The 144179-nt window shown below is 41.2% G+C and overlaps 3 protein-coding genes and 2 pseudogenes across 9 annotated transcripts; 2 read left to right on the top strand and 3 right to left on the bottom strand.

Annotated features, from left to right (window-relative positions):
- Positions 1 to 9755: 9755 nt before the first annotated feature.
- On the bottom strand, positions 9756 to 10368 carry LOC308424601 (coiled-coil-helix-coiled-coil-helix domain-containing protein 2-like). The gene has a single exon (XM_080921646.1). It carries the CDS (start codon positions 10345 to 10347, stop codon positions 9886 to 9888), a length of 462 nt encoding a protein of 153 aa, XP_080777772.1. The 5' UTR covers positions 10348 to 10368; the 3' UTR covers positions 9756 to 9885.
- Positions 10369 to 36279: 25911 nt separating this feature from the next.
- DENND4C (DENN domain containing 4C) lies at positions 36280 to 120911 on the top strand. Of its 5 annotated transcripts, none has more exons than XM_080921173.1 (33): positions 36280 to 36618; positions 55485 to 55806; positions 58559 to 58811; positions 60682 to 60751; positions 62372 to 62541; positions 67493 to 67731; positions 69910 to 69976; positions 71018 to 71076; positions 72798 to 72942; positions 76533 to 76690; positions 79257 to 79357; positions 80277 to 80495; positions 82606 to 82751; positions 84349 to 84384; positions 84480 to 84610; positions 85774 to 85906; positions 86309 to 86515; positions 87277 to 87405; positions 88343 to 88487; positions 88729 to 88875; positions 94031 to 94150; positions 95370 to 95516; positions 99695 to 100965; positions 102642 to 102822; positions 103539 to 103648; positions 104079 to 104254; positions 108611 to 108793; positions 109611 to 109806; positions 110950 to 111195; positions 112328 to 112445; positions 115918 to 116068; positions 118381 to 118445; positions 119127 to 120911. In XM_080921173.1, the coding sequence occupies exons 2-33, from the start codon at positions 55502 to 55504 to the stop codon at positions 119261 to 119263; spliced, it is 5961 nt and encodes a 1986-aa protein (XP_080777299.1). In that variant the 5' UTR covers positions 36280 to 36618; positions 55485 to 55501; the 3' UTR covers positions 119264 to 120911. The 5 variants fall into 5 exon arrangements, with proteins under 5 accessions (XP_080777299.1, XP_080777300.1, XP_080777298.1 ...); XM_080921174.1 differs by having other exon boundaries at positions 76515 to 76690; positions 99728 to 100965; XM_080921172.1 differs by having other exon boundaries at positions 76515 to 76690; positions 110956 to 111195.
- Positions 51208 to 51608, bottom strand: LOC308424254 (small ribosomal subunit protein eS24-like; annotated as a pseudogene). The gene has a single exon. The product of its transcript is annotated as a small ribosomal subunit protein eS24-like (transcript).
- On the top strand, positions 56107 to 56413 carry LOC308424244 (ATP synthase subunit g, mitochondrial-like; annotated as a pseudogene). Its single transcript has one exon. The product of its transcript is annotated as an ATP synthase subunit g, mitochondrial-like (transcript).
- A 3142-nt stretch (positions 120912 to 124053) lies between the features above and the next one.
- RPS6 (ribosomal protein S6) lies at positions 124054 to 126786 on the bottom strand. The gene is made up of 6 exons (XM_080921818.1): positions 126735 to 126786; positions 126157 to 126288; positions 125599 to 125809; positions 125313 to 125459; positions 124283 to 124440; positions 124054 to 124189 (listed from the first exon to the last, which is right to left on the bottom strand). Exons 1-6 carry the CDS (start codon positions 126738 to 126740, stop codon positions 124094 to 124096), a joined length of 750 nt encoding a protein of 249 aa, XP_080777944.1. The 5' UTR covers positions 126741 to 126786; the 3' UTR covers positions 124054 to 124093.
- Between the last annotated feature and the right edge of the window lie 17393 nt (positions 126787 to 144179).

Genomic DNA, 144179 nt, shown 5'->3' with positions numbered 1-144179 from the left:
GAAAGTTCCCGCATATTTTAAGGCGATTTGCTTGGGAGAAGTCTTTGCTCTATAACCCGAGGCAAAGTCCCAGGGATGGCCTTGAGCTGCCCCGCTCAAGGTGAAATGGTTTGGTCCTTACTGACTTGGCTTGGAGCCCCCCACCATGACAGTAACATGGTTCAGCCTGCCAAGGGTGTAGGGGAGGAGCTAGAGACTCCCACCCCCCACCCCCCTTTTTTTCTTTTAAATAGCAATTGGAATCTCTCTTTTGGCTCGCTCTAGTTTGGCTGGGAAGCACCTTTTGGAAGAGGCTCCGGGTATGAGACAGGGATTCTCTCTCTGGGATTGCCAGAACCACGGAGAAGCCGCCGGCAGGACGAAGATGAAACAGTATTCTAGGAAAGAGAGCTAAGAAGCCCTAGAGAAAGGTAGACTAGCTCGGTAGTGATACCAATAGAAGGGGATCCCTAAAGAGCTAGCAGGCTAGCTGTAGAATCAGGCTTGCAAGTAGATAATTTGTACATAGTTAAGAGAATAAAATGACCTTGCCAAGCAAGTAGATTCTTACCTCAGTTCCCTCTGCTCTTCCAGAGGTCCTGAGTTCAATTCCCAGCAACCACAGGTGGCTCACGATCATCTGTAATGAGATCAGATGCCCTCTTTTGGTGTGTCTGAAGACAGCTACAGTGTACTCATACATGAAATGCTTAATAAAAATCTTTTAAGAAAAGAATAATGGTATAATTGTATACATAAGTATATACAATGTATATGTGGACATGCATGCCATGTCTGCTTGTGGATTGCAGAAGGTAACTGGAATCTGTTTTTTTTTTTTTTTTTTTTTTTTTTTTTTTTCTACCTTTATGTAGGTTGAGGGAATTGAATTCAAGTCACCTGGCTCTGTGTCAAGTGTCTGTTCCCGGGAGCCATTTCATTAGCCCATGAAATCATTTTAAGCCAAAATTTAACTTCTCGTTAATTTAGCTGTCTATGGTGGCACATACTCACCTTTAATCCCAGCACTTGGGAGGCACAGGCAGGTTGGAGGATCTCTGCGAGTTCGAGACCAGCCTGGTCTACATAATGAGTTCCAGGTTAGCCAGGACTATGTAGAGAGGTTGTCTCAAACAACTAAACAACTAAAAAAAAAAAAAAAAAAAACTCCCAAAATAAATAATAATAAACGAATATACGCATATACATATATTTAAGCAACTTTGTAAACTGGGAATGGTGACAATAAGCCTTTATCTCAGATACCTTATGGAAGAGATTTTAAAAATATAGATTTATGTACTTACTAGATAGTAATTTATAAGATACTTATTTTCACCTCACCTCATTTCTTTGGAAAAAAAGATTTATATTTACATTATGTTTAAGATTTATATTATGTTTATACCTGCTTGCATGCATATATTGTACATGCATCCTGGTGCCCTGGGAGGTCAGCAAAGATCCCTGGAACTAGATGTGCAGATGTTTATGAGCCGGCATGTAGGTTCTGGGAACCGAACCCAGGTCCTCTGCAAGAGCTTCCAGTGCTCTTACCCACTGAGCCATTGCTGCAGCTCCTATCCCTGCCTCATTTGCACACTTCTCAACTCTGTGCAGTTTCCAAGACAGATGCACGTAAACCAGCAGAAGGCCAGCAGAGGGACAAGATAGCTGGGCTAGTGGTACACCAGCGATCCCAGCACTCAGAATCCTGAGGCAGGAGACCTTGAGTTTGAGACCAGCCTGTGATACATGAGATTGTGTCTAAAAAAAAAAAAAAAACCAAACAAATTATTCTCGGAAAACAAAAATGACTTCTATTAATTCTTGTTAGTATAAGATGCAATCAAATTCATACTCATTAAAATATACTTAGGGGCTAGAGAAATGGTTGGGGTTCGTGATTACTTGCTGCTCTCACAGAGCACGAACCTTTGGTTCCCAGCGCATATGTGGTATCTGATGACAGTCCCAGCACATATGTGGTATCTGATGACAGTCCCAGCGCATATGTGGTATCTGATAGCAGGGAGTTGTACATAGTACTTGAGCACGCATCCAAGCAGGCAGAGCATCTACGCACATGGAATAAACATAAACATGTATAAATAAAATGTAACTAATGAAGAATAGTGTAAGATCCCCAACACATTAATATTATTAATTACATAATTCACTACTATTATTTATCAATATATAGTATAGTTAATGAATGACTCATGAAGATACTGGCCAAAATTATTGGAGCTCTGGTTTTGTTTTGTTTTATTGAATATTCTCTGTATTTGCATTTCATTTACATTCTGACAATCCTATTCCCCTCCCCCTTCTGTTTGTGTTTTTTTATTTTTATAAGAGCACACATTGTAGCCCAGGCTGGCTTAGAACTCATTATATAGCCCAGACTCCTCTCCAATTCATGGTAATCTTTTTTTAAGATTTATTTATGTTATATATAAGTATACTGTAGCTGTCTTCAGACACACCAGAAGAGGGCATCAGATCTCATTACAGATAGTTGTGAGCTACCATGTGGTTTCTGGGATTTGAACTCAGGACCTCTGGAAGAGCAGTCAGTGCTCTTAACCACTGAGCCATCTCTCCAGCCCCTTTACTTAGCTTCTTGAGTGCTAGGATTACCATCATATTTGGTTGGTGCCTTTCTTTTTTTTTTTTTTTTTTTTTTTTTTTTTTGTGAATGGTTTTACTTTGTAGCCAAGGCTAGCCTGGAACTTACAGTGTAGCCAAAACTGGTTCCCAACTTATGTTATTCTTGTCTTAGGCTCTTGAATGTGGTGATTATCAGTATGTAGTACCACAAAAGCTAAGCTAATATTGCTTTTGAGTAAACACTCTCTTAGGACAAGCACAGACAATGCTAAAACAAAATGTCGGCCAATTATAACATCCACACACCTTTATACCGTAAAGTAATTTTAGGCATCTGTGCTGCATTGTGGGTTGTTTTCCTAACAACTTGGCTAAAGTAGAGTTGCCTGGGTAGGGAGTGGTGCCTGCAGAACTGTCCAGATAGCCTGGATCAGCATGGGAAGCCATGTTGACTGTGGCTGACGGCGGGTAGCACTCTCTGGTAGCTGTCCAGATCAACGGGGCAAGGAAGAAGGAAGACTGATGGGCTTTCACTCCTCCACGCTGACCCACCCTGTGGCTACTGCGGAACCCTCTGTATTGGAACCAGGATTCCCAGGTTCCAGCGTGGCCTAGAACTAGTAGCTTTTTAGGAACCTTCCAAGATTTGGGCTCAGATTGAGACTGCTGAGGTTCCCAGCCTTGTGGACTGAGAAAGTATTTGTCTCTCAGCCTGTCAGGTGTTATGTTACCATGTCCAGCATGGCCTTGGTAGAGACAGAGTGATGTAGGACAGGGCCAGCAGGCATGGTCCTCTGAGTGTAGACGTCTGCTGTGGGTGTAAAGCTTGTTTGAATAATAATGTATATATTTTACATTCCTCCCCCAAGGAATGTCCTCTCTGTTAATATTGATGACTTCATGATGTAAAATAAAAGACTGGGCTTAGGATTTGCAAGAAATGAGCTATCCAGACTTTTTCAGAATAGCAAGAGAGAACTGTTTGGGGAACCGTCTCTAGCCGAAAATAGAGAAAGAGCTGGCTGGAGATCTGCAGGAAGAGCAGAACAGAGAGAAAGAGGTCTGAAAAGCTGTCTCGCCCAGAACACAGGTTGTCAGCTCGGACCCACAATTTGAGTCATTTGTTTTGCTATTCTCAGACACCCCTTCCTCAGAACCCCTCTCCAAGCCAAGGCTGGTCCTTGGCATTATTTAGCTGTGGTTGCTATTTTAATATATGCTGACCTAATAAATTCACACATATCTACCTATATATATGAATCACACACACACACACACACACACACACACACACACACAACATTGGTTCTCTTTCCCTACAGTGCTGACAGTGTTTCATTATTTAATGTGTGTGGATGTTTCGTCTGCACATATGTCTATACATGATATTCATACCTGGTTCCTATGCACGCCAGAAGAAGGCACTGAATCCCCTGAAACTGGCATGACAGGTATTTTTGAGCTGCCATGTAGGTGCTGGGAACTGAACCCCGGTCCACAGCCAGTGCTCTGAGCTTCTGAGCCATGTCTTCAGCCTCTGCACCGTGTGTTCTTGGTGAAGCTGTTTGAAGAGAAGATGTCAGATGGGATCAGGGCTATTGCTCAGGGTAGTTGACTTGCTTAGCATCCTGGAGGCCCTGCATACAGCACCAAATGCAGGGAGCTAAGATTTGCAACCCCAAGCCAAAGTGGAGGGTTTATTATTTATAGCAGGTTTTAGGATCTTTCTTTTCCTTTTTAGTTTTTCTTTTTCTTTTCTTTTTTTACTTAGACAAATTTATTTTAAAAAACAGAAATAAATGTATAGATTTTAAAATAACTTTTACATAAAACTATATGAATATATTTTTTACTCTTTTCTTTTTTAAAAGATTTATTTTATGTATATGAGTACACTGTGGCTGTCCTCAGACACACCAGAGGAGGCATCAGATTCCATTACAGGTGGTTGTGAGCCACCGTGTGCTTGCTGGGAATTGAACTCAGGACCTATGGAAGGACAACTAGTGCTCTTAACTGCTGAGCCATCTCTCCAGCCCCTTTTTGGTTTTTCAAGACAGGGTTTCTCTGTGTAGTAGTCCTGGTTGTCCTGAAACTCACCCTATAGACCAGGCTAGCCTCAAACTCAGAGATTCACATGCCTACCAAATGCTGGGCTTAAAAGGAATGTACCACCACTGCCCAGTTGCCTTTGAGGTTCTTAAGCATTCTGTTCCACTGATGTTGAAAAACAATTTAAAGGCATTCATGTACAGATTTGCATACATCTGTGTGCTAGACTTAATGGCCAGCAAACCCCAGAAATTCTCTAGTCTCCACCTCCCCAGCATTGGGAGCAAGCAAGTATATATTATACTATATATCTGGGATCCCAATGCTCTTTAAAATCAGCCTGTGGGCCAGTGAGGTGGCTTAGTGGATAAAGGTGCTGACATGCCTCACCACTGGAGTCTGACTCCCCAGGGCCCATACGGCAGAAGGAAAACCACTAATTCCCAAAAGCTGGCCCCTGACCTTCCCATGTGTTTGTTCAGGGACATTCAGTGGTGGTGAAGGCTCTTAATCCCATCACACCGAAGTCCTAGGCAGGCGAATCTGTAAGTTTGAAGTTAGCCAGACCTACAGAGTGAGTTCCAGACCAACTAGGGCTGAAAACAAAACGAAACAAAACGGACTGAGAGATGGCTTGGCCATTAAGAACATGTACAGACAGCTCTTGCAGAGAAGAGCTATTGGTTCCCAGAATCTGCTCCCAGAAGCTCATGACCACCTGTAACTGCTTCAGAGGGATTGCGTCTGACCTCCACGGACACCTACACTCTCACGCATGCCCCCATGCACACAGGGACAATAAGAGTGAAATATTTTTGTTAAAGGGCATATATACAAGTGCAATAAACAAATGCAATTAAAAAAAATCCTCCTTACTCTGTTTTTAAATCAATGTTACAAAGAGAATATTGTTGCTGATGTGTTTATAAAAAGATAGAGAGGATATGTTCCGGGTTTCTACACCTTATGATGTGTTTATAAGAAGATGGAAAGGAAGAATACGTTCTATGGAGGTGTGGTGACGTATGGGGAAAGGGGTGTGCCTCCGGTGGACCCATGTCAGGCATCCTTTCCCCCTTAGGGACCAGCCACATGATGGTATAGTATAGAATAGAGTTTATTCAGGGCATAGGGAGGGAAGTTAAGAGTGTAATAGGGGCAGAAAAAGAGAGAAGGGGGAAGAGAGAGAAGAAGGAGGAGGAGGAGAAGGGGTGGGGGGAAGAAAGAGAGAGAAAGAAGAAGAAGTAGAAGAAGGAGAGAGGAGTAGAGGCTGGCCATAAGCACGTGGAGGGAAGGGAGGGAATGGAGTAGGGACAAAGGGTGAAGAAGTAAGAGGGCAGGGAAGCAAGAGAGTGAGGAGGGGGCAAGCAGCACCCTTTATAGTGCCAGGCATACCTGGCTGTTGCCAGGTAGCTATGGGGTGGAGCTTAGACAGAAGGCTAACAGTTGCCACACAGTTGGAGACAGGGAAGGCCTAAATACTGTGGTCCTTTGTCCTAGCATTTTGTCTAGGCTCCTCCCCACAGTTACTTGGCAACAGCCAGGCGTGTCAAGCTCCGCCCTACAGTTACCTGGCAACAGTCAGGTGTGCCTGACTCACTATAAAAGAGACTGTGTGCCCCCTCTGCTCGCTCTCTCTTGCTTTCTTGCCTTCCTGCCCACCTCTGTCCCCCTGCCTCTCCCCGCGTCTCTCTCTCTCCACCTGCTCATGGCCGGCCTCTACTCCTCTACTTCTCTGCTCTTTCTCTCTCGGCCTTTCTCTGTATCTACTACCCTCTCAATTCCCTTCTCCATACCCTGAATAAACTCTATTTTATACTATACTGTCATGCGCCTGGTCCCTCAGGGCGAAGGAATGCCTTAGCCTGGGCCCTCAGAGGCGCACCTTTCTCCTATACCTGACTATGGGTCCACCAAACACATTGCTTCTCCCCTTGTCTTTTTAAAAAAACATAACACCCAGCAGACTCCTTGCTTGCTTGCAAACTTTGTTGCTCAGCATGCTCATGTGTGTGTACATGTGTATTTAATTGTGTATGTGTGTGGTGTTTTATTTATTTATTTATTTATTTATTTATTTATTTAGAGACAGGGTCTCCTCAATGACAGTCCTTTTGACTCGGTCTTCCAAATGCTGGAATACCTGGTGACTTAAAGCTCTCTCTCGTTTGGTCTAGTTATTCGTGGCTGCTTGTGAACGATGTCTTAGCTGAGCTTATTTTCTGCAGAACAGTGAGCTGAGCATGTGCAGACAGGTATGATGCTAGCACTCGGGAGACAGAGGCCATCAGATCTCTGCAAGTGGAAGGCCGGCCTGGTCTACATAGTCTACACAGCAACCAGCAACATTCGGGACAGTGAGGACTAAATAGACCCTATCTCAAACAAACAAGAAAAGCAAATTACAGCAGGTAGAGTGGTGCATACCTGTTATCTAAGCACCTCAGAAGTTGAGGCAGGAGAATTACAAGTTAACATTCTGGGCTACAGAGTAAGAGACTCTTCTAACTAAAGAAAATATATGTTTTTTTGAAACCCGAGATAAAACAAAACCCCTCACAGCAGTTTACTACGTCTTTTGTCTTTCCCTAGAGACAATGCTATCCTATTTACATTTTTAAAAAGTAGGCGAAACCCTCACATTATGTTTTGGTGGAAAAAATGACCTAAATTTAGTAAAGAAAGTACAAGAAGCTGCAGTTGTGTGCAGTGTTTTTTGAAGTCTTAGAGAACAGTCAGACTTTGTTTGCTTTATGAAAATAACCCACCCTCTAACCCTTTCATCCTCACCCACCCTTTGGAAGGAGTTGTTTCATTTTGCAGCCTCTTCCCCCACCACTCTCCCAACTTTTTTTTTTAATAAATGTTTTTTTCAGTGAGCCAGCCCCAGGCAGAATTTCCGCAGCCCATTCTAGACATTTCTACACAGAAAAAAATAGGTCAAAGAGAAAATCTAGAGCAATCTGAGGGAGAAAAAAAAATCCCTGAGATGCACCATGCACCTGGGTTGAGGAGGGTAACAAGTCTCTTGCTGTTTGCTCTGGTGAAGGTTGGTGCCTGTCACTTGTGCCTCAGGCCTTCTTGCTCTGGGCAGCTGACTTCTGAGTCACTGTGGCTTAGGGGAGCACCCTCAAACATCAGGTTGCCTAACCACCATCTGATGCCTTCCTACCAGGCCGCTTAGAAATGCAAGAGCAACCGCAGCTTGCTGGCTCTCCATTGCTTTAAGAAAAACTTTGCTCTGTTTTTTTGATTGTGGCTGCAAATTAACAACGGATATGAAAACCCAGCTGGTAAGTGGGACTCCCATCTGGGAAGTGTGAGCAGTCCTGTTAGTCACCAACATCAGCCAAGGGTGGAGTACACTAACAGGATAAAACATTAAACCAAAAGTAATACTTCCTTATAATGTCCCTTTTCGTAGGAAATCTTCAAAATGTAAACCTAGCATGCTTAACAAGCAAAAACTATATTTAGGCACTTTGAGAAGCCATGTTTATTTTACTTGATTCAGCTGTTGGAGAATGTTGCTGGGTGTATACTTCTGTTTAAAAAAGAAGAAGAAGAAGAAGCTTTTCCTATTCAATTGGCCTTCAATTGCAAGAAGGCCTCTAGAAACCTTAAAATTTTGAGAACTTTAAACTAATGCATTCATCAGTTTATTCCAATGAACAGAAAACAGTACTGGACTATGATGTGTTGGGACCTGAGTCTGGGCTCTACCCCTGAACCCAGTGCCTGCTTTGTGTGATGGGCTCAATGGAAAATTTTAACTGACAAAATATCGGTGGTTCACACCGTAATGTAACGGCAGCACCGTCAGGGCCTGAGGAGACAGAGGCAGGAAAAGCATAGTAAATTCAAGGCCAGGATGGACCACAGAGGGAGATCCTTTCTCAAAAACAAAATTAAAAAGCATGTTACTGATGGGTGTGACCATCTTGCTGGCCCCAATCACAGTAACAATGACTAATGGCTCGGAGTTTATTTTCACTTCTGCCGTGGGGAGCGTCCCTCTTCAGCCCACTTTATAGGTGCGTAGGAAACAATGTTCAGGAAGTGGAGGCTCACTGGTTTGCTCGGTGTGGTCTTAGGATTTTTGTTTGTTTGTTTAAGAGTCTTCCTGTAGGAGACCCTCTCAAACTCCAGAAAATCTTGCTGTTCAGTTGCCAAATACAGGAAGTACAGGTCTATGCCACACCAACCAGCTAGTTTTTATTTCTTCCTTTTCTTTATTATTGTTTCTGTTGTTACTATTTGCTTTTTGTTTCCCCTCCCCCAAGAGTCTTTTTTTTTTTCATTCTGCTATTTAAGGCTTAAGACTAAGGACAGGTGATATTTTCTAGAAATAAAGTTGAGCAGTATTTAGTGACATGCCTGAGTACATTGAGAAATTTGAATGAGTAGAAATAATTAGATTTAATTTTATTCTCCTTTAAAAAATATTTTCTTTACTTTTACTTTGTGTGGAATATTTGCCGGCATATATGTATGTGTACCCCATTCATGCCCCGTGTCCAGGGATATCAGAAAAGGATATTGGATATTCTGGAACTGGCGCCATGGCTAGTTGTGGGCCATCATGCTGCTGTTGGGAACCAAAGGCAGGGTCTCTGGAGGACCAGTGTCTTAGTTAAGGTTTTTATTGCTGTGAAGAGACACCATGACCATGGCAACTCTTATATATAAAGAAAGCATTTAATTGGCGCTGGCTTACAGTTCAGAGGTTCAGTCCATTATCATCATGGCAGGAAACATGGCAGCTTAAAGGCAGACATGGTGCTGGAGAAGGAGCTGAGAGTTCTACATCCTGATCAGCAGGCATCAGGACACTATGTGACACACTTGGCATAGCTTGAGCATAGGAGACTTCAAAGCCCACCCTCAGAAACACACTTCCTCAAACAAGGCCACACCTTCTAATAACACTCCCTATGGGCCTAAGGGGGGGGTCATTTTTATTCAAACCACTACAATCTGATAAGTATTCTTGTTTTTTTTTTTTTTTTTTTTTTTTCAGAATAAACCATTTATTTTTTAACTCACAATCACAATACAGTTAGTTCCAAGGAGGCCAAACATTTGCCCAGTAACCAACACTACAAGCCTTGTAAACATCTATCTTTAAGATCTCTTTCATGGCCATTCCGAAGCAATGGAGGGGTTAGAAATAAGGGTCCACAGCTGCACTACCAATTATATAGAAACAATTTTACATCTCTTTCAGCTTCAATTTCTTGATTAGATTAAACCATTTGCAATCCTGCACTGTCGCAGCACCTCGTTGAAACCTTCACAGAGCTTGACATCGCTCTGGTTCTGGGCACACTCCAGAAACTGCTTGATCTCTAGAGAGCAAGGTCCAAAAGACTGCTGGTTCTGTAGCTGGGCTCCCTGAGGCTCCTGGTAAGTGATGTCAGGCCTTGCAGGCTCAGCATTGCTACCTCCGCTGAAGCCCCCAGTGATGGCGTGACCCAGGGTGTGCCCCACTGCAGAGCCCACAGCCACACCGGCTGCAGTGGATGCCATCTGGGCCATGAGGCCTGGCTGCTTGGGTGCAGCAGCAGGTGAGCCAACTGCAGATGGTGCAGCTGCTGCTGGAGGCTGAGCTGCAGGTGCTCTTCTGGGAGCAGCCCTCATTTGAGGGGCCCGGCTGGCCGGAGGAGTCACCCGGGAAGTGCGGCTTCGGCTTCCAGGAGGCATCCTAACTGCTTGTAGTCTCACCGTTCAGAGAAAACGAACTGCCCCGATAAGTATTCTTAAACACTGAGGCATTTATACAGTCCCCAATACATAATTTTTATCCATTCATTATTTGAAAAGAAGCTTACCTAATCATAGAAAGCTATTTGTTGTCTTAATATGCTGTATTATCAAGTTTTTCTCTTGAACAAAAAGACAACAAAGAAACAAAGAACAAAAGTCTAAGGGGAAGACTTATCCATGGGTGGGAATGTAAACTGGTACAACCACTTGGGAAATCGGTCTGGAGGCTATACAAAACAAACTAACTAGTAATACAACCACCACATGAACCAGCTATATCACCACTGGGCACATGCCCAAAGGACTCTCATTCTTGGTACAGACACATGCTTATCCATGTTTATTGCTACTTTATTCACAATAGTAAGGAAATGAAATCAACTTTGATATCCATCAATAGATGAATGAATAATGAAGTGTGGAACATATACACAGTGGAAGTTTATTTACTCATAAAGAAAAACAGTCAGTAAAATGGGTGGAAATTGGAAAGCGTCATACAACAGAAGACAACCTAGATTCAGGAAGTAAAATACTGTGGCCCTCTCCCATATGCAGATCCTAACCTCTAGCCATAGATATGTGTACTGAGGGCTGGCTGGAGAGGTGGCTCATTGGTTGTGAGCACTGGCTGTTCTTCCAGAGGACCCAGGTTCAAGTCCCAGTACACACATAGTGGCTCACAACAGTTTGCAGCTTTAGTTGTAGGGGAATTCAGTGCTCTCTTCTGGCCTACACAGACACTACACACACGGTATACAGACATACACACAAGGCAAAACAACCATTCAAATAAAATAAAAAAGCAAATCTCAGACTTTAAGGGAAAGGGGTCACAAACAGACGGAGATAAAGCAGAAGAAAGAATACAAGGGCCAAAGAATACAGTAGAAAAAGAACCAGGACAGGGTGATGAAGGAGAGAGGGGAGAAGGCTCAACCAGAATGAAGTCATTCCCGAACAGGAACCTATGACTTTGTAATCTACTTTTTAAAGTAAAAATAAGGGTTGAAGAGATATCTCCGTTTTTAAGAGCACTTGCTACTTTTGCAGAGCCCCTGGCTTAGATTTCCAGCACCCACATGGTGGTTCACGGCCATCTGTAACTCCAGCTCCAGATAATCCAGTGTTTTTATCAGGCCAACTTGGACACGAAGTGTGCACGTGATGCATATACACACAGCCAGGCAAAATAACCTTATGTAAAATAAATAATAATAAAGAGCGAGCTGTCTTAAAGAATAAGGTGGTGAGAGATTGAGAAAGACTGACTTTGTATCCAGCCTCTATATACTCAGGCATGTGCACTCCCCATACACACATGCACATACATAATACATACACACACACACACATAAAAAGGTAAAACATTCAATAAACAAATACATTTGGTAAAACAATCTGAGTAGACTTGGTGGTGAAGTCTCTCCCTCGTGTCCTCTTTATCAGTAAGGTGGAACTCGCTACAGTTACTTAGGAAAGTATTGGGTAATAAATATGATAATCAGACAGGATACTCACCAGCAAGCCCAAGAGACTCACATTCCTTATATCAAAAGAAGGTTTGAGGATTAAATTAGTGGTTGACACCTTTCCTCTAAAGTCCTGGGTTGAGTTTGGTCCCCAGAACTAAGAAGAAAATAAAAAATGAAGAAGCAAAAATACAGTTTGTTTCCCCATAAGCCAGAGCTGTTACCAAATATGAATCACTTGATCCAATTCCATGAGCCCAGAAAGATTATCCAATCACTCCCTTAGTGTCAGGAGACCTGGAGTTATGTCCTGGCTCTCCGCCTACAGTTGTAAGTTGATTTTATCCTGAAAACATTAAAAGCCTTGGCTTTGTTTTGAAACCATAACAACAGAGACAGTGTGATCTTTGCAAAACCTCAGAGCTGAAAGAACCTTGAAGATAACTTTGTAACTAGTTTAGTTATTTATGTGGCAGAAATATTTTTTGTAAAAGTTTATTTATTCTAATTTGTGTGCATGGGTGCAAGAGTTTATGTGCACCACTACCAAATGCTGGTGGAGGCCAGATGATCTTAGATCCCCTGAAAATTACAGTTACAGACAATGGTGAGCGACCTAATATGAGTATTAGACCTAACCTGGGTCTTCTGGAAGAGCAAAGAATGCACTTGATCACTGAGCCATCTTTCCAGCCCTGTTTTGGCAGAGCTATAAAAGAAACAAAAATATATATAAGAAAAATGAAAGCCAGGGACTGGAGAGAAGGCTCAGTGTTAAAAGTACTTACTGCTCTTTCAGAAGACTTGGGCTCATTCCTAGTATCCTATCAGGTGTCTCATAACCAGGGCTCCTGATCCAGAGCATCTGATGCCCTTTGGCCCCATGTGGTGTGCACACTCTGGCACACAAATACATTGTGTTTGTGTGTGTGTGTGTGTGTGTGTGTGTATTGTTTGAGACAGAATTTCTCTGTGAAGCCCTGGCTGTTCTAGAATTTACTCTGTGGAATAAGATGGTCTCAAATTCAGAGACCCACCTGCCTTTGCCACCAGGCAAAAATGAATAAATTAAAAGATAGAATGAAAGAAGGAAGGAGGGGGGCAGGTAGTTGGCTTGTGTGGGGTTCTCTTCCCCTTGCTGCAGTTCTCTGAGGAATGCCAAGGCTCCCTGGTATTTCACTAACTTGTTCCAACCTTCTCAGTTCACAGAGTAACCAAACTGAGACATGGTGGAACCGAGTCAGAGGTTTGTAATCCAAACTACTCAGGCAGAAGGATCTTGAGTTCCAATCTAGACTAGAAGATTTAGTAAAACCCCATGTTGTTGAGAGGTAGGCTCAGGGAGGGAGGAAAGAGAAGAGGGATGGAGAGGAGGAAAGAGAAGAAGAGGAGGAGGAGGAGGAGTGGGGGACAGCAACTTACAACCATGTAGTAGCTCTGTATCTAGGGCACTCAATACCCTCTTCGGGCCTTCGTGGGGATTAATAATGTATGTGGTGCCTGACATACATGCAGGCAAAAACCCATATATGTAAAACAACAACAACAATAATAATAAAACAACAGCAGAAAAGAAAGCTAATAGTTACTCAGAATCTTTATCAGATCTAAAGCTACAGTCTGTTTGCTTGCTGACTTCTGTAGCTAAGCAGGGCTCTCTGTTTCTCTTGCATTGTCTCATTTACTCTTGGCAAGACTCCTCTGGGATATAGGCGATAGTGAAATTAACTCGAAATTAAAAATCAAGAAGATAAGGAAATTGCTCAAGGTTGCACAATCACAACGTTGTCTTTTCAGCCTTCTGTTGCTTCATCAGTAACTGGATGAGGTCATTTTCTGAGGCACATGCTGCTGTGGATCTATAAATTTTTCTGGTCATAATCCCACGTGGTAAGACTGGTTCTTCCACCATGAACCATGATCTTTTTATTTTTTAGTCAGGCGCACTCTTCTATAACGGTTGACTATGTGAGACATGCAAAAGACTTTTAAAATGTAATCTCCAATTCACCAATCAAGCAAGGTTAATAGCCCACTGAGGGTACACACCTTTAATTCCAGTACTCCAGGAAGGAAGTCTTTGTGACTTCACGGTAAACTGGTCTACATAGTGAGTTTCAGGCCATCAGGGATACAAAGGGAGACCCTATCTCTTGTCTCCAATGATGGAACAAACAAACCCACTTGAGAGCAAGTGCTATAATGCCCCAGTGTTTGCTGCTCCAGCAAGCTGTATCACAGGAGATGGGAATTTGCCATTCCACACTGACTATTCTGGAATACGGTGGCTTTGAGCAGATTGCATTGTGAGAAACTGTTCTTTGTATATCTGACTTAAATTGGGATTTAAGTTTTCATTTACAAACTGGACATGGTGGTGTTCGTGTCTTCAATCCTAGCACTTGGGAGGCAGAGGCAGGCAATCTTTATGAGTTCAAGGCCAGCACGGGACAGACAGAGCTACATAATAGAAACCCTATCTCCAAAAAAAAAATTTTTTTTTCCATTTGTAAGATTGTCTCCCTCTCTCTTCCTAGAAAAGGAGAGCACCTCTTAATCACTCTAGACTCTTAGCAAACCAAATCTTTTGTCTGTTTTTCAGGTCCAGATAGGGAACTTAGTGGGGCAGAAAGAAAAGGGTTGGGTTTTATTTTGTTTTCTCTTTTTCCACTATCTTACTATTGGTATTGGTGAGTCCTTGTGATCCAAGAACAATGAAGTAGGTCCTGGGGCAGATCACTGAGGAGGAGGAGAAACAGCAAGTGACTTTCACTAAAGGACGTGGAACTGAAGGACAGAAGTGGCGGGATACACTGATGAAGCCAACACTGGGGGCAAGTGAACAAGATGATCGGTTCCAGACCAGTCCAGGCTATGTAAGAAGTTCAAAGCCTGAACTCCACAATGTCCTAAAAAACAAAAAATAAACCAGGCAAGAAATGAAGCATGAAGGTAGTGCCAAACAGCAAGTACCTATGACAGTCTCCCCCCTCCCTCCCTCCTTCCTGCTATGCTGTCTCTATAGAGCATGCTGACCTCCAATTCACAGAGATCTGCCTACCTCTGAGTGTTGGAGAAAAGGCAAATGTTATCACACCTAGCTCAAAGTTCTTAAGTAAATGGGTTAACATATTTTCATTCTATTTATTTTTCTGTGTGTGCATTGATGTTTTGCCTGCACGCATATCTGCGTGAGGATGTCGGATCCTGGAACTGGAGTTACAGACAGTTGTGAGATGCCATGTGGGTGCTGGAAATGGAACCCAGATCTTTTCGTAGAACAGTCAGTCCTCTTAAAACACTAAGTCATCTCTTCAACCCTGGGGCAACACATTTTCATTTAAAAAAGAAAGATTTTTGGTCTGTCATCTTAGCATGTAAAAGGGACATACTGGGACAGGATAGCAATCTAGAGGTATCTCAGCGAAAAAAGACCCTACTGCAAATTGTTTATAATAAGCCTGGGTAAAAAGGTAACGTTTGGCATGGAAACATGGGACCCCAATGATCTTAGTGCTGCTGTGATGAACTTTTAATAAGAACAGGGCTGGTAAGATTGCTCAGTGGGTGACGGCTCAGCAGTTCCCCAAAAAATTAGACATAGGGAGTTCAGACCAATTTAGACAAATTTTTATTCTATATCCGGTGGCACCCATTCTCCCAAGCTTTGTGGGAGATAATGAGACTATAAAAATGGCATGCCATCCGTTTGTCTGGGGTCGAACGGTTTACATGTCGGCAGTAACCTCAGATCAAACATCTTTATCAAAGGTGCCTCGAAAATAATGACCCCAATCTTTGTTCGGGAATGAGGCTAACCCTGGAGCAGCAGCAACTCCTCAGAGGATGCTGGAGGGTCCGGGACCTGGATACACAGTTGTCGATAGGTACTCACGGAGTCTGAAGAAGGGATGTTTCTAGAGAGAAGACCTGGGAAAGAAGCAGTCCCCACGTGGCTAGGAAAGACCTGGGCCACCAGCTGGGAACTCCTCCCGGGTTTTGACACCATCTGATAAGTTATTTCTCTGCCCCAGAAATAAGCCAACTCAAGCCAGATTTATAAGTAAAACAAGGTAGGTTTATTGAAAACTGCTCTCAGGACAGTTCAATGGCCCCAAGGACAGAAACCAGGGAGAGGAAAAAGAAAGGGAGAAAGGGCATACAAGCAGAGAAAGACGAGAAGTAAAAAAAGAGAGGAGAGAGAGGAGACCAGAATGTCTGGATTATACACGGAAGAGCCTCTGTGGGAAGGGCAGGCAGCCCATCCCCTGAGATGGAAAGTTCAGGGTTGTGGGTAGGGTGTGCCAGGTAGGGAATGAGGGATGCTGGGAGAGCCTGGAGGCCAGGTCTGCTTTGATATGTAAACTATACACCTGGGAGCAGGGGCTTGTCCCAGAGTCTGAAGGAAGTGTAAGGAAGTGTTTACTGCCAAAGTTGATCCAAGTTTGAGCCCTTATAATTTACAGGGTAAAGAAAGGTGACTCTCAATAGTTGTCCTCTGACCTCCACACTTGCTATGGCATATGGGGTTTGGGCATGTGACACACACACACACACACACACACAAATGTAATAAATGTGATAAAACTTTTAAATGCAAGCAATGCTTCTATAAAGATAATCAGTTGTTGAACTTTGACCCCAGTAAGTATTACATAGAGATGATTGCGCCTGACATCAAAGTTGCCTGGCTCTTTAATCTTCCTCATTTTATTGTTTCAAGTCACACTTAAACTCAAACTAGTTCTCTGGCTCCCTTGATTTGGTTTCCTGAACACAAGGCTTGGTTTCTTACCTCTCTGTGTACATACCAACTTAAAAGACATCTTTCACTGAAGGAATGAAACTACAGTGATGTTAAAAAGCTGGGCAGTGGTAGCCAGAGGCAGAAGGATCAGGATTTCCAGCTCATTCTCGGTTACTCGGAGTTCGAAGCCAGCCTGAGTTACCTCAGATCGTGTCTCATAAACAGTGACAAACAAACTTTCCTCACATGAAAGGTCTGGGGTGTAGCTGAGCATGTACAAAGACCTGGGTTCAAGCTCAAGCATCACAAAACAAGCAAACTAGCATTGCAGTTCTGATGTCCACTGACATCTCCCACCTCCTGGGTTATCCCTTCTCCATTCCCATCTGTCTTATGCTCTAATACTATGGCCTATTTTTTCTTTTATGGTAAAGCGAATGAAGATTTAGTAAGGAAAAATGATGAAAACTCCCAAGACAGGAAAGGATTCCAAGGAGCATAGTTATGCAAGTTCTTTTTAAACATTATATGTATTTGAGACACAGTCTCATGTAGCCCAGGCTGGTCTTGAACTGAATATGCAGAAGATGATATATAACTCCTAATCCTCCTGCCTCAGTATAAGGAATCCTAAGTGCTTTTACAGTTCCACACCTTTCTTACAACTCTCCCCTCCCACTGAGGGCTTTTTTCGGTCCAGCATCCTCCAGGAAGGAGTGCTTCTACCTTAACTGGGCAGCCCCTGAGGTGTAGAGCAAGGACCTTGATATATGAGATGTGACCCAGGTGCGAAGCAGTACTTCTTCCCAAGGAGAAGTGTTTAGAGGCAGCCCCTGGAATGTAGTGCATAGGTCCTGAGATGCAGCCCATGTTAGCAGCAGCCAATTGACTTATGTAGGCCACCCCAGTGCACTGGACTAATAAACCTCTTGCTTTTGTATCAGTCTCCAACCTGTTGTCTCATTCATGGGAGCCTCCAAGTAGATAAGACTTGCTTTTGGGTCTTACAAGTGCAGCAATTCCTCCATGCTAGAATTACACATATGCACCATCATGTTTGGTTTTATGCAGCAGACCAAACCTAGTACCTTTTGCTCACTAGACAAGCTAAACCCCCAACACTTACAGAGTGAGATGAGTGTGTAGTTTCATTCTTTTCTGTGGATGTCTGCTTTTCTCCTTACCATTCATTACAGCTCTCCATTACACTGTACGAATCTTGGCAGCTGGGCACCTATTTACTTCATCCCCAGAATAATTAATTTTTCCTGCCTGTCCTCTTCTATACTTTTGCCTAACTCACACTATAATCAAGTAACACATTCATTCTCTCCCCCCACCTCGTGTTTTGTTTGTGGGTCTTCTAAAAATCTGGTCTTTGCTCTGTAGTCCTTGGATAGTGTGGTACTCGATAAGTAACCCAAGCTTGAATCCACAGAGGACTCATGGTGGTCCTCCTGCTTCACACTCTCCGTGGCTAGGATCATAGGTCTTCACCAGCACAACTGGATATCTACTTAGTCTTGGTTGTCTGCTTTGGTTTTTAGAGACATGGTTTCTATACATAACTCTGTTTGTCCTGGACCACACTCTGGAGACCAGGCTGGCCTCCAACTCCGAGATCTGCCTGACTCAGCCTACCAGCTGTTTCTTTTGGCGTTTGTCTCTGTTTCATAAAGTCTCATTGTGTAGCTCAGGCTGATCTGGAATTCACTATGTAGCTCTGATTAGTCTTGAACTCTTGGCGAACATCCTGACTCTGCATCCCCAGTACTGGGATTTCAGGCATGAACTACCACACTCATTTAAGCTGCTTGATTCTTATTGTTTACCTAAAACCAGTGTCACTGTGTGTGTACCATGGACCATACACTCAGAGAGAAGGAAAACTTTGACCAAGTTCCTGTTCTCGAAAACTTCGTGAGTTGATGCAGGACACTAACATCTAGCACTACAGAGCAGTTTATAAGTGTTTTATTATGATGTCTCCATCAAAAACAACAGAACCAAAAGCCAGGTCAGGAGTTGAAAATAATCCCTGGCTACCTATCAAATTCAATACCCTGTCTCAAAAAATAAAAATAATAAATGGCTTAAATAAACAAATAAATAGGGGACTGGAGAGATGGCTCAGTGGTTAAGAGCACCGTTTATTCTTCCAGAGTACCAGGGTTCAGGTCCCAGCACCCCCATGACAGCTCACAGCTGTCTGTAACTCCAGCTCCAGGGGATCTGGCACCCTTACACAGACATACACGCAGGCAAGGACCAGACAAGCCAGGACTACATAAAAAGCCTCCGGTTAAAGAAATAAAGGAAGGAAAATGAGAAGCCTGAGCATGTAGATCCATGCTTGTCTAGATGCATGAAGCTTGGTCTCCAGAATTTGGTAAGTTGGAGGTAGTGTTGAGCACCTTGAAGGCAGCCTGGGGTACAGCGTGAGACTCTCTCTGGCCCCCAGTTGCCGTTCATTTCCACCGCCATTTCTGTGCAAAGGGGTACCACTTCTGGAAGAGTTTGGTGGTTCTCTCGGTATGCTGTAGATAGCCTACTACAGCATATCTGTTGTGCATATCTGTTGCCCTCAGGGTTGGAGGCAGGAGGATGAGAAACAGCAAGTTCAAGGATGATCTTAGTGCAGGAAAACAGGACTTAAAATAAAGCTCAGACTTAGCCCCTAAGTGCTGGTGGGAAGTAAATTCCTATCCTCAGCATGTCTCGCAGTGGAAGCAAGAGAACTGAGCGAGGATAGCCTTGGCTATACACCGAGACCTCAATATTTTTCTTTCTAGATTACAGTTTAAAGGGCATGAATAACTCACCATTCCAGAATGGTCTCTTGTAGTCGCTGGCAAGATCCAGACACTCCCTGGACTGGTTTCTTATGTGTCAAATAAAGAGGTTGAACTAAAACTCCTCGGAAGCCCCTTAGTGCTATCAAAAATCTACAAACCTAGGAGTCCTGATAGAACCTAAATAAAGGCTAAGCAGCCAATGGCTTCTCAACTGCTTACCAGTCAGCCCAGAGTTGAAGAAACTGGAACAAAGATCAAACAAGCCCAGGGCTCTAACTGCTTTCCCCTACCCACAAAACAAACAGCAGTCTCTGGGAGAAAATGCAGAGTAGGCCAAGGTGTGCATCAAAGCTAAATGAGCCACACAAAGGCCAGCTGACTCACCAAGCCTTCTTATCTCATAGATAAGTGGGCCATAAATACACTGTGTCTAGTTAGGACCAGAAAGAGAAGCGGCCCCTGAGAGAGCTGAAGCTCTTCTGGGCACTCTGTGCTGAGGAGAAGCCAGCTGGACAGCTAGGATGAAGGGGGAGAGGTGGTCTCAGACCGAGGTGTTGCTGAGGTGAGGGGGAGGGCTACCCTGAGTGAGACATGAAGCCTTCACAGAGGAACAGCATGTTCCAGGGTGAGGCACCTTCTCAACGAAAGGCATTCTATTTTAGCAAGCACAGTTCTGAAGGTACAATCTGACCACTCGGTATAAAACAGGCTCAGGAGTTTGAGTCACCAGAAATGCAGAATCTCAAGTTTAACCTCCATCTACTGAATACAAATATGTTACTGAATACGCACATAAGGACAGCATGGGAAATCTGCATCTTTACAGGATCCTGCAATCCGACATTAATCTGTGTAATCCCATCACTGGTGGGGTGTACCAGTGATGGGAAAACCCCTGATCTCTCAAGCCATTACACATATAAGGTCCATCCCAAAGTCTTTTACTATTATTTATTTATTTATGTATGTATTTTATTTATGTATTTTATTTATTATAAGTACACTGTAGCTGTCTTCAGACACACCAGAAGAGGGCATCAGATCTCATTACAGATGGTTGTGAGCCACCATGTGGTTGCTGGGATTTGAACTCAGGACCTCTGGAAGAACAGCCAGTGCTCTTAGCCACTGAGCCATCGCTCCAGCCCCATCCCAAAGTCTTAAAAAAGAGACCAAAGACAGGGTTTCACTGTGTAGCCTTGGCTGTCCTGGAACTCATTCTGTAGACCAGGCTGGTATTGAACTCGCAGAGATTTGCCTATTCTGTCTCCTGAATGCTGGGATTAAAATTGTGCCATCACACCCAGTAAGAGATCAACTCTTACATATCATTTCATTAAAAAAAAAAAAAAAAAGAAAAGAAAGAAAAATATATTCTTATATTCAAGTCCAGGAAAAGTCAATAAAAGTATTGGTTAATTCTAATCTATCTTGGCATGTTTTAAGAGGAGATAAATAGAGCAGGTTAAACCATGAAGATGAAAAATCTCAACTCTTCATTCCACCTTCCATACTAGGGATTGAAGCCACAGCCTTTCACATGCTAAGGCACACACTAAGAAATTCTCCACCAAACCTCCCCAGTACAAGAAGCTAAAGTCCTGCTGTGTGATAAATCTCATCTGTACCATTTATGATTGGTTCTATTTCATTTATGTAATACATCATATCACATATAATAAACATGTAATAAATACTCAGGGTCAGAGAATTCTGGCTCAGTATATTTAATGCCCCGAGTTTCATCTTCAACACAAAAAAAGTAAATAAATGAAATAAAATAAGTTGAATGAATATTGACATAACTGGCAGACTAAGTGTTTTCTTTCTTTTGTCCTTTCTTTTCCTTTTCTTCCTTTCTTTTTTTCTTTTAAATATCTAATGAGCTCAGGGTTGCCTCCAACATGTTATATTGCAAGACCTGGCCTTGAACTCCTGGTCTTCTTGTCTTCATCTTTTGAGGGCTGGGATTACAGGCAATATCATGAAGCCCAACTAGTATATGAATGACACCATTTATTTATTCTTACAAAATAAAGCATTTAATTGGGGCTTCCTGGAAGTTTCAGAGGTTTAATCCTTTATTATCATGGTGGGAAGCATGGGGTCACACAGGCAGACATGGCCTTGGAGAAGTAGCCAAGAGTTCTACATCAGCATAGGCAGGCAGCAGGAGGAGAGAGACTTTGGGCTTTGAAACCTCAAAGCCCACCCGCAGTGACACACTTTTCAAATAGTGCCACTCCCTCCCTGGTAACCAAGCATTCAAATCTATGAGCTGTGGGGGCCGTTCTTATTCAAACCACACCTGCCACAGCACATCCTGCATGGCTCCAGGGACTGACCTGAACAGAGGGGAAAAGAAGAAAAAACCCGGGACAGAGCAAAGCTGGGGTTGGCTGGACTGGGGTGGAGGACAAGTGTCCCCGTGTTTATTGTATACATGTGAACAGGAAGAGAGGCTATCAGGTACTTGCCCGCCGGTTTACCCAATCTCGTTAGGAATGGTGTTTGTAGGGAAGGAAGCAGTCTTCAGGCTGTAACCAGCAGGGGATGAGAGGAAGAAAGTTATGATGGATATTTTCTTTCTTTCTTTTTAAAAAAGCTATTTATTTTATTTATATGGTACACTGGAGTTGTCTTCAGACACACCAGAACTCATTACAGATGGGTGTGAGCCACCATGTGGTTGCTGGGAATTGAACTCAGGACCTCTAGAAGAGCAGTCAGTGCTCTTAACCACTGAGCCATCTCTCCAGCCCCTGTGATGGTTATTTTCTGCACACAGTTCCTTATGTGAAGCAGGGAACCTGCTTGCCTTCTTCCTTCTAAGGCCTATTCCGGGAAGGCTATGCCACTCCCAGGGGACTCTGTGGGGTACTTGGCATGTCAACAGCACACAATTCACTCAAGCCTTCACTCAATCCCTATAACCCCCGTCACAAATTTAGTGGACGCTTAGCATATTCACTGGAGGAATACATAATAAAATGAATGGATTTGTAACAAGCATTTGAAAAACAGGCCACTTTTCTATGAACAAACGAAAAATGGTATAGACACTGGGTAGACTTGGAAGAGCTTACCTAACATTGAAATGGAACATACCTGGATATGATGGCACACATCTTAATCCCAGCATCCTCAGCACCCACGTGGCAGCTCATTACTGCCTTAACTCCAGCTTCAGAGGGATCCACACCTCTGGTCTCCTCAGGTACCTGAGCACACATGCGCGCGCGCGGACACACACACACACACACACACACGTATCTACATAACTTTAAATCATAAAGATAGCTGGGTGTGGTGGCTTATCATATATCTTCTTTTAATTTTTATTTCATGTGCATTGGTATTTTTCCTGCATCTGTGCCTATGTAAGGGTGTTGGATCCCCTAGAACTGCTGTTACAGACAGTTGTGAGCTGCCATGAAGAACAGCCAGTGCTTTTAATGGCTGAGCCATCTTTCTACCCAGTATACCATACATCTTTAATCCCCACACTCAGGAGGCAGAAGCAAGCAGATCTCTGTGAGTTCAAAGCCAGCCAGGGTTATATAGAGGAAGCCTGTTTAAATAACAATAGGGCTGGGGAGATGGCTCAGCAGTTAAGAGCACTTACTACTCTTGCAGAGGACCCAGGTTTGATTTTCAGGACCCACATGGTGGCATACAAACAAACACCTTTAGCTCCAGTTCCAGGATATCTGACACCCACTTTTAACTTCTGTGGGTACCAGGCATGAATGTGGCATGCATATATATGTGTATGTGTGTGTGTGTGTATGTGTGTGTGTGTGTGTGTGTGTGTGTATGTATGTATGCAGGGAATGTGATATGTGTGTGTGTGTGTGTGTGTGTGTATGCTTTTTTCAGGGTTAAGGCTGTCTCTACTTGCAATATTTTCATTTCCCAACATTAGGCATTAAATTAATGATGCTAGATTCTCAGAAATTAAGAGGCTCAAACACCTCCACACCCATGATGAATATTCGTAATGTAACACTCTAACAGGAACAAATCAGTATCAAACTCCTACAGTAACTGTAGAGCAGATTCATTCTAAGCAAGCATATTCCTGCTGCTCTAACATTTCACATCCACAGGGAAGACTGACTGGGCCTGGACTGACAGGTAGTGACAACGTTGAGCAACCTTGTCTCTTCCCACTAAAGTATTCCTGACCCAGACAGGACGGTTGAGGCAAGCAAGCTGCACAAACTTGGGGGCTGAGTGGTAAGGAAAAGACAGGTGGGGAATCCCATGAATCTTCTCTCAGCTCAGCAGTGACGAGTTTAGCAGGTTTCAGGGGAAGCCCATACAGATAACTCTTACACAATGATGTTTCTTTTTAATTTTAAAAGCTTTGATTATTGCTGTGTGTGTATGATGCGTGGGTTGGAGCACATCTGTGCCCTAACACCTAACTACTGAGCCATCTCTCCAGCCCTGAACTTCAGGTTTTGAGAGTAGGGTTTTGGTAAGTTGTTCAGGTTAGCACTTGAACTGTCAAGCTTTTCACCTTCCCCTCATGGCCTGCTGTGATTCCAAGAGAGCACAGCCCCATCTGCTCCAGATTTAGGACTCTATGTGAGAGCATTTCCTCTAATAAAAGATCTTACCTATTTTGTTTTATTTGCCTCCTTGTTTATTGTTTCAGTGGTTTGTAGAAGTCACAGGACAAGTTGTGTGGGAGTTGCTCCTCTTCTTCCACCATGTGGGTCCCAGGATACAAACTCAGGTCTGCACGTTTATTGGCAAATGCCCTCACCTGCTTAGCCATCTGGATCTGGGGAGTCCACAGATCTTGTCTAGATATTAAAAATGAGGCTTTTCTAGCTGAGATGATATTTTTCCTATGGTTTTGGGCTCTAGATCTGAGCTTAAACAATGAGGGGTGACGATGTTGGAGCTGAGCATGTCGAATTCAGGATTTTGTATTAGATGCCAGCCCGGGATGGAACAAAAGTAGAAAAATATGCCACAGGCAGGTTCTAAACTATGAGAAAACCAAAGTGCAAAATAGATGAAACCAAAATCCAAACCTAAGCTCAAAAGTCAGCAACATAGCAGGAAAATAAAAAATCAGATTCAGAATACACAGGGAATATGGGAAGACAGATGTGAAATTGTGAAGCTTCCATATGCTAAGAGAACTGAGAAATATAAACAGCCATCATGTGCATGAACCTTGTGACAGGCTGAACCAGAGATAAGGGCACTTGATCCCTCCCCATGTCTGATACCTGACTACACAGGGTAGTTAGAGGTTCAATCAAACCATGGAAGTATTTAGCCAACAATATTAAGTAACTAAATTCATGCATCTTAGACTGTGGACACTGCTATATCCAAGAAGAATTTCTGCGAATTAATTTTCCATTGTGAGGTCTATAGTCAGAGAACATTATTTTGTGGGGAACTTAGCAGTGGGGCTGGTCATGTAGCTCAGTGGGTGAAGTACTTACTGAGCAGACCTGACATCCTGAGTTTGATCCTAGGAGCCCATAGTGGGAGAAGAGAAACAACTTCCCAAAATTGTCATCCCTTGACACCCCCCCCCCAACATAGCTCTGTGGCCCACAAGTGCCCCCACCAACCAACACCCATCCAATAGTAATAAACTTAAAAACTGAGTAAAATATTTAACGATCACAGTTCAACTTTACAAGAGCTGCTTGGTCATTTCTTTTGTGCTTGGCAGTCTGACTGATTTGACTTGGTCAAAGTTTAGATTTTGAATTCAGAGCTCTGAAGATTCTGTGTGCCTTTGAGTTTGTAAATCGTGTTTACTGTTAACAGGGATATGTGGTTCAAACAGCCCGACTTCAGGATTAAGTGTTGGTCTAAAACAAGGTTAAGACATTTGTACATTCTTGTCTTTTGAAAATAAAGGGTGATTGTTTACCGTCATCTTTACATGGTGTCTTAGTCAAGGTTCTAGTGCTGTAAAGAGATGCCATGAACAAGGCAATTCTTATATTAAAGTTTACATTTGATTGGGGCTGGCTTACAGTTTCAGAGGTTTAGTCCATTATCCTGGTGGGACGCATGGCAGCATGTAGGCAGACATGGTGCTGGAGAAGGAGCTGGGAGTTCTACATCCTGATCAGGAGAAAATAGGGAGAGAGACACTTGGCCTGACTTTGGTGTCTGAAACCTCAAAGCCAAAACCGTCAGTGACACTTTTCCTCCAAAATGGCCATACCTCCTAATCTTTTTAAGTAGTGCCACTCCCTGATGACTAAGTATTCGAATAGATGAGCCTATGAGGGCATGTCTTAAGAGCTTCTATTGCCACGGTATAACACCATGACCAGAAAGTAAGTTGGAGGGAGAAGAGTTTATACTTCCATAGTGATCCTCATCACTGAAGGAAGTCAAGAAAGGAACTCACAGAGGGCAGGAACCCACAGGCAGGAGCTGATGCAGAGACTACAGAAGGATGCTGCTTACTGGCTTGCGTCCCTGGCAAGAAGAGGTTTATCTCTGGGGAGACTAGGAAGCTGCCTGCAGTCCCTTAGGTTCCTTGGGGCTTCAACTTATCTCGACCTGAAATCAGGTTACCCTTCACTGCACACTGCCCCATAGTGTCCCACACATATGTAGCAGATGTGCAGCTTGGTCTTTATGTGGGTCCCCCAACAACTGGAGAGGGGGACTGTCCCTGAATATGTCGCCTGCCTGTGGATCCTGTTCTAACTGAGCTTTCCTTGACTGGCCTCAGTGGGAGAGGATGTGCCTAGTCCTGCAGTGATTTGATGTGCCAGGGTGGTTGATACCCAGAGGGGGGGCTCCCCATTCTCAGAGGAGAAGGGGTGGAGAAGATGTAGAGAAAACCTGTGGGAGGTGGAGGGGACCTATAGGCAGAGGGACTGCGGTTAGGATATAAAGGGAATAAATTAATTAATGAAAAAACAAACTCAGACCCCTGGGGTTAGTAGCAGGCACTGTTACCTTCGGAGCTATCTCAAGTTCACCCTGGTATAAAACTAACTTTTAATTGCCTGAGGTAATTGTTGTCTCCAGGCTTATTGACCCTGTTTGCAAACCTAGGCCTAGTCCAGGAAGCTTCTTGCCTCTGTACAATCTTATCTAGGCCTAGAATGTTTTCAGTCTTTGAGACTTGCTCACCCCTTTCTAGTCCTTTCTCTGGCTGGCCGATTCAAACTTCATGTTAACTGATTCATACTGACTTCTTTCGCTTCTGACTGCATTGCTCTGCTTGGCCTCCAACTAACTCTAACAATCTATTCTGATCTCCTGGTTCCTCAGTCTGTCTTCACCGGCAGCCTGTCTCTGTAAAAGTATTCTGGTAAAACTGCTTCTCTCTAGTTCTCTCTCTGCTCTGCCCCTCTAGAAGTTTTCCTTTTTTCCTTTCTTCTCATGAGAGATGGCCATATTGTAGTCCGTCAAATCTTTCTGATTCATCGCTTTGTCTACCACACAGTTAGACATTACTTTCAACCATGGATGCATCCTCTACAAACTAACTTGACCTTCATTGTTTGGGAATAAAGATGTGTACCGAGGGTACTTTTGTATTCCAGTTAGAAAAGCTTAATGTGTGTGCTAAGGGAGCCACACTACAACTAGAAACTTTTTTTTTTTTAGTAAATAATGCAATCTCGGGTCTTTGTAGTATGATAAAATATTCGGCAACAGTCTATCCTTGAATCTCTGATCATGCCTCTGTCTTCTACATGTTTGGATAATAGGCATATACCATCATGTCTGGCTTGGTGTTCAATTTTTGAGTACATCCTACATCTGGCTATTAATCTTCTGTCAGCTGAATGGCAGATAGGTACTTTCTCCTCCTGTGGGTTTTTTTCTTTACTGTGCCATGGTTGATTGATTAGGTATGGCACACCCCCCAGCCCCCGTAGATTCATGTGTTTGAATGCTTGTCTAATAGGGAATGGCACTAATAGGAGGTATGGCCTTGTTGGAGTAGGTGTGCTTTGTTGGAGGAACTACATTACTATGGAGACAGGCTTTGAGGCCTTTTTAGCTCAAACTATGCCTAGTGTGGCACATGGTCTCCTTCTGATGCCTGTGTATCAAGATGTGAAACCCTCAGCTCTTTCTCCAAAACCATGCCTGCAATCCACCATGCTTCTCACCATGATGATAATGAACTAAACCTCTGAAACTGTAAGCCAGAGCTCTAAGTAAAGGTTTTCCTTTATCTGAGTTGCCTTGGTCATGGTGTCTCTTCACAGCAATGAAACCCTAAGTCATATGCTGATTGTTCCTTTGCTGTATAGAAGTTCTTAACTTCATGTACTCTAATTTGTGAACTCTTACTATTAAGTCCTAAGCAATTGGAGTCATATTTGGAAAAATCATAGTCTATATCTTGAGGTGTCTTCCTGTAGTAGTTTCAAAATCCAGGCCTTCAAAGAATTATTCTGTTTTATTCATTCACATGATTTACTTGCATCACAGTGCACTGGTGGAGGACTGAGGACAACTTTCAGGAATTAGTTCTTCTATCACGTGGGTCCCAGGGGTAGCTCCTAAGTCTTCAAGCTCAAAAACAGATACCTTTTGTCACTGAACTGTCTTGCTGGCTTGTGGGGAGCAGACAAAGTCCTGAATGAATGTATCCCATTGACAAGGGCACAACCTCAAGACCCAAGAGACCTCAGACCCAAGAAAATGGCACGGGTCTTCCCCTGGTGTGAGTTGACAGTGTGTATAGAAGGTTATCAACCACAGCTTCCTCCTCCTGGATGCTTACAGCCTGAGACTGCATCCCTGTAGAGACCTCCCTCTAAGATTAGTTAAACCGGCATCCTTGTTCAGTTGCGTGCCATAAATTTAACTCCTTGTTCAGCTCTCTAAAACTAACCTGATGAGTTTCCAGGGTGCTGGTGTGTTTCTATCAGAGCATGTTACCCAACCAGATCCAGCTTTGCTGTATATGTGTTTGCTTTTTTTTTTTTTTTTTCATTCCCCTTCATCTGCCACCCAAGTTTGGTCAATCTCTAAGCCAGGCACATTGTAGCACTGGTCCACAATTTCAGGTCTTTGCTTCATTAATGACTGTACAGTGTGAGATGTAGGGATATATAGTTTCATTTCTCTACATGTAGATATCCAGTTTGTCCAGTACTATTAACCAAAGGGGATGCCTTTTCCCCAAAGAGAATCTGAACTGCCCCCACTGTTGAGAATCAGACGGCTAGAGCCGTGTGCATTGCTTCCTGGGTCCTCCACTCTATTAAACTGCTCTGCAAGGTGGGGGAGTTTATGGATGAGAAAACAGAGAATCAGACATTTGGAGTAACTAGTCCAATACTAACTGAAAAGTTTTGAGACTCAGAGGCTTGTTCTATGTGTTCCATAAGCAGTAATGTTTGCTGTATTGGGCTGTAGAAAATGCCAGTTTGATGAGCAAATCCGGGTATACAGATCAGTTTAGGAGTAGAGAGGGAATGGATTTAAAATGTCTGCAGAAACTTGCCTTCCTTTAGTTTCTTTTTTATATTTTTTTTATTTTTTTAAGATTTATTTATTTGATTTATATGAGTACACTAGCTGTCAGACACACCAGAAGAGTGCATCTGATCCCATTACAGGTGATTGTGAGCCACCATGTGGTTGCTGGGAGTTGAACTCAGGACCTCTGGAAGAACAGTCAGTGCTCTTAACCACTGAGCCATCTCTCCAGCCCCTTCCTTTAGTTTCTTAACTAATGTTCCTTATTAGTATGTCAAAAGAGCAATTACATTTAGTAACTAACCTGAAATGCAATTTTCCCTTTGACAAGCTAAAAAGGAAAAAAAAAAAAAAAACAAAAAACCAAAAACCTCTAATAATATTTAATGTAGGTGGCAGAAAGAGTTTAAAAAAAAAAAAAAAAAAAAAAAAAACCCATGGAGTCAAAGATTAATAGAACACTGAAGGCTGATAAGACAGCTCAGTTAGTTACTTGTTCTCTTTAGACTCTTATTTCATCCTGGTGACTGTGAGCATTGTAAGTGCTCACAGCCATATTTAATGCTGTGGAACCAACTCAGAGAACCTTCTGGCTTTGAGGTTTCTTTTCTTTTCTTTTCTTTTTCTTTTCTTTTCTTTTCTTTTCTTTTTTTTTTTGACAGGGTTCCATTTAGCACAGCTGGTCCTGAACTCTCTATGTGGCAAACACTAGACTCTAACTTAATAATCCTCCTGTCTCAACCTCCTGAGTTTTGGGGTTACAGGTATGAAACTCCATGCTGCTAAGAACTTTCTTCAATAGTGAGGAAACTGCACAGAAGAAATATGGAGCTAGACTCAGAGTGAACTGACAGACGCTGGCACAGAGAGCCTCAGGAGGAGGCTTGTGCTACCTGCTCTGCTTGCCTCTGCTTTTTGAGTGCTGGGGTTACAGGCATGTAGCACTTCGCCAGTTCCAAATACTTTAATTAATTGATTTTGAGACAGAGTCTCAGCATGTAGTCCTGGTGTAAAGTACTAGATTAGACAAGGACAAGAGAGGCAGTTAGACAACTGACTCTTTAGTTCAAGGGGATTTGGAATTAGAGACATTTATTTACTAGCAAACAAGTCAAGGACAGAATTAATAGTATTGGGATAAACTCTCTCCATCAAAGGTGAAGAGGTTGAACCTATAACAAAAGGTTAAAACGGGCCCTGACAAAATGGCTCATTGGGTAAAACTGCTAATCATCAAGCCACAGGACTGAGTTCCATCCCTGGGATCCATATGGAAGGATGACTCGGGTCATCAGATGTACTGCACGTCTCTCTCTCTCTCTCTCTCACTATATATATATATATATATATATATACCGATAAAGCTAGGCAAAGGGTACAGAAGCTATTTTATATTTTTCTGGTGCTGGATAAGAACCCCAGGGCTGTGTATATACTACACAAGTGTTCATCACTTCTAGCTCTAGAAAATTTTCACTGCACTTGCTGGGTTTTATAAAAAGATAAGGAAGGAATATGTTTGTTGTAGGCTCAGTATGGTGTTGGGTAAAGGGGTGCCTCTGCAGGGCCATGCTGAGGTATCCCTTCTCCCTCTGAGGTACCAGCCACACGATGGTATAGTATAGAAAAGAGTTTATTCAGGACATGGGGAGGGGAGTTGAGAGAAAGGCAGAGCGAGCGAGAGAGGAGTGGGGGGGGGAGAAGTAGAGGAGAGAGAGTAGAGGCCAAGAGAGGGGGAGGGGAATGAGAAGAGAGGAAGAGCAGGAGCAAGAGGGCAAGAGAGAGAGGGGGCAAACAGCACCTTTTATAGTGAGGCAGGCACACCTGGCTGTTGCCAGGTAACTGTGGAGGGCAGCACCTAGACTGAATGCCAACAGTACTACTTGTACAACAGTAGTCCAGTCTAGACTCATGAATTTTTGATCCTCTTGCCTCTGCCTCCCAAGTGCAGGGGTTTACCCCACATATGACTTTCCCCTTACTCTTTTTATATTTTATTTTTATTTATGTCTATGTGTCTCTGTAGTGTATGCTGCATGTGTGCAGTTGATTAGATTAGTGGAGGGCATCAGATCCCTGGGATCTGGAGTTACAGAAGTTTGTAAGCCACTCAATGTGGGTTCTAGAAATTGAACTCAGTACTGCAAGAACAAGTGCTCTTAACCATTGAGCCATCTCTCCAGCCCCTCACTTTTCTCTTTGCACACTATTCTGAGGACCGCTCCCTTTCCTCCAACTCAAGTTGTATCTCATCAAACTTGCCTGAGAGGCCTCACAAAGGAGGCTGCATAGAGACCGTGCTGAGAAACCACCAGATTCTCATATGAATCTATCCTGATAACGCAGTGCATGCAGATAAGGTGCCAGATGAGAGTCATGGAGCTTGCCAGCACTCTGGGTCATTTAGGTGTCATAGAGTAAAGAAGACTGCTGGAGGTATCACTCAGTGGAACATGTTCATGCCTGGCATATGCATGACCTAGTTCTCCCTACCTCCCAACACATACACAACTTCTGGCTTGGCGGTATATCTATTATCCTAGCAATGGGAGGAATTCAAGGCCATTCTTGGTTTCATAGCAGGTCAATAGGCAGGTGTAATATATGTGTACTAGTCAGGATTCTCTATAGTCATAGAAATTATGGAATTAATGAATATATATTTATATATGCATAAATATATATGATACACATGTTGTGTGTATATAATATACTATATATATATGTATATATATATATATATATATATATATATATATATATATATATATATATATATATATATATATATAAGGAACTTATTGGCAAGACTTACAAGCCGCAGCCCTACTAACCCAATAAGCTGTGAGTGAAAGTCCAAGTAATCTAGCAGATGCTCAGCCCCATGAGGCTGGGTGTTTCAGTTGGTCTGCTGTATTAGCTGGAATCCTGAAGGAGTAGGCTCCAAAAGATGTTCTGGCAAGTAGGTGCATGCAGGTGAGGAAATCTTTTTTTCTCCCATTGTGTTTCCAGCAGAAGGTATGGCCCAGATTAAAGGGCTCTTCAAGATCTGGATTACATGTGTAAAGACCCAGAGTAAGAGTGTGTCAATTCACCTCAAGGTCTAGATCGAAAGCTTGTGTTTTTCAGCCTCACGATCAGGATCACACATGTCCCCTCCATTTGTGGATGGTAGTTCATTCTGGGTAGAGTCAAGTTGAGAACCAGGAATAGTCATCAAGGTGTGAGACCTCGTTTTAAACAGACAAATGTGAGAAAGAGTGAGAACCTGACCATAAAAATCATACTTACTTCATTTTCCAAATGAGTCTGTTAGAAGAAGTACTCTCTAAACATTCCTCTGAGCATCAAACTCAAGGCTTCATGAAATAATGAAAACATTTTTTTTTTATCATTATGGATAACGTCTTTAAAAAGGGTGCTTCTTTGAATAAGGAATTCCTAAGTACCATTCAAACCACTTCAATACTTTTTTTTCCCTGTTTTTGTTTGTTTTGGTTTTTTTTTTTTTTTTGACACAGAATTTTTCTAGATTATTCCTGGCTTTCCTGGAACTTTGTGTAAACCGATTGATCTTGAACTCACAGAGATCCACCCGCCTCTGCCTTCAACAATTCTTTTTTAATGTGTATACGTGTGCGCATGTGTGTAGGAGCCTGCAGAAGCCAGAATACTATTCAGTGTAAGAAGTGCTCCCGTGGTGAGCCCCTGTTCCACTCCATGCACACTGAACTGGCTTAGTCAGCCATTGTTGTGACAGATTCCTCCCAAATTTTGTGACAAAGAGAGAGAGAGAGAGAGAGAGAGAGAGAGAGAGAGAGAGAGAGAGAGAATGAATAAATGAAGAAAGAAAGAAACATTTGTTATCTCATGGTTCCTGTGACTAAAGACTTCTAGAATGAAACAGTTCATGCTCAGGAGCTATGGGGAAGGAGTGAAGGATGTGTTTACATGGTAAGTGAGTTTCTTTTCAAGAGCAAGCAACAGTTCCAGAAGTTGAGTATGCCGTCTGAATTAATTTTCTTTCTTCTTTTTAGTTTTCATTTCATTTTTTTTTCTTTCTTTTTTTTTTTTTTTTGGCTGCCCTCAAACCTTTTGGCACTCCTCTTCCCTCTGCTTTCTGACAACTTGGGGTTATGAGCATGTGCCACCAGGCTTAAGCCAATTAATTAATTAGTGAATTAATTAATGCGACTGGTGATTGAACCCAGGGCCTTGTCTTGTGTCGAGGCTGAGGCCTGGCTGTCTCTGCTAGGTAGTGCCGCCAGTGCTGATTCCTGTCTACTGAACTGGACTGCTGGCATATCTATGGGGTGTTTGCCTGCTAACCTGTGAACTGAACTGCCGAATCTCAGCTCCAAAGAACCTTTCTAAACAGGTCCACCCCCACACCCATTATTTCTTTCCACTACCTCTGGTGGGTGGTGGGCTAAAAAAAAAGGTTAAAGCATTTAAGAACCATTATTAAAAATAAGGTTTGAAAAAAATTAAAGACACACCTCCTCTTCATTCTCTTTTCTGAGACAGGGTCACAGGAATTTGAGGCTAGCCTAGAAATAGATCTGCAGCCAACGCTGACCTTGAAGTTTTGGTCCTTCTGCTTTCACCTATGGAGATTTAGGTGCCACCATCCTGAGTGTCCCTAATTTTCAAAGAAAAAGAAAAACGAAGCCAGTTAATATTCCTACCCTATGCACAGAGGGAAGGAACTACCTAGAAGGCAGGACCTTTTATAAAAAGGGTGGCCTGTTATAATGGCCTCAGCATCAGCTCCTGCCTCCAGGTTCCTGCACTGTTTGAGTTCCTGTCCTGGCTTCCTCCAGTGATGAGTACAACACTCAATGTAAGCCAAGTAAACCTTTTCATATTTAATTAGTTTTATGTCAAACTGACACAAGCTAGAGTCATTGGAGAAGAGGAGCCTCAGTTGAGAAAAGCCAGCACACTGACTTTGTTGCTTTTTAAGGGTCTCTTAATTTTTATTTATACATATGGTAGTATGCCTGTGGGTGAGGAGGTACATGTACATGTGGGTAACACTGGAGGCTGGAAAAGGCTGTGTCTTAGGGTTTTACTGCTGTAAGCAGACACCATGACCAAGGCAACTCTCATAAGGACAACATTAATTGGGTCTGGCTTACAGGTTCAGAGGTTTAATCCATTATCATCAAGGCAGGAGCATGGCAGCATCTAGGTAGGCATGGTGCAGGAAGAGCTGAGAGTTCTACATCTTCATCTGAAGGCCAATAAAAGAAGACTGGCTCCCATGTGGTTAGGAGGAGGGTCATAAAGCCACATCCACACTTCTTTCAACAAGGCCACACCTCCAAATCGTGCCACTCCCTGGGCCAAGCATACTCAAAGTAGCACAGGGTATTAGATCCCCTGAAGCTGATTGTTGTGGAGCTCAGGACGGGGTGCTGAGAATTTAACGCTGGTCCTCAAGAAGAGCAGCAAGTACTCCGAAACACTAAGTCATCTCTCCAGTGTCTACTTTTCAGATTTACAGGTACCAAAGAATGGGGTTGGGGAGAAAGTGAGGCCCCTTCAGTGCCTGAGGGCTAATGATATGCATCCACCAGAGCTAGAGAACCTTGGGTCTCACTTTATGTAAATAAGCTCTCTTCCAGTAAGTTAAACCCATAGCTCCGTTTAAATTGACTAATTAAATATTTTGAAAGCACTCGTTTTTCCTACATTGGCGAGGAAGTACAAGAAGTCCACAAGTTAGGTTTTCAAATGTGTATGTGTTCTTAACATTTCTGCTCTCTGGACTGTTAGTGTTAGGATGCTTCCTGGGCCCCAGACCAACTCTGAACCATTATTAACGGAGCCATATTCATATGGTTACGTGTTTCTTTTTGAATCAATTCTGACTGCTAGTGTGGTTAGGGAAACGGCATCTATTACAGAATTCAAAAGCCAAAGCTTTTCAAACCTGCAGTTAACCTCAGAAATAAATCGACAACCAGGCATGCATGAACCAGACTTCACATTATACTGGTTAGCAAGAATAACAGTGAGCACATGAATGAGTAATTTTCAGCAAAATGACCATTATGTTCATGGGTGACCACCGGTTATGCACAAATCTTTAAAATAATTGAATGAGCTTTTTAACAGCATCCAAACGGGTTTCACTACTCGCTCACACACTTCAGTTATTGTCCTACATGCCCCCACCCCCCATCTTTTCAGTTCTAATTTCAATCAGTTGCAGGTAATTGGCCAATCTGTCTTTTGCCAGGAGGAAAAAAAAGTTGTTAACTTATTTTAAGCTATTTGTTTTTTGAAAAATTGATACCTTAAAAAAACTGTCACCAAGTGGTGGCACAAGTCTTTGATTCCAGCAATGGAGGGCGAGTGTTTCCGGCCACCCTGATCTTCAAATAAAACTTGCAGGAAATGCCAGGGCTAAACAGTGAGACCCTGCGCAACACCTCACCCTCCGCCAAACCAAACTAGTCAGAAATATTTTGCCAAAACTGCATTACAGTGCAGACTCGCCAAGCCCATTCTTCCGTACCTGCAAAACTGAAAAAATGGATGCTAGAGAGATGACTCAGTATTTCCGAGTACTTGCTGCTCTTCTTGAGGACCAGAGTTAAATCCGCAGCACCCGCTCCCGAGGCTCACAATCATCTGCCTCAGAAAGTTTACCTCTAGATCTAGGTTACCTTTGGGAGGCAGCCAGTTACGATGGTCTAAATTAAGAGTTACACGCTTGGCGTTATCAAAATCTGGGCAGAAGTAGAGAAAGGGAACGCAGCTAAGGTCTCTCCAGCGGTCTTTGGATGCCTCACAGAAGGGCAGCCCTTCAGCGTCACTCAGACTTTGGGGTCACAAAGTTATAGGTGGGACTTCCAGCCTCTACTAAAAGGGAAACTGCAAGTCTCGCTTTTTTTTTTTTTCTCTTCATTTCTTTCATTGACCTTGAGCTTATTCTGTGTCACTTTCTCAGTCTTTGAAAGCCCGAGCCTGCAGAGGCGGCAGTCACCTGCCACAGGCTACCGCAAAACCAAAACCAAACAAAAAAACAAATAAAAACAAAACAAAACAAAACGCAGAACAAACAGAAAGGCTGGAACTAGCGCCCGGAAAGCTGGCGGTCTCTCGCTTCGGGGTCCCATAGGCCAGTGTCGGGATTCTAAGGAGCGCCCGGAGGTCGGCCAGAATGGGTCCCTCGGCTAGGAGGAGGGCGCTCGGGCGCTCACGGGGCGGAGCACAAGCAAAGAGGCGTGGCCTGAGCGCGAGGGTTGGTAGAAGTCTGGGGAACTTGGGTCAACCTCTGGGCGGAGCCCAACCTATGGGGCGTGGTTCTAGCGGGGCGGGTCCGACCTCGGACCCCACCCCCGCGTCCTTTCTACCGCCCCCGCAGAAGGAAAGGGAGAGGGACGGAGGGAGGGAAAGTGGTGTCCTGTGGAAAGGGGCGGAAGGAGGGGAAGGCAAAAAAAAAAAAAAAAAAAGAAACAGAAACATGGCGGTCTGTGGTCTGGACCGTCTCACCGTGGGCAGCGCCTAGACGTCGGTCCTCTTGCAGCGCCCGCGGCCCGCGAGCCGGTCGGTCGGTAGTTGCCCTCGCTGCAGGCTGTACCCCAGCAGACCCGGCCGCGCTGAGGCGCAGGCGCAGAGGGGCCACCGGAGTCCCGGCCCTGCCAGCCGAGGGTGCCCAGGCCGCGTAGCCGGCGCTTTCTCGCCCCAGGAAGCTACGGTGTCTGCACGGTCGCCGACTGGACCGGCGCAGGTGAGTCCGCACCGCCGCCCTGGTTAATCCCTCCTGCGCCGCCAGGCCGCTCAGGTTGTCGGAGGAAGGGAGCGGCCGGCTGGCCTAGTCGCCGAGCGGGCGGGAGGTCCCCAGAGCCTGCGGGCTGCCGAGCGGAGAAGCTGCGGCCGGAGGGCCTCCTGAGGATTGCCTCGGTGCAGAACAGGGCCTGGCCTCTGTCGCCAGGGTGAGGCAGGAACCAGGCCCTGGCTCTGCCGGTGGGGAGCTGAGCGGTGGCGGCTTGGCTGGAGCATAAGGATCCGCGGACGTTGCGGAGGTGGAGGTACCGGGGTGCAGGCAGGTGCCGCAGGTGAATCCAGGGCATTTCCTCCTCTGCCGGACCGTGCCTGATGTTTAGGGCTGCTTTGTTGGGGATAACTTATAGGAAGGCTCCATTCAACTCCGGAGTGACTAAACTCAAATAAAGCCAACTAATGAGCCCCTAGTGCCGACTCTTGTAAGAGCCGCAACTTTAAAGCATTGGAGATGCTGTCACGACTTCCCCCTCCCCTTTTTTGTGATTCGTTAGGCTTTTTCTCTCCCGAAGAATGTGCCTGGAGAGAACAAATAAGGAATAACCCAGTTTTTAAACTGCCCCCCCTTCTCCCCTCAAATTTTGTTGGTTCCACACGGGAAAATTTAGGGCAGTTACCGTAGTGACTTGAGCAAATATGAGAGTTGTCATTCCCCCCGTACTGAAAGCTCAACTTGATGTGCGATTGTGTCTAGAGAGGTCGTGTACAGTAGTCTGAGCAGTTGATATACTGAGGCTACTGGATTGTGTGCAAACTCGAGTCCAGTTAACCCTAAAAATAGGCCTGCGGTCTATCTCCGTACTTCCAAGGAGAAGATAGAAAAGATCCTTGGGTGTAATGTCCTGTTGCCAGGTTTTCAGTAAACATTTGCTTTGATAACCATGTATATATACTAAACTAGACCTCATATGTCACTTTTCTGTTAAAAAAGAATTGCAAAAGGAACCCCCCCTTTTGGTATCGTAGTCTTTACAACCATAAAAACCCACTGTATTTTCTGCTCTGTTCTCTATATTTATGTTAAAAAGTTGGCAAGCTGCCTTCTTGATGTAAGACTGGGAACTCAGAAATCTCAGACTTAACCTTAGATTTGTGCTCATGAACATGACCTGCCTCTTACCGGGTTGCTTTGAATTGTTTTTTTAGTTAGTGGCAAAAGGTTTTCTGCTATTCAGTCCAGCCCTTTGACTGTTTGCTATTTATAAAGTAATGGATTGAGATTAAGGGGTCTAATCGTCTTGATTACCGGTTTTAGTGAAATGATCCCATGTCATTTGATTTTTGGCCAATAGTACCTTGCTTGGAGTATATTTGTCTATTTGAATAATAGAAAAGATGTGTCAGAAATGTTGATTTGTATTTTAATAATTTACTTTTCTGTAATTTGTAAATGAGTGAGTGCATCCTGTTGGGGATAATACAACGTCTTGTAGTGTAAACTTGAGTTTGTAGCTGAAGAAATTCGTGGAGAAGTTGTGGGTGGAGACTATTCTTAAAAGCAAATGTTTTAAATTACAAGGACCTGCTTTGTGTAGGCTGTGATAGTTGAGGAAGGCAGATTTGGGATGGGTCTTTGGGCAGGAGCTCTTTCTAAGGAAACATGTAGTAAAAGGCAGTTTGTAACTTACGCATGACAGGTTTTGCGTGGTAAATAATGACAAGGCACCTTTGCTTTTTTGTTTATCTGCCAGTTAAGACGGAAGCATCTCATATTTTCATTGGTGTTCCCTGCTAAGACAAATACTGTATGACTTTACTGCTCACTTTGAAAGTTCTGTCTTTGCCTTGTTCTTGAACCTTAAGTACGGGTTGCAAAGAGAAAAAGAAAGCAGCTGAGTCAGTGGCACGTTGTCTCCCTCGTCTGCTCTGATTTGAAAACAGAATCTCTGTTATAACTTGAATTTCTAGTAGAAAATGCTTGTAGAAAACTAGGACACAAGTTTTCATAATGCTTGAATTAAAACATTTACCTGTGTGGCTCAAGCCATACCTCCTTTCAGACTGTCAGTTTTACAGATTTATACCAATGGGATGTCTTGGTGGAATGGGAAGTTTCTTAGCAGTTGAACTTTGGGAAGCCAGCTGTGGTGTTGCATACCTGCAGCCCCCCCCCCCCCCCAGCACTTGGAAGGTAGAGGCAGATGACTGTGTAGAGGCGAGGACAGCCATCCTACTCAGCATTCCACATCAGGTTGGGTTTAGAAGAAACAAAACAGCACCAAAAAGAGAGTTGGAAACCAGGGAGGAGTGTCCTGCATGAGAGCCTAGTAAAAGAGGTCTTGGCATAAGGAATTCCAAATTTAGATGCTTTATTATTTAAGATTTATAATAGTATTTGTGGGAAGAAGGTCTTGAGTTTTCTGTAATCCTCCTGCTTTTTCCTTAGTGTGGGACTAAAGGCATGCCTACTTTTTCGTGGTACAAAGTCCTGGTATGTAGTTTAGGTAAGCCTGGAGCTTGCTGTGCTTGCTGTTGTCTTAAATGCTGGAAGAGGTAAATGCCTAGGTAACCTTGAACTTACTACACAGCTGAGGACAACCTTAAACCCTTCTGCCTCTTACTCCCAAGTGCAGGGCGTGCAGGGTGTCCGTACTGTGGTCTGCTCAGACCTTCATTTTACCTCCAATTGCTCTTATATTTCTTTTTTCTTTCTTACATTTCTTCTTTTTCTTTTTTTCCGAGTACATTCATAGTGTTTTCTCTGTTCTGATTGAGTGACTTATCTTTCCCTGTTTTACTGATGCTGCTTGGCCTACTGCTGTGGAGGAAAGGCAGTATAATGAATTCTCATTCATAACTTCTTTATATTGCTATGATATTTTAGGTTGGACTAAGAGCCTTATGCATAATGAACATTCTCCCAATGACTAAGTCATACCTCCTTACATATGTGGTTTAGAAATGTAGTGGTCCTATGTTGTAGTAAATATTAAAAATAAAAAATTGGTTTATGTCTCTATCGGTCCTGAGGTCTCACTCCTCAGGCCCGATTTTAGTTCGGAGCCGAGCACACCTCTGTTGCCTGGTCTGAGCCATCACCATGGCCCAACTTGTCCTCGAAACTCCATTTTCCCTGGCAGTTTTCTACCACCTGTTCTCTGCCTCTGTCCCGGGGTGTTTTTCCACCCCAAAATCCCACATAAATACAACTCTACAGCTCGATAACTTTTCATACAGATTTATATATCCAACTCTCAATTCGCAAACCCTCTACACAACACAGTTACATCAAATAGACAAAAATACAAACTGCCCTTCTATATGAGATGTTTATAGCTATTTAACACTAACCAATTCCACCTGAGTCCAGTTGGTCCTTGGGAACCTCCGTGTTGCCATGACCTTCACCCGGTCTGATCTCAGACCTCGCAGCCCTCTTCACCTCCCTCGCCCCGTCCAGTCACTGGCTTTCCTTTATTTTACTAATTAAAATGGGAAGGCTCAGTCAGAGTCATGTGACTAGGCAGTCCTTCTTGAGGAATCAGAATTAACTTTAAAATACAGCTTCTGGACAATCTACAGCCTTACACTAAAATGGATAACAATAAATGGAATCAAATAGTTGGGCATGAATTTCACAAGCCTGTAATCTCCAGTGTTGGAAGGTATCAACAGGAGGATCAAGACTAGCTTGAGCTAGTTAGGTTAAGGCTAGCCTGGCTATTCAAGATCCTGTCTCAGAAAACAAAATGAGGGCCATGGAGGCAGCTGAGCATGTAAGACATGTTACCAACCCTAAAGACCTGAATTTGATCCCTAGGCCCCTCCTGTAAGTTGTCTTTCGATCTTTATACATGTCCTATATCGTGTGCTTCACCTACATATACAAATAAATAAATAAACAATAAAAAATTAGACAAATGAAAACCAAAACCACCAAAGCCCCAGGAACAACAAAATACTGTTTTGGTGCATGCCTGTCATCCTAGTACTTGGAAGACTGAAGTGGGAGGATTATGAGTTCAAAGCCAATCTGGGCTGTCAGACCCTGGAAGCAGTGAGGGAAAGAAATACAACAAGGGAGGTAGGAAAAAGGGGGGGGGGGGTGCTGCAAAACACAGAAAATACTTGTGAAACTATATAGTAGATGTGTGGACTATTCATTTGTTCAAAGGTATAGAGTTAATACCACCAAGAGGGACCTTGTAGACTAGAGACTCTAGATGATGACAGTATGTGGACATCTCCAGTTATTAACATGGATAACACTCTGAAGGGGTATTTATAGTGGTGGCTATGCACTGGTGAGCTTATATGGGATCTACAGTATGTATAGCTGGGCTTATCATCACAGTCTGGTCTTGGATTTGAGACCTTCCTGCCACTGACTCCTGAGCCGTGGAATTATAGGTGTGTGCCACCGTGCTGGCTCTTGATTTTTTTTTTTTTTTTTTTTTTGCTCTAGATTTCTCTCTATTAAAATTGTTTGCACATTCAGTGGTACCTGAGGAGGTTGAAGGAGTAAGTAGATCATAGATCTGAAGGATGTGGTTCTGGGAACTCAACTTGGGTCCTTCGGAAAAGTGGCAAGTTATTAACTGTTGAGCCATCTCTTCCTGATATTTAGGTTTGCCTTTTTTCTTTGTCTTAAGAGCTTTATTATTGTCATTATCATCATCATTATTATTATTATTATTATTTGATCTTCTATGTGTCTGTGTGCAGGTATGTATGTGTGAGTGTAGATGCCTGCAGATGCCAGAGGCGTGTACACTTTCAGCCCTCAAATTCATGCTTTAGTGGCTGTCGTCCTCCTCCTTCCCAAGTGATGGACTATATGCCCAGCTGTATTCAGTTCTTAACATTTCAGACAAAGCTAACCAGGAAGCTTCTTTACTCACGGAGCTGTCTCCCGATTCTCCTCTACTGTGCTTCAAAGTAGCTCTGGGGCTGCAGAAGTGGCTCAGCAGATAAGAACACTGTTCATGCAAAGGACCTGGTTTGGTTCCCAACACCTACTGTAACCTCCCGTTCCAGGAGATTGCCAGGTCTTCTGACTCTTCTGACCTTGACAAATACAGGGTTACATTTGGTACACATACGTATAGGGAGTAAGACACTCAGGCACATAAATAAATCTTTTTTTAAGTAGTTATGAACAAAACTCTTCACTTAGCTTCCTCTAAAACATATTGTTATTTGTTTATTGAATGAGACTTGGCTGTATATCCCAGGCTGGCCTGCAGTTCACAATATGGCATGGATGGGCCCAAACTCATGGCAGTTCTTTCTTTAGCCTCTTGATGCTGTGATTAGAAGTGTGTGCCACTGAACAAACCCCACTTTCCTCCTGAATGAATAAACCTGAAAACTTTTGTTTTGTTTTGGGAAGAGTAAAGAGAGGGTGTTTACAAGCTTAAACCACAGACCTATCACAATTAACTGGATGTTGCTTGGGAATTGGCTAGTGGAACAAAACAGAAAGTAGGTTTTATTTTTTTAAAGGGTGCTGTACATTGAATTTGGAGCCTTCTTTTACCTGGTGATCATGTACATCAGCATTTAGCTAGATTTCCAGCCCCTGCATAGGAGATTTAAATATATAGAAAGGTGAGTTATTCAGAGGCTAGTGAGATGGCTCAGTGGATAAGGTTACTCCTGCCAAACCAGCCTGAGTTTGGTCCCCAGCTACTGCATGGTAGAAAGAGAAACTGGTACCTGCAAAGTTGTCATCTGACTTCCTCATGACGCTGTGATGCCTGTGTTTCCCTTCCACATAAGATAGGCAGATGTTACATATGTGTTTAACAAAAGGACTACTCAGTAATTTATCTTTTCCATGATCAATGGGAGCCATGGCTGTGTAGACTGAAACACAGTGTTAACATAAGATGTGTTGGGGTGTGGGGCTCTACTTTTCAGGTAAAAGACTTAGTTAACTGGCCTTAAGCTTTCTTTTCTCTTATAATATAGTTCCTTTATTACATGATAGTTTATTTTTTTTTCTGAAAGACTATTCTCACCTGTAATCCCAGCATTTTCTTTAATTTTAAAAATTTTATGTGCATGGTTATTTTGCCTGAATGTATATCCCCTGGACTGGATTACAGATGGGCATGAGATATAATGTGGGTGCCGGGAATGAAACCCAGGTCCTCTGGAAGAGCAGTTGGTGCTCTTAAACTCTTAAACACAGAGCCCTCTTTCCAGCCTGTATCTTTTTCTTTTCTTTTGAGACAGAGTCACACTATATAGGGAAAGTTGGCCTTAAACTTGCAGAATTTTGTCTGCCTTAGCTTTCATACCTGGCTTGAAGTGTGACTTTTAGTTATTTGGAGAGTTCCTTTTCCTCCAGACTGGGCTCTCACTGTGTAGCTCTCATACAGAGAGTGTCTCTGGAGTGTGTGTGTGTGTGTGTGTGTGTGTGTGTGTGTGTGTCTGTTTTTCCATGTCAGTAAAGCACATGTACATGTAGGTGTGCATGCAGGTATGAGAGTGTGGTTGATATCAGGGAATCTTCCTCAACTTTCCTCCACCATCTTCTTCCCAGGCAGGATCAAACCAAAAACTTACATACAGCTAGTTTCAGAAACCCACTTATTCTGAGATTCCCATCTCTGCCTTCAGAGGTGGAATTATAGGAAGGTCTACTCAGAATTTACTTGGGTTCTGGGGATTGAGCTCTTGCCTGTGGGACAAGAACTGTGATCACTGGGCCATCTCTGACCTTTTTTAAAAATAAACATTTGTGTGTATGTTTGTGTGTGTGGTTCTCATGGTACCTGTGTGGCGGTCAGAGGACAACTTGCAGGATTTGGTTTCTCCTACCATTTGAGGCCTGGAGATCCAGGTTGTCAAGTATAGTGGTAAGTGCCTTTATCTACTGAGTCATATCACTGACCCATCTGTTTTCATTTTTGAGAGATGATCTCTTTGTAGTCCAGACTAGGCTGGAGTCCATGTTTATTAGTCCAGGCCATCCTTAAACTCAAGATCCTCCTGTCTTACTTGGCGTTCTGAGTGCTGGAGTTCCAGGTATATCTTCTTTCACCAGACTAATGCTTTATAGCTGTACAGTTTCTAGTGGACTTTTGCTCAATGTTCTTTGAATGAAAAAGTAATTGTTGTGTTTTATAAAAAACAAGACCAGGGTGTTTCATAGAATATGGTATGGTGAGGTAGGAGGGGTTCCTCAGCAGGCCCATGCTGAGGTAATCCCTTCCCCCGAGGTACCAGCCATAGACAGGCATAGTATGGAATAGAGTTTATTTAGGGCATGGGAAGAGGAGCTGAAAAGGGAGTAGAGACAGAGAAAGACAGAGGAATGGAGAAGGGGGGAAGGAGAGAAGGAAAGGGGATCAGGGAAAGAAGAGTCTCTGAGAGAGAGAGAAGGGTCAGAGAGTGAGGAGGGGGTCTAACAGCTCCTTTTATTGCAAGCCAGGCCTATTTTTGGTGGAGCTTAGAAGGAATGCCAACATACATAAAAAAGGACTTGACTGCTCCTAGGTATGGTGGACGAGAAAGTATATTATAGATAAAAAGGAATGTGTACCCAGAGATACGGACATCTGAGAGAGTCCAGAGTGGACATGACTGAGCCATGTGAGGAGAAGGGGAAGGGAAAGAGGGAAGGAAAAGGAGGGAAGAGAGTGAGGAGAGGAGAACCAGGTGCATCAACCAGGAGGCCCAAAAGTGAAGGGGTAACCACAATGGTTGGATTATATAGGTAAGGGCCACTGGAGGACCTGAGGCCCAGTCCAGTATCTGGACTGGAGTTGAGGGTAGGGAACTAGGGTATGCTAGCCAGGAAGATCCTATGTTAGGTAGAGACTAAGGGATGCAGAGAGAACCTGGTAGCCAGGTCCACTTTGATATGTTAAATAGGCACCTCAGCCCTTTTCTTGTAAAGTCTTCTGACCTTCATTTTGTAGGAACTGAATGGGCTCATGTTTAGAAAACTTAATGTATTATAATCTGTTGCTAAGACCCTTTGTCTTTTTGTATGCAGTTTACTCCTGAGTCATACCCCCAGCTTCTGCTACACATTTTGATTCAGACAGAGATCATCCACAGTTTGAACTATGGGAGACTCTTTAACCTAGTACCTGTGACTACTGACAGGTCCCATTAATCTTTAAAGTACCCTTTGTCCTTTGCATGTGGCATTCTGGGTGCACTGTATATTCTTCTTGATTCATTTTTTGAGCCTTGTCATTTCTCTAAGGGACCCTGCCCTAGGTTGTTACTGCAGGGGGTGGTTTAGGTAATGTTTGTTGTTTTTGGTGATGCTGCTTGTTCATTTGGTTTTTGGCTTTTCAAGACAGAGTTTTTCTGTAGCTTAGGCTGTCCTGGAACTCACTCTGTAGACCAGGCTGCCTTTGACCTAAGAGATCTATTTCCCTCTGCCTCTCTGGAATTAAAGGAGTAAGCGACTACCTTTTGGCTCTGGGTGTGTTTTTAACCAATCAGAACTAGGAAGGACATATATATATATACACACGGGTTTTTAAATGTTTCTTCTTATGTGTATCTGCATTTGGCTCTGTGCATATGAGTGGAGGTACCACAGAGGCTGTGAAGGATGTGGGGTCTCCTGGAGCTAGAGTAACAGGTGGTTGTGAACTTCTCCCAGTGGGTTCTGGGAACTGGACTCAGTTCTCTGGAAAAGCAGTAAGCACTCTTAACCTGCTAAGCTATCTCTAGCACAGTGTTTCTCAGTCTTCCTAATACTGCAACCCTTTAATACAGTTCTCATGTTAGGGTGACCCCAATATGAAGTATTTTTGTTGCCCTTTTACTGTAATTTTGCAACTATTATGAATCATAATGTAAATATCTGATATGTGACTCTCAAAGGGGTCATGACCCCCAGGTTGAAAACTGCTCTAGTACTTGTTAATTGTTTTGAGACTGGATCTCCTATTCCCCAGTTAGCTTCTACATCTCCAACTCTCCTTTCTTTTTCTCTCTAGTGCTGAGATCATGGGCATGTGCTCCCATTCCTGGCTCTGTGGAACATCATTTGAACAGGAGTAGTTCTTTGAACATTAACATCATTTGAACATTAGCAGTCCTTCTGCATTTCTCTTGAATCCCTACCTGCCTGAGTTTGCTGTTCATCCACTTCTGCTTCTGTAGATTTGCTGTTCTGAGCATTTTACTAAATAGAACCATATTGCATATAGTCTATAGTCTGTGGCTAGCTTATTCCATTTAATGGACTGTTTTCAAGCATCATCTTTGTGGAAGCGAGTGCTGGTACTTTATTCTTTATTGTTGGACAGCACTTGATTGTGTAAAATATATGGTACCAATTGATGGACATGTGGACTGTTTTTATTGCTGTTGATAATACTGTCCATGTGTACATACAGTAAATTAAGAAAACGTACATATATTTAAATTATTGATTGGAGCAGGGATATTGACTCATTTGTTAGTGTTTGCTGTGCAAGCAAGAGCACTTGCTTCCCAGCTCCCACATTATAAAGCCATGTGTGACATTGTGCTCCCATAATCCCAACCCTGAGACGGTAAGGAGACAGGAGGATTCCTGGCATGTTACTGGCCAGCCGACCGAATTGGTGAGCTCTAGGTTCAGCGACAAACCTTGGCTTAAAAATAAGGCAGGAAGACACTGAGGATTTACCTCTGGCCTCCACAGGATTCTGTTCACATACTCATGGGCACTTCCTTTTCCTGCAATAAAAAATGAAAGAAAAATCCAAATATTTTAATCTTTTTCTAGTGATGCTGTAGATTGAACTTAGAACTTCTAAAGTGATCTATCATTGAGATATGTCCTCAACCTTAAAAATTACAATTTTTAAATAATTTTAGATTTATAGAAAAGTTGAAAAGGTGCTATGAATTTTTGTATTTTTCTCCTGATAACTTTTTTTTGAAGACTTATTTCATGTATATGGGTACACTGTAACTGTCTTCAGACACACCAGAAGAAGGTATCAGATCTCAGTACAGATGGTTGGGAACCACCATGTAGTTGCTGGGAATTGAAGTCAGAACCTATGGGAGAGCAGTCAGTGCTCTTAACCTCTGAGCCATCTCTCCAGCCCTTCTGATAACATTTTATGTTGCTAGTTGGATGTGGCAGCTCACAATTCAGCTCCCAGCACTGTTGAAGCAGAGGCAGGAGGATCGCCATGGTTTCCATACCACACTGGACCACATAGTGAATGGCAAAGTGAGACCTTGTCTCAAAAAACAGATTTCTTCAAAATTAAGCATTTTGCATAATTAAAAATGAATATTTTGCAAAAATGAAACTATGTACAATTATCCTACTAATGAGATTCATGTCCATACATACTTTGGTTTTACATCAATATACAGTTATTTAAGTTTTCCTTAAACTTTTTGTTTTTATTGGCATATATTGTTTATACATAATAATATATTTAATTACAACATCCTCATACATGTATGTAGTTAATTTAATCCTATTCTTCCCTTACTCTCTCATTCACCTATTATTCCCTGTCTCTTAACTAGCCCTATGTCTGCTCCCATCTTTTTTGTGACCTAATGAGTTTAATTAGGGTTGTTTGCAGGGGCAAAGTGAACAGGTTATTTATAGGAGTCAACATTGAAGAAAATGTCTCTTTCTCAAACAACTGTTAACTATCTATAGTTCCCCATGGGGTGGGTGGGACCTTGTTACTCCCTCATCCTTCCCACACAGGATGTTAACGATGTAGTCTTATTCAGGAAATAATTTCTGCTGAGGCTTCACATCAGGTTTTACCTGGGTGGTGGACTTTGGCAACATTCCATCTCAAACTTTGCCTCTTAGTTTTTTTCTACTCTCTTTCCTGCTGTTATTCGAGCCTTGGAATGGGTGTTATAGATAGCCTTCTTATTAAATACCTGAACACTCAGCAGTTGCTTGGTTTCAGTTTGCTTGGATTTCTTGAGACAGAACCTTGCTGTTTAGCCTAGGCTGGACTGGAAGTGAGAATCCTCCTGCCTTAGCTCCCTGAGTGCTGGGATTATGGACTAGACCTAGTGCCACCACAACCGGTTTAATATGCTATTTATGGGCATGAAATTGCCTTAGCATACATGTGCATCCACGCTGTTGCTTCTGATTTCATTCTAGTATACGAATCTTGTCTTCATAGTCTCCTTACAGCAGGAATTCTGACAAGTGTACTGAGAGATGTAGGTACAGAATAATTTAAATGTTGTTACATTCATACCACCATGAGAACCCTTCTTAAAAAACCAAAAAACAGTAAAGGTCACATTTTCTTTTTTAGTTGTTCATGTCAAAGTACTCTGTTCAGATGCCACTGGAAATAATTGATTTTTAAAAAATAAACATATATATCTAAAACCTTGGCAAAAATAAAACACACACATCAAAATTAACCAGACCCAAAGTTGTTCTTTTTCAATTTTCCAGCGTGTGTTTGATATATAAGTGCATTCGTTGGCTTATGACTCTTAGTGGTAGAGCTAATGGCCTCCTTCTCTTCCGTCCCTTTCCTCTTGCCTTCATGGGGTCTCCTGCAGCCCGGGTTGGCCCCAGAATCCCTCCATGAGATTGGCCATGAACTCCTGATCTTTTCTACTACAGCCTCCTAAATTTTGGGGTTACAGGAATGGCCACCAAGCCTGTTTTGGCTTTTTGCCACCCCCACCTCCTTTCTTTGAGATAAGGTCTCACTAGCTGGTTTAGACCTCACTGTGTAGACCAGGCCAGCCTCAGCTCCTGGTTAATCTTCTCTATTTGCCACCACACCTGGCCACCTTGACTCTGAATAACATTCAAAGCCGGAGTTGTGTTTTCCCAAGTGCATTAGGCAGTTAACTACTGGATTTGCCCATTAGCAATGGCTGCTGCATCTACTCTCCTGGGCTTGTTTACCCTGCCTGGCTTTCTCTTTTCTTTTCTTCCCTCCCTCCTTCATTCCTTCCCTCTCTCCTTCCCCTCATTCCTCTGGTTCTAGCTCTCTTGAGACAGGACCTCAGTCAGTAGCCTTTTGCTGACCTCGATGAAATTCACTATCTAGCCTAAGCCTGGAACTTGCTTTAATCCTCCTGTTTTAGCCTTCTATAGGCTGGCCTAAGTACTTTCAAGCATTTGTGTTTTCACCCCCCCCAAAGATTTATTTATTTATTATATATAACTCTACAGACACACCAGAAGAGGGCATCAGATCCCATTACAGATGGTTGTGAGCCACCATGTAGTTACTGGGATTTGAACTCAGGACCTCTGGAAGAGCAGTCAGTGCTGTTAACTACTGAGCCTCCTTTCCAGCCCTCTATTTACATCACTCTTGTGTTAAACTTAGAGCCACAGACACAACAGTGGAGAATATTATTGTTCTTTCAACTGATTTTACTCAAAATGACTTCAGTGTTATAGTTCTTTGACTTAAGTGGCACAGCTGATCTTAATAGAGCTGTCTGAAGGAAACCACTAACCTCCTCTTTTGCATTGTTTAAATGTAGCCAATAACTGATAAAAAGGTACTTTCCTTGATTAAAAAATATTGTTCATTTTGCATGGTGTGGGAACATGCAGATACATTTTGAAATTTTGATAACAGTGAGGACGATGTGAAGTTTATTTGGGGAAAGGAGGGGAGTGAGGACCTGGAGAAGTGGTAGAGGCAGATAGAATTTAGCAGAGCCATGAGGATGGGGGGTGATGACTTATACTGTAATCCCTTCAGCAGGAGAACTGGTGAGTTTGAGGCTACCCTGAGCTACATAGTAAGTTTTAGCTAGCATGGGTTTCTGAGTGAGACCCTGTCTTTAAAAACAAACAGAAAGAAAAGCTTTTGCTACACAGAGTTGCTCAAGGTTTAGAGCAAAGAGAGTCATGGAACACTATTTGTGGGAATGTAAATTGGTACAAACATGGAAATTAATTATGGAGATTACTCAAAAATTATATTAAAAATAGAACCACTATATAGTCTGGCAATCAAATGTCTAGTTATCTAGCCAGAGTAAAATTCCTATCTTGAGGTGAACCTGTACCCCCAAGAGCATTTTAGAATTATGATAGCAGCAGGGTATAGAGATGACTTAGTGTCATTAAGTAGATGATGAATAAAAAACTGTGAGGTACACATAACAGAGAAACCGTGTCCAGCCGTAGAGTAGATACAGTGTGAAGTAGTCATAGTGAAAAGAGTTAAATGCCTAGCACTTGGGCGTCTCAGAGGATGGGGTAAAAGGATGAAAGGATTGCTGTGACTGTCCCACTCCCCTGCAACCTCCACTGGGAAAAAAACACAGACTGAACATAAATAAATGCAGGACTGGAGAGATGGCTCAGCAGGTAAGAGCATTGGATTTTCTTTCAGAGGACCCGGGTTTGGTTCCCAGCACTCACATCAGGCATCTCAAAACAGCCTGTTAACTCCAGCTTCAGGGGAAGCCAAACACTCTGACCTTTTAGGGTTTTTTTTTTTTTTTTTTTTTGAAGCTCACACACACATACTCCTACACAGATACATTTATTTAAAGATTTATTTATTTATTATACATAAGTAACACTGTAGCTGTCTTCAGACACACCAGAAGAGGATATCAGATCTCTTTACAGATGGTTGTGAGCCACCATGTGGTTGCTGGGATTTGAACTCAGGACTTCTGAAAGAGCAGTCAGTGCTCTTAAGTGTTGAGCCATCTCTCCAGCTTGATACATTTATTTTAAAATGATTTTTAAGTTTTATGTGTATGGATGATTTGCTTGCATGTATGATTGTGCTTTACATGCATGCAGTGCCTTTGGAGTCCAGAAAGGAATCTAGGATCACTTGGGACTGGAGTTAGGCAGTTGTGAGCTGCCCTGTGTGTGCTGGGAATTGAACCTAGGTCTTCTGTAAGAGCAGCCAGCCCTCTAAATCTCTGAGCATCACCCCAGTCCCCAGTACACATAACTTACAAATAAAAGTAAATCTTAAACAATAAGAGGCAGAGGCAAGTAGATTTCCAAGAGTTCAAGGTCAGGTTGGTCTTCTAGCAAGTTCCTTGCTGGCCAGGGATACATAATGAGACTCTTTCAAAACAGAACAGCAACAAAACCCACTTAACCTCCCATCATCCTCTCCTGTCTCCCTGCCTACTCTCGCTGGTCCCCTTCATTTACTGCTCTAGGTGAACCTGGGAGAGCAGGAAGACCAAACACTAGTGCAGTAGCTAACTTTAATCAGAGCATCAAGCAGTTTATACTGAGTGTTATAAGAGTCACAGGAGTAAGGTGTTGGATCACAAGGACAAGCCACACATGGCAAACACATAGTTTTCCATAGAGGTATTAGAATCACAGCAGCTGCAGCAAACTCATTCCTGTCCACTACACCTGCCTGGTAGGAACACACAAACACATTCCAAGAACAATTTTCTCTTTTGAAGAAACTGAGGTCACAAGATTTATGTCTTGTTTTCTTGAAGTTGTCTCACAAGCACTCAGAATCCTCACATGACCCTATTTTCAGACTGTGTTCCTTCTTCCAAATTAGTGCCTCTTTTTTTTTTTTTTCCATAGAAGCTTTTTAGTTTATTTGGCCTTCTCAGAAGTCACATCACTCCATAAGATCAAGTCACCGCAGATCTATTCCTTTGGCTTTTTGCCAGCACCAGCATTGGCCTTTGCAGTCCCCCTGACCTGCTTCATTCTGTTCTTGTTTTCCTTTCACTGTTCACGGGAGGTCTTTTCTTCTCATAAAGGCCATGCCTTGCAAGTCTGTGTTTAGGATCATTCTTCTTTGCATAATCTAAAGAATCATAGATCATGCCAAAGCCAATTGTCCTGCCACCACCGAAGTGGGTCCTGAGTCCAAACACAAAGATGACGTCTGGTGTGGTCTTAGACATTTTGGCCAGCTTTTCCCGAATTTCTGTCTTCGGTACTGTTGCCTACCGAGGACGAAGGACATCAATGACCATCTGTTAACTCTGAAGCAGACGGTTCGTTATGAACTTCCTGGTCCGGATGGTTACCGTCCCATTCATGATAGCTGCGGTGCAGGAGCTGCAGAGGAGCTTATTTTGTTTTTTTAAAGACCCATTTAAAGACCTGTTAATATATATATATATATATATATATATATATATATATATATATATATATATATATATTAATGTGTGTGAGTACATGTATGTGTACGCACTGTGCATGTACCTGGTGCCCACAGAGGTTGGAAGAGGGTATTAGGTCCCCTGGAACTAGCATAGTCACACACAGTTGTGAGCCGCCATATAGGTGCTGGAAACCAAACCTGCGTCTTTTACAAGAACAGCAGGTGCTCTTAACCATTAAGTCATTACTCCAATTGCTCCAACACCTTATTGCTGTTGCCATGCTAACAAGAACATAGGGCTGCAGGTGTTGTCTCAAGATAGCAATTTTACTCTGGCTAGATAACTCCAAGTGGAATTATTATTTAATACATTGTTTTATGATAGGTATTGAATGCAAAATATATGTGATTTGAGGAGATAATAAGAAATTGAAGTAATTTGAAGAAAATCAGTTATGAAAATATTTGTCTTACCACCAGTTGGAAATTAAAAAAAAAAAAGGATGACATATAGAAAAGACTCACATTGTTAGAAACTAACTAATGCATTTTTAAACAAAGTGTGGGCTGGGCGGTGGTGGCACATGACTTTAATCACAACACTCAGAGGCATTGGCCAGCTTGGTCTACAGAATGAGTTTTAGGACAACCAGGTTTACACAGAGAAACCCTGTCTCAAAAACAAAACAAACAAACAACAACAACAAAAATCAAAGTGTTTGTCAGTACGGTGTTCAAAAAGCAATTTAGGAAACATTTGGAATAGCCCAAAAATGAAAATAAAACATAATAGAATTTAAAACGCACCTAAGCCAATAGATAAATGGGGTATTTATCATTAAATTACTCTATTAAAAGCTTGTGTACTCTTATGCCCAGCAAGGTGTTTTAAATAACATTATGTTTTTGTGCATTTATGAAAGTGCCATAACGAGACTCATTTTGTGTATAATATGTGTTCATAAAAACTCGAAAAGACAACAATGAAATGGATAATGTGTATAACTCATACTTAAAATATACAAATTTTAGAGGGCTAAGGGCTTAAAACCCTTCACTCTTTTTTTTAAGATTTATTTAGTACACTGTAGCTGTCTTCAGACACACCAGACATTAGATCCCATTACAGATGGTTGTGAGTCACCATGTGGTTGCTGGGAATTGAACTCAGGACCTCTGGAAGAGCAGTCAGTGTTTCTAATTGCTGAGCCATCTCCAGCTCCCCAAACCCCTCACTCTTAACTGAGGGGCTATTGACAGTTGATGACTTCCTGTGGAGGGAGACTCAGTTTTCTTTAAGGGTTATGGAGACAGGAGGTCAACACACTGCAGTGGATGCCTTTCTTTCCTTAGTATGTAGGCACTACAAATTAGATTTACTGTTTTTATTTCTTTAAAACAAAAGACCAATTATGGGATGGAAAGGACGGTCTGGGTAGAGCTGTGAGGAGTCAAAACAACATCCAGTAGTAAATATGATTAAAATATATTATATGATTGTCTTAGGGTTTTATTGCTGTGAAGACACCAAGAACAAGGCAACTCCTATTTAACTGGGGCTGGCTTACAGTTTCAGAGGTTTAGTCTATAATCATCATGGTGGGAAGCATGGAAGCTTACAGGCAGACATGGTGCTGGAAAAAGAGCTGAGAGTTCTCTATCTTCATCTGCAGGCATCAGAAGGGTACTGTGTACCACACTGGGTGTAGCTTGAATATAGAAGGCCTCAAAGCCCACCCCTCAGTGACACATTTCCTCCCACAATGATACACCTCCTAATAGTGCCATTCCCTATGGACCAAGCATTCAGACACATGTGGGGACCAGACCTTTTCAAACTACCATAATATATCCTGAATTAATTAAATCAAATACTATGTCAAAAGACACAAGTCCATACACTTGGGAAAACACTGTCAAATCAAGATAGTGAAAATATCCATCTACATTCTAAATTTCTTTCTACCTCATTATTATCTCATGATAGTGTCTCCTACCAATATAGTTTCTAACATTCATTTATCCATTTATTTATGAGACAGGGTTTCTCCAGGTAGCCTCAGCTAGCCCTGAATGCTGAGATCTGCTTGCCTCTACCCTTCCCAAAGTGTTAGAATTAAAAGCATAGGCTATCATGCCTGACTTTTTTTTTTTTTTATTTTAATGTGAGTGCTCCATCTGCATATACACCTATATCCTAGAAGAGGGTATCAGATCTCTTTATGGGTGGTCATGAGCCACCCTGTGGTTGCTGGGAATTGACCTCTGGAAAAGCAGCTGGTGTTCTTAACCTCAGAGCCATCTCACAATTCCCTCCCCTCCCCCCTTTTATGTATGTGACTGTTTTGCCTTTGCACTACATTTATGCAGTGCCTTTGGAGGCCAGAAGGCAGCATCAGATCCCCTGGGACTGGAGTATCAAATGGTTTTGAGCCTCCCTGTGGGTGTTGGGAATAGAACCTGGGTTCTCTGGAAGAGCAGCTAGTGCTCTTAACTAACTGCTAAGCCATCTCTCCAGCCCAGAATGATTTTATTTTTATTATATGTGTATGAATTTTGTATACATGTATGTATATGTCCCATGTGTACATGTTACTCAGGAGGTGAGGAGAAGGCATCAGATTCCCCAAAACTGGAGTTACTGACAGGTGTGAACTGCCATATAGATGGTAGTAATTGAACCCATCTTTTCTGGAAGAGCAGCCACTGAGCTATCTCTGTGACCAGTATCTAAGTTTATATGGTGCCAGGCATGCTAGTGCATGCCCTTAATCCAAGCAATGGGGAGGCAGATGCATTGGGTTTCTGTGACTTTGAGGCTGGCGTGGTTTGCAGGGTCAGTTCTGTGCTAGCTGGAATTACAAAGTAGACCTTGTCAAAAAAAAATCTATCTATCTATCTATCTATCTATCTATCTATCTATCTATCTATCTATCTATCTACTCACCCACCCATTTACCCACCCACCCACCCACCTACCTACCTACCTCTACCTACCTATCTATCTATCTACCTATCTACACACACACACACACACACACTACTACTACTACTACTACTACTACTACTACTACTACTACTACTACTACTACTAAGAACCATGACAATACAAATGGAATCATATGCATTCTTTTTTGGGGGGCTCTGGTTGTTTCTACTCATAATAACTGCACATCATTTTATTATTCATTTATAGTATTACCTAGATCAGCATTGCATACATCTTTACCAAATAGTAGTGTGTATATGTGCATGTATGACTGAATAGTTGTGTGTGTGCTTGTGTGTGTGTGTGTATGCGAGCACGCATGCGTATGCATGCCACATTGTGAGTGTGAAGGTCAGAGGACAGATTACAGGGTGCTGGTTCTGTCTCTTTGTGGGTTTCAGGTATCAAGGTAAGGTCGTTAGGTTTTTGAAGCACATATTTTACCCCTCGAGCCACCTTAGTGGCCCTTTTTTTCAGGTTTTGAAACAGGATCTCACTGTATAGTGCTGGTCTCAAACTCAAAATCCTCCTGCTTTATCCTTTTCCAAGTGCTGGGATCGCAGGTAGAGGCATACTCAGCTGATGATCTTGAAGAAAGAGCAGTAGGGACATCAAATGAATATAGTTATGTTGAAATGTACTAGACTTTGGTGTAGGTAAAAGTTGATAAGATGGTCAAATGCTTCAACAGAATGAAGTTTGATTACAAATTTGAGAAATGTGGTAGCTATGATTATTCCTAACTCAGGAATGTCTTACTTTTGATCAGTATAAAGTATTTTCAACCAATGATACATTTTTTTTTTTTTTCTCTTTTAGGAAATAGAATAGCCATCATGATAGAAGACAAAGGACCAAGAGTGACAGACTACTTCGTTGTGGCAGGTCTCACTGATACATCCACACTCTTGGATCAAGAAATAAATCGTATAGATAATAAGTCAGTTGGCCCTAAAGCTCCAATCACAGACATTGCTGTTATTATCAAATCAGCTGGGGAGACTGTACCTGAAGGATACACTTGTGTTGAAGCCACTCCAACAGCACTCCAAGCCAACTTGAATTATGGAAGTTTGAAAAGCCCAGAACTTTTCCTGTGTTACAGGAGAGGGAGAGACAAACCACCCCTTACAGATATTGGGTATGATCACTTTCTTTAAATTTATTTAAAGGTAAAAAAGGTACATAGTAGAAATTTGATATATATAAACATACTGTATATCTACATGTATTCTTAATTAGATATTAAAACATGAGGAGTTATGATAATAGGCATTTTGATGATATGTGTTGAATGGTGAATGACTATTAACTATAGAAAGATGTTTCTATGAACAACCATTTGTAAATCCTTGGGATCTGACACATACAGACGTAAATAAAAATAAATCGTTGGACATTCAGCCGGTGGTTCTGGGAGACATACCTTCCACCTTAGACCATGGCCAAGTTCATTCATAACTTCGCAGAGAAGGCATCGTCAATGGAGGCCGCTGCCATGACTTACTTGAAGCCTCGATTGGCCACATTTTGGCGCTACGCCAAGGTTGAGCTGGTTCCCCCAACCCCTGGTGAAATCCCTACAGCTACTCAGAGTGTGAAAAAAATAATTCAGAGTGCTAAAACTGTAGCTTCAGACACCTTACAGTTAAGGAAGCTGTGCTGAATGGTTTGGTGGCCTCTGGGTGTAGACGTGGTTTTATATCGGAGAGATAGGCAAACTTGGCATTGTTGGCTGTGATGTTTGAAGATGAATCTTTAGTTTCTGATTAGAATGTTCTTGGACCATGTGTAATGAGACTGGAATCCGAATAAAGTCCTAGCTGTGGGCAAAAAAAATCATTAAAAAAGAGGTAGTTGTAGTTTGTTAATTGCCTATTAAGATTTCTTTTTTTGTGACTGCTGCAAAGAATTTCAGAATTTTGCGTTGATATTTTTCTTTTAAAATGGTGTTACTTTTATAATCCCCTGATGATTTAGTATGTGTGGATATTATTGCAGTGTTATGTTTATTATAACTAACTACTTGTATAAAAGCTAATAGTAGAACGCAGTGGTCATAGAGGTGTAGGCCTATGATTCTGGCAGGATCAGTACTCAAGGCTGTTTGGCTATATATCTAGTTTGATAGATTACGTGAAAGCCGATTTTAGAACCACCCTCATCCCTAACACACGTACGCGCGCGCGCGCACACACACACACACACACACACACACACAAGAATTGTGGTTTTGGCCATTTGCATGTCTTTTTGAATGTCTGTTTACATTCTTTGCCTACTTTAAAAAACAGGGACATTTCATTTTAGGCAATTTTTACAAATAGTACTTACTTGGTTTATAGAGACGTGGTCTAGCTGCACAGCCCAGTCTTCTAGAGCTTTCAGTCCTGCTTAGGTGTCCTGAGTCCTGGCAAAAACCAGTTTAGTTGAAAACATTTTTGTCTTGACACAGAAATATTTTAAAATTTTACTTATTTTTTAAAATATTTATTATTTATGTCTTGTGTTTTGTGTTATGTATGTCTGTGCACCATGTGGGTGCTGGGAATTCAGCCGGAGTCTCTTGGAAGAACAGCCATGCTCTTAACCACGGAGCCACCTCTGCAGCTCAGCTTGACTTAGGTTTTTGAGACGGGGTCTCACTATGTAGCTCTGACTGACCTGGACCTCAGGTCTACACTATGTAGAAATCTATCTGCCTCTTCCCCTTGAGTTCTGTAAGGAAAGGTGTGTCCCATCACACCTAGCCCTCTTTATTTTCCTGAGGCAGTCTAGTTGTACCCCCAGGTAGTCTTAGGTTCATAAATGTAGGACATAGTGTGAGCTACTATGTCCCATTGTGTGTACATTTAAAAATTGTATTATGTTAACTTACAGGTTTTTTCACATTTTGTATAATTTTTTTTACTTATTCTTTTTGAAATTACACTTTAAAAATTACTTTGTGTGTGTGCAAATATGTATGTGTGGTACATGTGGAGTTGAGCCTACAGGAGTCATTTCTCTGTTTACACCATGTGTGTGTGTCAGTGGTAGAGCTAAGGTTGGGCTGGGCAGAAAGTGCCCTTACCTACTGAGCCACCTCTCAAGCCAGAGAGGTTGGTTTGTTTATTTGGTTGTTTGGTTGGTTTGATACAGGATTTCACTTTGTAGTCTAGGCTAAACTGTAATTTTCCATGTATAGAAGGCAGGCCTTGGACTTTGTCAGTCTTGTGCTTTGGTAGGGATCCTTGGCACATTTTATTTAGTATTTGTTGAATGTATGATTGTGTTGTTTGCTTTCTTTCTGGCCTGGAACTTGTATAGACCAGGCTGACCTTAAACTAAGGGAGATCCTTATGCCTCTGCCTCCCTAGTAAGCAACTCACTCTGTCTAAGAATTTCTAAAGATAAAAGTGTGACAAGAATTAGGAGGGATATTTTTTCTTTCTTTTTCTTCTTTTTAATGTTTATTTATTTTATGTATATAAGTACACTGTAGCTGTCCTCAGACACACCAGAAGAGGGCTCTGGATCTCATTACAGATGGTTGTGAGCCACCATGTGGTTGCTGGGAATTGAACTCAGGACCTCTAGAAGTTGTTCTAAAACCACCTGAATACTCTGTAGAATTTTTAGAGTGTGACCGGAGGATGTCTGTAGTATTCCCATTCCTTTCTTATGTGTCTTGTCATAAAAAGTTGAATTGCTCAGTCCAATTTTTGCTTCTTAAATCATGTTCAAGGTTTTAAAAAATGATCCAGAGAAGTATAACTTCTAAAGTAATTTCAGTTACGGTTTCTGGCTGAAGTTTGGAGAGCAACAGGAATGGCTAAGTTTTGCTTGCTCATTTCAAGAAGAAAACAGCATTAACTTAAAACCTTTCTCTTCCTTTCCCCCTTGCCATACAGAGTACTATATGAAGGGAAAGAAAGGCTTATTCCAGGATGTGAAGTGATCCAAGCCACACCGTATGGTCGCTGTGCCAATGTCAACAATAGTTCAACTATTTCTCAAAGAATCTTTATCACCTATCGAAGGGCTCCTCCAGTCCGGTCCCAGAATTCCTTGGCTGTAACTGATATCTGTGTTATTATAACCAGTAAAGGAGAAACCCCTCCTCATACTTTCTGCAAAGTTGATAAAAACTTAAACTGCGGCATGGTAAGAACAAAGCTGTTTCCTTTTCAAGGTTTTGTTTGGAAATAAGCCAAAAACTTTAATACTGAACTCATAGTATATTTTCATATTTTTATGCTTCTTGTTTATACTTTTATGTCTTCTTTTTTATAATTTAAAAAGACTTATAGAGTTGGGGAATCAAGCCAGGGCCTTGTGCATGCTAGACTAGCTCCCTTATTATGGAATACTATCTATGTCTTTCTAATATGCATAAATCATGATTTTTTTAATATTCTGATGACACAGAAAAAGTATAATTTTGGCTTGGGATTTTATGTATGTCTGTGTATCTTAATATTTTCTGTTGTATCAATATAGAGATTTATTAACTTTTGGTTTTCAATAGTAGCTTTAAGGATAGTTGAAGATAGATTGAGTGGAAACTCTCCTTACATTGTGGTTTTACTTTTTTAATAGGGCTAGTAAAATTCAGACATGACTATAATCCTAGCACTGAGGTGCAGGCAGAAGAGTCAGGAGTTCAAAGCCAACCTTGGCTGAATAGAGCATTCCTTAGCTGATCTGGGCTACAAAAGTCAGACCTCCCTCAAATAAGCACAGAGAGAGGTGAAGAAGGGAATTGGGCACACACATTTGAGTTGTAGTTTTATAAGACTCACACTTATCATTGGGCTAGTTTTATTGTGAAGCTAGATGTGGATGTACATATCCACAACTGTATGTGGAGGGTAACCTCATGGTCCCCTAGGGAATTCAGGCTTTCCTATTTTGGGCTTTTGTGTCCATTCCTCTTTGTGTGGCTTCTTTCAAGCACTAGTAGGCTCTGAATGATTACAAAACTAGAAGCTTTTTAAAAAGGTACCTCCCTTCCTCCCCTGTCTCCCGTGCGTGGTGTGTTCCCTTGCATATGTGCACACATGGAGAACAGGAAGTCACTTTAGGGAGTTGATCTATTTCCAGCATGTGGCTCCCAGAAGATTGAACTCAGTTGTCAGGCTTCACAGTAAGCACCTTTGTCCACCGAGCTATCATCCCACTGGCCTCATCGAGTATTTGAAATTGTCTTTTAAAAAACCAGTAAAACCAAAAACCAAAACAAAACAAAAAAGCCCAACTTGTTTCTTTCTAGTTAGTGTTATCAATATTTTTACATTATTCCATATATATAGTCTGTTTAGTAAATAGTGTTTGTTTGTTTGTTTGTTTGTTTATTTTTGGGTGCTAGAATTGAACTCTAATGCTGAGCTACATTTCTACCCTTATAATGTAGAGTTTGGTTTAAGAGTATTCATTATTGTTGTTGTTGAGTCAGAGTCTCATGTATGCCACCACCCCAGGCTGGTCTGGAAATGGCTATATAGGTGAAGAAGACCTTGAACTCCCAGTCTCCTCTCTCTACCTCCCTAGTGCCAAGATAACATGTATCCACCACCAACCCAATTTTATGTGGCATCGGTGATCAAACTTAGAGTTTAACACATACTAGGCTGGCATTTATTATTAAAGAAGGCACCCAGCTCTTCCTGTCCCCAGGGTTTCTCTGTGTGGCCTGGCTGGCTGACCTGGCACTTGCTTTGTAGACTAGACTGGCCTCAAAACTCATAGGCATCCTCTCGCCTCTGTCTCCAGAGAGCTGGGATTAAAGGTGTGTACCACCATTGCACTTTTTGTTTGTATTTTGTATTTTGTAACTCAGAGTGGCCTTAGATTCTCTACCCTCTGCTTCCTCGCTGAATGCTGGGATTATAGGCAGGTATTACCCCTCTGTCTCACTATGAGTTGTAAATGATTTATGTGGATAAATATCAAAGTCTCTAAATGACATTAAAGATCATCAGTTCTGCCCTTTCACTTTTCGGTAGGTTTTTGAAAACTTACTTATCTTTTACAGTGGGGTTCCAATGTGTTTCTGTGTTACAAGAAGTCTGTGCCTGCTTCAAATTCAATAGCATATAAGGCTGGTAAGTGAACTGAAGATTTTTTCCAGTTGAACAAACTGGTGAATGCTTATTACATTGGGCTGGCTAGAAGAGACGAAATATGTTGTAATATACTTTGTAGAATTGATTTATTAAGTATCTATAATTTTAGTATGTAAATGCTGAAGTTTTCTTATTATATTCTATAAGATTTACTAATACCACCCTCTCTCTATATGTTGTTAAATTTAAACTTTTGTCCAATTAAGCACTTGAGGCATGAATTTTCAAGCTTTTGGTTTACACTAATAGATTCAGTAATTCAGTGGAAATTGCTTACTATTTGGTCTTTGTATTTGGGCAATCATAAAGGTGTCAAACTGCGTCTTTACTTCTTACATTTCCTTCTCTTATCTTTGTGTGTCTGATTTGAAAGCACATGTTACTTGCCCTGAAAGGTGGACTTGCTTCCTTTCTCTCTTGTTGCAAAGAATCAGCTATATGGAGGAGAGGAGGGCCTGAGAAACTTCTCTGCCATGAAGTTTTTGAGAAATCTATCGCCACATTCTAACTGAACACTAAAGTGTCAAGGGCTGTAAAGATTTAAGTGTGCCTTCTTCATCCCACTGGTATGGTGGGATAAAATCTGAAAATACAGGTATGCTCCAGTTGTAAATAGCAGATACTGGAATGCTTCTTTGTGAAAAGAAGCAATGTCAATTACTTTTGCTTTTGCAGTTTTTAAGATAAAATTTTGTTTTAGGAAAATTAGGCAAATCTATATCTGAAAGCTCTTGTCCTCATAACATCATTTATACTAATGAATTAAACCATTTACTTTATATAAAAAAGCAACAATTAATAGGAAATTCAGAACTATTTTAGAATATGCTATTGTTGTAATTTGTCCATAAGGGAGATAGTAAGTACCAATAGACAATGCTCACACCTAAAATATTTACAGAGAGGTTACAAAAGTATTTAGAATCTGAATTTTACATATACAATACAGAGTTTTAGAGACTGAACTTTCAAGTTTCCAGCTTGGAAGTATGCTGTATGTTGGTGACATTAGAGGCTCCCAAGATAGTAGTGTGCAGCTCCACTGTCTGAAGGGACTGAGTGCTGCTTGCTCCCTGCCCTCCTTCCTGGGTGTCACATGCTTTACTCATGCCGAATGCCTTCTACACCTTAGTCTTCAGCACTGTCTTATATTTAAGAAATAACATTTATCTCTTCTGAGTTTTTCCCAAAGATTAACTGAATTAGTAAATTTGCCCTTTTCTTATCATTCTTTACAAAGTATTGACATATTTAGGTAAAAAATACATGTTGGTTGTTGATCAGATTGGCTGAATTCTTTATTAGTATCTTTTTTTTGCTTTGTTTTTTAGGACAGGGTTTCTCCATCTAACAGAGCCCTGGCTGTCCTGAAATATTAATATTTTTTAATATATTTTATGTTATAATTATTAGTTTAAGAATTAGATATAAAGGATAGATTGGCTTATCTTAATTTCTGTTATAGCAAAAATTAATTTTAAAATTTTATACAAATATTTCTAAGAAATTTGATATTACAATGTTATTTAATATGTATCTTAAATAATTTATATAAAAGTGATTTTTTTAAAAAAAGAAATGTTATCCTTCCTCTGAAAGGTTTGATTTTTCGATATCCGGAAGAAGACTATGAGTCTTTTCCTCTCTCAGAATCTGTGCCTCTTTTCTGCCTGCCTATGGGAGCCACTATTGAATGCTGGGATCCTCAAACCAAATACCCACTTCCTGTTTTCTCCACATTTGTCCTGACTGGTTCCTCAGCTGAAAAGGTATATTTTGTATCTTATTGATTAAACCTTTTTTGTCCATATTTTGATGTTGTGAAGTGGTTCATATATGTTTTATTTGAATGTTAGGATTATTTGGATAAAAGATATTATTATAACTCTCAGTGTAAAAGTCAAAAATAACCAGTCCCAAAATATGTACAACTCAGTGGACTTCTATACAGATAGAATTAGCAGACTTTGTGTCAGGTTGATTTTAGTATATGTTTTTTAAATTTATTTGCAAGCTTTTTAAAAGTAAAGTTTATAATTTTTTTTTTTTTAAATTGACATGAAAACTGTGATTGGGAAGCAGAGAGGCAGGTTCAGAGAAATCTGTGAGTTTGAGGCCAGCCTGGTCTACACAGTGAGTTCCAGAGAGAGATCCTGTCTCAAAATAAACAAAATTAGTAGACAAAAGAAAACAGATGACTAGAAGTTAGGAATATGATCTTTAAAATTAAAAAAAAAAAAATAAATGCAATTAAAAGTCAGTGACTTTGATTTTTTGAGATATTGTCACACTATGTAGATTTACATGAATCTTCCTGCCTTGGCCTTTGTGTTGAATTACAGGCATGTTCTACCATGCCTAGCTTTCAGTACATGTTTTTATCAGCACACACATCAATACCCAAAGGGAGGATTAATAAGAGGAAGGTGCACCACTAGAGAGAGTAGAACATAAAATTCAAAGACAGAGCAGACATGAGTGGGCATGGTGGTGCACACCCTCAATTCCAGCACTTGGGAGGCAGGTGGGGCTCTGAGTTTGAGGCTAGTCAGGTCTGCACAACAATTCTGTCCCAGCAGGGGACAGTGGGATCCTGTCTTAAACAAACAAGCAAACAAAAAAGCAGATAACAAATAAAAATATAACACATATAGTTAGTTAGAAGGTTCAATAAATGAATTCCAAAAGAGTAGACTAGCAGCGATGACATTTGGGTACTGGGGATCTGCGCTTAGTTTCTCATGTCTGTGGGGCAAGTGCTTTATTCACTGAGCCACCCTCCCAGTGTCTGCTCACTTTTGAAAATAGCGGCTTTAGTTACCATGTCATCTGGACATAGGAACTAACTTCTGGGACAAGGTCAGACGGAAAGGAAGACTAGTGTTCTGGTAGTGAGATGGCAGTAGTGCAAGCCACTAGAGAATAAAATTTTCACAGTAGAATCAGCCAAAAAAGAGCACTATTTAAATAAGCAGAATTGGATCTACTGTGAGAAAGAAGGAAGTTAGCAGAATAAAGAAGTGTTTACTCTCATACCAGAGAAGTCACGGTTTGGGAGATAGGACTGTCCATTTTAATTGTTACAGAGAGGAAAAGGAGGTAAGCACTGGAAGTGTTTTTGCTAGGTCATTATTGGTAATGTGGATGAGAGCTGTTGTAGTGTGTAGAGCTGAAAATAGATGCATAACATAGGGCCTGGCTGTTAGCCTGCCACAGGTGCTTCATTGGGAGGCTGAGGAATAGCAGGTAGTTGAGGCCACATAGGGACCTGTAACTTCAGATAACTGGAGAAAAGGGGAGAATGGAGAGTTTAGATGTGACCAACAACCATGTGAAAATCAGCTGTCCTTCAGCAATCTAGAACTTGCTGTGCGCAGCCTTGAGTTGTATTACCATCACCAGACAAGCAACCAAATCATGTGCTAACCTCAGATTCTACCTCAGGCTTCATCTTAAGGACTGAAAGTATAAATCTTTTAGAGGACTGGCCAGAAAGGCAAAGGCACATTGCTCCACAAGCCTAGGCGTCTGACTTTGGCCACTGGGCCCCACATAAAGGTAAAAAGAGAGAACTGATTCCACAGGTTGGCCCTCTGATCTCCACACTGAAAACATGCACTGTATATATTACACACACACATTCATATTCCTTCTCTCTAATGATAAAATTTTGAAGAAATATTTATAAGAAACCATTGGGAAAAGTCTTCATGCATACCATTGAATTTGCTAATATGACACCAAAAGGTCAAAATAGAAAAGAAATGGCAAAATTAGACTTCACCAAAATGAAAAACTTAGATCTATCAATGCATATATGAGAGGTGCAAACCTGTGGCTCTAGCATTTGGGCAAGGGACTAAGCCTCTCAAGTTTGAAGCCAACCAGGGTTATATGACAAAACAAAACAAAAAGCCCCAACATTTTAAGAGGGGGGAAAGAAACCACAACTGACAAGAAGAGAGAAAATATTTGCAAAATATGTATTTTAAAAGGCTTTTTTTTCTGATGTGGATTGAACTCAGGGACCACTTTGCAGGCAAAGTGTTCTGTTTATCTACCTAGCTCATAAGTGTTTATATTCAAAGTATATAAACACACTAACAACAAAGTCTTGACCATCCCAATTAAAAAATGGGTCAAAGGACTTTTGATTTTTGTTGTTGTGATAAACTACATGGCCTAAAGCATGTAGTTATTTCATGCTACACTTCAAGTCATAGTCTATCATTGAGGGAAGTCAGGGCAGGAATTGAAGCAGGAGAGACTATGGATGAAAATGGTTTACTGTCTCTTTCTCTAGCTCATTTTCAGCTACTTTTTAAGATATCCCAACCTCACCTTTGTAGAGATGGTACTGCCCACAGTGGGCGGAGCCCTGAGACATCGATTTGCATTCAAGAAAATGCCTCACTGTTACGGCCATAGGCCACTGTGGTAGATTAGTTCTTTAATTGAGGTTCCAAACCACTTTTCAGTTGTGTCAAGTTGACTTACTCACAGTTCTATTGCTGTGAAAAAACATGATGACCAAGGTAACTCTAATAAGAGAAAACATTTGATTGGGACTGGCTTACACTTTCAGAGGTTTCATTATCATCATGGTGGGAAGCATTGTGCACATAGGCAGACATGGTGCTGAAGAAGTAGCTTAGAATTCTACATCCTAACTCATAGGCTTCGGGAAGAGATAGTGACATTGGGCCTAGCTTGGGCTTTTGAAACTCCAAAGCCCACTCCCACTTCCAGAAAAGCCACACCTCCTAATCCTCCAATAGTGCTACTCCTTGATGACTAAGTATTCAAGTATATGAGCCTATAGGGCTGTTCTTAGTCAAACCACCACACAGACTTAAATAGACATTTCTCCAAAGAATGGAGACATAAATGGCCAGTAAGCTTGTAAGAGATGCTCAACTTCATGTAATTTGGAGATGCAAAGTTATGGTAAAGTAGCAAGCATTTCACATCTATTAGGTTAACTGTTGTAACAGCAAAAAATCAGAAAGTTAGTATTACTAAGATAAAGAGAAAGTAGAACCCTCAAATCCTGCTTGTATGAACAGATTGGCAGCTCTTTTTTGTAAGGAAAATGGAATTAATTACTTGATGAACTTGTTCTATTCTGAAGACTGTACCCAGAAATCCTGGGACTCACTGAACCTAGGGACTCAGATCACCTGGATGCCAGTACAGTATTGTCACAGTGCAAGTGTCCACTGACGAGTGGAAAGGAAAGTGGAATTTTGTTTGTATATTCTATAGATTATTACTTACTCAGCCTTAAAAAAAGATAAAATCCAACTACATGCTGTAACATGAATGAACTTTGAAAACATGCTAAGAAAAATAAGACACAAAAAGAATAAACAGTTGTAACATAGTAGGTACCATTAGGATAGGCAATTTTATTGAGACAGAAAGTAGAATAGAAACTGCTAACAGTTTGGATTAGCAGTGGGAGAAATGGCAGATTGTTGTTTGAGGTGTACAGAGCCTCTCTTTAGTGATCAAAAAAAAGTTTTGAAAGTGGATATCAGTGAGGGTTACACACGATTGTGAGATTAGCCACTGAGCTACAGTCGTAACAATGGTTGATGTGCTCAGAGGTGAGTGACACCTGCCTTTAACCCAGTGCTCAGGGGGCAGAGATGGAGGAACCTCTGTGAGTTCTAGACCTGTCAGGGTTATGTATCTTAAGAGAAAAAAGAAAATGTTAGCAGAAGAGATGGCTCAGTGCTTAATTTCTTATCATGTAGGCATGAGGACCCACGTTTGAGTCCATAGGGTCCACATAAAGTCAGATGTGGTAGTACATAACAGTAACCTCGGTGTTCCAGTGGCAAGATGGGAAGCAGGAACAAGAGAATCCCAGAAGCTTGTGAAGCCACTTAGCTGGGCATGTAGAATGACAAACAACAGAGATCCTGTGTCACGTGGAAAGTGAGGGTTGATATATGTGCTGTGTCACATGTACCTTCACATGTATGTACATTTAATTAAGAAATGACAAATGTGGCCAGTTGTGTGTTTCTGTATATTTTGTGTTCTGAGAGATGCCATCCAAACAAGTACAAGTTGAGTGAGGACCTTAGAGACCTCTCCAGGTGTTGGGTAAAAGTACATGAAGTGGTTAAAAGTGAGATCAAGTCAAAACAAGGTTGCCTTTTTAAAAAATGCTTATGTGCGTCTAAGGAATGCATGTGTTGCATATGTCTGTAGAGGTCAGAGGGCAACTTTCAGGAGCCAGTGCCCTCCTATGGCATTTGGCAGTTTGGACTCAGGGTGTCAGGCTTACAGGGTTAAATGTGCCTGCTACCCCACCTGTGTAAAAGGTTGCCCTTTCCTCTTTTTCTAGTCTCTCCTATTCTGTTCTGCTCTCTTCTGTTCTCACCCTCTTCTTCTTCTTCTTCTTCTTCTTCTTCTTTTTGTAGATAATGTATGCTTGAAATATTTCATTACACTGTGTGGGAGAATCTAAATAGATTTGCATCATAATTGGGTTGAGATAGTTCCTTTTATTTATCTGTTTGGTATGCAGTCCCAGAAAATAATCTGTTTAAAGAGCATTGGGCATGAATGTCTACTGGTACACTGGTTGCCTAAGATGCTTGGGGCTGGGGTTTAATTTCCAGTATGAAATATAAAAAGTGAAAAATGTAGAGAAAAAGCTGAATTTTAAAAACAATTTCAAATCTTACAACAGTTCTTTGACTGTAGGTATATGGAGCTGCTATCCAGTTTTATGAGCCTTACTCTCGAGAACTTCTAACAGAGAAGCAACTTGCACAGCTGGGCCTGTTGACCCCCGTGGAGAGAAAAGTGGTCTCCAAACCCATCAATTCCAACAAGTGCATTTGTTTGCTCTCACACTGGCCTTTTTTTGATGCTTTTAAGAAATTTCTTATGTTTATCTACAAAGTTTCTGTGTCTGGACCACATCCTCTTCCCATTGAAAAGTATGTATACTGAGGAGTCATGTCTATGGAAGTCAGATGTGTACTGCTCATTTTATTCTTTATATAGCTTAGCAGCAGACTTGAAAGGGAAGGAGAGTCATAGCTTGTTCCCTTCACCTGAATCACTGAAATTAGGAACTTGAAGTTTGAGTTGGTAGGTGTGATCTTACGATTGTTGGAAGAATTCTGGTGAGGAGTTAACTTGCATAGATGTGTGTGTTCTTCCTATTCATTCTTCAGAAATCAAGACAACAAATGTACACTTGGGCTTTGTGTAAGTGGCCAATACAAGGTCTAGGTATAATGAATATTCATCTTTAAACTAATGGGGAAATTTTTGCAAACTCCTGGGCCTCTTAGTTTCTGAGTTCAGGGACTTTATAGGTATGCATGGGTCATTTATTTTTTGAGGCCAGAGGAATGGTTCAGCAGGTAAGAGTACTTGTTCTTGGGTTTCCAGCACCCTCATGTCAGCTCACAAGTTTCCCATAATCTAGTTCCAGAATATCTACTACACTCTCCTGTCCAACACATGTCGTGTACAGACATACATATGAACAAGACATTCAGACACATAAAATTAGTAAATGAAATAAATGAATAAACAAAACCTTATGGTATATTTGCATTTATCTGTGTGCATACATGTGTGTATATGACCAAGGCACACAAATAGAGATCAGAAGATAACTGTTCTCTCCTTCCACCATGTGGGCTCTTGAGGGATCAAACTCAGGTTGTCAGGCTTGGTACAGACACTTTTACCCACTTAGTCATCTTTCTGGCCTATGTCTTTTTGTTTATTATTGTATCTAATAAAGATTTTAATAACAAGCCAAGAAAGGTCAAGAACTTTGTGTAAATTCATCACAACAAAATGAAAATTTAGTATTAAAATAGGCTATTTTTTCCCAGAATGCAAGTTAGTGGTTTATGGCTTTACATTTAATTTTCCAGCTGTCGGATTAATTACATCGAGGTAAAATTTAACATTGGTGATAAGTAAGCAGTCTGGTAAACAGTTGAGATTCTGTGGTTTCTACAGTAGACTCAAAGATCAATGATGTGATCATTGTTCTTCTCTTAAGGTAAATTCTACATTCTATCTCTCCCAAGAGCATAGACCTCAGGAGAAACTTGAAAAACATTGTTTGTAAGTAGAGAAATAGCATTTAGGTGTTCAAAGTACAAGTAGTAAATCTAGAATTAAATTTCTTATTTATACTTTCTTATATTGGCACTGAGGAGCAGGGCTATAAAAATAACTCTTGTTTGTTTATTTACCTTTTTTTTTTTTTTTTTCCAAAACAGGGTTTCTCTGTGCAGCCCTGGCTGCCCTGTGGTCACTCTGTAGGCTAGGCTGGCCTCGAACTCAGAGATTTGCCTACCTTTGCCTTCTGAGTGCTAGGAATAAAGGCATATACCTCTACTGCCTGGAAAAAGTAGCTTTTTAAAAAAACATTATTTTTATTTGTTTGTGTTCATGTTCATACATCTGTATACCACAACTATACCATGGAGGCCAGAAGAGGGGCGTGGACCCCCTGAGCCAGAGTGACAGGTTGCTTTGAACCACTGTGAACTTAACTCAGACTCCCTGCAAGAGTGTAGTCATTCTTAGCTGCTTCTGTATTTACTACAATTACTTTTATATTATTGTTTCCTGATGAAAATAATGGTTTTTGTTTGTTTTGTTAGACAAGGTCTCACTCTATAGTACAGCTGACCTAGAACTCAATGGGAAGCCCAGGCTAGTTTTCAACTTGTAGTAATCCTCCTGCCTCAACCTTTTAAATAGCAGAATTGCAAGAATTCATCAGTATGCTTTGCAAAAGTTTATTCTTTAGCTCAGTTTTAAATAAATAGTTTTACTATTGGGATGATATATAGTGGAATGAAAGGCTAAGATCTGAGATACATTTAAGAAAAGTAACTATGAGGCTGGAGAGATGGCTCAGTGGTTAAGAGTACTGACTGCTCTTTCAGAGCTCCTGAGTTCAATTCCCAGTAACCATACTGTGGCTCACAACCATCTGTAATAAAATCTGATGCCCTCTTCTGATGTGTCTGACGACAGCTACAGTGGTGTGTGTGTGTGTGTGTGTGTGTGTGTGTGTAATAAGTAAATCTTAAGAAAAAAATAAGTAACTATGGTATTCATTTTACAATCTTTTCTAGGCACATTTCACATTTTATGCAAAACATCCCTTTTCCTTCACCACAAAGACCAAGAATCCTTGTACAGGTAATGAAAAAGGAGTCTATTTATGTCAGTTTGTGTACAGTTCTTTGAACTTGAGATGAAGCAATATGTGTGTTTGAAGTTCTGACTATTTCATTATTTAGTAGCTTTAGTGAGCATTCTTTCCTGGTTATTTTTTTAGACCCCAGGTGAATAGAACTGGAGTAAATATAACTTATGATTCATGGTATTGTTTTCATTGGTCAATGTGTGCCTTTGCATAGATAAATTTAATAATTAAACCCATGACATAAAATTATGTCATGGTCATGTCCTTAGATTCTGATAATATTTAGTATTTCAATATTTAAATGCTGGGTATTTAAACTTTATTTGGGAGGAGGGAAATTAATACAGCTTTTTACAGTACTTTCAGACTGTACTAAAGAATCTGTTTCTTACTCAGGCCTAGGTAGTGACAGGCCTAGGTAGGTGTACATAGTGTGACATTTACTATTTAGAATCCGTACAGACAAGATTCCACAGACTTACTGCTTAGCTATAGAAATGAGATCAGGTTGTTATGAAAATTGCAAATTATTTAGCTTTCTGTTCATTTACTGTCTCTTCCTGAATCATAGCAGTTTACAAACTGACACTGTGTAGCATTATAGTTTAATGATATAATCTGTTTTCATATTTCTTCTAAGATATTGTCTATACTTTATAGCAGCACTAAGTCAGACACTGATGGTCTTGAATGTATTTAAGTTCAGCAAGTATTAATTTGTCCTAGACAATAACTAAATGCTTAACTAAATTTCTTGAATGAATAAATTTGAGTTTCTTATAATAATTATTCCAAAATTTAAAATAACTGTATTTAACCTCCTGACTTGGTCAAAACTCAGCCATCAGTTTAAGAAGAGCTGAATAAAAAACAAAACAAAAAAACCACTTGAGTATTTGCAGTAATCATTTATATCTCATTGTGCTTGAAATTATATACCTCTCTGCATATTAAACAATCTTCTGTTTAGCCCTTGATCTAAACATTAAGACTGTAAAATTGCCTTGGCTAACTTATCTTTTTGTTTGTTTAAGCTATCAGTCCACGATGCATTAATATTATCACAACCAGTCTCCACACCTTTACCATTAAGGTAATGATGGTTTGCTTGCTTGCTTGTCTGTGGCTAGAACCCAGGATGTTATATATGTTGGGCCTTATGATCCACACCCTCATCCCATTTTATAATATTTAAAATGTTTTATTTATTTTCTTGGAACAAAATGTTTTAAAATATTTTACTGAGCTAAGCATGGTAGTACAAGCTTCCTAGAATCTTGGAAGACTGAGGCAGAAGAATTTCAGGGCTGGAGAGATGGCTCAGTGGTTAAGAGCACTGACTGCTCTTCCAGAGGTCCTGAGTTTGATTCTCAGCAACCACATGGTGGCTCACAGCCATCTGTAAAGGGCTCTGATGCCCTCTTCTGGTGTGTTTGAAGACAGCTACAGTGTACTCATACACGTTCAGAAGGAATTGCAAGTTTAAGATTGGTATGAGCAACTTAATGAGATCCTGTCTTAAAATAAAAACTTACGGTGCATGTAGTAGCTCTGTGATAGAGCACTTGTTTAGCTTATACAAGCCCTGAGTTCAATCTCAAAAAAGAAAAGGGGTCAGAATGCTTTTAGAGGATTCTTTAAATTCAGAATACTTCAGATGCAGGTTGACACTAGGTAAGGATAGGGCATCACTTAGTCTTGCCATCCTGGGTGGGTGGTAAGGGCACTTTACTATAGAGGTACTTAGAAACAATTGCAAGGCTGGGGAAATTATTGAGTAGGTGAAGCCACTCCCCCTGCAAGTTTGAAAAACTAAATTTTGGTCCTCAGAATCCATGTGTGTAGAAAGCGTGTATGGGTCATACATGTCCATAATCCCAACAGTGGGCAGTCAAGAAACAAAGGCAAGTGAACTCTAGAAATCACTGGCCAGCCAGGTAGCCACTTGGTTAAGTTCCAGGTCAAGGATAGACTCTTGTAAACAAAAGATGGTAGGTAAAAAAGCTGTCCACATACTTCATGCACAGGCGTTCTGCAAGATCCACAATTATAAGATCTAATACAGGAAGTGCTTTTTTCTCATCTCTCCATATTCAGTTTGTAAGTAACTGATGATGGTGATCTGATATTCACCTCCTGCATTTCATCTGCATCACTAATTCAGCCACTCTCTGGACTGTTTCATTAGAGCCTCTTGATCCTTTTACTCTTAGACCTTCAGCTTCTTATCTGCCTGCAGCCAGTGCATCCTCTTATGAATGTGTTTGAGTCATTTCTCTTTACCATGATCTCTTGTTATTTTCAAATGCTCCCTTATTTTGAAGTTCTTAGATTATGACATTAGCTTTTTCCTGCTTCTGCATTTTTACATAATGCTGTCTCCTAGCCCTATTACATCTCTACCTCTGTTCCTTTAAACTCAGCTCAGATGTTTGAGCTTCAAAAAAATCTTTCTTTTTTAAAATTAAAAAAAAATTATTGGTTATTTTGTTTATTTACATTTCAGATGTTATCCCCCTTCCTGAAAACCCCCCATTCCACCTCCTCTCCCCCTGCCTCCACGGAGGTGCTGCCCCACTCCCCATCCACTCCCAACCCACTGCCCTATCATTCTCCTGTGCTGGGGTATCAGTCCTTTACAGAAAATCTTAGTAATGTTCGTTTGAATCACACCGTATACTACCTCATTAAATTAATTGCATTCTGCTAAGTTATGAATTGAAATTAACATTAGATTCTTAACCTGTTTAGTAAATGAATCTTGATATGTTTTAATAAAAAAAGTTCCCAATTCTTTCTTTCTCTGTTCTCTAGTGGAGCCCACTTCAGTTCCTTGCTGATGAATCTGGGTCCTGAGAATTGTGCAACATTGCTGCTGCTGGTTTTACTTGAGAGTAAGATTCTGCTGCATTCTCTTAGGCCAGCTGTGCTGACTGGGGCAGCGGAAGCTGTTGTTGCTGTGAGTATAGTTTTTCTTGGAGAACAACATCACTACTAGGGGGTTTTGGACTCTTCTTCAAAGAAGGCAACTTTGCAATTTCCAGCTCAGCCAGTTTACTATGAATGTAATTGGAATGTATGAAGGAAATAAAAGTTAGAGGAAAAAATGTCAGTTTCTAATTTTTTTAAAAATTTTTGCGTTCTTAGAGTAAATATTCATTATATAACAGTAAAACTTGTTAAGTGGAGCCTGGCAGTCTCTACCTGTAGTCTTATGTTTCCTGGGGTGACACAAACAAGGGTCTTGTCATCCTAATAGAGAACCCAGGAGAGACTAAAGTAATTAGTCTCCCAAAGTCCAAATGGGAAACTAGTTGTTTTATTGAGATTACTCACAAGAGTATAGATGAGCAGTTACGCAGAGGACCAGGACCACTCCAGTGTAGCTGCATCATGGGAAGGCTCACTGTAGCCGAAATGTACATTGTCTCTGTGGGACTCACAGGCATCTCAATAGGTCAGAGTTTTCCAGATACTGAGCTGGTGCAATTATTTTCTGTTCTTATGATCTAGGAGAGGGGCCTTATGAATCTGAGTCAAGTTTCCCGGACTTATTAGTTTAATCTCTTGAGTCTCTGCTTTTTCAAGAAGGCAGTGATTCCATTTGAAGAAAGTTGCTATACAATATCATAGCACTTGGGAGGCTGAGGCAGAAATAAGTGTGTGTGTGTGTGTGTGTGTGTGTATCGAAATCTTGCCTCAAAAAACATAAAAAGGAAATAAACCAAAACACTAATGAAACACTAGTTGATTTTAAGTTTTTAAGTTACGCAAATTAGTTGCATGGTTAATTTCTAATTTTAACTTTTAACTATTGTCTCTCATTATATATATGGCTTTACTGTGAATAGGATAATATAAAAATGATCTGCTCTTGGTTAAATCGCAAATGAAGTCAAGTTGTATTGCCTTTTTACTGCACTTAGAAATCAGATCATAGTGAATTTTTTGTTGCTGTGTGTAGCTGTATGCACATGTGCACTCACGTGCGCACATGCACACACACACAAGCATGCACACATATAGGTGCACATGCCTCTGCATTCATGAAATACTGAACTTGCTATGTGGGTGCTGGGATCTGAGTCTCAGCTTTCATGATTCTGCAGCAAGTGTTCTCTACCTGCTAAGTAATCTTTTTAGCCTTTGTTTATTTTACTATTTAGTGTGTGTGCACCTGTCTGTACACATGAGTGCAGGTGCCTGTGGAGGCCAGAAAGAGAGCATTGGATTTCCTGGAGATGTGGGTTCCTGGAACCAAATTCAGGTTTTCTTTGAGAGCAGTACTCTTAAATGCCAAGCCATCTCTCCCATTCCTGGCTTTCTTTTGTTTTGTTTGGTTTTTTTAAAGACAGGCTCACATTCAGCTAAAGTTGACCTGTTACTTATCAGGTTGGTGGTGTGAAGTTTCACAGTTCTCCTGCCCTTAACTGCCTATGTTGGGGTTAGAGGTGGAAGCTGCCTGGTCACCCTGCTTCCTTGGTGTTTTTTCTGGAACACATTTGTTCATGTTTCAGGTAGTTGTCTCTTTGTAGTGAGGCTCACTTTGCCCGCACTAGAGCAACCTGTTCTGAACTTTGTTTATGGTTCTTTTCCCCATAGTTTTATTTGCTTCCTAATAGAATATATACTTTTTAATGTCTTCTGTTTATTGTATAGTTCTTCTTGTTAGACTATGTGTCAACAGACCAGGCAAGCCAGGCTTGCTAGTTCATGTCTACCAGGAGTGTACGACTAATAGTTTTATCAAAACATAGGCTACTTACTGATTTATTATTTATTACTATTTTCTTGTATAGTAGCAGAATTAAGTAGTTGTTACAAAGGCTTTGAGGTCTAAAATATTCTGCATTTTACAGAAAAAAAAGGGTAAAATTCTAGACCTTGAATCCAGGAGGCATGGGTCTATTTTGATACTGAAATCTCATTGTCTAAGAGTGCTTGGCACTTAACAAATGCTCATGTGTATATTAATATGTAATTCTAATACAGGATTGCTGGTATTGAGTAATAATCTGTGCCGCCTAGCCGAGGTGGTGGCTATAAGGATTTTGTTGGGATTGGTGATGCTGAATAAGGGTGAAAATTGAACCTGACCTTCAAGCAATAGCTCATCCCTAATTACAGTTGTGGCCGATTGTTACTAAGCAGAGTGCCAGAGGCAGGTCCTTGTTCACATAATGAGTTTGAAGCCACTATACTGCGTAATGCTCTGTCTCATATCAGAGTATGGTTTTGAATGGAGCTTTGTAGCCACTACAGTACACTTGGTTGGGAAGGTAACTATATATGAACCAAAACAATATTTTAGTTTTTTTTTTCTCTTAAATGTTTTTGTTTTATGTGTCTATGACTGTGCATATATGGGCTAGTGCCCATGAAAACCAGAAGAGGGCATCAGATCTCCTAGAGCTGGAGCTACAGGTTGTGAGCCATTATTCAATGTGAATTCTAGGAATTGAACCCAGGTCCTCTGGAAGAGTGGCCTAACCACTGAGCCATCTCTCTAGCCCCTTAGTATATTTTTTTCAACCTATTAAAAACTGATCTTAAAAATAAAACCAAAAAAAAAAAAGAAAAAAAAAAAAGACCTAAACACACATATACTATGATGGCAATTTGTGAATTAAAACTTCCAGTAAGTTTTTTTTGTGTGTATATGTTTGTGCATGTTCGTGTGTATGTGTGTGTGTATGTGTGTGTGTGTGTGTGTGTGTGTGTATATGGGTTTGTGTGTGTGTGTGTGTGCTAGAGACAAACTTATGATGTCATTCTTTCTGGTGCATCCCACTTTTTTTTTTGTGAGACAGATTCTCTCACTGGCTATGTTAGATGGCTAGCAAGCCACAGAGATCTGCCTGCATCTGCTTCCCTATTGCTGGAACTGTAAGAGCCCTTCATTCCTGGCTTTTGTTTATTTGTTTGAGATTCTCAGAGAATGTTTAATATCAACTATTTTGAAGAGATCAAGCTTCACTGAAGCTGAATTATTTTAAATGTTTATTTGAAGTGTAGAAAATGTTTTGTTGAGACCTTTAGGTGATTGCATTTTAATTATATTTTATTTTTTAGTGTAGCGCTTGAGATAGAACCCCCAGGTTTCTAAAACATGCTAAGTAAATGTTATACCTAACCACAGTCCCACACTAATGTTTCTCCTACTGCCCACAGGCCCTCTGTGTACTTAGATTTTGGTCAGAGTTCATAAATGGGTAAAATGCCCAAGTTTATAAAAATGTAGGTTTGTTTTGTTATTTTGGGGGCAGTTTCATTTCTTTTCTTTGATTCTCCATAAAGTATGCATGAGATTTGTGTAGAAGAATAACCTGCAAAGAGCTGTTAGTGTGCCGTTCTCAGTATTCTTGAAATTTGAACCTGATAGTATTTGTAATCACTTAACTTTGGAATGAAAATTAAAGTTGAAAAAAATGGATTTCATTGCTTTTCAATGGTCCCTTTCAGTAATAGTTAATTGTATAGTTGTCATTGCAAATTCAAATTTGGTTAATTTTTAAAAAACTTTTCCTCTAGATGATCTTTCCATTTCAGTGGCAGTGCCCATATATCCCCCTTTGTCCTCTCTCATTGGCTGGAGTGCTCAGTGCACCTTTACCGTTTATAGTTGGAGTGGACTCAAGGTACTTTGATCTTCATGACCCACCACAGGATGTTGTTTGCATTGACTTGGATACGAACACGTTATATGTGTAAGTGATTCATCTTGTTATCTTCCACGCATAGTCTCCACCATATATAATTAAAGATATTTAGAAGCATTTAGAAATAAGTTGCATTGCCAGGAAGTGTGTAGATTAAAAAATTGGAGGTGCTACGGGTGGTGCATGCCTTTAATTCTGGCACCAGGGAGGCAGAAGCAGGCTGATCTCTGTTCAAGTAAGAACAGAGTAAGGTTTCAGGACAGCCAGGCTTGCTCAGAGAAACTCTATCTTAAAAATCCACCCCCACCCCCGCCATGAGGTCTGGGGGCATAGCTTAGTTGATGGAGGGCTTGCTTAACATTCTTGAAGCCTGGGTTCCAGTTCCAGAACTGAATAGATGCTGTAGTGACATATGCACTTGGGTCACAGGTGGCAGGATCAGAAATTCATGGATCTTCTACATAGTAATTTTGGAGCCAGCATGTACTACATGAGACCCTCTCTCTCCAGGCCCATGGCCACTGCAGGGCAATTGTTTAGGAAGATATGTGTGTGTAAACTGACAGAATAGTTGTATGAAAGGAAGAAAACATTGCTTAGAAAACAACACTGAAGCTAGACCAGTGTGGTAGCTTATGCTTGTAAACCCAGTACTTGGAAGGCTAAAGGAGGTCACCATGAATTAGAGATCATTCTGGGCCACATAGTGGGATCCAGGTCAGCTTTAGCTACAGAGTGAGACATTGCCTCAAACAACCCCACAAAAATGTAAAATTAAAATGATACTGAAGTGGATACACTGTATTTTGAAACTGCATAGCTACCGTAGGTCGTTATTATGTATATCTAGATGTATAGATAGCTTGGAAGTAATGAGTCACTTCATGAATTCCGTTACACACACACACACACACACACACACACACACACACACACACACACACACGACTTCTTTCTTCATTTCCTACATTTCTTTTCTTCCTCTCCTGGGCACTGAGCCCAGAGTGTGTTGTGAGTTAGGCCTTAGGCCTTATAGCCAGCTCTGATGTTTTTGTTTGTGATAGTGTCGTATCCTAGACTGGCCCTGAGTTAGAGCTAGCTGTAGTAGCCAAGGACGATCTTGAACTGATCTTCCTGCCTCTCCCAGGTGCTGGCGTTACAGGTTTGTATCCTACTCCAAGTCCAACATCCTTTCCTTTATGGTAGTAAAAGCAAGTGTTGATGCTTCCCCTTGGATTAGACAGACTGTGGCGTGTGAGTATATGTCAGTTCCTAGTCATTTGTTATATTATCATTGCCATTTTGTAGAGAAGAAATTTGAGTAACAGACTTTCAAAGTGATTATTTTTCAAACTCAGATAGAGAGTAAATGTTAGAGCCAGAATCCAAACTGATGATAATTCACATAGGGGCAACAGTGTTCATTTGGGGATTTAAAAAGTGGCACTAAAATGTATACTATGTAATTACATCAAGTCAGATCACATGATCAGAGTTAAGTGTTATATGACATCAGTTTTAAACACATGAAAGTTTCGTAGTTGATTTGGCATCTTACTTACTTAATTATAAGAAAAATCTTACTATGTGTCCTTGGCTGTCCTGGAACTTGGGCTGACCTTTCTGCCTTTGCTTCCTAAGTCATAGATATGTGTCATCATGCTCAACTGAAGTGTGAATCTTTTAACAGTATCTGGAACATGGGATGGTTGCAGCCCTTTCCAGAAAGGATACCATATTTGCTCTGTGCTGATGGCATTATTAGCCAGGGAGTATTTAAAGTTAATTTCTACTTGAAGTTCCTTGGACCATGCTGGTAAATTTGGTGGGACAGTAGTAATTTAAGTAAGGAATTTTTTCTTCCCAGTTGAAATCTAAGCAAAGCCAGCATTACTGAGTCTTAGTTTGATTTTCATTCAACACTGTACTTGGTTGTGACCAAAACAGGGGCCTATTAATTAATCCTTAAGTCAGATGGGGCTTTGGCATTTCTCTAGATTTCTAATCACTGAAGACTAAACTATAACATTAAAAGAAAGTCTGGTACATATATACTGACTTGTAGAAGAAGAATGTTTTTCAAAGCCATTGTCTCTGTTTTATTTTATGTTTCTGGATTATAACATTCTGAAATTTTCAACCTTTATTTAGCTTTTATTTTTATTTTATCTGTGTCTTTAGGTTTTTTTTTGTTTTGTTTTGTTTTTTTAATGTTCTTATGGTCATAGATTGTGTTAAATAATGTGTTTGATTTCTTCTTATACCTCTGCTAGGAATCCAGTGAACTAGATGTACTTGGTTTTTGTTAAATTTCATCCAGTACTTGGTTTGGGCATAGAGTATTTTAGAGTCCTACCAATAGGTTAATGTTTTGTCAGTTAATTCAACTTTTAAAATATTATAGGGTTTAAGTGTAACTTTAAAGTCAGCATCACACTGCGATGATGAGGGCTGTTGGAGACAGTCACATTGTCTAAGGTCTAAAGTACCCCATTCCACGTGTCAGTGTTAGTCTTCAGTGCATGAAAAATGCCCCTTTTAACTCTGCTGACAGAAGAAATTTGTTTAGTACAAATGAATTATGTAGCAGATTTTCTTAACTCTCATTTAATAGAGCTGATGAAAAAAAGAATGTAAACTGGAAGCACCTTCCCAAAAAGCCATGCAAGAGTCTGCTTGGCTCCCTGAGGAGACTGTATCCCCAGCTCTGCTCCGGTGAGTGGAAGAGGGTGGGGTACCTGCTGCAGACCCAATGGGGATCTGTGTGTGTGTGTGTGTGTGTGTGTGTGTGTGTGTGTGTGTCTGTCTGTCTGTCTGTGACATGTGCACACAAGTGTTAGGTACTGTGGAGCCCAAAAGAGAGCGTCAGATCCCAAGGACCTGTCAGCTGCCCAGTGTGGGTAGTTAGTCTGATACAAGAGTAGTATGCATTCTTAACCACTGACCCATCTCTCTAGCCCTTCTTGTGTTTGAGACACTGTCTTTGCTACATAGTTCAAGGTGACCTGGAACTTGTGATCCCTTTGTTTCTGCCTCTCCCCTTTGAAAGTTTTTTAAATGTGTAGAAAAATGATGAGCTAATTAAAATAAAGGTAATTGTTAATCAAATATATTTTGTTCTATTTAATGTTATTTTATATTAGACCTAAACAATGTTTGGTTAGTTATTTTTTGTTTTTATAATATGTTCTTTGTACCCTGTCCTCTTTGCTACCCTTTATCCAAGAGCTAAAGGTGGCTTCAGACTCCAGATCCTTTTGTCCCCCTCCCAAATGTTAGGGCTGCAGGCATCAAGTCCAAGGCTATTGTGTAGTGCTGGGTTGGACCTGGGTGGAGGGAAAGCACGCCATCTGAGCTACAACCCAGGTCCTCTTTTCTTGTTTCGTTGGTTTCGAGGGGTTTTGTTTGTTTAGAATTTTTGAGATCGGAGCTAATGTACGTAGGGGGACTAAGAACAAGGTGGTGAACAGAAGGCGGCCTGGCGTCCATGGCTATTCTAGAGCAAGGCTGTCAAGGGAGAGAGAATGAGAGAGAGCGGGGAGTGTTGTGGACTTTGACTATTTTCTTATTATTCAATCATGATATAATAAATATTATATATTAATGCCTTGTTTGGCTTTTCTTTCTTTGTCAGTTCATCGAAAACCTCAGGAAAGTTCAGCAATTGAGATGACTCCAATTGAAGCAGATTTCTCTTGGCAAAAAAAGATGACACAACTTGAGACGGAAATTCAAGAGACATTTTTGCGATTTATGGCATCTGTTTTAAAAGGGTACAGGTCATATCTCAGACCAATCACAGAAGCACCTTCCAATAAAGCCACAGCTGTGGACTCATTGTTTGACCGACAGGGTGAGTGTCAGTGAGGTCACAGTTGCCTTCATTGAAGTCAAAGGCATTTCTATGTCTTGTTGCTACATAGATGCATTTACTGCATCCATAGACGTTTATATTCAAATATAAGGAATATCCGTTTTTCGTAACTTACTTCTACTGCTAGATAACTTTTATTTTTATATCCCAGTTTTTTTTAAATGAAAAATGTGAAACTGAATGTGTTTAATTTGAAAAGCCCAGTGTGTTATGTACAATCCCATATGATCAGTTATTTCAAGAAGACACAGTTGGGAGGGACATTTTTGGTGGTTTTTCTTTCCTCAGTTTTGTAATATGTGCTTCAATAATTATTAAGAGTGAATTGTCTGGGCTGGAGAGATGACTCAGAGGTTAAAAGCACTGGCTGCTCTTCCTGAGGTCCTGAGTTCAATTCCCAGCAACCACATGGTGGCTCACAACCATCTGTAAAGGGATCTGATGCCTGGGATCTGATGACCTCTTTTGGTTTGTCTGAGGGCTACAGTGTACTTACATACACGAAATGAAAAAGTAAATCTTAAAAAAAAAATGGATCGGCTGAACTTACATGCCCTTAATTCCAGCATTCAAGAGGCAGAGGAAGAAAAATCTCTAGAGTTCAAGGGTAGCCTGGTCTATATAGAAAGCTATAGGCCAGCCAGCACTGCATAGTGAGACTGTGTCTCACAACTAAAGAGATGGCTAGCAGTTTAGAGAACAAACTGCTCGTGTAGAAAACCTGAGTTAGTTCCAACTGCTTTTAGCTCTGATCCAGTGTCTTCTAATGACCTTCTAGGATACCTGTACGTATGGTGCATGTACACACACACACACACACACACACACACACACAGAGAGAGAGAGAGAGAGAGAGAGAGAGAGAGAGAGAGAGAGAGAGAGAGAGAGAGAGACTCAAATCTTAAATTTTTTTTTTAAAGATTGGTATAGTGGTAGTTTCAGTAAGCCTACTTTCTCATCTGCTACCTTCACCCCCCCCCCCCCAAAAAAAAAGACCAAAAAGACCTGGTAGTTAGTAATTCAACTTCATAAAAGCAAACCAAACAGAGATAATGATCTGAGGGTGATAAGGAAATTAAAGATCAGTAGTTATATTGGAAACCAGCAAGGAATGTATGATGAGTATGCCTCTGTGAAGACTCATTGAGAATCATGGTCTTTCATGGTCTGTGCACATTCGTTACCTTTCATCACTGTGACAGCATGCCAGAGGAAAACAACCTTTGATAAGGCAGAGCTTCCATGGAAGAGCATGACAATCAGGAAACCTCAGGAGACACAGGGCTAATGGGGCAAGACATTCCTTTCCCAGAACTGCCCTGCTCGCCTGCTTCCTCCTGTGGACCTTCCTGCTAATTCCTTCTTTAAGTTGAACTGAATGGGTTAACCCATTGGTGAACCATCTGGTTACCTCTCAGTAGTCCCCTTAGCTGTGGACATGAGCCACTTCATGTGACACCTCATAGCCAAACCACAACAGGAAAGAATGATGATGGTAGGAATGAGGGACTGATGCGCGGTCACTGAAGGAAAGGCTCCTGGACTCAGTGAAACAGAGCACTACTAGCCAAGTGCTTAACCTTGGCTACACAGAAACCTTCATCACATGCAGGGGATGATGGTCTGATGGCAGAGGAAGAAGACTGACCCATTCAATATGTCAGCCATTGGCATAAGAGTTGAAGAGTCTCAGAGAAAAATTCTTGTTTGTTTTAGTTTTTGAGACTAGACCTGGCTGTCCAGGAGCTTGTTATGTAGATCATGCTAGATGTGAACTCAGAACTCAGAGATCCACCTGCCTCTACTTCTGAGAGCTGGGATTCCAAGGCATATGCCACCATGCCCAGCCAGAGAAGAGCTCCTGTCTTGCTGAGGACATAGGGCTGACGTTCCTTAGAAGAGTCATAATTCAGTGAAGAGATTGGTATCAGGAGCTTTCATAGTTAAGTCAGGCAGAAAGAACTTTACGTGACTGTTAGAAATTCCCGTAAGTGTGGATTTGCATAAAGGGGATATAATATATACGAGGATAATGTTTGATATGACATTAGTTCCTTTTAAAAATGTATTGTGATTTTTTTTTCTTCAGGTTTTTTGAAAAGTCGGGATCGTGCCTATACAAAATTCTATACTCTTTTATCCAAAACACAGATTTTTATCCGTTTCATTGAAGAATGCAGTTTTGTAAGTGATAAAGATACTGGATTGGCATTTTTTGATGATTGCATTGAGAAGGTAATATTTTGCTTTATATGCCAACTTTAAGAAAAGCAACCTTGGTTTAACTTCTATAATAATAGGTTTTATGTGCGTTTAAGGGCGAACAGGAGGGTTGATGGAAGGAAGAGAGAGACAGACAGAGACAGAATATCTTTCCTCTTTGGTATCTACTTGCTTCTGTACTTGATTTGCTTTTCTCTCTGAGCCTGTTGAATGTTAAAAATGTTTCCTTACCTTTCTAAGTATTGCTGTTTGTTGGTGGTGGTTTAATCTAAATGAACAGGATATGACTAGTTTTATTATTTAAAGGCTATGGACTTAATGGATAGTGCTATATCTTATTGCTTTAATGTCTTTCAGAATACTTTGATAATATCTGTAAGATTTTTGGTTTTTTGTTATTGTTCAAGGTTTCTTTTGAGCCAGAGTCTTATGTGACCCAGGCTTTGAATTTGCTACTTAACTAAGGATGACTTGATTTCCACCTTCCAAGTGCTGTAATTGTAGGCATGTGTCACCCCTTCTCCAACCCCACACCATGTCATTGTTTTTTTCTTTTAATAGGGTCCTGATATGTTACCCTGCTGGTCTGGGATTTGCTGTATAGACTGAGACTAGTCTGGCCTGGGACTTGAAATTATACCTTTGTTCCCTAAATACTGGGGTGATTAAAGCCACCTACCCCTTATGCCCAGCCTTTACTTTTAACAGTGAGGAATTAAGTTCATATGTCTTTCTAATTTTTAATAGGTTTTACAGTTTTTCTAAATAGATCTAGGAGCCACTTTTTCTTTACACAAATCTTATAAGATTTGAAATTGTATCTATGAATGGTTGAGTATTATGTTTTAATTATTGTTTTAATATTTAATTATTGCGATTCATATGCCTTAGAAACCATGTTTTAATAAGATTTATAAAACAACTAATCAAAGTCAAATATGATAACATGCCTGTAATTCCTCTGCTTGAGAGGCTAAAGCAGAAAAATGGGAAGTTTAGGGCCAGCCTATACAGCAAGTTCTAGGCCAACTGTAGCTACATAGTAAAACCTGTCTCAAAGACTGAGAGAGGAAAGAGAAGAAACTAATGAAAATAAGTAACCTCTGTCCTGTAAGCCACAGACAAATGTGCTTCAGTGAAAGCATAGAAGACCTCATTGTGAAAAAAGTATTGAAAAAAAGTTTACTTTTGTGTATGTGAGGTGTATGCACATGCGTGTGGTAATGTGCAGAGCCCAGAGGAGGATGTTAGGTGTCATGCTGTACCGTTCTCCACCATGTTCCTTTGAGATAGGGTCTCTCACTGAACCTGGTGCTGGGCTGGTTGTCTGCAAGATCCAGCAGTTTTCCTGACTGCCCGCCTCTTCTCCACTGCACTGGGCTCACAGGCATGTGCTTTCGTGTGGGTGCTGAGATTGAATTTAGATTCTTATGTTTGTGTATCGAGTGCTCTTAACCACTGAACCATTTCTCCAGCTCCAAGTTGTTGTTTCTCCTCTTCCTGCTTCTCCTCCTCAAGTTTCTTTTTAAAATTAGAATTTAAAAATTTAAAAAATTTTTAACTCAGTACAGGTTTTCACTTAGAATTTTTTCTTTTTTTTTCTTCTTAGTTGTTTCCAGATAAAGGTATAGAGAAAACAGACAAGGTATGACCCCACCCCCCACCTTAGGTTTAAATATTGCCTTTCAGAATTAGATTTTACTTATATGCACATTAATTGGAGAACATACTTATTTTCAGGTTGATCTGGATTCAGCAGAAGATACCAAATTGATAGAGCTAGACGACTCACAGAAAAGTGAGCACACTGTATTTATAATGCCACCTGAGCCACCTCCTGATGACGGGAATGAATTGTCACCTCAGTACAGGTAGAATGGATTCTTTTAAGAGCTACTTGGGCCTAGTTTAGATTGTTTGTTACATTTTTTTGCCATGATTAAGAGATGCCCGTTTGTAATATGTGTAGGTAATTTTCCGTGTGAATTCAGTGAGCTGAGATCAGTATTCTGTGGAGTTACTGCCAGGTGTACTGTGTGAGGGTGAATGGCCTTACTGCAAGGGAGGTCAGACAGTAATATTTACTTACACGTTTCACTATAGTTTAATCTGCAGAGTTTTATTTCTTAAAAAAAAGTTGTGAGTTTGGGGTTTTTGTTGTTGTTTTGTTTTGAGTTTCCCTAATAACCAACTTTAGGAGTTTTAATTCTGTGAAATTTTTCAGTTAGTGGGACAGAGAAAATGTGAAAGTAGAGGGATCAGTCTCTGTTTAAAGACAACCTAGCAGGTAGAATTCAGAGGAGAGTCTTTTCAGAAATCACAGTAAATATTTTCCTTATTGTAATTGTCATGGTACATGGTTTAATAAACTAAACGAAATCAGAAATGTAATACGCAATTTTAGTACTAATTTTAGATTTATTATTAAATTTAGGTATGTGTATATTATATATTGTGTAGACAAGTTCATCTTTAACATTTTTTTTTGAAACCTGAGTTTACCTTTAATGGTATAAATGTTCTTTCATGCACTGAAAATTTTCATGGCTTATAATTATAGTGACCACATTGTATGCAGTTACTGTAATTTATTTACCTTATTTCTTGTGGATTTGTTCATAGTCCTTTGTATCTTTGTATGCATTCATACACACACACACACACACACACAATAATTCTCTAAGGAAAAGTCAAGGACCTCTGTAAAGAGACTACTCAGCAGGGCTGAGTGAGACTGGAGTTACACTGCAGTTGGGTGTCATAAATGCTAGTTCGATATCATGCTGTATAATTAATTTTTACTTTTTTGCAAACTGGTTGAAAATAACAAATAGCTGGGACCATTTAGAGTTCCTCCTGACAGGACAGTTTGTAGTACTGGCTGTGTTTTCTCATACTTTGAAACAAATTGTAAGGAGTTTTAAAGAACATTATAGGATAATATTTGAAGTTTAGACATTTTACCTAAATATTGAGCAGTTGAAGAATTCAATGGATTGTAAGCCAACAGTTCTATTTTTGCTTTCTATTTTAGTTACACATACTTTCCAAGATTGGATCTTAAGCTTTTTGACAGCCCACAGGAGCTGAAACTGTGCTTCAATAGACATCCTCCTGGAAGTAGCATTACAAACAGCCCTGCCCTCATGGCTAAAAGAACTAAACAGGTTAGATATTCTTTGTATAACCCATGTTCATTGAAAATGTAAAATATCTATGTATAGAATCCTTAGCAGCCGTTTTAAGGCCTGCTGTGGTTATCATGTGTGCAATGGTACTTCTTGTATACAACTTGATATTAAAGCTGAAATTTAAAGCACTCATTTATATCTAAGCGAAGTCTTGGGAACCAAGGAAACTTTAACTTTTCTGGACGTGTGGTAGCATACTTAATTCCAGCATTCAGGAAGCAAAGCTGGGAGGAACCATATAACACAAAATTAAGACTATAAAATCCTTCATTTTTAAAATGAAGTTTAAAAGTTTACATTAAAATTTTCCCTTTTCTATATTTCTTCATTTACTAAAATGGGTTTTAATGAATACATTGATATTTATTTTTTTTATAGGAGATAAAAACAGCTCATAAGTTGGCTAAGAGATGTTATACGAATCCACCACAATGGGCCAAGTATCTGTTCAGCCATTGTTACAGTTTGTGGTTTATTTGTCTCCCAGCCTATGTTAGAGTTTCTCACCCTAAGGTCCGAGCACTCCAGCAGGCACATGATGTGCTTGTTAAGATGAGGAAGACAGACGTGGATCCATTAGATGAGGTAAGTGCACGACACTGAGGTATCTCGTGGCTGCTATTGTTGTTGCAGGGCAGCGGATGAGTCCAGGGCCTTGCCTGTGTTTAGCAAGTGAGCTGTATCCCTAGCTCTCGCTGATACATACTGTTTTGTAATTTTAAATGTTTGGGTCTTGGTGACTCATTATAGTCCTAGTACTTTTCGAGGCTGAGGCAGGAGATTGCTCCAAGTTTGATGCTACTACACCCTGATCCTACACAGCAACAACCTGTCTCAAACATAATAAAATAAAATAAAGTGAAAAACAAATAGTAGAAATGTTAGTTAATTAAGCTGTTAGTTAATTAGTCTGCTGGGCGTGGTGTTCATAGAATAGAGCATAGAATGCAAAGCATATTGACTGGGGTGAATTTAACCATGTTTGATTTTAGAAAATGTTCTTTTTCACATTATAGAGAACAGTACTTCACATTATGGAAAAACAGTGATTTTCCTTATATAGATTTGTTTTCTTAGACAGAAGAGACATGTGCATGAAGTAATGCTTTTGATTATTTCTGTTAGGTTGAATAGGGTTTATTGTTGTATTTTATTTATTTGTTTTCTTAGGAGTATTTTGCAACTCTATCTAGTCTGGAAGTCACTATGTATGGCCTTGAATTCCTGATCCTCCTGCCCCTACCTTCTTCTAACCACCCTGGTTGAGTAGAGTCATTTTTAAATCTCTGTAAGTCTCAAGTAAACTAATAGGCTGAGGACTAATGCTTTGTTGTCCCTCCTGCTAGGTGTGCTATCGAGTAGTAATGCAGCTTTGTGGACTTTGGGTTCATCCTGTTTTAGCAGTGAGAGTCTTATTCGAAATGAAAACTGCTAAAATAAAACCAAATGCTATTACTTATGGCTATTATAATAAGGTGAGTTGGGCTGACGCTTGGCAGGGCAGCATATTTGTTAAAAATTTTTATTATATGTTAGACTTAAGGTAAAAGGAGGTTATTCTCCCATCTTCATTGACAGTTGTATAAATTATACACAACATGTTTTGAAATGTGTGTATATTTTGGGATGGCTTCATCAAGCTAATTAATATATTCATTTACTAATTTTTGTGGTGAGAACACAAAATCTACTCTTACCAATTTTCCAAATAAATATGCTGTTATTAACTATAGTTGCCATGTTGAACAGTAGATCTCCTAAATTTATTCCTCCTGTCTGACTGTAGTCCAACAGCTCTTTACTGGTTCCTACTGCCTGCCCCTGTCTGTGAATAACTACACATAATAAGTAATGTCTGGTTCTTTCACCTCTTAAATTCTATGTGAAAGACAAGATCATGTGATCTACTTGTTCTACCTACCGTCATGTCCTCATGGTTCCCTGGATTATTCTGGCAAGGTTTTTGTTCTCTGTTTTTAAGCTAGTATTTCATTGTGTGTATATATACCACATTCTCTGAATCCATTCATGGATATTTAGTGTTTTTCTATTTCTCAACTGCTGTGACTAATGCTATAGGAACTTGGGAGCACAGATGCCTTTGTGAAATGGTGATCTCACTTCCTGTGGCTGTGTACTCAGTACTTTTTAGCTTCTAAGGACCTTTCACATTGTTTTCTGCTGTGAGTTTACTAATTTATTCTTCCATCAGTGTTGCAAAGTCTTCTCCACATATGTGTCATCTATTGCTTTTTTTAACTTCTTTTTTTAATATGTGTGGTGGTCAGAAGTCAATTTTTGGTTCTTTAGCTTGTACTAATACAAGGCTATCAGGCATGTACAGGGGGTTTTTTGTATCCACTGAGGCAGCCTCTGGTCCTAAATAACTTGTATTTCTTTTTACTCCTTTAGGTAGTTTTGGAGAGCCCGTGGCCCAGCAGTACTCGCAGTGGTGTTTTCCTGTGGACGAAAGTACGGAATGTTGTGCATGGTTTGGCCCAATTTAGGCAACCTCTTAAAAAGACTGGGCAAAAATCACAGGCCTTTTCAACGTCAGGTAATGTATATGATCCGAAAGATGTTTTAAACCATAGGCTTATCGACATGAAGTTTTAATTATATGAATAGAGAACTTAATTATGTTTGATGTTTTTATTTAAAAATAAAGATAGATTTTGTTATTTTTTTCACAGAAATCTACAAATTGTTGTGTAATTATAAATGAACTGTGGGCCATTCATGCTTAGTTTCAGAAATATTGTACATGAATTATTGAACTACATTGTCCTTATCTTTAGCTCCTCAAAATGCTGCATGTGGAAGTGATGGGGACACAGTGAGCCATGGTAGTGTGGATAGTTCTAACGATGCTAACAATGGGGAGCACACAGTCTTCGTCAGAGACTTAATCAGCCTTGATTCCATTGATAATCACTCTAGCACAGGTACTAAAATATCTGTTTTACTAACCTTTCAGTTACCACCACTTAATGTTTCTTTTTCAAAAAAAATTACATTTCCTGAATTTTCATAAAGGAGTAGTCTGAAAGTAGTCTGTGTCACTGAGAGGATTGTGCTTTTGCACTTCTCTTGCTGTGGTGTGAATTAACTTCCGAGTGCAGTATGCTAGCATGGTATGTCTTCAGTTTATGAGTGTGTCTGAGACAGTTGTCAGGTCATGACCTAATGAACTTGAACACCACTGACACGACTTATAAATCCCCTTTTCATCAAGTTGAAAATGTAACTTAGAACTTTGAAATCATCAATGCTTGTAAAGGGAAGAGAATAGTCCTTCTGAAAAAGGATGTTTTTGTTTAAGAGTACTGATTGTAAAAGCTGCTTGCATGTGTGTAGCCACTGGCACAGCCTCTGTCCTGTAGTAGAGCAGCTGTATTGAAAGCCTGCTGGCAGGTGTGTGTACCTCACACCCGCCCTCTGTGTGTTGTCTGTTTGCTGTACCCAGAGAGCTCACAGTCTAGTTCCTGTGCTTCCTCTGATACCCTTGTCTCGGTGACTAAGTCTCCTTTTCTCTGCTCTTCGTTGCTCTGCTTCTGACTCTGTGCTGTTTGTTGGTGCTGCATTTGTCCTGGGCTCTCAAGGTGTGGGGCAAACAGACTTTGTGAACTGAAGCTATGGATGCACGTGGGCTTTAATTCTACCTTTGAATGTTAACCACTTCAGGTAATTCCCACTTACTAGGTTAAAGTTTGCTGACATTCAAGGGTGGGGGTGAGATCCTTGACTATATATTTTAAGTATTGTATTTTAAGAAACAATTTTTAGTTTCTTGGCTTTTTTTTTTAGATAAGGGTAATCATATATAGTCTCTCAAAGATTTTCATGTGACAATTTATGACTAGTTTACAGATATTTATTATTCTATTTAGAAATAAAGTATGTTTTCTGCAATTATAATTTTAAAGATTTGTAGTATCATTGCATGAAATGGTGTCATGGGTATGAAAGAATCCAGATGTTGAGGAACTCACTGCTTTCTAGAAGTCTGCTTAGCTTTTGTGCCTAAAACCGCCTTGCTGCAATTACAGGAGTGTATGTAAACCACTAAGACAATATGAGTCTGTAGTTTGCTATCTTGTAGTAATTAGCCTTTTAAACCAGCTATTTGTAACTTAAGAAGAAACTTTTGTGGGATTTTATTTATTTTTATTTGTATGGTTCTTTTGCCTGTATGTTATGTGTGTGCATCATGAGAATGCCTGGTATCTAAGAGGTCAGAAGAGGGCATTCATATCCCCTGGGACTGGAAGTACACTGAGCTACCGTGTGGGTTCTGGTTCCTCTGCAAGAGCAGGTGGTGCTCTTAACCAACCCATGATCCTCTCTCCTGCCCCGGGACTTTTGTTTTAAACTACTCTGTTTCCTCCGTTGATTTTTCTTGATACTTTTTTATATTAAATTTCTGTTTTGGTATTTTATTGCATATTATTTGGATAAAATAATGTGTCTTATATTTTCATATGAATATATAAAGTCATCTAAAATTAGCTTTATTTTAAAAAGTTAAGTATGTAATTTTGATATAAACTTAGTTTATGAGTGATACTGATAACAAGTTATACATCCTCATCATCTGAATCTTCACATTTTTGAAACTTGTCTTATAAATGTAATTTAATATTTTACTAGTCCAATAATTGGTATAACAGTTTCAGTATTTAGAATGGCACTTTTGAGATCTTTTTATAGGTTTTCAGCTTCATTGTTTTAACTTTATTTTATGTATACAGGTGTTTTCTGCATGTTTGTCTGCATATCGCATGTATGCCTGGTGCCCTCAGGCCGACAGATGGCATCAAATCCCCTGAGACTGGTTGGTTGTGAGAGGTTGTGTGGGTACTGGGAACTAAACCTCGGTCCTCTGGAAGAACAGCCAGTGCCCTTTCCCGCTAAGCTGATTCTCAACGGCTCAGCTGAATTTCTAATTTCTAATGGATAAACATTAGATACTAAATTTCAGCGATCTTGTGTTCATAGAGTTTCTAGTGGAGCTGTGTGACACTTGGGGTCTTTGACTTGGTGCTAATTGTGATCATTTTCTTTATCTTGTGAAATCTTTCCACTTGGTTGGTGCCTAACACAGAGATACTTCCCTGGACCATATTAGCTCTTCCTAGTCTGTGTTCAATTCATGGCACCATATTTTAACAACTGACTTTCTGAGGAAGCCAGCTGAAAGGACAAAACCAGAAAACTTAGTTTGGTTTGGACGGAATGTAAGGGTGGAGTTGGGGGTGGGGTATGGGATGAGCCATGCTCCATGATACTAGTGTGGCTGCCGGAGGACAAGTTGTGTGAGTTGGTTCTGTCCTTCCATCAAGTGAATCCCAGGGTTGTCAAATTTGGGAGCTTAAGTCATTATCTGCTGAGCCATTTTGCCAGCTCTGAAGTTAGTGATTCTAAATCATAGTGATTAAGAAATCTAACGACTCAGTCCTCCTTAGTCACTTTAACCTGATATATAGTTCTTTAGTGCTTGTTCATATATTTACTTATTCATTGGGAGCACTATGTAGCTCTGACTTGTTTGTAACTCAAAAAGATCTTTGTCTGACTCTCAAGTGCTGGGGTTAAAGGTGTGCACCCTACACAAGGCTCATCAGCTTTTCTATGTTATGACTTTAGCTTTGTTGGGAGAATCTATAAAACTTGTTTTCTAGAATGTTCTTTAACTTGTGTGTGTATGTTTCCTTTCAGTTAGCTTAGGTTCTGTGTATTGCATATGTGATGTATCCTCCTCAGATTGCTATATACCTATCTGCGCTTTGTAAGTAATGATAATTTTAGTATGGGATGGTTTCTCTGTGTGTAAATCTTTTGCCTCTTCTAGATCATAAGCTATCTTTAGGAGGCCCGGGGAAGCTATGAGACTGTGTAGTAATCCGTCTTTTCATCGCATGTTTAAAAATTAGCATTGGTTGGTGAACTTGCCTGTGGTGGTCATACAGTGGTGATTTCACTGCTGTATTTAGAGAGCGGCTTTCTGATAAAGCCAGGAAGCTCTTTTCTTTCCTCTGATAATGAGTTTATGGGTCGTTGTATTAGTCAGTAGATTATAATGTATTAATCTTTACCTATTCTCAGATTATTGCAGTGTTGTGTTGGCCTAGTAGATAGTCCTTTAAACTTGGTTATTAATGCCTTTTACATGTATGGTTATGATTCTTTTCTGGGGCAAAACCCCACTGGCCCTACTTTGTGCATTTCCTCCCTGAGCTTAGGAACAGTTTTTTTTTTTTTTTGTTTTTTTTTTTTTTTTTTTTTTTGTCCCCCTATTTACTCCCTTCAACTCCAGCATTCATTTTATGGAGACTAGATTTTCAAAGTCCAAGTCTGGGTCTTCTTGGTTTGCCCACTGCTGCACCAAGGTGTTGTGGCTCTGCATTTAGATTTCTAACAAGCAGAAGGAGAAACTAATTATATGTACTGTTGTAGAAATTCCCCATAGTGAAACCCTTGCCTCCTGATACCATTACATGTGTAGTTTACTCAGTGTGCATAAAGCAGGACTGGAGGGTGGAGACTGAATGTGATAAAGATACATTGTTTGCAAGTACGAATTTGACAAAGAATAAAATTGGAAATGTCTAATATTTTTCAAATTCACTCCACCCCATCCCCATCTACCCATAGGAAACAAACCTACTTTGGTAGATTTGACATTCACTTTCATGCATAGAATATGGGTGGACTCCAAGTGAAGTTTTTAAAGCTTAAACTTAAAGTTGGGTATGGTGACATACACATAGGCCCAGTATTTGGGAAGTGGAGGCAGGAGGATTAGGAGTTCAAGCAAGGCTAGCTACATATTGAATTTGAGGCTAGCCTGAACTACATAAGACATTGTCTCAAAAGAAACAAATTTCATACAAGGGTTAGCATGAAGGCTCACTGGGTGAGGAGATACTCCTGCTGTGTATGACCGGAATTCAATCTTTGGGACCATGTGATAGAAAAAAATAAATTTCCTAATCTTGTCCTCTGATGACTGCCTATGTATGTAAAAGAGAAATGCAATTTTAAAACGTTCAATTCAAAAGTTACAGAGATTACCCTTTACCTTTTGTTTGCCCATATAGGCTTATGTTATTTCATATATTGTATTAGTTGGCTGTCCCTATTTCTACTTGCTTCAATTTTAGTGAACACTCTAAATTTGTTGATTTGATTTTTTGAGCATGTAGAAATGTATTAAAAATAAAACAACATGGGGCTGAAGAGATGGCTCAGTGGTTAAGAGTACTGACTACTCTTCCAGAGGTCCGAAGTTCAAATCCCAGCAACCACATGGTGGCTCACAACCATCTGTAATGGGATCTGATGCCCTCTTCTGGTGTATATGAAAACAGCTGCACTGTACTTATATATAATAAATAAATAAATTTTTTAAAAAGAGAATATTTCATATATGTAAATTTAAATGAATTCTTTTTAAAAATATATAAATTGGGGGGCTGGAGAGATGACTCAGCGGTTAAGAGCACTGCTGCTCTTCCAGAGGTCCTGAGTTCAATTCCCAGCAACCACATGGTGGCTCACAACCATCTGTAATGGGATCTGATGCCCTCTTCTGGTGTGTCTGGTGACAGCTACAGTGGACTTACATGTAATAAATAAATAAATCTTAAAAAAAATATACACACACACATACCACAGTAAACCTCCTTTTTCCAAATTCCTTTTTTTCCAACCTTTGTATTCTTATAATAAAAATCTTAATTGTTCTTCCTACATTTCTTTTTCAAAAGTAGCAGGTATGTGTTTCAGTCCCTTTTTGTTCTTATCAAAAATAAAGATGGCAATATGCTCTAGACCCTCTTCACAAGAGATTCAAAAATGCTTTTTCCAAATTACCTTTAATTTTTAGGTGAGGAGGTTAAGGTTTGGTACTTTCAAATGCAGAACAGCCTTCAGTCTGTTCTGCTAGCTTCATTTTTGCTTATTACTGTTTTTGAAACGTGTCTTGTGAGAGTTTTTTCTTCTTTATTGTATAGTTTTGGTTGTATAGCTCTGTGGTGTTTTCTGTTTGCATCTGTATTTTAATATGACAGTATTTACAAGCACGCATCTTTTAAACAGGTGGCCAGTCTGACCAGGGCTATGGGTCCAAGGATGAGCTCATAAAGGAGGATGCAGATGCTCATGCGTCTGAAGAGCACACGCCACAGGAGCTGACAGCCACAGAGCTGCACATTGAAGGTGAGTGCTCATGCGTGTGGGCTTTGTGTACAGGAATGTTCACATTGCTTTAATTTATATAGTGATTACAGCAGTAATTTTCAGGAATTTAAGGCCTGTCTCATAGATTGATTCTGATAGTCTTTATAGTTGAAATTTTAGCAATTTTAGAAAGTTTATAGATCATCCTTTATTATATTTAAAAAAGAAAAGTGCCTTTCATTGGCAAAGTTACATGGATAATTTTTTGACAAAACTAGGACTAAACTTTGTCCTGTTTTGATCTTGAACTCCCGTTTCTCCTGCCTCTGTCTTTAGGGTCCTGGGACAACAGGTGTATACCAGTCACCAAGCCCACCAATAAAACCAGCCTTGATCTGTCAAATTGATATTCACTGTTGTTCTTCTTCCCTCCCAACTCTGAACCCGAGGATCATTCCCAGGGTTGTAGAAGACAACAGTTTACATCTCTGGGCCTTGAGGTTCCTTTGATTTTTAAAAGGGTTTTTTATTAGAGTGCTTTGGGGTTTTTCTAAGCCCATAGTTTGCATGGTAGGTTAAAAATAAATATAAATAGTTTTCCTGTTTTTTTTTTTTTTTTTTTTTTTTTTTTTTATAGGACTCATTGAGGTAGAGAGCATCTATTGTAATCCTTTTATGAATCTGTAAGCAGTGCTTTGGTTTATGTCAATAGTTTTTTCCTGTTCTCTTAAATGTATATTTTCCTTGATTATAATACTTACCTTATGCTCTAGAGTTATAAATAAATAAGCTATTTGACAATTGAAGAAATAGAAGTCAAGGCCAAGGGTTTAATTGACTCACTAAGAAATGCTCAGGTCCAGATTATTGAATGCTAGAATAAAACACTGTTAGTTGGGGCTAGAAAGATGGCTCAGAGGTTAAGAGCACTGGCTGCTCTTCCAGAGCTCCTGAGTTCAATTCCCAGCAATTGAACTCAGGACTTGTGAGCCCTACATGGTGGCTCACAACCATCTATATCATGATCTTGTGCCCTCTTCTGGCCTTTAGGCATACATGCAGACAGAACTCTATATACATAATAAACAAATCTTAAAAACAAAAGAAAACCACTTAGTATTCTTAGTATTTACGGCATACAGCAAGTCGTATATACATTTCTACCTGATGAATGACTATATCCATATATAAAAATCTCTGCTTTCTGACCATTATTGTTAAAAGTCAGAATGATAACATCCAAATATTTTTCTTTTAGAGGAGTGTGATGTATCTGCCATTGTCTCAAAACACTTGGAACCTACTCCAGCACCTCAGAGTCCTACTGAGCCTCCAGCATGGGGCAGCAGTATTGTAAAAGTTCCATCTGGGTTATTTGATACCAACAACAGGACAAGTAGTACTGGTGAGTAGAACGTGACCTCTGCCCCCTTTAGAGACACTCACCTGTAGTCAAGCTGACCTTGACTGTGGCATTTTCTCCACCATGCTCAGAGTATCTTTAATGATTTATTTTTCTTGTCTTACTACAGTGGACATGCTAGGAAGCCATGCTTGAGTCTGAACTCCATAAGTAGGCTAAAGTTAAAGTTTACAAGTTAAAAGAACAGTTTGAGAGCCTTGCATAGTGGTACATGCAAAACCAAAAAAGTAGTATGGAGTAATTAAAAGCAGATGTGAGAAAATATGTAAGTTATATGAAAACACAGTACCATTTTATGTAAGGGAATTGAGTGTTGGTGTGTTTTGGGTAGTCAGCTGATACCACTGTCTGAATGACGGGTGTGAGGTGTGTGTGCTAACTTGGTGTGCCTTTTTTGCTGTAGTATCTTATGTATTTGGTCATTCCTTTTCATGATAGATAATACGAATACTAGAGGGTCTCTTGTGCTTGTCAAGAACAGAGGCAGTGATTTGAGGAGGCAGAGACAGGTGGACCTTTGGATTTGAGGCCAGTCTGGTCTCTAGAGTATAGCCAGGACTGTACAGGGATCCTGTCTCTAATGAGTGAATGAACAAACAAATGGGATTGCGGTGGAGTCCAAGCTGGCCTTGAACTTGCAGTGACCCTTTAGTTTTCATCCCCTGCCCGTGATTACAGACTTGTACTTGAGAGAATGTATCTTGATCTTAGAAGACTTATTCAGTAGAGAAGGGGAGAGGTAGTGATGGGGCTGTTGGTACTGTGTCAGTCAGTTTTATTTTACATGGAATAAGCTGTGCAGATGCAGTGAGAGCATAAATAATGGCAAAGGCCTGGTTCTCATATGCTGAGAAAGGTGTCAAATCGGGCATAACTGACACCTGAGTTCAGTCCCCGAGACACACATGCCACCATGTGGAAGGGGAGAACTGACTCCCACAAATTGTCCTCTGATGAGTGTGCCCCTGACCCACACAGCAAAAATAAATGCTTAAAATGTTAAAAAAAAAACAAAAACAAAAACAATTTTTTAAAATTTTCAATGAACAAATTGAGTGTAAATTATTTTTAAATGAAACAGTTTACAAATATATAAAACACAGTCAGTTAATTAGACCAATTTGAAAGTATATTGTATGAAAGGCAACATTTTCCTTCAAAGCTTCTAGATTGTTATACTCTTAAAAACAAATAACGAAACGTAAAAACAAACTACAGCTAACATAGTGCCACACATGTTTTAATCTCTGCACTTGGCAGGCAGGTCTCTGATTTTAGAGCCAGCCTGGTCTACATAATATGTTCCAGGATAGACAGAGCCTACCTTAGTAGAACCCTATCTTGAAACATCACGCTGTTCCATCCCCAAAATAAGAACACCAACCACTTGTGGTAGTGCACACTTTAAAAAAAGACAGACACAGGTGGATCTCTGTGAGTTCCAGGCAGGACTACACGGTGAGATCCTACCCCCCACACCCCTGAAGAAAATGTGTGTAAAGTGCTTGCTGCCATGACTACAACCCCAGTTCACCTTTTTGGATCCTTGTCGTCGAAGGAGAGAACCAGATCTGCAGGCGGTCTTCTGATAGCACATGTGTACTGCGGCTGCCACGATTAAATGCACACATGAGCTCCCATGCACCACTCCAGTAAATAAAGTAGTATGTTAGAAAAACAATAAATTCAGATGTGAGCAGGTGATATTTTAGTTGAGAGAACACACCACAGATTGCAGCTTTCATAGGATGGTAGAAATGTCTAAGACTGGAGCTGCCACATGATGAGCTTGATTGTGGGTCCCCTTGGATTACAGATTGCCTACTTCTCTTTGTGCCCTTGGGTGGTAAAGACCTGGGTGTGGTAGAACGTGTTTATAATCCTAGAACTTGGGCGTCAGTAGGATGAGAGATCAAAGACAGGCCTCTGGATTTTCCTTTGTAAGTACCTTAATCCATTCCTAAAAGTGCTACTCTTACGCCCTAATTATATCCTGTATTCAGGATTTAGACTTAAGTCTTTATTTTTCCAGGTTTACGTTTGAGGATTTTTTTTTGTTTTTGCTTTTGGGGTTTTTTGTTTTTTTGTTTTTTGTTTTGTTTTGTTTTGTTTTTTTATTTTTTGAGATAGTCTCATTGTAAAGCTAGCTTAGGACGTGTTACATAGCTCAGACTAACCTTGAACTCAAGATCCTCCTGCTTTGTGTCCCCAGTGTTAAATTTTTAAACTTTATTTTATTCATATTATTGAGTGGGTTGGATGTGCCATAGAGCATATGTGGAGATTAGAGGACAACTTTGCAGGGTTGATTCTCTCCTTCACCTTTGTATAGGGTTTGAGGATCTCACTCAGATTGGCAGGCTTGTGTGGCAACTGCTTCCAGCTGCTAAGCTATCTCAACGGCCCTCAGAGACAGGGCCTTGATCTTGCTGTGTATCACAGAAGATTATCTGGAACTCCTGATCCTCCTGCCTCAGCCACCTATGTGCTGATAGCTAAATCTTAAGTCTAAAATTGCAGACATGTTGGACCTAAATGTTTAATTATAACATAGAGCCAGAGAGATGCTCCACCATTTAGAGCACTGACTTCAGGTGCAAGGCATCCTCTTTAGACATCCTGAGGTATCAGGCTCATACACTGTACAGACATACATATCATGTGTCTAAAACACTCATATGCATAAGATAAGTTTGTTTATATGTGTGTGTGTGTGTATACATGTATAAACAAACTTACATGTATATATACATATATGTGCATATATGTATACATATACATACAGTTCACTTTAATAGAGGAATGAAGAAAATTCTATGGTAACAAAGAGTTAAAAAAAAACTTGAGTTCTGGAGATAAGGCTCAGTGGCTAAGAGCATTTGCTGTTCTTGCAAACAGAACTTGGTTTCAATTTCTAGCACCCACATGATGTGGCTTACGACTGTAATTCCACAACCATCCAGAGTTTCAGTTCCAGGTCTGACACGCTCTTCTGGCCTCCATGGGTACTGCATACGTCTTTCACACTTAAATAGACAGAACATTAATTCATACTCAAAAATTGAGCCTAGCAGAGTTTTAATTAAAACAAAAAAAGGGGGAAAAAAAAAAAAGAAAGAAATACCAGCAGGGCAGTGGTGGTGCACAAGTTTAACCCCCGTACTCAGGAAGCAGAGGCAGATAGATCTCTGTGAGTTGTAGGCCAACCTGGTCTGTAGTTAGTTCTAAGACAACCAGGGCCACACAGTGAAACCCTGTCCCAAGAAACAAAAACAAACAAAAAGACCATTTGTTTCCCTAAAGCAGTTGTTGGGTCTTCAGACTTTCTGCGTGCTTTTGTTTACCTGATCTAATGGTTCAGTCTGTTTTAGTTGCCATTGTTCTTATAGTGCCTTATATAGTTAATAACTAGCATTCACATATTTGTTCAAAAATCAAATATAAAATTCACTCAAGATTTCATCAACCATCTAGGATTTTCTTTTCTTTTTTTTTTTTTAACTTTGAAGCATTTTTTTTACTTTCATATAGTAATGCTTTGGCTATAAGAAATGTGGGATTTCTCTGTAATTACTAACTTGTTTTGTATAGAGTAGGTCTCCTCCCCACTCCTCTATGTGCGGAGTTATGAAACCCAAATTTTTTTTTTTAGTGTTTTTTTTTTTTTAATGCTGAGTGTTTTACCACTTAGCTATATCCCCAGCTTCCTGACAAGTGGATATATGCAGAATTGGATATATGAAAGCTAAATTAGAAGAGAATTTTTCTTCTTTAGTCTGTTATTTGACTCAGAGTATTGCCCCTGAATTGACTCTTAAATTTTCAGGAGAATAGTTAATACGTTTGCTGACAAAGGTGAGCAGCGCAAGCGTACCCGGTTCGGACTGCACGCTGGGCTCTCATAGGCATGCTGTGCACAGAGCAGGAGGGCAGATGTTACCTGTAAGACAGAGGCTTGGATCCGTGGATCTGTACTTGTTCTGCATACACTTTATATGGCTCCTAGATGACAGACATTTTAATAGCTAGGCCCCTGGGAGATGCTGCTCTATTCCCTCCAGATTCTCTGTAGTCGTGATCTTGGCATAATCAGAACACTGATCACTTTGCTACTTTGGAAAATAGTGATGTTTCATTTTGATATATTGCTGCCCCTGTAGGTAGTACTTCAAATGTGCTATTTTCTACTCAAGCTCCAGTCGAGGATGCAGTCTTTGGTGAGGTCACTAATTTCAAGAAGAATGGTGATAGAGGAGAAAAACGACCGAAGCATTTTCCAGAGAGGAGCTGCAGCTTTAGTTCTGAAAGCCGAGCGGGGATGCTGCTTAAGAAGAGCAGTTTGGATCTGAATTCCAGTGAAATGGCCATCATGATGGGAGCAGATGCCAAGATCCTCACGGCAGCACTGACGTGTCCCAAGACTTCTCCGCTTCATATCTCAAGAACTCATAGCTTTGAGAACGCCAGCTGTCATCTAGCTGACAGTAGGACTCGTGTGTCAGAAGGCATCTGGGATTCTGAGCATAGATCGTCTCCTGTGCTAGAGATGCTGGAGGAAAGCCAGGAGTTCCTGGAACCTGTGGTTGGTGATAATGTGGCAGAGACTGCAGCAGTGACATGTAACAGTAACAGTAACCAGTCCAGAGACACAGCAGCGACATGTAACAGTAACAGTAACCAGTCCAGAGACACAGTAGCGACATGTAACAGTAACAGTAACCAGTCCAGAGACACAGTAGCGACATGTAACAGTAACAGTAACCAGTCCAGAGACACACAAGCAGGATCCCAAGATACAGTGAATAAGAGGAGCAGTTCATACGCTACTGGGAAAGCCATTGAGAGGGAAGATGTTGAAACTGGACTAGATCCTTTGTCCCTTTTAGCTACGGAATGTGTAGAAAAAACTTCTGATTCTGAAGATAAGTTATTTTCTCCAGTAATTTCACGTAATCTGGCTGATGAAATTGAAAGTTACATGAACCTAAAAAGTCCACTAGGTAGTAAATCTTCTAGTATGGAATTGCATGGAAACGGGAACCAAGAGCCTGGCTCTCCTGCTGTGTTTGCTCACCCTTTAGAAAGGAGATCGAGTCTACCTTCAGACCATGGTCCACCAGCACAAGACAGGACTGAGATTGAAAAGAGCTCCCCTTCGGTGTCCAGGTCTAAAACTTTGACTGGGCGATTCAAGCCACAAACTCCTTACCGCACTTACAAAGACCGGTCCACTTCCTTATCAGCATTAGTGCGTTCTTCACCAAACAGCTCTCTGGGTACTGTAGTAAATTCTCTTTCGGGGCTTAAGTTGGACAATATACTCTCAGGGCCCAAGATAGATGTCCTGAAATCCAGTATGAAACAAGCAGCAACAGTAGCCAGTAAGATGTGGGTGGCTGTAGCATCTGCCTACAGCTACTCAGATGATGAGGTAAGGATGCGGGGCTGTGTAGTCTGTCTGATGTAGAAATGCTTGGAGTGCTTTAATGTATACGTGTATGTTTGTGTTAGAGGGTTCTAAGGGTAGCTTTAGATTTTAAAAACATTATACATGTTCTGTTTTATAAAGTGACTTAGAATAACTGATGTAAAAATACAGTGTCAGAATTGCCTGGCATGGTGACACTCACCTATAATCCTAATCAGAAACTCAAGGTCCTCCTTCGCCATGTAGTAAGTTTGAGGCCAGTCTGTACTACTTGAGTTCCTGTCTTAAAAAGGAACAATAGGAGGCTAAAGAGATGGCCCAGTGGTTAAGAGCACTGGCTGCTCTTTCAGAGGACATGGGTTCAATTCCTGGTACCACATGGTAGCTCACAACTATCTGCAACTCCAATTCTAGAGGATCTTATATGATCTGACTGTACTGTACACAGGTAGGGCAGACATGTTCCTGTGCACATAAAATAAAAAAATAAATTTAGATAAAAATTAACAACTAAAAAAATAATGTTAGAATCACTTTATGATTCCATAAATAAATCTAAATTAAAACTTTTGAAAGCACTGATAATATTTGAAATTATAACATTATTGTTATATATGTATAACTCTGGGGTTTTAGAGATGGGATGATAACTGCAGGCCAGTCAGGCTGAGGCTTTTTCTCTTCCTTCCTCAGCCTCTTCAGTATTGCTTTTGCTTGTGTTTACCTTCTTTCCATGGGCACTTTCATTTTTACATAGCTTTGTGCCTGTGTTTCCTCCTTACTTCATGAAGTCTCCCTGCAACTTAAAATGTTGTAAATAGACCAAATCATTAGATTTTTTTTGTGAAAATACAAATAGAAAAACTACTTTTCTTATACAAAAAAGGTTATTACTCCTTCATGTTCACAGAATTGCATGGTATATGAGTAATTAAGATGATAAGATTCCAGATCGCTAAAGTTCTTGGTGTAAAGTCAGCCAAAATAAAAATGACAGAGTAAAGAAGCTGGGAATAAGGCTTATTGAAGGAAAGCTTCTAGGGAAAGCACTAACTGAATAAAGCACACAGGAGAATGACACCAAACTGGCTTTTGTCTGTGTGGCACTAAGGGCCTTTGCACATGCTAGGTTAGCTTTAACCATCTCCTGCACTTTTACTTAGCCTTTGTATTCAAAGCGCTTTACAGGATGAATCCACACAACAGAATAACCTTAAAAGTGCCCATCTGAGGCTCGAGACTTGACTGGCTTGGTAGAGGGCCTGCCTCACGTAGAAGACCCTTACGTTTTCCCTCCATGAGTGTGTTGTGGGTGGGGTAGGGATGGGGGGTAGCTTAGCATTAGGATAAAGAACAGAATGGGTCATTTTATTTCTGAAATGCTTTCCGACCTTTAGAAAGAATTTTTCATGGCCCTTTGGACTTGGACTACGTGACCTTCTAGAGTCTTGTAAAGATTCAATGTGTTTGGTGCTTAGTTAAGATAGAGGGTTTGCTAGTCATGTGATCTGTAAGTGAAGGATTAATTCATCTGGTGTAAGTTAGGGAGACAACGTGACAGGCGTTGGGGTTATTTGCTTTAAGATACAAAGTTTCGATCTGAAAGGTGTTAAGTGAATCCATTTTCATTGCAGAAGATATTACTTATGTATGTGGGGTTTTATTTTTTGTAATTATAGGAAGAAACTAATAAAGATTATAGTTTCCCAGCTGGTCTAGAAGATCATCATATACTGGGGGAGAATCTGTCACCTAATACAAGTATCTCAGGGTTGGTTCCCAGTGAACTTACCCAGAGCAACACAAGCCTTGGCAGTAGTAGCAGCAGTGGAGATGTTGGAAAATTGCAATGCCCAACAGGTATGGGGAAAGTTTTTGTTCTTTTGCCTTTTGTTTTTGCTTTTAATTCTTATTTGTGGTGCTGAAGATTGAATTAGGTCCTGTGCATATGAGCAGTGCTACCACTTCGCTGTGCTCTAACTCAGTTCCACCACGCCTGTGACCCTCCACCCCCATATGTCAACCAAACCAGTCAGGGAATCAGTCCCCGCCCCCTTTACTTCTCCTTCCTCCTCTGAAATGGAATTTGTGGAATGGGGCTTTGGGAGTATGTATGTTTTTAAGTTTGTTCTCTGGGTAAATCAGTGATTGAAATAGATTTTAAGGACCTTTGGAGAATACAATTGCAATTTCAAGACAGAAAGAATTATTACCTCTATTATTAAGGACTTATCTACCTTTTTTTCTGATTCTTTAAGACAGAGTCCCACATCGCACAGACTTGCCCTACCTCCAGTTCTCCCTTTTCAAGTACCAGTCTACAGATGGACACCTGCAGCCATCTTATTATTATTGTTATTAGGGAAAGTTGAGAAAATTATTTAATAAACATTTATATATCCTTTTTATTTAACTTTTATTTTATCATTTTATATCTATATGCACCCATAGCTATATAGCAAATATTTATCTCTGAATACCTGATTTCATGGTACTTAGCACCTTCATATGTCACCATGTATTTGCATTGAGAACATTTTCCTACATTATGTGTTCTACCTCTTACTTCTGTTTAGGTGAAGTTCCATTTTCAAGACATATCAAAGGGCAGGACTGTGAAAAATCAGACCATGGTTCTTCTCAGAATACTAGTATGTCTAGCATCTATCAGAATTGCGCAATGGAGGTAAAGATGCTGCAGCTCTTGTGCCTGTGGTAAAGTGGTTGTAAACATGTTCTCCCTTTTTCTTTTTTTTTAAGATTTACTATATTTATTTACTTATTCTGGTGTAGCTGTCTTTAGACACACCAGAAGAGGACTTCAAATCTCATTACAGATGTGGTTGCTGGGATTTGAACTCAGGACCTCAGTGCTCTTAACTGTTGAGCCATCTCCCCAGCCCACATATTCTTATCTCATAATAACACAGGATTCAGAGGGATCTATGTGAATAGTTTGAGGCAATAGACTGGTAGTTTGTCTGTAGTATAAAAGAGCTGTCAACTCCAGTTGAAACCAATTAAATGACTAAATATGGTATTTTCCCCTCAGTAGAATAGAGCACTGAGATCCATTTCCACCATAGAGACTGGGTGTCTTTCTGCTTTCCCTTTAGGTTCTGATGTCAAGTTGCTCACAGTGTACAGCTTGTGGAGCTCTGGTTTACGATGAAGAAATCATGGCTGGATGGACAGCAGATGATTCAAATTTGAATACAACCTGCCCATTCTGTAAAAGCACCTTTTTGCCTCTTCTCAATGTAGAATTTAAAGACCTGAGAGGCTCTGCCAGGTTAGTATTGTACAAGCTCCCTCAGGAGGTAAGTGCCCTGAAGACATGCCCTTCAGGAAAGGTGCAGCACACAGCAGACTGAGCAAGGGTGTCCTCTCCTTTCTCTTTAGATTACTCTTCTGCTCTGCTTAATGTGTCAATACCAGGAGCAGATTCTTGAAATTGAACTCTGTTTATAGATGATTCGAAACTAGTGTTTTAGTGTTATGTCAGCACTCCCTGGGCTGGGGAGAGTGCTTCCTGAGCAAACATGAGAACCTGAATTTGGATCCTGAGCCCCTGGAAAAAGCTAAGCACCCACCTGAAATGCCAGCACTGAGAGGTAGAGACAGCTTGGTCTCTGAACCTCACTGGCCAGCTAGCCTAGCTAAATCAGTGAGCTCCAGGTTCAGTGAGACACTGTGTTTAAAAACAAGCAACAGCAACAAAACATAGTGAAGCCAGGTCTGGCACCTTTACTCAAAAGGTAGAGTCAGGAAAATGTCTGTGAGTTCAAGGCTAGCCTGGGGTACATAATAAGAGTCTTGAAAATAGAACAAACCAAAAAGTTTCTCGAAAGTGATGGAAGTAGACACAGGACATTGACCTCTGACTTCCAAATCCTACATATACACTCATGTACACACATGTGCATACAACTACGTAAACACATATGCACACAAAACTTCTGCCTTAGTGACCTAAGTTAAATCTTGTCTTGTTGCCACTGTCTGATACAGTGAGATGAACAAATCTTAGGTAATAGAAATGTCATAAATCAGAGGCTGGGATATGGCTCGATAGTAGATCTCTTGGCCTAGCATGCATAAAGTCCTAGCCCTAGGAACAAAAGAGACCAATCAGTCTGTGATTGATTGAAAGTTAGTAAAATAGGTAATTGAGAAATGTGCTAACCTATTCAATGACATTAATATTTTATTTGTTTTGTTATTTTGTTTTAATTGTTGAGAATCAAACCCAGCACTTCATGCATGTAATATAAGCATGTACTCTGGGCTACATTCTTAGCTCCCTTGGGGATTTATGTTGTTGCTGATGATATTTGTTTAATTTTCAATTAAAGTGTTTTTAAAAAATATTTATTAATATTATTACACGTGAGTGAGTGTGATTAAATACATGTGTGCCACTGATGCATATGTAGAAGTCAGAGGACAACTTACATCTTTTCCCTTGTTGAGGCAAAGTCCTTCCTGTTTTTCCTACTTCCACCTCCCATCTTGCCTTGGGAGTGGGGTTACTACACATGTGTCTTTATGTAGGTTCCTAGAGTCAGACTCAGATCGTTAGTCTTCTATAGCTTGTACTTTTACCCACTGACGCCTCTTCCTGGCCTGGTGCATATTCTTTAAGCCAGTCTGTGAAGTCTGCGTCTTAATTGGTGAAGTAAGGCCATTGGCACTCAAGGTTATATTTAATGAGGGCATATTGCTCTTTATGGCTGTGTTTGTTCTGGTTGTTTGGTCAGTTGGTAATTCTTGGTAATTCTTTCACCGTGGTAGTATTGGATATTCACTGGTTTGCTGTGTTGGACATGATTGATTCCTCCCTGTTCTCCTCTGTTCACCTGTTGTATTTATGGACTGTGTACCGTCCTGCATTCTTGTGTGTGGAGCTGTCTTCCTTTGCTACCTTAAGAATTTTCTGCACCGACTGCTCTTTCAGAGGTCCTGAGTTCAGTTCCCAGCAACTATGTCGTGGCTCACAACCATCTATAATGGGATCTGATGCTCTCTTCTGGTGTGTCTGAAGATTGTTACGTGTACTCATAAATAAAGTAAATAAGTTTAAAAAAAAAAGAATTTTCTGCAATGCTGGCTTAAATGTCATGAATTGTCTTGACTTGTGTTTGTCTTGAGATATTTTCTTATAGTTTATGTGTATGAATATTTTGATTACATGTATTTCTATTCACGACCTGTGTGCCTGGTGCCCTACAGGGCTGGAAGAAGGCATCAGATCCCCTGGAACTAGAGTTACGGTTGTTCATGCTGGTTGTGGATGTTGGGAATCAAACCTGAAAATTCTGCAAGAGCATCCAATGCTTTTAACTGCTATGCCAGCTCTGTCTTGAAATAGTCTCACTTCTCCATGTTGTTGGTTTTGTTCTTGTTTGGTTGGTAAGTTTGGGGCTGGAAAAAGAGTTCTTGCTTGACAAGTATTCTGTGTAGTGTGTGTGTGTGTGTGTGTGTGTGTGTGTGTGTGTCTGTCTGTCTGTCTGTCTGTCTGTCTTATGTCTGTGTGCATGCAGGGCAAAAGACGGTGTTGGATCCCATGGTGCTAGAATTACAGGCAGTTGTGAGCTGCCCCATGAGAGCTAGGAACCAGATTCCATTATTTCGCAAAAGTAGGAGGTGATCTTTTAACTCCATGTCCTCTCTCTGGCCCCAGATTTGTGTTCTGACATCACTGTGATGTGTGTGGAGAAGTGTGTCTGGCCATGCCTATGATTGCATGTCTTTTCCTTTTTCTGGGTTTTGGAAATTCTCAGCTATAATTTCATTGAATATCTGGACTAAGTTCTTAGATTTTACCCAGCTCCTTTTATTTTCGGAATGCCTAAATTTGGTCTCTTAATGTGTACCCAACTTTTTTTTTTCATTAGTTTTTGTCTTTCTCTGTATATGTATTATCTCAACTTTGTTCTCTTTTCCTGATTTTTTTCCTGCTTAGTGTTGTCTGATGATGGTTTCTGTTATGTTACTTGATCTATTCTTTTATATATAGTGTTTGTGTTTGATTTCTTTTAGTGTCTGTGCTTCCTCGATGAATTTCCTTTATATATTTTACTTTTTTTTTTTTCAGGGTAATGATTGTTTTGTCCTTTTGGTAACATCAGTTGAACACCTAAAATACTAAAGTGGTCATACTAAGAGGAGAAAAAAAAAGAATGTATATAAAAATAGAGAACAAGAATGAGTATTAAAACATTCCAATACAAATGTTCAGTAACTGAAGTGGGGATTACATTCATTCAGTGTTTCTTCCTGAGTTGGAGGTACTCCCACCCACTTCTACCAAGTCACAACCTTCCTGTGATCCATGTAGCTCCTCCCTGCTAATGTTGGGGGCACAGTGCTGAGGATTGCTCAGCTTCAGAACACCTTCCAAACGGCTGTTGACAGCGTGTGCGTGGAGGTCTGCTGCTTCCCTCGTCTGTTTGTTTTTCTGGAGATATGACTGTAGTTGAGGCCTCAAAGGTTGAGATCAGCTCGTGCAAAATTCTTGTCTGCTGTGTTTGGTTGAGATGGGAATCTTGTTAGATAACACAAGTTGAATTTGAAGTCAAGGTCTTTCTGCCTCAGCCTTCAGTTTCTCAGATTGCAGGCTTGTGCTAGCATGTCTCTATTAAATTTTTATTTTAAAAGACATTTTATACTTATTTTATATGTCTGAGTATTTTGTTGTCTGCACATATGTATATGCACTGTGTGTCTGTCCAGTGCCCAGGGAGCATTGAACTATCCCTGGACCTGGAGTTGTATGGATCGTTATGAGGCACCATGTGGGAGCTGGGAACCAAACTCAGGTCATTGCAGAGCAGCACGTGCTCCTGAGTGCTGAGCCATCACTCCAGCCGCCACTTTTTTTTTTTTTTTTTTTTTAAATTAGTGAATGTTTTGTTTTTCTTTTTCATTAGAAGTCAGCACCTCAGCCCTTGTATTTGCAGATCTTAGGATGGAAAGTGGGAGGAGAGTAGAAGTGTGTGTCTAATGAAGAACACAGCCCTGGGCATTCCCAGCTAATGCTGTTTGACCAAATGCAGTGATTCTAAATACGATTATTTGAGGACATGGGGATTTAATCCGAGGGTTTTGGCCATACATGCCTTTAATCCTAGTACTCAGGAAGCAGAGGCACTTGGTGTCACAGTGATCAGAGATTAGAGACCAGCCTGGTCTATATATTGTTCCAGGCTAACAAGGGCAACACAGTAAGACCGTGTTTTTAAAAATATATTGTAAGTCTGGTGGTATGGTGATGGCTTACATCTTTAAGGCAGATAGAGCTCTGAATTAGAGGCCAGCCTGGTCTACAGAGTGAGTTCAAGAATAGCCAGGGCTATACAGAGAAATCCTCCCTATATCTATCTATCTATCTATCTATCTAAATAAATAAATAAACAAACAAACAAAATAAAACACATACATTGTGGGTATGAGTGTATGTGTGCGGAAACAGGAGGTGTGTATAGTCACAGGCCAGCTTTTTCCAGAGTTGGTTCTCCTTCGGCTGTGGGTTCCAGGGATCCAACTCAGGTCCTCAATCTTGCATGGCAAGCATGTTTACTCACTGAGCTAACCTACACTTGGAGATCTTTTTAAGCCTTTTTCTCCCTTCCTGTTTCTTACTTAGCTTTTTCTTGAAACCAAGTACGTCTGGTGACAGTTTACAAAGTGGCAGCATTCCATCAGCAAATGAGCCCTCTGAACACAAACCTATGTCCAGTTCAGCAGAACCTGACTTGATCAGCTTTATGGATTTCTCAAAACACAGCGAGACCATAACCGAAGAGGCGACCTACACAGTCAAATCAAGGTACGAAAGGGTGCTCGGAGTTCACCGTAAGAAATGCAGTATTCCTGTGAACACTGCATCGAAAGGCAGCCTGGTTGGGCTTGATGGTGCATGGCTCAATAAGGAAGATTATAAATTCAAGGCCAGTCTGTCCATCCCTGCCCTGCCTGTGTAAATCATATCCTGTCTTTTTTTCTAGTTAGATCGTAGCCTGGTAGAAATTAAAAGCCTCTCAGCAAATCTATATTTACTTACATGGACAAGTACTTCTTTGAGATTGTGTTTATGAATATGAATTAATATTTAAATAAAACAACTAAATAGGCAGGTTTGTTTTTTAACTCATATCATGTCCTCTCATACCCATCACCATTTGGCCGTCTGACTAGGGTTAGGAGAATGCTTGGGGTGTGTTTAACGGTTCTATGGGGAGAGAGATGGTAGAGATGGAATGGCGGGCCTCAGGAGGCAAGTACTCCACTATTGAGCCACACCTCCAGTTTCACATTCAAGTTTTTATATATATGTGTGTGTGTGTGTGTACTTGTTTTTGTTTTTATTTTAACAATTTTATTTATTTTATTTATGTAAGTACACCAGAAGAGGGCATTGGATTCCATTACAGATGGTTGTGAGCCGCCATGTGGTTGCTGGGAATTGACCTCTGGAAGAGCTCTTAAACTACTGAGCCATCTCTCCAGCCCCATATTTAATTCTTAACAGGTGCCAGTTCTTCTCAGGGGATTTAGAATGTTTAAATCCGCTGTAGAAAATACTGTACCTTTCTGGAATTTAGATTGTTTTTCATGACTAACATTGTTTCACTTTTTTTTTTCAGTGATGAAATAAAGAAAACCAGTGTTGATGTCCAGAGTGTGAAAATTTCATCTGGGCCTAATAGTTTATCTAAACGAAACGTATCTTTGACTCGAAGTCATAGTGTTGGAGGTCCTCTGCAAAATATTGACTTCTCCCAGAGACCATTTCATGGCATTTCAACAGTTAGTCTTCCAAATAGCCTGCAGGAAGATGTGGTATGTATTGTGGTAACTACACTATATACTTTTATAATATAGCTTAGAACACCCCACAGTTTCACGGTATCATGTGAAAAGCGATAGATACAATTTTTTTTGGTGGCACTTGAGGCTGAGACAGGAGGATTAAATTCATCTTTGTGGTACACTGTGAATTTTAAGCCTGGCATGACTACATAGCAAAACTCTTTCATGCTGGGGAGATGGCTCAGGCTGCTGCACAAGCATGTAAACTCAGTTCAGATCTCCTGTGCCAGTGATGGCCCATGCCTAGTAATGCAAACACTGTGTAGATGGAGACAGGAAGATTACTGGACTTACTAGTCAGTCAGGCTGAATTGTTAAGTTCCAGGTCCAATGAGAAACTTTGTCTCAAAAAATAAGGTAGAGAATGTTGAGGAGACACTCACTGTCATGTGCTACACACACACACACACACACACACACTCACATAGGAACATAGACATTTGCCAGGTATGATGGTGTGTGCCTATCCCAAAAAACCCATAAAGAAACTGAAAGACTTTCAGACAGAAGATGCACCTGTGTGTGTATGTGTTTTGGCTTTTTGAGCTGTGATCTTGCTCTGTATCTCTGACTACCCTGGAAGTTGGTATGTAAGTGAGACTAGCTTCAAACTTGTGAGAGTCGTCTATTTCCCAAGTGCTGGGATTACAGGCACGTGCCGCCACACCCAGCTTAAACGTTTAGTATTGAAATTTTCAAAAATTACAAGATCTCACAGTATAGGCTAGGCTGGCCTCAAATTCAGAGATTTTCCTGCCTCTGCCTTCCGAGTAGTGTGTACTTCTGTACCCAGCTAATTCAGTCTCCTGCCCCAACACTTGGAGAAGTTCTGTCTCTGCCAGCCGCAACTCCTACCTAACAAAGAAAACAAACCATTATCCCATCTTTTAGCATTGCGATAGTCTATCGAAATATAGATTATCAATTTTCTCCTATAATGATTTAACTTAGGTATAATCTAGTGGCTTTCTGTGCTTTGGTTTATTAGCATGTTTTACTACATATAATAATAGCCCTGAAATAACAATTTTAACAGGATAGAGAAGTATAATCTTGCTGTGTAGTACTGCAAGCATATAGTTAGATAATGTCCACTTTTTTCTATTTTTAAAGGACCAGCTAGGAAAGCGGCCCAATCCTCCTCCTGTGTCTGTGCCTTATTTGAGCCCCCTGGTGCTTCGGAAGGAACTTGAATCTTTGCTAGAAAATGAAGGTGATCAGGTTATTCATACATCCTCATTCATCAATCAACATCCAATCATCTTCTGGAACCTGGTGTGGTATTTCAGACGTTTGGACCTCCCTAGCAACTTGCCAGGACTTATTCTCACCTCTGAGCATTGCAATGAAGGTGTGCAGGTGGGTACTGCAGCTGCACCTCAGCTCCTTACAGGGAGGCAGCTTTGGATGGGATAGCAGTGTTTGGGCTCCGAGAGCTTCTGGTTTTGTTTTATCTGTTCGTGCTCGCCATTCTTAAGGCTTTCCAGTCTAAGATGACTGACTTCTGACTTCAGGTGATCATAGTCATTGCCTAGCCAGCAGTGAGGAGACAGTGGTAGCCAGGAAAGTGTCTTCTCTCTTAGAGATCATAGAGTAGTAAATAGTGTTTCCACATGTGTGTGTCATATGGCCTGGGTTTAGGCTGCTCTGTCTAGCTATCTGCTGGTTAGAAGAGGAAGCTTTTATCATTAGCTATATTTTATCCTGGAAGATGCACAGCTATCTTTTATCTTTTAAGATTTATTTATTTATGTATGTGAGTACACTTTAGCTGTCTTCAGACACACCAGAAGAGGGCATCGGATTCCATTACAGATGGTTGTGAGCCACCTTGTGATTGCTGGGAATTGAACTCACTACTTCTGGAAGAGCAGTCAGTGCTCTTAACCTCTGAGTCATCTCTCCAGCCCAGTGCACAGCTATCTTATTGGAAAGATCGTATTCATAGTTTTCAGATAATGTAATTAAAGATTAGGGAAGTATTTGTGTAAGGTAAATTTTTAATTACTGATTACACTAAGATCACTCCCAACTGCCTGCCTGCCTCCCAAAGCCCTTGCTGGAGTTACTGACTGAAGACGAGGAGCTACCTGAATGCCTCTGTTCTATAATACTAAACTTCGGGAGACACCAGGCCCCTGACATACTTGCCACATAACAGTCTTTTCTAAAGTATTACAAATTATAATTTGACTTGTTTATTTTAACAAGCAATGAGTAAAGAAAGAAAAAAAAGAAAACGGTACCTCATAAAAGTAACAGGCTTGGTTGTAATGATGATTACATCATTGTGCCTTTGTGCCATTTACCAAATTGTCCATGTCAGAAAAACAAAACGTATGTGCCACAAAATAACAAGATTGTCATCAAGCATTAATAAGAATGAAAACTTTTGCTCAGGACTTTGAATCTATAACAAAAATTTTTTAAAAAGTTTTCTTATTACTGGAAACGTTTTATTTGGAAAACTAATTTTATTCATCTCTTTTAGCTTCCTCTATCATCTTTGTCCCAGGACAGCAAGCTGGTGTATATACAGCTGCTGTGGGATAATATCAACCTTCATCAGGAGCCAGGAGAACCTCTGTATGTGTCTTGGAGGAACTTGAGTAAGTAAGAGAACTGAAGAAACAACAGGGTTGAGCTTGGCAGGACATTCCTTAAATCCTGAGGTGCCAGAGGCAGAGGCAGGCGGATCTCTGTGAGTTCTAAGCCAGCCAGGCCAGGACTCACTACATGAGACACTGTCTTTAAAAAAGACAAAATGGTGCCTTTAATCCCAGCAGTCTGGAGGCAGAGGCAAGTTCTAGGCCAGCCTAGTAGTCTACAGAGCAAGTTCTAGGACAGCCAGTGCTACACAAAGAAATTCAGTTTAAAAACCCAAATAAATGAGTGAATGAACAAACAAACGAATGAACGAAGACAAAGCTGTGCTGGTAGGGTGGTTCAGCAGGTACAGCTGTGCTGGCAGGGTGGATCAGCAGGTAAAGCTGTGCTGGCAGGGTGGATCAGCAGGTAAAACTGTGCTGGTAGGGTGCTTCAGCAGGTACAGCTGTGCTGGTAGGGTGGTTCAGCAGGTACAGCTGTGATGGCAGGGTGGATCAGCAGGTACAGCTGTGCTGGCAGGGTGGTTCAGCAGGTAAAGCTGTGCTGGCAGGGTGGATCAGCAGGTAAAACTCTTGCCATCAAGCCTGGCCCTGAGAGCTCAGTCTAGGGATCCTCAAAATGGAAGGAAAGACTTCCAAAAGTTGACACCAACCTCCAAATATGCATGGTCTCTACACATACATATGTGTACACATAGACATACAATCAATCAGTCAGTACATAGTGACCTTTAGGCTACCTTTGGCTTTAAGTCTTCTTTCTCAGATGTGTATATAGACTGCTTGTTTTCACGTCTGTTTCGTGTGTGTATGTGTGTCTATCTGTCTATCTGGGTGTGTGTGTTACCTTTTTCCTTGTAGTTGTTGCTTTAGGTAAAATAATGTTGTGGAGGATTATTTTGATAGTCATGCCTGTTTGGGTTCCAAATGCCTTTTGTGCTTGGATATCTAACTACCTATCTATGCTTCCATCAGTTGATCTATCTATCCATCCATCTATCCATCCACCCATCCATTCTTTTTTTTTTTCTTTTAAAGATTTGTTTCTTATATATGAGTACACTGTAGCTGTCTTCAGACACACCAGAAGAGGGCATCAGATCCCATTACAGATGGTTGTGAGCCACCATGTGGTTGCTGAGATTTGAACTCAGGACCTTTGGAAGAGCAGTCAGTGCTCTTAACCACTGAGCCATCTCTCCAGCCCCATCTATCCATTCTTTATTGGTATCTGAATATAACATTTCTTCAACTTGTCCTTTATTCCATATTCTCAGTATTCTTTCTTCTGCTGGATCCTTCTCTGCTGTCAGGATGGGTTTTTTTGTGTGTTTGCCGTCTGACCGAGTTCATCTCTGTCATTGCTAGTTTTTTTGTTTTGGTTTTTAATCTCAATTTCTCATTCGTGTTGACAACTTTTTCATCTATATTGCTGACCTTTTTTAAATCTATGTCTTAAAATTATTTTCTGCTTTGTTTTATTTTGTTTTTGAGACTTTTTTTTCTGTATGGCCACGGCTGTCCTGGAATTTGCTCTGTAGATCAGTCTGGTCTCATATTCATTAAGATCTGACTGCCTTTGCCTTCCAAGTGCTAGGGCTAAAGGTGAAGCCCACCACTGCCTGGCTCATCTGCTTCTTTGTGTTCTTTTTAAAAATATTGATCCTTTTCAGAGGTAAACTTTTTTATTTTCTTTATCCAGCTTTTTACTATCTTAGTGTATCTGAATTTGGTAATTGAGAATTTAAGGTCTTTTGGAGGATTCATAGTACTTTAGGGATCTTTTGTTTGCTTTGTTGTATGGTGTTTCTGTTGTCTTTGTGGATAAAGCTTCTTGCTCTGTATCGCAGGCTGGTTGTGACTTGTGTTTTCCTAGATCCTTTTTGAGTCAGACTTTGCAGTGGTGGGATAACCTGTCTTTGCTGTCTTTTTGTTTCCTGTTTTTGTCTTAAAATTTGCATATGTAGTGGGATGGATGTCCTTCCAGTATTATTTCGGGGCTTTGGTGAGCTGTGTTTCCTTCAGGGCTCAATCTTTAGTACCCCTAAGGTTGGAAAATAAACCATGATAAAAAAAAAAAATCCATCAGATCAAATCAAACATAGAAACACACTTAAACTCAATTGAAGCCAGCTACTATACCACTGATGACCATAGCAAAGAAAATGGCAAAAAGAAGTTACAAATTATGCAGGTTATAAATAATGAACGAGAATGAGGCAAGGAAAATGGAAAGCAAGGGGAAGCCAGGGCAACAAAACACAGAAAAGACAAGGGGAAAGGAGAGTTGTTTTAGGAGAAAGGAGATAAATAAAAATGCTTTGGATGTGCCTTCAGACCCCTCCACTAGGGCAGCCTGGCTTCTCTGTCGCCTTTAGTCTTTCCTTCTCAGCTGTCCTGCCCACTTGGCTCAGATTTTTGATGTCCAGCCCTCATTTCTCTGTCTGCAGTAGAGGCTGTCCTTTGCAAAGAGCTGCGGCTGCTTCTCATCTGCTGTTTTCCCCTGCAATCTTTGTATCCATAGCTTCTAAAAGATGACTAGTAGGGCTGGAGAGATGGCTCAGCACCAACTGCTCTTCCAGAGGTCCTGAGTTCAATTCCCAGCAACCACATGGTGGCTCACAACCATCTGTAATGAAATCTGATGCCCTCTTCAGGTGTGTCTGACGACAGCTACAGTGTACTTATATATAATAAATAAATAAATCTTAAGAAGAAGAAGACTGGTAGCCGGGCAGTTGTGGTGGTGTACATCTTAATAATCCCAGCATTTGGGAGGCAGAGGCAAGTGGGTCTCTGAGTTCAAGACCAGCCTGGTCTATAGATGAAATTCTTGGATAGCCAGGGATATACAGAGAAACCTTGTCTTGAGAGGAAAAAAAAAAAAAGAGGAAGGACGGACAAGATGAATAATGAAATGGTTCAGCCTACTGGCACAAGCGTAACTACCCAAGGTGGAATAGAGAACCAGCTTCTGAGAGGTGCCCTCTTACCTCCACATGTATGCTGTGTCACGTGTCTGCATGCATGTATGAGCACATATACACTAATAAGAAATTTTAAAGATGAATTGCTTGGTTTAGTGATTGTAGCTCAGTAAAACTGTTATTTTAAAAAATGGAGAGGCTAGAGCGACGTGTTAGGAGTGCTTGGTGTTCCGTTAGAGGGCTGGAGTTCGGCACCCACATTAGGTGTCGGCTGGGCTGTCAGTGGACTCCAGTCCCAGGGCATCAGATGCTCTCTCTAGGTACAAAGGCACCTTGGTCCCACTAGAGTTTCTGGAATATAGTATCATCACAGTAAATTGGAGAAAGGGGAAGAGGTTATCGTATTTCAAAGGAGCAGAGACTGTGTTTTAGTAAGCGCGCTGTCACATGATTAACTGGCAAGTGGGAGTGAACAGACAGGAGAGGTGACGCAGCTCTGGAAACTTGTTGCTGCTTGGGAAACTTGCTTTCCATGTGTCGTTCTGTAGCTTCTGAGAAGAAACTGTCCCTTCGGTCGGAGGAGCAGCAGGCAGCCAGCGCTTTAGTTGATGCTATCAGGCAGAGCATTCAGCAGAATGATGTTCTGAAGCCCATCAACCTGCTTTCCCAGCAAATGAAGCCAGACATGAAAAGACAGAGGTAATGATTTCAGTATCATCACTTGATTCTACGTAACAGTTTATATTGTATGGGTTTTTTTTTAATGTTTTATTTATTGTGTGTGTGTGTGTGTGTGTGTGTGAATTTTACATCATATGCTCCAAACCCACTCATCTCCCTGTCCCTTCTTACCTGCCTTCTACCCTTGTGACTTCTCCAGCACCACTTCACTGGGACAAGCTCCCCAGCACTGTCCTGACTAACTCACCCCAAGGCTCTACCTGCTGTAAGTGGCAAAGGATGAGGCGAGTGGCATCTCACCCTTAACACCGCATGGCATACAAGTGTCAGGACCAGCTCTCTCCCTTGCTCACACACTTGTGTCCCACTCACCTGCAACCTCCACAATTAGGGCCGGCCTATGGCCTATCACCTAATCGTCTCTGGCCTGCCAGCTGCCTAATAACACAGAGACCTTTTATTAATTACAAAAGCTTAGCCTTATCTTGGGCTTGTTCTCAATTAGCTCTTATAGTTATATTGGGCCCATTTATACTAATCTACATTCTATTATATAGCTGGTTACTTCCTCAGTATCAAGACTTGCTTCTTCCTCTGAGTTTGGCTATGAATCTCTTGCCTTATTCTTTCCCAGAGTTCCTATCTCTTCCCCAAAATAGTGCATATCCTTTTCTGCCTTGCTGGAAGCCATCAGCTCTTTATTAAGTCAATCAGAAGGTGTTGGAGATGTTTACAAAACTCTGAGATAGGTGATGCATCTCCTATATATGCAGTGCCTAAGGGATTATCCCAACAGGCACCAGGAAGGCGCTCTCTTGGGCTTGCTTTGCCTGCCCAGGCCACATGTATGTTATATGTAATATCTCTGATCATAAAAGAAATGAGTGCTACTCAAATATATGCATTCATATCTCATCACAAATGTATAGTGAGCCAAAGAGTATAGGTTAAATATGTTTCTCCTCTTCACTAGAGATCTGTTAATTTCTAAATTTCGATATACAGAAGTATGTATATTCTATCCTGTGATGACCACATAGTTTTTTCTTGTTGAATAAAAAGATTATGAGATTAGAAGTAGAATTGGTTAAGGAAAGAGATAGAAATAATGAAGAACTCAGATATGAGTCTTCTTCTGGTCCTTTTGTTGAGATCTATATGTAGACATATGTATATCTATATAGATAGATATATGGATAGATATAAGTAGATAGATAGAGATATATGTATATATATATATATATATATATATATATATATATATATATATATATATATATATATATATATATATATATATATATATATATATTCATTCCAATCTTGACTATGTGAATTTTACTGTGCAAGTTTTGGAAACGGAGCATAATTATATAAAACATTATGAATTTTCCCAGAGTCCTATTCTTTTTCCTTTTTTTGGAAATAAGGTCCCCCAGTGTAGCCTTGATTGGTCTGGAATTCAGTATGTAGACCAGGTTGTCCTTGAACTCACAGAGATCTACCTGTATCTGCCTCCAGAGTGCTGAGAACAATGGTATGTACCACCACACACCAAATCCCAGAGTTCTTTTGGGGGGCTTCTTACTCATAGCCCCTTTGATGAGGACCTCAGAAGTGATAGGACAAGAATTCACACTGCCACTTGGTGGTGTACTTATTTAGCTTCTAACTGTTGAAGTTGAGAAGATTTTGAAGTCTCAGGAGTAACTTGTACCTGTAGTTTGCGTGCTTAGAAGGGTTTGAATGTCATTTACTGTTTCTGAAGCTTCTAAAGAAAGCTTCATGTGAGGCATAATTAGAATTTGCATTGCTTCCTAATTTCTTTATTTTTTGATACAGGCTAGACTTGAACTCCTTATTCTCTTTCTATCACCCAAGTGCTGGGATTACAGGCGTGTGCCACAGTAAACTCACTTTGCAAGTCCACCTCAGTGTTATTTTTTAATGTTTGTCTTGGTAAATCAGGGTTAGACTTTGGCCCTTTTGCATGGTGGACAAACACAATGCCACTGGAGCAATGCACCTCACATACCTGAGGTGTTAAAATAAAAGCAGGAAGTAATTACATAGCTGTTAGCTAGGTACGGAGTTGAATGTATTTTCACTCCACACTGCCAGGTGTACAGGTTCATATCTGTGGTCTCAGCACCTAGGCAAGACAGGAAGATGGCCAAGAGTTTGAGGTCATTCTTAGCCACACAGTGAGTTCCAGGCCAGCCTGGATTAGAGTGACCCTCTGTCATAAAGAAACCCCAAGTCAACTTTCTATCTGTATGCAGTTTGTGGTTGTTTGCTGACTACTTCAGAATCTTTCTTTTTTTAAATAGGAGTTTATACAGAGAAATCCTCTTCTTATCATTAGTGTCTCTTGGGAGAGAAAACATTGATATTGGTAAGTTAATGGGGGCTCAATAAAAACCTTAAGTTTTATTTTCAAAGTTAGAGTTTTTTTTTTTAATGGAGCTAGTGGGAGGGTTAGATCACATGCCTAGCATACAGGGACCTGGGTTCATTCATCAGCATAAAAACAGGAAAGAAAGTGTGGTATTATTAAGTAGTTGCCCTTAATAAGGCTGCAGTGTGATTGGACAGCAGTGTGATTTCCACACCTGCTGTCATGCTATGCCATGCCTTCTATACCATTGTGGACTGTCCCACTGGAACTGTAAGCTAGAATAAAACCTTTCTTTAAAAAGAAAAGCAAAACAGATTACTGCTTGAAGTTGGGCCCAGTGCATATGCCTATGTTCTCAGCACCTGGAGGTGAAGATTGAAGGACCACAGTCGGGAGCAGTGGGGAGGGGGCTCTGTACTAGTAAGACCGCCTTAAAATAAGACAAGCTCTGAGATGGCTTACTGGAGTTCATCCCACCCAGTACCCACATGATGGAACTAGAGAACTGAGTCCCTCAGATTGTCCTTGGCTCCCCACACCTATGCTGTGCCCTGCATTCACTCTACCCCAAAAATAAGCAGTGTAATCTGTGTCACATGACTCAGTATAATTTTTTTAAAGTTCACAGCTTTTGTTTCACTAACAAGTTACAATTGCGTTTTTGAAAATGTCTTTCAGAGGCTTTTGACAATGAATATGGACTCGCATATAGAAGTCTGTCTTCAGAGATTCTTGAGAAGTTACAGAAAATCGATGCCCCACCCAGTATCAGTGCAGAGTGGTGCAGGAAGTGTTTTGGAGCACCTCTTATCTAAATAAGATTCATTCAAATTTTGGTAGAGTACTGGGGAAATAAATCCTGCTGGAACTGTCTATGCTCTTTCCAGATCATAACTTGGTAAAATCTGGAATGAAGTAACTCTGGGGATGAAATACTAATTCATACTGAATCATCTCAGAATGTAAACCCCACTCAGTTCCCTGAGGTTTATTGATGTTGAAGATTCCTGACATGTTTCTCTGCCTCGGCTGAAAACAAAATTATTTTTGCCTTTCACACAGTATGTGTAAAAGAAATAATGAAGTTTTCATCTTTCTAGGTAATTTGCTTTTATTGAAGCTGCCCAGCTAGAGAATGGCAAATTAAATTTGCCAACCCAAAAGACATGAAATATTTCCATTACAACTGTTTATGATTGTGCTTGTGAGGCTATGCAGTCAGTATGTGTGAGGTGTGTATTTATTAAAAACTGGAGACTGCACGTTGCAGCAGTTTCTGGAGGAGGCCTCACTGCCCAGTCAGTGACTAACTCCTGCGCTTGTTTGTAGTCGGCATTCCAGAAACGTCTAGACCTTTCTTATCAACTGCCTTCCCCAGGATTTAAAATCTTATATCTTTGCCTTTTAAATTATGTGATATCCTGCTTAATAGGTTATATCTTAGATATCCAGATGATCCTTTCCATCTTTTTCCAATACCAAGTTAATCTGTAATGACTTTATTGGAATCCAATAAGTAAAGTGAAATTAATTTTTGTAACCTAATAAAATTATCCAGAACCTGCTTTTAAAATACTAAGGAATTTGACCCTGAAATCCTTATTCAGGCAGGCCACTTATTGGTATTTATTACTTTTTTATAATCCTGGGAGATTATAAAATCCTGTTTCATGGGAGGTAGAGGCAGGAGGATCTCAAGTTGAAGGCCAGCCTGAACAACTTTTAGTGAGCCCTGTCTCAAAAACTTGAAAGGAGATCTTGGAATGTAGCTCAGTGGTAGAGCACTTGCCTAGCATACATGAGGTTCTGGATTCAGTTCCTAGCACCACAAAATAAGTAAGAAAAAATATAAATAAATAGATAAAACCTGTGGGATGGAGAATTTGCACTGCACATAAAAGTTTTATTCTTGTACATTATTTTGATTTATATGCTTGTGAATAAAAGTGTGTATTTGTAAATACTGGGTTTTTTTAGGTTGAATCAATTAAGTCTAAAAACTTTAAAGTTTATTGAGCTCATTACCAGATTTAAGAAAATCATGACCTCACATGCCCCACCTTGACATAAATCGTGCTTTTTGTTTAAAACATCCATTTAAGAAAGCAAATTTGCCGTAGCTGTCTACATGGTTTAGAAAACCAGTGGCTATGTGTGCACTTAGTGTGATGACTAAACCGGTTGACACTTACCTCAGCATGGTACATTAATAGCATGACTCTCTTCAACGTGGTGAGAACTTTTAAAAATTATGTACCAACATTTCAATGTTAAAGTTTGTTAATCTGACTTTGCATAATTCTAGTCTGAATTTGAGTGTTTAAAGTTTTATCAGAAGTTTTGTAAAGGCTTTCTTACATTCAAATTGGATCTTTTACAGTTTCAAATATATATATTTATATATATTTACAGCTTATACCTTAACATTTATTGACCCAACAGTTTTTGAAACTATCTTACATATATAAAATTAAAGTTGAATAAAGAAAAATCTCAAATTTGGTATGTCTGTTGAATTTCTAAAGCTGCTGCAACCTCCAGGATTGACTATTCCATTTTTGTTTGGGGATCCCCTCCCCCCATGGGTAATTTGACTTGCTACTTGTTGAAGTACTTTGTTTACCAAACTTATGAGATAGTTACATACTTAAAATATGAAGTTATACCTTTTGTTGTCTTTTTAGAAACGTTGATTTTTGCTACCATTTAGTTTCATGGGAACCAGTACTAGTGTTCATTTTTTGTTTTGTTTGATTTGTGTAGCCCTGGCTGTCGTGGAACTTGCCCTGTAGATTAGGCCTGACCTGAAGCTCAGAGATCCATCTGCGTACCTATGGTGGATTTAAAGGTGACCACCACTACCCAGCTTTGTTCTTTTTTTTAATGCTTTCTCTATCACCTTTACAGAGAGGTACTAATCACATTTATACCACAGTCTGCATTTAATGCCTTACAACTAAAATCCCAGAATTTGAGTTAAGGATTTAGACTTTGAGGCCAGCTTGGGCTGTAGGAGACCTTAAGGGAAAAAAAAAAAGTACAAAGTGGCTATCAGCCTTAAAAAGTACAGGGTAACCACAGACCCAGAAAAGCTAAGTAACAAGGAGGCCCCAAGGGAAGATGCTTGAATTTCACTCAGAAGGGAAAAGACATCAGAAGTGGTGAAAGGGGATAGGGAGGGGAACAGGAGTAGGGATCAGGTGTGTGGGGGGGATGCTTTGGAAGGAGAACAGAAATGGGTCTCCCAGGAGACTATGAGGGTGACCCTGAGACTCCTAGCACCGGGGGATATGGAGACTGAAGTAGCCACCTCCTATAGCCAGCTAGGTGGGATTCCAGTGGAAGGAGGGAACATTAACCCACCCAAAAAAACCTTCAACTCAGAATTTGTCCTGCCTACAAGATGTGCAAGGAAAACACAGAGCGGAGACTGAGGGAAGGGCTGCCCAATGTGAGACATCCCATGGGGGAGAGCCAGCCCACGACACTACTGATACTCTTACAGACAGAACCCTAGCATAACTCTTCTGAGGGGTTCCATCCAGCGGCTGATGTAAACAGATGCAGAGCCCCACTGCTAAAGGAGTTGTAACTCAGGGAGCTTTGTGAAAGGTGGGGGAAGGGGTCAAGAACACCAGAGGCCTACGGGTTAACTGGGGAGTAACTTATGGTTGTCTCCGAGGGTCACTGCCTCAGTCTCCATACATTCTAATTTAGTCCTCGACTGTTTTCAGCCTGGGAGACTTAGTGCTGAATCTCACCCTACCTAGTTCCCTCTGAACTCTGTCTGGCTCCTCTCCAAACTAATTCAATCTAGCTTTCTCTTGGTTTCTCATGAATTGTTCTGCGTGGCCTCAAACTAGAGCAGTTTGTTCTAATCTGGCTTCTTCTCATTCCCTGGCTTGTTGTTTTTACTTGTGTCTAGTTTTTCCTACAACCCTGTCCCAGTAAAACTGCCTCCTCTGCACTGCCCCTTTCTTCTGGTGAGAGTTGGGTACATCCTATTGTCATTTCTCTGGTCCATCACTTTGTCAATTAGAGATCACTTTTAAACATGGGTGCTGCCTTGGGCTGGAGAAATGGCTCATCAGTTAATTAAGAGCACTGCTTTTCCAGGTCATGAGTTCAGTTCTCAACAACTGGGGAAATTCGATATCCTAATCTGGTGTCTGAAGTGTACGATCTTTAAAAAAAAATTGGGGTGTGTATGGAGATGCTCCCTTCTACAAACTTTACCTTGTTTGGGTTTAAAGATGTGCTGAGGGGCTTAGCCACAGCATAACACAATCTCAGGATTCAGTCTGATCAGATATTTGGCAACATGTTGGGAACTGTTCAGACTGAACCATCAACCAAAAATCATGCCTAGAATAAACCTAAACTCCCTACACATACGTAGATGTGCAGTTTAGTCATGTAGGTCCCATAACAATTGGAGTGTGTGTATTGGGGGAGGGGCTGTCTCTGGACTCAGCTTTCCCCCCACTTGAGCTGCTTTGTGTGGCCTCAATGTAAGAGAATGTGCTTAGTCCTGCTGCAACCTGAAGTGCCAGGGAGGGTTGGTATCCTTGTTGGGCAATTCTCTCAGAAAGGGGGATGGAGAGATGGCTCAGCCATTAAGTGCACCGATCTCTCAGAGGTCCTGAGTTCAATTCCCAGCAGCCACTACAACCATCTATACTGAGATCTGATGTACTCTTCCAGCAATGCAGGTATTCAAGCTCATCATTTTTTTCAAGAAAAAGGTGATTTGTATTGTAAACCCTGTGCACTAAAACCAGCGGTGGTTTTGCTGGTAGCCAGCACCCTTTTCTGTGAATGGTGTTCTAACACCCAAGTACTAATTAACTCTTCTGCCAGAAAAAAGTTTAAATTACTAGAGTACAATTCCTAAACCTATCAGGCAATTTTAGAACACATCTTTAATTCCAGTACCTGGGAGGCAGACAGGAAGATCTGAGCTGCATCAGACATAGTTGTCTATAGAGTGAATTCCAAGATAACCTTATCTCTAGCCTCCTATCACAAAACAAAATCCCCAGCAGGTCCTTGGAAGGATCTTTGCCATTTTACTGTCTTTGCAGCAAGCCTATGATCAACAAGAGCCATAGATGGAGAAAACAGATTGTTACACAAGTTCTAATCTGTGAAGCACAACCAAAATTACTTTCACCTAAGAGGGTGCACACAAATCAGCAGCAGTGACTGGGAAGCACTGAGGCCTAGGCTTAATCCCTACCAACACCATTCACCTAGACTGCAACCAAATAGGCCAGTCGCTGTAGGAATTCCATGGCACATTATAGGGGTAGGGAGGGTGGTAGTGGATAGGTGATACTTTTGGGTTATCTTAAAAGTTTCAAAAGCAGTGTTTTGTAAAGCCTTTAAAAGACTACTAGTTTTATGTAGTAATTTAAAGCCTCTTCTTTGCCATCCTGTAATTTTTTAAAAGATCTCCAAATGCACTTATTTACCTTGGGGTAGGGGCTAGATGCATATACTTTGAAAAGATCACTTTCCCCCTTACCTAGTACTTCTATTTTTTTTTATGCCTCACTTCTTTCACTTCATTTATCTAGTTACACTATTAATAAAAGCCAATAAAAGAGATTCAAGATCTATTTATTTGTTCTTCTTAAAAAGACTTATTTTTGACTGGACTCAGATTTAGAAGTAGAAGCTCTCAGCGAGGACAGCCTACGTCTCTTGGCGATCTGTTCCTGGCGCTTTTCTTTGGCTTCCTAAATAACACAAAACAAAAATACAATTTAGTTTTACCTGTATGGAAAGTGCAAATCCAGTGACAGTCCTAGATTGTTACATCACTGTCTTACCTTCATTCTCTTAGCCAAAAGTTTAGCGTATTCTGCAGCCTCCTCCTTGTTTTTCTTAGTGCGTTGCTTCTTCAGAGCGATGCGTCTGCGTTTGTGTTGCAGGACACGTGGAGTAACAAGACGCTGAATCTTGGGTGCTTTGGTCCTGGGCTTCTTGCCTAAAAATCCAGATGAATAATCACTTCCCAACATCCATGCTGGACGTCGATGCAGTGATAACAAGCCTAGCACACTCAAGGCCAGTGCTGTCCTCAAAACATTTTGTAAGGATGACTCTGGCCCTATGGTCTGCATTCTTATAATCCCACCATATTTTCAATTTCCCATTTATGCTTGAATCCTATTTTCAGACAGACTGTGCCTACTATTAGAAACTTATGGTATATTATAAATTCATTTTAGCCCTTTGGATTTTATACTCTACTCCACACTACAGGCCATTCTGAAAACAGAAACCTGCCGTCACCTCAGCTCACAGACCCGTCAGATAAGCTGGGCAGCCAAGTTCTGCTACAGTTCAGCCATTCCACCCATGAGGGGAAAAGACCATTTTTAGACCTTTTGTCAACTAAGTTACACATTTTCTCTAGCACTGCACTCCAATACATGTTTAAGTCCTGAGTTATAATGTACAAGATATGATTCCTACAGAAACATTAACATTGCATAACTGACTTTGTTGCCTAACAAATAGTATGCATTTGTTCTTATAATTTGAGTTTTTCCTGATTTTTCACAATCTATGCCCCAGAGATGAAAAATACGAGCCACTCATCAGTAAAGTGTTTCTTCTGTAACCCAAAGCACCAGCTTAAAACCAGATTTCCCCAAAACCCTGTCTCCTTCAAATTGTCATTTGCCCTCCACATATATACAAACGCTTTAAGATTTTCAAATGTATTAAAATGAGAATACTTTCATAATCTCAGAATTTGTCACTCCTAATCCCAAAGCCATTAACTGTCTGGCAAATCAGACTCTAAGCACACAAAGCTGTAGCAACAACACAAAATGCCCCCAAATCCGTTACCTTCTTTGTTTAAGGGCTTCCTGACAACATATTGACGGACATCATCTTCTTTGGAGAGATTAAAAAGCTTTCGGATTCTACTAGCTCTTTTAGGTCCCAGCCGACGAGGCACAGTAGTATCTGTCAGTCCTGGAATATCCTTCTCTCCTTAGAAGACACAATCAGAATACAGACATTAAATAAGTACCACTTAGTCGACAACTTCACTGTCCAATGCCTCACTACCTAGGAGGCAAGCTTGTGTTCCAGAAAAACCAATTTCAACAAACTTGAACAAAAACCTTACCTTTCTTTACAATAACCAAGTTGAGAACACTCAGATTGGCATCCACAATGCATCCACGAACGGACTTGCGTTTCCTTTCTCCAGTTCTCCTGGGTCTATAACAGGAATGCCCTTTACTCAACAGCAAGCGCACTCTGCCATGGGTCAATACGCCTTGCTTCATGGGAAAACCTTGTTTGTCATTCCCACCGCTGATCCGGACCACATAACCCTGCAACGAACACAAAGTGGTACATTTACTAGTTCTGTTACAACAGGTTCTTAACCTCTTTTGTGCCCCACCAGAGAATACAGAGACCAATACCAACCACTCCCGTTTTTGTCCCCAACTCAGGTCAACTAGCAATCTCTCCACTTCGACTTACGCTCCTAAATACCCAGGTTTTACTAGAGTAAGCAAGGACTTTTTAAGACCCTGAATTACGACAATTAAGAAGAGAAGCAACTCCTCTTGGCACATTTCCCCAAACTTGCTTCTGTCAATGAAACTTAACCAAACCCAACAGCACTTGCGCTCACTGAATAAAGTTGGTGAAATGATGCCAGTAACAATCTTACCTTCCACTCTTCACCAAGAGCGTCAGCAGCTACTTCTGTGGCCATGCGCTTCTCATAGAACGTACGAAGCTTGCGCTCGTCATCCACTTCAATGAGCTTCTGACAGCCAGTGGCAGGGAAGGAGATATTGAGCTAGGATTTTAAAAATGGGGGCAAAAGAAAACCTTAGGTATCTGCACAATTCAGTCACGGAACGTTTGGAGGCAGCTCCCATACACAGAAAACCCCAGACTCGGCTCTTAAGCCCTGCAAAGTACATCAATGGGACGTTTTCTAAGAGCCCTGCGGAATTCTGAGGACGCCAGAGCCACCCTCACGACAGCTCGCCGCAAGCAGGGCTTCAGGCACATGTGTGCCCGGCCCGGCCCCGGACGCCGCCATTGCGCTCCGTCCGCCGTCGCGGCGCTGCAATCGCCCGCCATCCGCTCTCCCAGAGGGCCCCAAGGCCCGAAGACTGGCCTTCCTCCTGCCTCAGACCCTTTTCTGCTTAGTGCGGGATATGTAAAGGCCTGGGGCTGAGGCACTGCCGCGTTCTGGGGCTCGAACTACTTCACTCAGCTCCAGCCATGGACTCCTACCTTCATCTTGACACAGCCGACCGCCTAGGAGGCGTCACGAAAAAGAGGCCCGACTTCCGCTTAGCCCAGATCACATAACACTCTGCGTTCTCGCGAGACTAGCCTGCGCTGGAGCCGGCGGAAGTGAGTTTAGAGGGGGCGGTACTTTCGGGGGCGGGTCTAACTAGACTAATAGGCCGGTTTGTAGTGAGAGGGTGTTTTAATATTCTGGATATTCGTAGTGACATCGTTCCTTGTTTATCACTACGGTTAGCCGCTTCCTAGCAAATTTTCCCCGTGTCCGACCAGACTGGTCCACTGAGGAGCCGAATCTCCGTTTCCGACTTTGGTTTCTAGTACCTAAATGGGAAAGCACGACTAGAATTGTCGCCCGGGCTGTCCTGTCCCTCATCTCTGCGGCAGATTTGCAGTTCAGGGTCTTGTCCTGGTCCCAGCGATTGACAGCAAGAAATCGTGAGAACCAGGCTTTGTTCTGCATCGATCAAAGTGATTCCTGTAGTCGCCGGGTTGATCGTCACGTTTCCTCAGCACAGACAACTATCAGATGTCTCAGTCTTGCGCCTTTCTCCTTTCTCTTTTCTGTAAAAACTTTCCGTTTTGTGGGTGGGATGGGGGTGACAACTCAGATTGGAGACTGAACCTTGGGGTCTCATCACTGAGTGTCACTGTCATCTTCAGCTCTTTTTCAAAACACAGGTTAACACCATTTCTGTGTTTCTCTTGTTACTGCGGTTACATGCTGTTCTGTTCAAAGTCATTTTTTGAGACTAAGTGTCTTTGTATAACCCTGGCTGTTCTGTATAACCCTATGCACACCATACTGGTCTGCTCACCACTGTCACCCATTTCTGTCTAGGAAATTTCGATTAAGCCATCATGCGGTGGAATCAGATGAGAGTTGTCTTTTTATAGCTGGGTGGTTTCACTGAATGTAGCCTTCAAGGTTTTATCTATATTTTAATAAATTTTATTTTATCTATACTGTATGATGGGATTTTCTTCCTTTTAAAGGCAGTGTGTGTGTGTGTGTGTGTGTGTGTGATCACATTTTGTGTACTGATTCTTTTGTTGAACATTCAAATTGCTTCATACAATATCATTGAGAAGGTGTCTGATCCCTTTGGAGTTACAAATGGTTGTCAGCTGCCATGAAGGTTCTGGGAATTGAATGCTGGTCCTCTGAAAGAGTGGCTATTAATCTTAATCCTTGAGCATCTACCTCTCAAATGCCAACGTTTTCATAGGCCTGTGCCACGACTAATCTGATCTTAAAGACTGATCCCTGTTTATAATTATTTTAGTTCTTAAAGATGTATTTATTTATTATGTATACAGTGCTCTGTATATATGCTTGTACACCAGACGAGGGCGCCAAGATTACATTATAGATGATTGTGAGCCACCATGTGGTCACTGGGAATTGAACTCAGGACCTCTGGAAGAACATTCAGTGCTTTTAACCACTGAGCCATTTCTCCAGCCCCCTATTTTAGTTCTTTATATTAGGTCATTGTTCCACTTGGAGTTTTCTTTGTTTCTTAAACCAAGTCTTACAGTGTTGCCTAGGCTGGCCTCTTGTACTTGAACAGTCCTCTTCCAGCCTTCCAAGTGGCTGGAACTACAGCACACATGCCATTGAAACCTGCACAGTGGTAAGTCTCATGTGTCTCTCCAGAGGTAGAATCAGCCTCCTCCTTTCCCATGTAGGTATGCAGTTGTTCTAACAGTACATGTGATGGGAGTTGTCTCCACACACTTGATCTGTTCCTTTGGTTTGTATGTCTGTCCAATGCAAGGTCACAGTGTTTTGATTACCATAATTGGTAAGATTCCTAGAATAGGGCTTGTAATACTAACACTCAAAAAGAGAGGTGGGAGAGTATTGAATTTCAGGCCATCCTCCACACAACCTAGCAAGACCTCATCACCACAAACAACACACACACACACACATACACACACACACACATACAATTATTTGCCTTTGAGTATCTGGGGGCACCCTGTCTTAAAACAGATGAGCAAGGTGGTGCACACCTTTAATCTTAGCATTCTGGAGGCAGAATCAGACAGATCTCTGTGAGTTGGAGGCCAGTCTGGTTTACAGAGTGAATTCCAGGACAGACAGGGCAGTGTAGAGAGAACCTGTCTAAAAAGAGACAGTAGGGGGTGAGGAGGAGAGAGAGAAGCTAGGTCTTGCTATGCAATAGAGATGATGGTGAGGATAGATCCTATAAGCTCTGTGTGAAGTGTCAGTGCATCCTCAGATGTTTCCTTGGTGGTTAGATAGGATCTGAAACTTGGGGGCACACCTGTCCCCCAGATCTTGGTTTCTAAATTCTGTGACCTACTTAGAAAAATAAGCATTCTCTAGAAAAAATCTCACAGACTCCAGATCTTTGGCAGATAAAGTAAATGTAGAATATTTGTTCCAGAAAGAAAGTAGTAGCTCAAAAACTAAAGAGGTAAAGGTTTCTGACTCTGAATGTGGAGAAAGCCATGGTACAAATCTAGAATGCATGCTGACCTGTATAACAGCTGCCTTGGACTTTAAGAAACTAGTGTCATGTCTTGGTGGTGTCCATCTGCCGTCATAGCAGCACTTAGATGGGGCAGGAAGCTGAGGAGTGTAGGGTGACCTTAGTTACATAGCAAGTTTGAGGGCTCATCTTTCTATTTCTGAGTTGTTGGTTTCATGGACACCTGTGGATACTAACGTCCATGGACGCTCCAGTTGCTTATGTAAAATAGCATGAAATTGCGTACTGCATACATCCGACTATCTGTGTACCAACTAATACCGTATACATGCTATGTAAATAGTTTTTTCATACGATTTGTAGAAGAGTAATAGCTGTAAAAAGTTGACAGATGTTCACTGTGTGCAAGTTTTTCTTCAGATATTCAAGATTATTGTAGCTATCTAGAAATCTAGGAATGCAGATTCCATGGATACAGAGGATTACTGTACACAGGGAAAGGAAACACCAACCAGGAAGGTGGCACATGCCTGTATTCTGGGATTTGGGGTGAGCTTCAGCAGGAGGATCAATAAGTTCAAGGCCAGCCTCAACTACAAAATGCATTGAGGCCATCCCGGACTGGCTGTGGATCAAACCAACCAATCAGCCATGTTAAGTTTGTGTTTTGAATTCCAGCATTTGAGAAAATAAGAAAGGAGGTTCATGAGTTTGAAGCCAGCCTGGGCTGGTAGGCATCAGTCAGAGACAGCCCTTGCTCCAATTGTTAGGGGACATGAAGACCAAGCTGCACATCTACTACAAATAAGTAGGGGTCTAGGTCTAGCTCCTGCATGTTCCCTGGTTGGTGGCCCAAGCTCTGTGAGCTTCCATGGGCCTAGGCTAGTTGACTTGTCTTCATGTGGTACCCTTGACCCCTCCAGTTTGCTCACATTATCTCTAACTCTTCTACGAAACTCCCTGGGCTCTGCCTGATATTTGGCTATGGGTCTCTACATCTGTTTCCATCCGCAGTTGGATGATGCCTTTCAGGAGACAGTTATGCTAGGCTCCGGTCTGCAGGCACAGCGTTATCACTAATAGTGTAAAGGAGTCTCTCCCGTGGGATGGGTCTCAAACTAGGCCAGTCATTGGTTGACCATTCCCTAATCTCCGCTCCATCTTTATTTATCCTTGCACATCTTATAGGCAGGATACATTTGAGGTTTAAGTTTTGGTGGGTGGGTTGATGTCCCCCTTCCTCCACTGAAAGCCCCTCCCAGCTATTTAAGATGGCCACTTTAGTCTCCATTTCTCCAGGTGCTAGAAGTCTCTCATTATGCCTGGAATTCACCAATTCAGCTAGGCTTGCTGACTACTAAGCTCCAGGGATTGACCTATCTCTGCCTCCCTGGAACTGGGATTACAGGTGCACACTGCTCTACTCTGTTTCTTACGTAGGCGCTGGGATCCAAATTCAGGGGCACACTTGTGTTGGAGGGTATTTGAGCACAGTGTGATCCCCCAAGGTTGTGTTATTCGCTGGAAAACTTGAGAGCAAGAGGGAGTCAGGTGAATGGAGAGAGAAAAGCACAGGAAGGAGAAGCAGGCACATGCAGTTTGAAGGGATTTTGAGATGGCGGTGGAGAAGAGCATCCTTCTGAGACATCAGTTGAGGTGGCAGGTCAGCTGGGTGCTTTCTCTGCATCTCTGAGCTAGGAGGTTTTCACCCCAGCATCTGGTCTCTGGTAAAATCAAACAACTGGGATTTTGTTGAAAACAACAACCTAATACATGCTGAACAAGTGTTCTACTACCACATGCATCTATAAACCCCCTGCCACACACACTACACACATCTCTAGTCCTTAAATTATTGAAAGAAGTTTATATACTCAAATTTCTCTCTATATAAAAATAGCCAAGTTATCCTTCAAAGAGGAAAAAAACTGAAAATTTCAAACTAAGGGAAAATTTCAGCGGTTCACATATCTCATAGATTTTTTGAAATTTGTATTTATGCATATGTGTATGAATCTGTGTAAGTATCATGTATCTCATGTGTGTTGGTACCCACAGAGGCCAGAAAAGGGTGTTGGATCTCCTAGAGCTAGAGTGACAGGCAGTTGTGAGATGTTTGATGTGGATGCTGGGAACTGAGCTTAGGTCCAGCTAGTGCTCTTGACTGTTGAACCATCTTTCATAGCATTCTCTGAAAAACCCCGTGTTCTATTGTTTTCTGTGTTAGTGTGTGTGAACATGCAAGTACCATAACACATATGTGGAGGTCAGAGGACACTTGCAGGAGTTGAAACTCTCTGTCATGTAGGTTCTGTGGATTGAATTCAGGTCATCAGGCTTGGTGGCACATTTTGTTCCCTTACCTAGTGAGTCATTCTGCTGGCCCCTTTTAGAAAAGATTTGGGGGTGGGTAGGTGGTAGGCTCTTTCTGTAGCTCTGGCTCTCCTGGAACTCACTCTATAGATCAGGCTAGCCTTGAACTCAGATATCTGACTATCTCTCCAGAGTACTGGAATTAAAGGCATGCACCACCACATCTTGTTTACAAGAGATATTTGTTAGCATTTCTTCTAGGCTTTGCCCCACTGTTACCTAGCAACAGCCAGGTATTCCTGATGCTATAAAAGGGGCTACTTGCCCTCCCAAACTCTCTTCTCTTGCTCTCTTACCCTCTTCCTCCTCTGTCCCTTCTTCCTCCATTCCCCTCTCCCCTCTCTCTCCATAGACCTCTACTCTTCTACTCTCCCGACCCCTCTCTCTCAGCCTTTCTCTGGACCTCTCAACTCCCCTCCCCATGCCATAAATAAACTCTGTACTATACCATCATGGGACTGGTACCTCAGGAGGAAGAGATGCCTCAGCATGGGTCTGCAGAGGCCCCCCTTCCCCCTCCCCATACCTCACCTTTTTTATCTTTTTTATAAAACACAACAATATTAAAATACATTTTTCAGGGAGAAAAAAAATTATTTGAGCCAGAACTCACTCCCACATAAAGAAAGAGAAAGTATTAAAAAAGAAAAGAAAAAGTTTAGTTTTTCTGGGCTGGAGAGATGGCTCAGCAGTTAAGAACATTGACTGCTCTTCCAGAGGTCCTGAGTTCAAATCCCAGCAACCACATGGTGACTCACAACCATCTGTAATGGGATCTGATGCCCTCTTCTGGTGTGTCTGAAGACAGTAACAGTGTACTCACATACAGGAAAAAAAAGTCCAGTTTTTCATATCTGAGCATTTATATAAGTATTTATTATTTGAGGTAGGGTTTCTTTACATTTCAGGACAGACTTGAACTCAAAAGCTTTCTGCTTTAGCTTTTTCTCTTCTGAAATGACGGTCCTGTGCCAGTACACCAGGCTAAAATATTGATTGATTGATTGATTGATTGGTTGGTTGGTTGGTTGGTTGAAATGGGCTCACTTTGTAGACCAGGCTGGTTTCATATTCACAGAGACCAGCCTGTTGTTTAGAATAAAGGTGTGTACTAGCACATCCTGCTAATTACTCTTGTTTTTTTTTTTTTTTTTTTTTTTTTTTTTTTTTTTTTTTTTTACAAAAACAAAACAACAACAAAATGAAGAAAGAAATGCAGCCAGGTGTGGGGGTGCATGACAGTAACTCCACACACAGAAGGGAGGGGCTGGAAGAGAGCTGAAGTCAGCAGCAGCAGCATGCTAAAGTGAGTAACTTCCCTATGAATGGGAACTTTTCAATAAGTTCATTTAGGGAACCACCAAATATTTCTAGATTGAAATTTTCTTCAAATTTTCACACTTCAGAGGAGCATCAAGTGTCCCTTAACTAGGGTATCATTTGTTCTCAAGGTTGCATTTGCTAGTGAGACCTACACTCTCTGTTCTGGGTGTCTAGTCTGGAACTTTCCCCATGGACCGCTGACCACACCCATATATACTGGCTGTATTTCAGCCCCATGCCTTTCAGGTCATAATGGCCAGAGACCTTAGAATGGTGCGATGCGGGCAGCGAGGATGCTCGGCACTTAGGAGCACTTACTGCTTTGGCTCTGTTTTTTTGTTTTGTTTTGATATAGGGTGTCTATGTATCTCTGGTAGGCTGGAGCTCACTATGCAGACCCAGTTGACTTTGAACTTACTGTTTTTGCAGAGGGCCCATGTTTGGTTGCCAGCACCCGCATGGTGGCTCACAGCCATCTATTACTCTTTCAGTTTCAGAGGACCTGACAAAGGCTACTATGTGCATATGGTGCACACAAAACTCATGCAAAACATACACATGCATAATTTTTTTTTAATCTTAAGGGCTGGAGAGATGGCTTTGTGGTTAAGAGCACTGGCTGCTCTCCAGAGGACTGGGATTCAATTCTCAGCTCCCCCTTGGCAGCTCAAGACTGTCTGTAACTTCAGTTTCAGGGAATCCAACACCCTCACACAGAAATGCAAGTGGGCAAAGTACCTGATGCACATGAAATAAAATAAACCTGTAAAAAAATAGTAGCATGTGAATTTATTGATTCCAGTCTTTCCCATTGCTTCCAAATCCCCAGTCTTACTCCCATACCTCCAGATCTCAGAAGTAGGACTTTCTTCCATTTCTTTCTCTTCCTGTCTTTCTTAATCTTATCTGAGAGAGAGAGAGAGAGAGAGAGAGAGAGAGAGAGAGAGAGAGAGAGAGAGGGAGGGAGGGAGGGAGGGAGAGAGAGAGAGAGAGAGAGGGAGAGGGGGAGAGAGGGAGAGAGGGAGAGAGGGAGAGAGGGAGAGAGAGAGAGAGAGAGAGAGAGAGAGAGAGAGAGAGAGAGAGAGAGAGAGAGAGAGAGAGAGAGAGAATTATGGGCACTAGTTTTTTCCTTTCACCTTTGTGTTGGCTCCAGAAATTAAATCCAGGTTACTGGGCATGTACAATGAGCTGCACCTTTGCCCAGTGAAACATCTCTCCTATGTACCCTGATCCAGTGAGATCTCTTCAGTGTGCTCCATCCCTTTTCTTTGTCTTTAGACAGGGTCTCACTATATAGCCTTGTCTGGCATGGAGCTTGCTGTGTAGACCATGCTGGCTTCAAACTTACAGCAATCCATTTACATCTGCCACCTGAGAGCTGGGATTAAAGGGATGTATCACTATGCCAGGATTCTTCCACATAGTTGTGGTGTTTGTTTTGTTTTGTGACAGGGTCTCTCTATGTAGCCTTTGACTGTCTTGGAACTCACTGTGTAGACCAGGCTGCTTCTGCTCCCTGAGTTTAGGGATTAAAGGTGTGCACCAGTATGCCCACATCTTTCCCATGTAAAACTGCTTCTACTAAAGGTCTACTAATGCTTCTACTAAAGCTCCCTTTTCTTGGGGTTCTAATTTGCCCCAAACTCTCCTCTGCAGAAAGAACACCCCAAGTCACGTAAGCTCCTGCACAACATACATGCCTTCCTTCTGAGCTATGTGGCAAGATGTCTGGTCCTGATGAGCCAGTGTCATCTCACAGTCTACCTTCAACAGTCCCCTGGGTGGGGACTGTGACATGGACTTGCTCCTGACCTACCCAACTTGTCTGTGGCCACTGAACGGTCAAGACCCACCAGGATGCTGATAAGAGCTTGTTTACTGGAGGTTCCCTTGGTCCAAACTTTTCCAGGAAGAGAGTGATTGGTATCCTTTGTGTCCCCAGATAGGGTGACCTTGGCTGCTCCGCTTGTGCCCCGAGAGCTTGAAAGATAATAACTACAAGTTGTGCAGAAACTGCCTTTGGTAGTAGTAACTTGAGTTTCTTTCGGTCTGAATTATGTGATGCATTTGCAGATAATCTACAGAAGCCCTTTGTTTCGGAAAACGGTGTAATTGTGTACCAGGTAAAGATAACTATCCCAAGTACCTGCCACCTAGTTTCAACAGTTACCCATTCGGGTCAATGCTGGTCCACTAGGACCTCCCAAACCAGACTGTCCCCTGCCCTATTATTACAATACTAACCTCCCATGTTCTACTTTCTCATAAGTGCTTCAGTCTATATCTGTAAATGAGCTTTTGGGTTTTGTTTGTCTTTGACTTGATCAAATTTACCCTTACATAAGGTCCCGGGTTTATGAACTCTGTCACCTTTCAGAGCCCTGTGTCTGTAGTGAAGTTCTTCTCCCATCCCCAGGCAGCCATCTCTGCTTTCTACTATAGCTTTCTCTTTGCCAGAATGTCATCAAAATTAAGTCATGGTAGCCTTTTATAAGCCCACCTTTTAAGACATACCTGTGGGGGGATGGAGCTGGAGAGATGGCCCAGTGATTAAGAGCAGCAGTGCTCTTCCAGAGGCTTTGGTTTCAGTTACCAGCACTGATGTGGCAACTCACAACTGAACTCTAGTTAGAGGAGATCCAACATACATGCAGGCAAAACACCCATGTACATAAAATAAAAATCAACAACTAAAATAACCATAGAATATCAGCACAATGGAGGCTGAAAACAAGAGAATCGCTGTTAGCTCAAAGTCACCCTGGGGTCCATGAGACTCGATTTCAACATACTCAGCAACCGGACCCGCTAAGTCCCAATCTGTGTTAGTAACACCGAGCAAGGTCCACAGGGACTCTCCTGCTGCTGTAGGTTGGTAGTGAGAAGTAATGAGGCTTTTTCCTCCTACTGAGTCTCACAGAGTAGCCCAGGCTGGCCTAGAACTTTGGGCAATCTACCTGCATCACTCTAGTCTTGATGGTTCAACAGCTACCACGACCACCCTCCACCCCCTTGTCCTGAGCTGGTTGCTGGGGTGTTTAGCCTATTGCTTCTCAGCCTGGCCCACTGTTCTCTACACCAGGTCCTGTCGCCTCCCATGGTGCAGGCAGGCTCTGCGAATGTCTGGGGATGCCTTCTTCTTCCCCTCTCTTCCTCAGGTTCTACAAATCTCTCTGATCGCAGTGTGTTCTTAATCTCCTAGCTTGTCTTTTCAGTGACGAGGCCCTGTCTTTGCAGATATTCAGCCTGCACCTCGACAGGTCAGACAAATCTAAGTCACCATTTTCTCCTTCACCTGGGCTTTGGGTTAGTAACCTACATTTTCATTTCTCAGGTCATTTGGCATTGTTTCTTTCATGCTCTAATTTCTTTTTAGAGATTTAGCTTTTAAAGACTCTCCTGTGGGGGTTGGAGAGATGGCTCAGCGGTTAAGAACACTGGCTGCTCTTCCAGAGGGCCTGAGTTCAAATTCCAGTAACCAGATGGTGGCTCCCAACCATCTGTAATGAGATCGATGCCCTCTTCGTGTGTCTGAAGACAGCTACAGTGTACTCATGATAAATAAATAAATGAATGAATGAATAAATAAATCTTTAAGAAAAAAACAAATAAGACTCTCCCATGCTTGCTAGCCTTCATTAAGTCCTGCTGAGGAGAGGACAAAGCTTCCACGTTAATAGTTTACAACACGGTACAACTTGCTCAAGTTTGATATGTCAAGGATTTACCTGAAGCTCTAATTTGCTTCCTGGACTTTTTCCAGTCAAAATTCAGGCCAAAGAACAGCCCTGCTTTGTGATATAACAGGGGAAGAAAAGGTATGGTCAATCCTCTGTTCGGGTATGGCACAAATTAATTCCAGTTGGTCACAAATGAGACATCAAGCCCTTTTTCCATAGGTTTGAAAGTATGTCAGCTGGCCTTGAACTCACAGAGATCTGTCTGTCTCTGTCTCTGAAGTGCTGGGATTGAGGGCATTCATCACCATACCCAGACTTCAGTTTTTAAAATTAATCCGGTTGCATTTTTTATTTTAAATGAGAGTCACCCTATGGCTCTGCCTTGTCTAGAGCTCATTATGAAGCTGGATTTAAGCTTGCAAACCTCTCACCTCTGCATTCCTCATTCTGGGGTCACACAGTACTTTTACATTCAGCTATTGAATTAGGTTTTGGGGGGCTAAGAGCAGTCTTTTTATTGGTCTCATTCTATCCATCACTTATATGGAGATGCTTAAAACCTGCCTGCTAAATGTCTGCCAGCCAGAGCTTGTTAACAGCCCTCTGTCCAGAAGCATTAGACTAAACACACCAGAAACATTCTATACCCTTCAAGCAGGCAAAGCTCTCTTACTCCCAAAGCCCAGGCTAGCCTCAAACTCTCTGTATAGACAAGGGTGACCTCCTGCCTTTATCTCCCAAAGACAGGACCTTATATGCTGCTGGGGTTGAAACCCAGGGCCTCATGAGCATACCAATGAGGTTTGCTAGGCAAGCATTCTACCAATTGAACTACATCCTTAACCTCAAAACCACTTTTTTAAAATTATTATTTATCCAGTCTTAACACTGTGATTTTTCAGCCAAGATTCGAGCCAGAAAAGAAATACCTCTAGAACCCATCAAGGGCTTGTTAGCAAATAAGTAGCTGGCACCTGACCCCAGCAACTACCCCGCTGTCTACTTGTACATACAGTGTTGCCTGGCAAAGACCTACTGCCTGCAAACCTCACCCCTCCCTCCTTCTCCCTCTCCCTCTCCTTCTCACTCTCCCTCTCTTTCTCCCTCTTCCTCCTCTCTTCCTTTTCTTTTTTGGTACAGGGGATAGAAGCCTTGTACATGACGCATACATGCTTTACCACTGAGTTACGATCAGCCCCTATCTTTCATTTCTGAGTGTAGATTCTCAAATTGAAAGCAAGGAGGAAGGTGGTAGTGAGGCGCTGTAAGCCTACCACTCATGAGGCAGAGGCAAGGGGATCATGAGCAAGTCATAGGCTTCACTGTGATGCTTTCAACACATATGTTATGTTTTAATTATTTCTCTTGTCACTGCAGCCAAACGTCTGACAAAATGTTATGTGGAGGAGGCCGGGCTTGTTTTGGTTCATGGTTCTTAGCAATATAGTTCATTACAGAGGGGAGACATGGCAAGCTGGTCACAGTGTCACTGTGGGGAAGCTATGAGAGGTGAAAGCCGGTGCTTGTCTAGGTTTCTTCTCTCTTTTCTTCAGTCTAGAACCTCAGCCTGTGGGAACTGCTCCCATCCAGGGTGAATCTTCCTTCTTCTGCATCTCCTTGGTGACTCCAAATGTGACACGATGTGCCTTTATATTTGTCACTGGACCTTGCTCTCATTTGTCCCCTTACCAACTGTTAGTCTTGGCTTTTTATTTATTTATTTATAAGTTTTAAAAGATTTATTTATTATATGTGAGTACACTGTAGCTGTTTTCAGACACACCAGAAGAGGGCATCATATCTCATTACAGATGGTTGTGAGCCACCATGTGGTTGCTGGGATTTGAACTCAGAATCTCTGGAAGAGCAGTCGGTGCTCTTAACCACTGAGCCATCTCTCCAGCCCAATCTTGGCTTTTTAAAGAACTGTAGTCTTTTTTACACATTTCTTGAACATGGCCAAGAGTGGATTGGGGTGTCTCCTCCAGGGTATTGGTAGTGGGTGCTAGACAATTGCATATCTGAAATATTCCCAGCTGGGGCTGCTGCTTAGCTTATCCTGAGAAGGAATCACCAGCCTACACCAAGCAAGCGGAAAACTCTGGCCAACAGGGAAATGCAAAGAATTTCATCCTTAATCAGGCGCTTCTTGCTTCATTGGCTTAGGTGCCTACAGATTCTGTGGTTTGATAAATTCTACTCGTGGAACAAGCTGAGCTGGATACTTCCCATCAGATGATTGCTTGGGTAAATATTGTTGCACACTAAGTAAAAATGCAAGATATTGTGGGTGTGTTAGCTTACTTGTATAGTGGAGTCTCCAGAACCTAGTCTCATAGGCTTGTAACAGTGATCCATATTTAGACCAAAGGTTCTGTAATGGCTATTCCTGGTTCTCAACTTGACTGTATCTGGAATGAACGACAATCTAGTATTGGAGGACTCACCTGTGGTCTAGAACTTGAGGCATAGTGACCATGAAAAGCTGAGGCCCAGGCAAGGTGGTGCACGCCTTTAATCCCAGGAGGCTGAGGAAAGGAGATCTCCTGGTTCAAGATCAGCCTGGGACAAGGCAAGTCTCAGATCCAGGTGTGGTGGTGCACAAACCTTCTGACCTCCTACACGAGGACGTTGGAAGAAGGAAGATTCTCTCTTCTCACCTGCTTGCATTTACTAGCCATCACATCGGTTGGAATCCACTTCTGTGGAAGACCAGCTGAAACAACTAGCCTCCTGGGACTGAGTAACTACTAGCTTCTTAGACTTCCCATCCACAGCTGCCCATTGTTGGGTTAGTTGGACTGCAGATTAAGTCATCACAACAAAGTCCCTTCATATATAGGGACCATCCATAAGTTATGTGACTCTAGAGGACTCTAATACAGAAGTTGGTACCAGCGACTGGGTTATTGCTGTGATACAATGCTTTTGCTTGGAAGAATGTATATTTGGGGACTTTGAATTTAGAAAGCAAGTCTTCTGCTAGGATCCTTCAGATGAAGATGTAGAACTCTCAGCTCTTTCTGCACCATGCCTGCCTGGATGCTGCCATGCTCCTGACTTGATAATAATGAACTGAACCTCTGAACCAGTAAACCAGCCCCAATTAAATGTTGTCCTTATAAGAATTGCCTTGGCCATGGTGTCAAGACAGGTACAATAAGCAAACTCACCATAGAATTCAGCCAGGCTTTGCTCCCGTTGCCAACCCCCAGCCCCAGCACACATAGGCTCACATACAGAGTTTACAAGATTGAGTATGAAATGACTGATTAATTGCTGAAGCACCATAGTATTAGCAGAGCTAATCTCAGAATCATTAACCTGACAATACCTATAGATATTAAATGAGATCATTAGTTATTGCGATAGTGGTTTTTTTTGATCAGAAGTTTAATAGTCACCAGCAGACCAACCTGGGTATCACTGGAAGATTCTCTAACTTTAGTGGTCTCTGCCACTCATCCATAGTGAGTGGCTCTCACTGTGTAGTAAGAAGGCATTAAGGAGATGAAAGGATGGGTTGGGGAGATGGCTAAGCGGTTAAGAGCACTGACTGCTTTTCCAGAGGTCATGAGTTCAAATCCCACCAACCACACAGTGGCTCACAACCATCTGTAATGGGATCCAATGCCCTCTTGTGGTATGTCAGCCACAGTGTACTCACATACATAAGATAAATCCTTTTTTAAAAAGGAGATGAAAGCATTAAGGCAGAAAATGCTGGGCTGGTATATTATTTCAAGCTGAAGTCACTTAAGGAACAGTACTTTTATAATGAGCCAGTCAATCTTTCCCTTATATGTATCTAGCCATAAGATTAGGGATAGCCTGAAATGTAGAGGGAGCATGCTTAGGGTCCTAGATGCTATCTCCAGCGCCACAGAAAGAAAAATAAAACAACTAAAGGAGTGTGATGGGAGAAGGCTGTCCTATGCATGCAGAGACCAGAAAATAGCTTAGAGCACTAGAGTCTGGAGATGCGAACTCAAAGAAGTGCTTTGCGCAAGCTGTGCCTTCTGTTAGGGCCTGCATCCTTTTGCCTCATATTTAGTAGCATCCCCTAGAGCCTAGAGGTTCTCAACCTTCCTAATACTGTGAACTTTAATACAGTTCCTCATGTTGTGGTGACCCCTAGCCATAAGATTATTTTCATTGCTACTTCATAACTATAATTTTGCTACTGTTGTGAGTTTCAGTGTAAATATCTGATATGTCTCAGGTAACCCTTTGGTCATTAACCCCCAAAGGTGTTGTAACCCACAGTTTGAGACCTATGGCCCTAATTAATTGTCCACTCACTACGTAAAGTTACTGCTCTGGGGCTGGGCATAATGGCTTATGCCTTCAATTCCTGTACTGAAGGCAGATCTCTGTAAGTTTAAGGCCACCAGACCTTGTTTTTAAAAAATATTATTGCTCTAGTTTAATATATAAAAATTGTTGGGCTGGAGAGATGGCTCAGGGATTAAGAGCATTGACTGCTCGTCCAGAGGACCTGAGTTCAAATCCCAGCAACCACGTGGTGGCTCACAACTATCTGTAATGAGATCTGATGCCCTCTTCTGGTGTGTCTGAAGACAGTACTTATAAATAAACAAACAAACAAATAAATAAATACATCTCTAAAAAAATTGTTCTTTGAGCATTTCTTCAGACGTCACCCTTGTGAAGACCCCTGGGCACGTGTGAAATTAACAAAACGATTATATTTTTCTCTTGTCAGTCAACCAGTTTTTGTACTGATTGGAATCCTAAATCCAGCCAGGGACCTTACATAAAGAACCAAGAAGGTAAAAGAGCTTGTTCTGTCTCACAGAAGAGGTATAGATTGTCCTGAAGCTGTTTGTATTTTAATGTTAATTCTACTTCCCTAAGAAGGGCTGCCTAGTCACTGACTCAAGAGGTGACTTCATCTGAACCTTCCCATTTTAATTAGTAAAATAAAGGAAAACCAGTGACTGGGCGTGGCGAGGGAGAGAAGAGAGGTCTGAGGTCAGAGGACTAGGTGGTGGAGGTCGTGGCAAGATGGAAGTTCCCAAGGACCAGCTAGACTCAGGTGATACTGATTGGCGTTAATTAGCTATGAACATTAAGGATTTTATAGGTCTAGTATTCCATATAGAAGGGCAGTTTGTATCTTTGTTCATTTGATGTAATCTTGTGTAGAAGGTTTGTGAGTTGACAGTTGAATATATAAACCTGAATGAAAAGCTATCGGGCTCTAGAGTTGTATTTATGTGGGAGTTTGGGGTAGAGAAACACCCGGGACAGAGGCAGAGAACAGGCAGTAGAGAACCACCAGGGAAGGGAGTTGCGTGGACAGGTTGGGCCACGGTGGTGGCTCGGACTGAGCACCAGAAGTGCGTGTGGCTCCGTTGGGTCTAAGGAGTGAGACCTCAGGGCCGATAGAGAGATAAACACTATTATCTTTTAATATTTACTACAACAAAGAGGGCTTTGATTTAAAACCTGAATTGTTTCTGACAATACATACTCCAGTGGGGGGCTGGAGAGATGGCTCAGTGGTTAAGAATACTGGCTGCTCCTCCAGAGGACTTCAATTCCCAGCATGCACATGGCAGCTCATAACCACCTATAACTCCAGCTCCAGGGTGCAATGCCCTCTTCTGGTCTCCATGGGCACTGCACACATGTAGTAGACGGGCCAACATGTGGGCCAACAAAACACCCATACACATAAAAATAAATAAGAAATTAAAAATATTGAGGACACTAGGGGCTGGAAAGAGATGAATTGGCAGTTAAGAGGTCCTGCTAGGCATTTATGAGGAGCAGGACTCAGAAGACATTGCTACATGTACAGTCATGTTCCAAGAAGAACGGCCTGCAGTCTGCTGGCTCCCAGCCTAATCCGGAAAACACAAACCCGAAGCTGAGTGAGAGACCTGGTCTTAAAGGTAAAGGTGGAGTGATAGAGGCTATGCCTGGCTCCCAGTTTAGCCTCTCTGTGCACGAACAGACTCGAGGAGCATTCTCCATGTGTGCGTACATTCATACAGACAACTCGCACATTACTCGGTCTTTTATATAATAACCTTTGTTTCTGTGGGTCTATCATCTGCCTTTAGGCCTGGCTACCTATTATCATTTTTACAATGCTGGGAATTCTAACTGGGGTATTTAATGCCTATGAATGCACAAACACATTCTATTAGGTGTCCATATATCACACTGCGGCATTAGAAAGCTACAATACACACTGATGTTTATAAAGACGAGAAGGAATCTGGATGTGGTGCTATGTGCCTATGGATTCCAGCACTTAGGGGGCTAGCAAAAAAGTAACAAAAATATTGCCAATGGTAGATAATGTTACAGTATCAATGGGAAACATTTTGACCATGTGGAGCACAAACTGAGAATATTGTCACACACAGTAACTTTTATATTAGATTGGACAGATGTGGATAGTTTTCCTTTCCAGGATTACACACTTGCGTTATGACACCCAACTTCTTTTTGCCTAAGCTATCTCGGGAGGAGAAACTATGAGGGCATGAGAAAGCCGTTCTCTTGCTGGGCAGTTGGTGTTCAGTCCGCAGCAGTGAGGGAGGCATTACAGTGCATTTTCCGTTTGTGGATCTGGCCTGCTCATCCTTGCTAGCCTGTAACTGACCCTAGAAGGAGGTCACAGTCTATGTTCTTCCCCTTGGGTTCCAGGAGACAGTCAGTAGTAGAAAGGGCTTCAGAGAAAGAAGAGGAGACAGAAGGTGGGAAAAGGAAGATATAGGAGTGGTTTGGCCTGTAAGGAATAAAGCTGGATTTTCTGAACAGGAGGTGGAGTCTGGCAGCCTCTGCCAGCTGTGGAGACAATGTCTGTGTGGGTGTTTGAGGAAGAAAGACACAGACCGCAGGCACTGCTTACAGAAACTCAGCCAGGAGAGAGGGTAGACCTGTCTGAGCAAGGAAATGACAAACCAGTGTAGATTCCTGCCCAGGGTGTCCTCTGCCACTGTCCTTACCTGGAACTTCCCCAGAAGGAGGCCCAGACTTGCCACCCAAAAGACTAAAAATGCTTTTCTCACCTGCACCACATAAAGCTGGCTTATGTTTAGAAACTACAGAATAATCAGATGCAAACCTGTTAAAAGCAGATAGGACATCTGGCCTGAACTTGATTTCTAGCTTTAACATTCACACTGATAGAAAGGGGGCTGTTAATAGAACCCGTTCCCCGGGATGCCTACCAGGGACACCTAATGAGTGACATATGGATACTCCAATAGTGCTCAGCACATATTACTATTTATACTGTATATTACGTATATGGCCTGCACTCGTGTGTTCTTTTTTAAAAAAATTATTTATTTTATGCATATGAGTATACTCTCACTGTCTTCTGACACACCAGGAGAAGGCATCAGATCTCATTACAGATGGCTGTGAGCCACCATGTGGTTGCTGGGAATTGAATGGGACCTTTGGAAGAGAAGTTAGTGCTCTTAACCGCTGAGCCACCTCTCCAGCCCCCACTTGTGTTTTCTTACCTGCTATACTACATCTTTTGTGGGTTGGGAGGGCTGAAAGTCTCCCCAAGTCTATGTTACCCATAAATGACTAAACAC

Source organism: Micromys minutus (genome assembly GCF_963924665.1).
Source record: "Micromys minutus genome assembly, chromosome: 9".
NCBI lineage: Eukaryota > Metazoa > Chordata > Mammalia > Rodentia > Muridae > Micromys > Micromys minutus.
The sequence above is the reverse complement of the archived record's forward strand: the minus strand, read 5'-3'. Positions and strand labels throughout refer to the sequence as shown.

Coding starts and splice junctions, on each gene's coding strand:
- LOC308424601 (XM_080921646.1), bottom strand. CDS start 10,347: ATGCCTCCTGGAAGCCGAAGCCGCACTTCCCGGGTGACTCCTCCGGCC.
- DENND4C (XM_080921171.1), top strand. CDS start 55,502: ATGATAGAAGACAAAGGACCAAGAGTGACAGACTACTTCGTTGTGGCA. Junction 62,542..67,492: donor CTGGTTCCTCAGCTGAAAAG/GTATATTTTGTA, acceptor CTTTGACTGTAG/GTATATGGAGCTGCTATCCA. Junction 80,496..82,605: donor CTCATTGTTTGACCGACAGG/GTGAGTGTCAGT, acceptor TTTTTTCTTCAG/GTTTTTTGAAAAGTCGGGAT.
- RPS6 (XM_080921818.1), bottom strand. Junction 124,441..125,312: donor GAAGCCCTTAAACAAAGAAG/GTAACGGATTTG, acceptor CTGGATTTTTAG/GCAAGAAGCCCAGGACCAAA. Junction 124,190..124,282: donor TTTTGGCTAAGAGAATGAAG/GTAAGACAGTGA, acceptor TGTGTTATTTAG/GAAGCCAAAGAAAAGCGCCA.